At 45.2% G+C, this 144,179-nt stretch overlaps 1 protein-coding gene across 2 annotated transcripts; it reads right to left on the bottom strand.

Annotated features, from left to right (window-relative positions):
* Window positions 1-52,316: 52,316 nt before the first annotated feature.
* On the bottom strand, window positions 52,317-140,361 carry Uaca (uveal autoantigen with coiled-coil domains and ankyrin repeats). Of its 2 annotated transcripts, none has more exons than XM_021172627.2 (19): window positions 140,157-140,361; window positions 90,220-90,353; window positions 85,179-85,267; window positions 82,591-82,655; window positions 81,764-81,821; window positions 81,039-81,109; window positions 80,835-80,941; window positions 76,754-76,941; window positions 75,068-75,105; window positions 72,053-72,130; window positions 70,161-70,268; window positions 68,422-68,454; window positions 68,145-68,243; window positions 65,417-65,453; window positions 64,316-64,368; window positions 59,514-62,222; window positions 57,834-57,986; window positions 55,759-55,824; window positions 52,317-52,502 (listed from the first exon to the last, which is right to left on the bottom strand). In XM_021172627.2, exons 1-19 carry the CDS (start codon window positions 140,238-140,240, stop codon window positions 52,431-52,433), a joined length of 4,242 nt encoding a protein of 1,413 aa, XP_021028286.1. In that variant the 5' UTR covers window positions 140,241-140,361; the 3' UTR covers window positions 52,317-52,430. The 2 variants fall into 2 exon arrangements, with proteins under 2 accessions (XP_021028286.1, XP_021028287.1); XM_021172628.3 differs by lacking the exon at window positions 140,157-140,361 and adding an exon at window positions 93,028-93,282.
* Between the last annotated feature and the right edge of the window lie 3,818 nt (window positions 140,362-144,179).

Below are 144,179 nucleotides of genomic sequence, written 5' to 3'. Positions count from 1 at the left end.
GTAGGTTCATGGATTCCAATGGAGACTTATGGCAGGGGTTTGGTAGTGGGGTAGGCTCTACATGGTGGAGGTATGAAGAAGCTGGGAATGCTCTGTGCGCATGGTTCAACTTTTCCACAACACTAATACTACTCTAAAAAAAATTGGTCTGTTTTTTAAGAAGATAAAAAGAAGGCATTGATAGGCCCCACAGAACTGCAACCAACTCAGAAATCCCTATGGAAGGCAGAGAGTCTATGTGGCCTTGTTGGGGATATCCCATGCTCATATCTATAGAGATGCTAGGCTAACACTCAAACCCTGTATCCAAAGCAAAAACAAACCTTTCAGGTCAAAGTTCGAGTCTTAGAAGAGAAACAGTGAGACCCTGGACCCTGGGACAGAAATATTTAGTTGAGTAAGTGGAAATTTTGGCCACTAGATGTCCTGAATCATCATGTGGAAGGAAGTCTCTCTTCTATGCAAAAAACCATAAGCATTCTCTCCATATCGGGAGAGATTAAGAAACCTCACCTGAGTCATATACCTCCAAAATGATGTTAGACTCCCTCAAGGTCTTCCTTCACTATGACCTGTTTCCTTGTGCCAAGCCAGGGTTCAGATCCAGTCTGAGCAGCAATCCAAATCCATGGTCTACAAAGCAGCAGCTTACATCCCAAAGGAAGAGCACCACAGGCTGGGGAGCACTGCAAGGAGCACTTCAAGAGCCACGAGGCAAACAGAGTAGAGATCTTGACAAGTTAGGCTTAGCACGGTTGGCTAAAAATAAGGTTGAATGTCTCCTACATGAGATCATCCCAGAAACTCAGGGTCAGAGGTGGTAAGGACTTTGGAGCTAGGTTGCTACTGAGGGCATCCTCCAACTCACAGGTAATGAAGGCCTGCAGTCTGGGGAGTGGAGATGCTGGAGTATGTTTGATGTAATATTGAGGAAGGAGGAAATGCAAGAGTGGACATGATCTATAAAAGCCTGGGGCCCATTTTATTTCTTCTGAGAGTGAAAGTTTTCAGAAAGAAATGGCTCCTTCCACTGACCCTTCTGCAAGGTGTATTAACTGATGAGAAGTCAGCGACTATGGGGAGGTTAGATTGTTGCCTAAGTACAATTTATCTGGGCTATCTTTAGTTTACTAAGTAACTATTCCTTACCCACTTCTGTGTTGGACATAACACCCTGGGACTAGCAGATTAGAACTCTTTGAAATGTATTAATTCAACAACCCTAGTTTCTACCAACCAGAGAGCTGAGAGAGCCATCAGATAGCATCTGAAGCCTAAGCAGAGGTGTCTGTGGTTTGCTTTAACCAAACTGTTCGGTGTCTCCACCAATGTTCGTGAGACACACCTTGACTTACAGCTTTCTTTGTTCTGTGACTATAAAAGGAAAAGTCATCACACTGTCCCTGCATTGGAACAGGGAACTTGGAGTAAGCTAAGACTTTGTTCCTTGATCATGGTCACTCATATTTGGCTCCAGAATAAACTGGAAGGGTCTTAACATACCCTTTGAGGTGAAAGCATATCAGAGTAACCAGATTCCACCTGTTGTAGAACACCTGTGTGGTGGTTTGAATAGAAATAGCCCCCATAGGGAGTGGCACTATTAGGAGGTGTGACTTTGTTAGAGTAGGTGTATCACTGGTTTCAAGGGTTTTGGGGGAGACTTTGAGGTCTCACAAGCTCAAGCCAGGCCTAGTGGCTACGCCCAGTGTGACACACAGTGTCTTCCTGCTGCCAGGTGTCAAATGTTCAACGCTCTCTCCAGCACCATGTCTGCCTGCATGCCACTATGTCCCCCGACTCCCTGACAATAATGGACTAAACTTCTGAACTGTTCGCCATCCCCAATGAAATGCTTTCCTTTATGGGAGTTGCTATGTTTATGGTGTCTCTTCACAGCAATAAAACCTTAAGTAAGCCGGGCGGTGGTGGCGCACGCCTTTAATCCCAGCACTTGGGAGGCAGAGGCAGGCGGATTTCTGAGTTCGAGGCCAGCCTGGTCTACAAAGTGAGTTCCAGGACAGCCAGGGCTATACAGAGAAACCCTGTCTCAAAAAACCAAAAAAAAAAAAAAAAAAAAGGAAAAAAAAAAACCTTAAGTAAGACACCTTGCTTTAAACAAAATAGCTGCCATCTTCAGCTGCATCTGCGTTCAAGCTTTCAATAACTATCAGGCCTGTGGGCTGTTGGCATTTTCTCATAGAAGGAGGTTGTTGGAAGGTTGCTGGACCCTCCGTTGAGTATCCAGCCACTACTTATAGCCATTTGTGCACAGTCTGCCCTAACTTACATGTAGCATTGTAGTCTTGAGGATGTGATAAACTATCTAGGCTGGGAAGACAAGGGAAAGTGGGCTCTATGCAGTTGGGAGGGGGCCATGGTCCATGCTGTGTGGAAACTTCTTAGTGCAGCTTCCTAGGTCATCCATGCTCTTTAAGTAAGACAAGTCAGCTCATTGGTCCCCCAGGGTTAACTCTGGTTTGTCACTGGCATGTCGTAAGCAGGAGGTAGAAGTTGTTTATGTCTCCCCAGGGAGATGACCCATAACGTCACCCACTATGAAGCAATGACCAGTGATCTTGGGAACCTGGGATCCAAAGTGGGGATAATGGGAACCCCAAAAAGGCTGACACTAGGACAACCATTTAATCAGCAGCAATGAGACAGACATGATTATAATAATAGGCAATGGGGCGGGAGTAGCAATCAGGCTGCCTGACACAGAGATCTCAGTGATTGCCAACTGGCCATGCTGTTCTGAGGGGGCAGCCCACCAGAGAGCTCACTGAACCTGGTGTCAGCTGACACAGGGGAAAAGAAGGACCCCATATCTGACTTCCAATGCTGTGTCAGCTCACAGACTTGGGGCTCATGTTTGAAGAACAGGCCATACTCCCCAGGATGAGGGACCCTGTAAAGGCATCCCAAGTAGACATGATCAACAACTTTCTGGTTCCTTCCCAAAAGGTTCTGCAGCAGGTTACTATGGTGACTTTGAAGAAGGAGAACACACAGACTTTTCAAGGAATGCTGGATGTGGTATCTAAGCTGACATTGATACTGAGGCAACTGAAGTGTCACTGTGGTGGAGGAGGCCCAGGGGATTGAAGGAGTGGGTGCTTTCATGCCATGTCATTCCCATGGTCACCCCTGCAAATGGAGATACACTAGGACTGCTGTCCCAGAAGTGGGAGTCCAAATGACATTGATGTTCATGAGACAAGACCATGTTGTAGTTTGAATATTTCCTCAGGCTCATCGGTTCACAAACTTAGTCTCCAGCTGGTAGCACCAGGATTTGAAAGGCATGAAACCTTTAGGGGTTGGAACTTTGCTGGAGGAAGTGGGTCACTCTGGGGGTGGGCTTTGATGTTTATAAGAATCTACTTCTCTTCTGTTTATCTGTCTGCTTTCTGTTCCACCAAGATGTGGATCTTCCTTCAGGTGTTTAGACACAGCAACAAGAAAAGCATCAAATACAGGCCACAGAGTCACCTTGGCCTAACACACATTTGCTTTTTGGTTTAGAACAATACTAGTCTCTAACCAAACAGGAAAAAATACTTGGGCATTATTTCAGTTATCTGTGCCTAGCCACCATATCTAGATTCTAAGTCTTCCATGGAAATGGGCTATGCTTTTCCTTAGCCCTTCCCAGCAGCTCCAGGTTCCAGGGGGCTCTATCTTCTGCTCTGAACCTGAGATGGAAGTTCCACACACGTTGTGTAGCAGTTTACACTTCATCCTATAGGGAAGCTCATCAAGACAGGAAGTAAACAACCCAAAAGTCTTCAGGAAGTCCCTAAAACTGACCAGATTTCCTAGGCCCCTCCTCCCCAAGAATAAACAATAAAGATCTCTGAGAGTCACTTTCAGAAGAGCCAACCTACAAAGGAGACTCTGAGACAAGCTGTGACACTGAGTAGAAGCAGAGACCATCTGAGTCACCTAGAAGAGACAAAAGACAAGCCCTATGGCTTAGAAGAGACTCAGACCAACTGAGGTGCTTAGAAAAGACAGTCTCCAGCCTGTTGAGCTACCTGCAGGCTGTACAGTGTGCTGAAGGTTTCCAGCTTTTGTGAACTGTCATTCATGCTGGGGTGGGCTTTGGTGACACAACTGTCCTTGAGTCATTTCTGCTCCAGTAAGTAACCACAATAAAACTCATTTGTTTACTCATGTTGGACTTCGGTGCAGTGGTGGTTTGAATAGGAATGGTTCCCCCCACCCCTTCCCGTAGGCTCATAGGTTTGAATGTTTGGTCATTAGGGAGTGTCAATATTTGAGAGAGATTAGAAGGCCTTGTTGGAAGAACTGTCCTATGAGTGGGCTTTGGGGTTCCAAAAAGCTAAGCCAGGCCCAGTGTCTCTCTTCTTGCTGTCTGCAGTCCCCATCTGGATATAGAACTCTCAGCTTCCCCAGCACCATGTCTCCCTGTGTGCCACCATAGTCCCTGCCATGACTACAATGAGCTAATCCTCTGAAACTGTAGGCCAGCCCTGAGGAAGTGCTTTCCTCCATAAGAGTTATTGTGGTCACCTGACCCTTCACAGCAATAGCACACTGACTAGGGCAGGTCCTAGCCATACTTTGGTCTGTCATCAGTTCTCTATCTGGGGTGAATAGATATTTGGTTTTTCATATCTCCCCAGGAACAAGGTCACATAACACTGCAGCATCATGCAGAACTAATGGCAGTAGCTGGAGGCCCTAATCTGTTTATCCTCCAGCCAGCCATATAAACTTGGGAAGTCCCCTCATCCCATCGAGGCTACTTAGTGTCAGGTCAGCAGGTAACTCAACTGCTCTTCAAGACACCAGTGTTGCCTCTGCCTCCTTTTTCTCTTGGTCTGTGTGTGTCACATGCATATGGATGGATGCTCTTGGGGGGAAATCTTTCCCAGAAGAGATAAAAACAACACCTAAGCCCTCTTTATAAGGCCTCAGTGACGACTCGAAGTTCAGTTCCACCAAAGCACCAAAGATTGTCCTGTAGAAATAATGAATGTATTAGCTTTACTTATAAAGCCTGAGTGAGGAGTTATAGACTGTAGCCCGAGGGACCCTCAAGCACAAGTACTGGAAGGTTTGCACACAGCATGAATGAGGACTTCCTCATTGGTGGTCACATAGACAGAGCCTCCGTCTGTTTGCCTTCCCCAGCCTATCTACACTAGCACCTCCCGAGACCCCCACGGCCAAGTGCAATCAAGGCAGTATTGCATGGAAATAACTGGAAGCAGTGACTGGAATCTCAGGGCCAGGTCCAATGTCTCTCTCCCTGCTGTGAAGGTATGTCAACAGTCACCAAGCCCAGCTCTGATGCCTTTTGTAAGGACAGGCTCTCTCATTGACCAGGAACTCACTATGTAGGCTGGTGTTCATAAAACCCTAAGGATCCAGCCACCACTGACAGATGCTGGGGTTGTAAGAGTGCACCACCATGCCCATGTGGCTCCCAGGGATCAACCTCAGGTCCTCGTGCTTATGAGCCAAGCACTTTTAGCAGCCGAGCCACCCTTGCAGCCCTCACCAGGTCTCTTTCCACAGCCTGGCTACAGACTTAAGCCCAGGCACTTATCCAGGGCATCTGCATTTCTTAGTAGAAGATTAGGGTTGTTGAGCTGTGGACGCCCCCACTGGCTCAGGTATTGGGAGCTCGGTGGTCAGAGAATGGTCTTTGAGGACATGGCTGAACCCGGAGGGCTCTAACTTCATTAACAGCTTCTATCTTTTTATAAACATGTCTTTATTTTGCTTTATATGATAAGTGTTTGTCGGCATGTATGTCTGTGCACCACATTCACGCAGTGACCACAGAGGTCAGAAGAGGGTGTTAGAGCTCCTGGAACTAGCGTTACAGATGGTTGTGAGCTACCATGTGGGTGCTGGGGAACAAACTTGAGTTGGTTTGTACTTTTAACTGCAAGAGCAGCCAGTGCTTTTAACTGGCTTGATGTAGTCATGATATGATGCTATTATTGGGAGGCAGCAAACTGTGGGGCGGTGGGGTAGACAGAGGGAAGAGGCCTATGGGGCATGTCAGGAAAAGATGTATCTTATCTGCTTCGTTCTTTCTCTGCTTCCTGGCTTCCAAGAGGCATTCAACTCCACTCTATTGATTTTCTCTCCTTCCCTCTCCTTCTCTCCTCTTCCCTCCCCTTCCTTTCCTTCTTTCTTCTCTTTCCCTTTCTACTCCCTCTTTGTTTAGTGGGTGCTGGGATCAAACTCAGGGCTACACACATGCTAGGCACGTGTTCCCCTATTAAACGACCCCAGCCCCGATTTCCTAGAGATTTTAGCATATTACCTTTCTTCTGCCTTCAACCACCTCTTGGGTAGATGCCTCCAGTGACACACACACACACACACACATACACACACACACACACACACACACACAGTGGCCTTGCTGTGATGCTGCTGGCAGGCTGGAGGGGAGTTGGAGGAGCACAAGAAACCTACACGGCCCAGTGAACACCAAGTGGGAGCCCTCATGGCTTAGCTCGGATCCAGTGTCATCAGAGACCAGAGGCGGGCCTGAGCATGGTCAGAGCAAGAGTGCGTCCTGACAGATGTCTGCTGCCCAGGGAGACTCATACATTAGCCACTGTCTCCTCAGACTTAGGCAGCCCTCTCACCATTTCTTCATATTAATAATGAAAACAGAAAAGCCCTCAACGAATGTGCAGTGAAATGAATCTGCAATTAATTTTAAATAAGCTTCGAATCCCACTGTGGTGCCCTCCCTTGGTATTTTTATGGGACATGGTTTCAGTAGATACGCACACCATAAAGATCCTGAAACTCAAGATAGACAAAATCCTCTTAGGCATGCTAAAGGGTAATTTGGTTTTGCTCAAAGCTACATTTATTTTTTCAAAAAAAAAAAAAAAGTTACAGGATAGAAATAAGCCAGCTTTTAAGGAAATATTAACTGCTAACCTATAAACTGTTCCAAAAAGCAATCTTCCTACTCAAAAATCTAGCATATGGTTTTCGGAGCTTAACCTCCTTTTGTATTTTCATTTTTTTATATGTCTCTTTTAAGCCAAGAACTCTAAATTTTTATCAAAGGAGGCTTAGGGCGGCCTTCTCTCATGGGTCTGATATTGACAAAACCCTCAGGTTGTGTGTGTGTGGGGGGGGTGTAGTTGCATGTGGGTGATTGTGTGTGGTTTTGTGTGTATGTGTATGATTGTGTGGTTGCATGTTTATGTGTGATTGGATGGTTGTGTGTGTGTGTCTGTGTCTGTCTGTCTGTCTGTCTGTCTGTACTGGTTCTAGTTCTAGCTGACTGCAGGTCTCCAGCCAGCCTGAAAGCTCCCTTGCTCTCAGGAGGAGCTGCTGTTCAAATCCACAGCAGACCTTTCTCTCTCCCACCTCTGGGACACTTTCCAGTCCTGACTATATTTCCCAGCCCTGCCTCCCTCTGTCTACCTCCCGCCCCGTTCCTCCTGCTCTGATCCCAGGCCAGAAATTGGCTCCAATAATAACAAAGAGGCCCAGAAGATGAAAAGCTGAAATCCTTTCCTTTCCAGCCGAAACCAGGTGTGATGCTGGCGGGGAGAGGTTCCAAGCCTGGCGGAGCCAGATGAAGGCATGTGAAAGCCATAACCCGAAAATGAGCCCCACGTGGGGCCAGATGCCCGTGCCTTTCACTTATTCTGCTATAAATGAGTTTCCTGGGGCAAAATAATTTCTTCCTTCAAAGAAAACTATAGTCAGATGCCAAAGAAGAGAAGGGGAGGGGTTGGGAAGAGGAGGGGGAGAATGGTTCCAGTGGAGGAACCTAGTGGTCTAGCTTCCAGGGCTTCACAGAGCTCAGACAGGCCCATTAAGGAATGCTCTGACTTACAAGCTGGTGGTCTGTTATCTGCAATGGTGGGAGAGGTCAAGAAGCATCGCACAGCCTGTTGGCTGGTGGCAAGTTTCTCAGTAGGGACACAAGAATGGCGTGCCGGCTTGTTGAGGAGCAAGAACACAAGGTCCAGAAGGCGAAACTTCCTAAGTCCCTGGGGACTGGCATGCTTCCAGGAGGTGTATCTTGTCAGGTAAGGCCAGAGGTTGGGGTGCAAACCTCATGCAGAATTCCAAGGCTGCCCCCCTCCCCCGGCTTCTTAGTCTTTGGAAGTGCTCATATACAGAGTCTTGGGAAGTAGCCTCTTCCTCCACGGCTGGACACCCTGACCCTACTTTTACCAGCACAGGGTCAGAATGGGAGTTTCTTGTGCCCCACCACTGAAAGAAAACCATTGAGAGTGAACTTTAAGGTTAAGGCAGAGCTGGTGGGCAGGAATCTAGACTAGAAATGTATACTGTTGTAGCCAAAAATAGGGATAGCTCAGTCAGGTAGGCAAAGGTCTACCTGCAGACTTTCATGCTTTCCCAGACTGGAGCCGCCATCTTGGACCTGCAGCCTCAGTATCACGATGACTCCTTGTGTGGGGGATCAGCTCTGAGGCCTTGCTGCAGTGAGGGTCCTGTCTAACGGAGAGATGGGGAATTGGAACATGGGAAAGGAAGCAACCCCAAGGAGGATAACTTGGGAGCAGATAACCCCAGTTCCACCTTCATTGTTTGTAGTCTTCCTCACTTGCCCCCTAGGGGCTAGCGAGCTAGAGAGTTCGCCCACATTTCCACAGCTCTGCTGTATTCCCTGCTCTCTCTAGCAGTGCACCCCTCAGATGGCTCTAGAGGGTCGACTACAGTCCCCAGCGAGTCCAGTCAGGAATGAGATTGTATTTTTCTGTAATGCCTTCAGTGAAGGATCCAAAAGGGCCCCTAGGGAGTGAGTGTCATGAGGCTGGAGTACAGCCATGTTGGTCTGCCAGGTATTGATTGTCACAGGGACAACACAGACCTGGAGCCAGAAGTCCCTGCACAGCCTCCCAGTCTCATCACAGCTCCCATTCTCCAGGGCTCTGAGAAACCCATCATCCCGGCTAGATGAGATGGAGCCTTTGCATGTCCAACTTTCCAATGTCTGTCCATGGATCCAGCTCCTTCCCGTATATCTTGTTCTGCCTAAGAAACCTAGCATAGAATCTTCTTCAGCTAACTGATACTCCGCTGAATCAGAAGCCAAAGAAAGGAAGTCTAGCTTCTTAGTTTATGAGCAAGGTCCAAGAGGAGAAGGGGTTTGAGGAAGGACAGAGGAGAAAGGCTCTGGGAAGAAACCTACTGGTCCAGCTTCCAGAACGCCACAGAGCTCAGGCGTGCCCATTAGTAATTCTCTGCCTTACAAACTGGTGCTCCGCCATCAGCAATGATGAGAGGCCTAGAAGCTTCACCCAGCCTGTGGGCTGGTGGCATGTTTCTTGGCAGGGAGAGGAGGATGGTGGTAAGTCCTTTGTAAGTTGAAAATAGCTTTTAATATACTAATCAGCTAAGTATCATAGCTCAGCCCAGACTACATTTAATGTGTTCAGAGCACACCCATTAGCCTACTGTTGGGCAATGTTATCTAACACATTCTATTTTAAAGGATCAAATGTCTCATACAATGTATCAAGTACTTGAATCCAAAAAACTGCTGGCACCACTGTGGACTGTGGAATGTAAGCTGGTTTTCCCTCATTACTGAGAGCTACAGTTTTTTGAGTGGTCCAGCATCAAGTGCTGTGGTAAAGCCTGATACTATGCATGCCCCTGTAATCCCAGCACTGGAGACAGATGGATCCCTGGGTCTGGCCATCCAGAGAGCCCAGCCTGCTTTCAGACCAGTAGAGACCCTGTCTCCAAAAGCAATGGTGGTTGACACCTGAGGAATAATACCAAATGTTGTCCTCTGGTTTTGACATGAGCACATGTGCAAGTATACACACATGAACATACATACACACATACAAAATACCATAGTATATAACCAAAATGCAAATTTTGAAGTCTATTTTCTGTCTAATGCATTACTTTTGTACTGTTAGGAGCTGAGTCATTGTACCCTGATGACCATCTCTATCCAATAAAGGAGTAGCCAACAATGTCAACATTGCAGCGAGTGAGAGATGAGGGTAGAGAAGCACTGTGGTTTCTCAGTATGAAAGCATTCGGGGCCTCGATGTGAGCAATTTCTATAGAAAGCTGAGGCTCTACATGGTTAAGCAGGAGCTAGTCATTGAAGGAAATGCTTTTGAGAGGTTCTGGTAGAGGAATAGAGAAAAGATGTTACATCTAGAGGGAAGAAGGCTATGAAGAGGGGTTTAATACAGGAGACTTGAGAACATTTTGCCTGCCTAAGGCTTGCTTTAGAAGAAAAGCAGGTTAATAATGCAAGATAAAATGGGAAGACTGCAGGAGAGAAGTCCTCAGAGGCAAGGGAAGAGAATCCAGGGTGGGTGAATGAGTAAGCCTTCGGAAGTAGCTGTATTAGAGTTCTCTAGAGGAACGGAACCAGTGTGTGTGTGTGTGTGTGTGTGTGTGTGTGTGTGTGTGTGTGTGTGTGTGTAAAAAGAATATATTAACTCAGCTTACATTAATACAGTAACACAGTAACAGGTAGTATGATCCAAGGTGAGATCCATGCCACAAGAGGGAACACACGCCTGATACTGCCTGGAGGGCCAGGAACCACAGGCTGTATGGTCCAGAGACTTAGAATAGAACCAAAAAGGAAAAGGAGGAGGAGGAGGAAGAGAAGAGGAAGAGGAAGAGGAAGAAGGTCATCAATGAAGTGATTCCTAATGATATTTTACTATACTCATAGATACAACCGAGATGCTACATCTAGCTACTGATAGGAGCAGATGTGGAGGCCCACAGACAAACATTAGAGAAAGCTCGGTGAACCCCACAGAAGAAGGGCAGGAATTACTGTAGGAATCAGAGAGATTGCGGTCACCACAAGAACTCAACCCACACAATTAGCTAACCAGGGCTCATAGGTGCTTCTAGAGACTGAATCAACAACACAGAGCCTGCAAGGGTCTGAGCTAGGTCCTCTGCATATATGTTATATATATATATATATATATATATATATATATATATATATAACTGGTGTTCTAGTGGGACTCCTAACAGTGGAGCAGGGGCTGGCTCTGACTGTTTTGCCTGTTTTAGGAACTCTTTTCCTCTTACTGGGCTGCCTCATCCAGCCATGATATGAGTATATGTGCCTTGTTTTACTGTAACTTGTTATGCCATGTTTGGCTGACATCCCTAAGAGGCCTGCCCTTTTCTGAAGGGAAACAGAAGAGGAGTGGATCTGGGAGAGAGGGAAGGTAGAGATGGAGGGACTTTGGGGGGAGAAGAGGAAGTGGAAACTGCAGTCGGGATGTAATATATGAGAGAAAAATAAAACAACCAAAAGCCAACCAAACAAAAACAACCAGTAACAGGTTGTCTCACACCCAAGAGGCCAAGAATCTGGGAGTTGTTCAGTCCCTCGGGAAAGGTACCATAGTCATTCCAATCTGGCACTGGACCTGGAAGTTTCTTGGAGCCTTGGAGTCATGATGGAAGACTGGAAACACTGGTTCTGATGTCAGTGAAGGATGGAGCAGATGTAGCAGATGTAGCAGCAGCAGCAGCAAAAATCAACTGGCAGCAAGAGGAAAGGCCAAGTGGGCAAGACGTACAAACGGCAATAACTGAATACTCTGCCTGGGCCCCCTTTTCTCTGGGCCACCACACTCGAGGGGGGGGTCCCCACATCAATCAAGGCATCGAGCAATTCTTCAGGTGAGGCTCCCTGCTCAAGTGACTCTAATCGGTGGCAAGTTGACCTTAAAGCCAAACATCACAGTAACAAAGAAACTCCCTTTGTGGCAGCTGCTTGTCATTCCAGAGACAGAGAGCCAACCACATGGCCCTGAGGGCCTGCATGTGGGAAGTGGATGAGAAAGATTGAGCAAACAAGTGGGAGCTAACTTTTGGAGATGCTGATGCTAAAACAAGGAATTCCAAGCTCCTCCTGAGATGCAGCTTGGTGAGGATGCTAGAGCACGTGGCATCAAGACCAGCCAGGTGTGATGGTGGGGATGGAATCAGGATAGGGAGGAGTCGTGGGTTGTGGGAAGGGCAGATGATGGAACGGGTGTAGCTGGCTTTGAGTCTGGATGAATCTGGCTTAGAAGCCGATTGCTAAGCATTCCATTTTTGTTAGCCTCTCTTGTAAAGTAAAGGGAGTGGGCATCCCTATTAGATTGGGTACCATAGAGATGACAAGATATTAGGTACTTAGCTTAGTAATGAATAAGTAAGTACTTAATGAATAGTAGCTTGGAAGTCAGGACTTCTGAAAAGACTTTGAATGAGATCGAGGAGGGTGACTCAATGTTTGCCCCTGGGGCCATCATGGAAGTTTGTGTTGGGCTTTTCTTATGACCTTGCATTTGTATTTGTTGAGAGGTTGGGGAGATAGCTCAGTCTATAAAGTGCTTGCCATGAAAACATGTAGACCAGCGTTTGATCCCTATCCACCACCGATAGTGTTATGCACATGGGCAGTAGAAACAGAGGATATGTAGGTAGGATTGGGGGCCAGCCAGCTGAGGCTAATCAGTGAGCCCCATGTCTCAGTAACGGATCCTTTCTCCCAAAGCAACATGGATGGTTGTTATGAGAAACAATACCAAGGACTGACCTGTGGCCTGCACATGCATGAACACACATGCGCACGCATACCCACACACATGTGTACCCATAGGTTCACATGCATACAGACAAAATATTAGGAGTGTTTATTGAAGAATGTGGTAATAGACACCAGAGTAGATAAATAAGTAAGTAAATGATATGTAGGTCAATGGGTATACAAACAACTAGAATATAGATATGTAGATAAACAGAAACTGCCATAAAAATTTAGTCTTAATTTAGAACATTGCAATCTAGAACTTTCTTTACGAGACTTTACCACCTTTCTATAAAATAGGAAAATCATACATTCAAGTTCTTTCCTGTTTGGGAGAAAAAACAGTGAGGAGAGCCCAGTGATCACAGAGCCCCTCGCCAGGCCAAGCCAAATGAGCCACAGACTAACAGCTCTTGCAAACTTGTTATCTCCTAATAGGGCCCACCAGGGTTTTCAGCAACATGCCTGCATAGCTGGCCTGTCTGCAACAAACTTTCTCTCTGGCAGCCAGACAATTCCATTGGCCCTAATTACACAAAATCTACTTCTAGATCAGATTCCTCTTTCCCAGCCCCAGATAGGGCAGGACTCAGGATACGCCCCATGTGTGCCCACTGCCGTTGCACGTCCTCACAGAACAGGCTGCTCAGCCCCACCAAGGTCAAGGCTGACACAGGCAGGAAGAGCGGCTCTCCCGTTGGCCCCGCACGGGTTCTCACCAATGTCTCGTCATCCACCTAATTTATTAGTGTCTGAAAACCAAAGCTTTGAAATCCATCTAATTTAACTTCTTCTTCCCGCCTGCCTGGCAACTCTCCTGAAGTTTAAATAAGCCAAAAACTGAAGTGTGTGGGGGCGGAGGCTGGGCAATCAAGGAAGAAAGGCCAAGGAGGGGGAAAACAGGCTGCCTGACATTTTCTTTCAGGGGATTCATTTGTTAGGCTACTCCAATTCCCTCCTTGGCGTTCTAGATGATTGTGGGTTTAAATATTCAGTCTCCTCAGCCAGGGTCGGCCACACATGCCTTTTTCCTTTCTGCAGACCAGGAATTCTGAAGGGTTAGTAGCAGCCAGGCTCAGAAGCCAGACTGCACTTCCAGCCTGCAAGAGGCAGGCAAAGTCCTAGCACGGAGCCTCCCAACCTACAGTGGCTGCGGGGGACTTAAAAAAAAATTTCCCCCAGGGGAATTTAACATTTTGAACCCAAAGCTGAGATATTAATAAAGTTCATATGCTGAATGGCAGTCTAAACGATCCAACACTTACAGACTTGATTTGGAAACGGTAGGGTTTGGGGGTGGGCTTTTTTGTTTTGTTTTGTTTCCCCCTTGCTGACTGTCTCTGTCAGTATATCATAAGGAAAATGGGATAGGGTTGAAGATGAGCTCAGACTAGCTGGAGTCCTTTCAAAACCAGAGATAAATTCAGAATATTTTTCCATTTGTTTGTGGGTGATAGTGTAAATGAGTGGAAATGAGTGGGTTTGGGATCCTAGCCTGACCATCGACCGGCAACAGGCAACAGTCTTGTGCTGTGTGGGACTGTCGAAGCTGCTTCAAGGCCCTGAAGCCCAGTGTTCTTTCTATAAACTGGATTGAAGACAGAGATGGCCCCCTTCTTTAAGAGGAGCAGAGGAGATAAAGGCCTCTCAGGCCTCCTGACCCAGGAAAGTCAGTCAGTCTGAGTTAGGTCTGTCCCTCTTGAGCCTAAGCAGAGGTGTCAGAGCCGTCTCCTTGAAGATACAGTCACTGTTAGAGCAGACCTCTGCCAAGCTTCTAGCCCTGCAGAAGTTCAGCATGCAGCGTCCCTTCCATACTCAGAAGAGAAAACCTCTCTGTTGTCAGGAATGGTTACAGCAGCTGTGCAGCCCCTCGGGTTACCAGAGAGAGACCCTGGTATTTAAGACTCTCGGCCAGATAAATAACAAGCAACGGAAAGCTGATATATTAAGGTTATTAACTTCGGGGCTGGTATTTTGATGTGGTGAATCAATCTACAACAGTATTTACGTTACAGTTATTGATACTGTGGTGAAACACCCTGACCAAAGCAACCTGGACAGGAACTGGTTTATCTGACTTACACGTTCGTCCACATCACTCTTCTTATAGAAGGAAATGGAGGTAGGAACTCAAACAGGGCAGGAACCTGGAGGCAGGAGCTGCTGCAGAGACCATGAAGGAGTGCTGCTTATTGGCTTGTTCCTCGAGGTGTACTTGGCCTACTTTCTTATAGACCCCGGGACCACCAACCCACAATAGGCTGGGCCCTCCCCCATCAGTCACTAATTAAGAAAATGCCGCATAGGCTTGCTTGCAGCTAGATCTCATAGAGGCATTTCCTCAGTTGAGGTTCCCTCCCCTCAGGTGACTGTAGGCAGTATCAAGTTGCACAAGCAGTAAATATCTTTGAGGGGGGGTCTGTACAGTTTCTGCTCAGTAAATCATAAATTTCTTAGTATTTTTCTTCCTGAAAAAACCTCTTATCCTTGGAAGGAGGAATGGAAGCAGCTGCCCCCAGCCCAGCCCTTTGCCAGGTTTCCTTGGGGCTACATCCACACATTGCTCAGACCTTGCTAGCATCCTTCCAATAGTGGTTTCCTTTGACTGTGTTGTAAATGCCATCATAGTCTTAAGAAATCCAGGCACTAAAGCGGTGCTTCTCCACCTGTGGGTTGTGCCCCCTGTGGAGGTTGAACACCACTTTCACAGGGGTTGCCCAAGACCATTGGAAAACACAGATATTTACATTACAATTCTTAATGGGAGCAAAATTGCAATGATGAAGTAGTAACAAAAATGATTTTATGGCTGGGTGCTCACTACAACATGAGAAACTATATTAAAGGGTCACAGCGTTAGGAAGGTTGAGACCTACTGTCCTAGAGGCTGGAGCTATTACTCAGTTGATAGGCTGCTTGCCTGGTATTCATGAAGGCCCAATCTCATCCCCAGCACCACATAAAATGGGGCAAGGTGCACACACCTGTGAGCCCAGCACTTGAGAGCAGAGGGAGGAAGATCGGGAGCCCAAAGCCAACCTCGACTACAATAGTGAATCTGAGGCCAGCTGGGACACATGAGATTCTATCTTTAAAACAAAATAGCAAAATAGAAAAGAAACATAAGTATCAGTTTTTGAAAATGTCCTTTTAAAATATTGTACGTAAAGTCTCATGTGCTGAGTCATGGGTTTTCTGTCCCTACACGAACCTACCTTTAGGCTCTCCTGTGCCTCTACTATGGGCCCTGTCCTAAGGATTAAGCATTAGCTTTCCTTTGGCTTCGAGGGGACAACATGGCAGGAGTGGGTATCAGCTCCCCAGCATCACCCAAACCTGACACATAAAGCTTTCCAAAGCATGCCACCCTCCTGGGTGGTGTAGGCCTCTCGTTTTGGCTTTGGCTTTCCCTTCCTGTGATTTTTACCAGTATGAAACGTCTCTTCATGTACATCCTACCCACACTTCCTGTTCTGTGAATTGTTCAGGACATATGTTTTCATTTTTATATTATATTATTTGTTCTTCATCTTTTTATTATCAGTTAAGAGTCCCTTATATATTTTGTACACTACTTTACTGCTATTACCCTCAAAATTTTGTTTCAAAGAATTTCAAATGAGTTAAAAGTTATATGAATATTATTGCATAACCGATTTGTCAATCATTTTTATGTGTTTTATTATAGATAGATAGCCCAGTCCTTAATTGATTATAATCCTGTGCTTTGATCGGTTAGTTATTTTGCCTTGTTCTGGTTTAAAACAACAAAAAAAATCCCCGTAACATAGTATTTACCATCTTCACCATCTTTAAGTGTTCCATCAAGAGCATTAAGTAGATTCGCTCTGTTGTAAAGATGCACAAATGCATGATGTCAACATATTCAAAAGGAAGATGCAGACCTTAGATTTCATGTAAATCTTATCAGAACAAAGCCTTTCCCCCGCATCTGCAACACTAATTTCTAATTTGAGTTCACAGTCAGCATCCCTCATTTATCTCAATATTATTTTGACATTTAAAAACCACGTCTCAATCTGTTACCTCCTTAATTTCATCCTTGAAGACCTTCATGCAACAAAATCTTTAATTTTGTTGTCATCAAATGTGCTCATTTTTTTTTCTCCCTGAGGAGAATGGTTTTGAGGGCCATGAGTTATTGGCTGTTTCCTAAATGGCAAAGGTATTTGTCAACAGTTTCTCCTGCTTAGCTTTTCAGCTCCACCTTTCAGTTTTAGACCTTAACTCTAGGTGGCTTCATCTCTGTGCAGGGTAAGAGGTGGACATTCAGCTTATTCCTCACTTTTCCTAATGTCATGGGTTCTCCTAGGTGGCAAGCGGTGCTTTTTACAAGTCAGGTTCCACCACCGTGCCTGTTATCGGACTCCTCCCTCCAGAGCCCAGGAGGCAGGTGACCTTCATCTCCATGGCTTTGCCTCCTGCTTACAGATCCTCCTGTCCCACACATCAGCTTCTCTCTTTGGACTCTATTTTCAGACTTGACAGCTTTAATGAGAGTATCTTCTATAATTCTGGACAAACTTTAGATAATGTTTTCTCAGTTCTTCAAACCCCGTGTCTATTCTATAGCTAGCCTTGGTAGTAACCACAACCCACAGCTGTCCACCTGTCTCTGGCCTTTCCATCTGATAGATTGCTGGGCACTAAGTTATATGTGAACATTCTGTTCTGGAGAATTAATGTCACACCATATCACTAACACTTGCCAAAATTTATGTTGAAAATAAATAAACGCTCCTATGCGGGAAACAGTTGTTTCCAGTGCCTGTTATCGGACTCCAGTATTCAAGGTCGATGCATGAAGAAGAATGCCTCCAGCCTGCAATTCCAGCACTTGGGAGATGGAGGAAAAAGAATTGGGGGCTCATGGTGATATATTATGAGTTGAAAGTCAGCACAGGTTGCATGAGACCTCACCGCAAAACAACAAACAACCAAAAGGCCCCCCATTAACATCCCCAAATGCATTGAACATCTTTAGGGTTCCCTCTCCTGCTGTGACAGCAACATGAAGAAGTTTCCTTTTGTTTTCTTGGGGGGGGGGGCGCTGAGCTCTCTGTCTCTCTAGGATGATATCTGAACACTGAAGAACACACAGAGAACCACGGCTTCCAGGCAGAGGGAAGATTTCCTGGGCCCTGAGTACCATCGAGACAGGGAGGTGTCACAGAGATAGCCCCTTGTCTCATATGACCTCCATCAATGATCTTCAAACCTTCTCTGCTCCTTCCATCCCTCTCTCAGACTCCTGCAGTCATCCTGTGGTCACATGAAGTGGCCCAAGAAAGGAGAGAGACTCCACCTGCTTACACACTCCACCAAGCCATTCATTCTCTGGCTCCAGTGACTTAAAGCTTTGCCAGGAAAACCATGTCCAGGTGACCTCAGACCTCACCCATGCATCAAGGACTCAGCTAGGACTGGAGCACACAAAGGGAAGAAGAGGAAGCTCTCCTTCAAGGTCCACTCGTCCCAGGACCTTGAAGGATAGTTTCACAGAACTGGGGCACTGACATCTGAAAGAGGACACCAGCCTGCTGGTATCAGCAAGTTCAGGATTCTGGGAAACAGGAGGCTACATACTAAGAATCCAGTTATGGGGTGTTGGCAGGGCAAAATGCTGACTTATGGCAGGATGTCAGAAGGAAGGTCCCTCTGTGGTGGGGCTCTGGCCTCTTAGGCTGCTGTCGCCTCTGTGGGGTGTGGTGAGCCTGTTGTGGGAACAGGGAGATGAGGGTTAGGGTGGGAGGAATGTTGCTCTTGCTTGTGTTTGCTTCTGTTGCAATTACTTCACCAGAGATCTCTTTCCAGTCTACGTGCCTGTTAGCATGATTCTAGAGATAGCTGGGTGACTAACCTTGTTCTAGCCCATGGCTGTGCTGGGCTGAACCAGGTGTGGAAACTGGGCTGCTCTGGCTTGGAGGGTGTGAAAGGAAGTATTGGAAGAACACTGTTTTGCTGTAAGTAGACTGGATGACACTATAGCCCTGGGTTTTCATCTGAGTCCTCAGACTGATGAGAGATGCCTGGCTCAGGTGAGGAGCCCTGGATAAATCAACTCATCAACCTACTACAGAACTGCTCAGAGTTCAAACCTGGAAGGGTCTGCCTTGATGAGCTAAGGACATGCAGTCAAAGGCAGGACCACAGTCACCTTCAGCATCTAAGCTGGCACAGATGGGGGCTCCTCTGTCGAGCCTCACAAAGGTCTGAGGAGACCTTGGCTGAGACTTGGCCATTCATAAGTGTGCGATGCTGCCTGTCTCAGATAACGATGCTCATCTCTGTCCCACATCCTCACTTCATAGCTTCTTCTGCTTACTCTAGCTAAGCAAACACTGTTTGGTTTACCCAAGTGATGTCTGCATCAGGCTTTTCCTTTCACCCAAGCCCACTGTTGACATTACACACACACTACAGCTCTTAGACAATTTCCTGTTACCTGAAGAGCTTAAGATTTAAAATGTAAAAACAGCTGGTGTGGGGGAGCCTTCCCTGCATCTTTTCTGTCATATCGTTCCTAGAAGGAATCAGCATGGTATGGCCTGGCTGCTTCTGAGATGGGTCGGCAGGTAAAGTGCTAGCTGCATAAGCATCAGGACCCAAGTTCAAATCCCCAGAATTCGTGTGCAAAGCTGGGTGTGGCAGCATGCACTCTGACTCCAGAGCTGGAGACTCCCAGAGAGGCAGGACTTTTGAGTTCCATGGCCAACCAGTTTCACTAAACTGGTAAGCTCCTGGGTCAGTGAGTGATCCTGCCTCAAAACATAAGAGAAATACAGGACACCTGACACCCACCTCCGGCTTCCAGTTGTGCATGCACAGTCACACACACGCCACACTACCTCTAATCTATCAAAAAAAAAAAAAAAAGATAAAGGGAGAAAGAGGAAAAGAGATCTTACACACATGTGCTTTGATTTCCATGTTTATTTTGTTTAAAATGTGGCCTTGAAATCTTACATCATACCATGACTCTATGGTAGTTGGTACTCTGCATCATATATTGATGCGCTCAGTTCACAGAGTGAAGACAGGTAGCTACAGAGTAAATATCCATGCAGCCACTACACAGGCCAGGAACTAGGACACAGTCAAAAATCCCTTTATATCCTGGGTATGTCTAGTATCATCTTTCCCCTCATGATTATCTACTCCACTGACTATGGTTTTAGACTCAGTAACAACTTTTTAAGCTGCGGCTGGTCTTTGAGAATCCCTGAATTACCCGGAGGATAACTCCAAGAGATTTGCCCTCTCTTACCCCATCCCTGCTGTCTCTTTTTCTCTCCCTGAGCAATCTTTGGAAAGCCAAAGTAAAATAGCATCCATAGTGAGTGTGTTGTGTAGCTATTGCTCTGGGATAGAGAAGGAAGAGGGTGGGAGTGTTGGGAATTAATAAAACTTACAAGGCTCAGGAAGCACCAGAAACTTATAAGACTTGCAAGGCCTTTCCCTAAGGATTTGGAGGCAGTAATCACGACTTCTGGCCAGGCATCTGACTTGGCTGCAAGTTGTTAAGGGAGTTTCAAGGATGAAGCTTTGTGAGTCATCTCCTGCAGGAATGGGCTTTCCCATGACTGCAGCTCCCTTTGGCTCACCCAGAGGTTGCTCTGGGAAGAGGAATGTCAATTGAGAAACCGCCTCCATCAGATTGCTTGTAGGCAAGTCTCTCTGGCGTTTTCTTGATTAATGATTGATGTGGAAGGATCCAGCCCAATGTGGATGATGCTGCCCCTAGTTGGTCCTGGTGTGTATAAGAAACAAACTGAGCAATCCATGAGGAGCCAGCCACCTAGCAGCATTCCTCCATGGTCTCTCCTGAAGCTCCTGTCTTGAGTTTTTGCCCTGACTTCCCTTGATGATGGACTGTGACCTGGCAACATACACTGAAATAAAACCTTACCTCCCCCAGCTGCCTCCTAACTGTAGTGATTGGTGGCATGGTCTTTGCAATGGATGGTAAGACATGTAACCAAGCCCAAGCCATCTGATGGAGAATCCATGGGAGGGAAACCCAGGATTATTTGTCTTCGCTGACTATTCAGAGAAGTATGGAGTGATGTGCCTCCTTAATAAATAGAGTTCGGCTCTCAAGTATAGTTATCCCCCAAAGTGGCTGATAGACTCATATCATGGCCATTCCTGATAGTAAGCATTGGAGCTAGATAGTGAGGCTCTAGCAGCTTTTGCATAGCCTTTGCTGTGGGCAATGAGACATGAAGCAGAGACTGCGTTGGCTGCCCAGAAAGAACTTGCCCGTGTCGGGGAGGGAGTTGAATAGGGAAATGCATGCAGTCTTCTCCATTAGCCTCTGATTTGGCAAGGAAGGTAGAAAACGGAAGATGAGTTAAAGGCGTTGGCTTGCTGCTGTGTACAGATGGCTGGTTCCGAGGGAGAGTACAGATTAGGTCTGCACTGCAGGATCCAGAAACTTGAATCCCTTGGGAAGAAAGACAATAAAAAGAGAGAGCAAGAGAGAAGGCAGAGAAGATACCCCTCCTAGGAAGGGAAAAAAATCCACGATTCCACATATAGTCAGGGGCCTTACTAATGGCCCAGTTCAGGAAACTATGATAATCTGAGTTCACTATGCATCTTACCTGCTTAAGTTAGGAAAATTTTAAAATAAGCAGCTAAATAACCTCTCACAGATCTGCTCAGGAGGTCATGAGGCGTGAGTGTGGATGGGATCAGCCTGAGTAGCAGGAAGCAGAGAAACTAAAGAAGATAGCTACTCACCTCCCATTGAGCCAAAGGCTGTATGATTCAACTCAATACAGGGACAACCAGTCCCTGCACTCGGGAAGCAGAGAGCAGACAGGAAATAGGGCCAAGGGCTAAAGCCTCAAGGCCCACCTCTAGTCACCCCCTTTCTCTAGGAGGCTCCACATCCTAAAGATTCCACATCTTTCCAAAACACTGTGCCACCAGCTGGGAACCATGCATTTAAACACAGGAGTCTATGAGAGACATTTCAACACCTCTGTACTCAACAGTGCTCTTTTGATGAAGCAATCGATCCAGCTGATAGGATTGTTCCTTGCTGTTCTGAGCCTTGCTAATGTTTCTATTTTAGTATTCTCTTAGCCACCCAAGGCTAACAGGCACTTAGAATGAATGACAGTGGCCTCTCAGAGATCCTGCCTGCCCTCTTTACAACGTTTTCATTATATAACGCTAACTCTTGGGTGTCTTACAGTCTTCTTCTATAAGAACATCTGGAAGGGCAGTAAAAATAGCAATTAAGGAGTTTGAATGAGGTGTCCTGAGTGTGGGGAAAAGACACTCCCAGGATGTAATGTAATGGGTAAAAATCCCCGGGCCAGGATGGCCTACCTCTCTCTGAGTTTTTAGGTAGGGTTGCATAGTCCGTAAGTCTATTGTTACTGCTGTTAGCTGATGCCAGAACTAGATGGCAAGATTCTACTGCTAAAACACTGCATACTTTGGCTGTGGGACATGGAGAAATTCGCCTGAGTCTTGGGGGAAGCTCCCTCTCATATGGTTGGCATACATAGCATATGGCATAACAATAATACTCATGCTGTTAGGGGGAAATTGTCACAGATAGTCCTGCTCTACTGAGGACTCTGAGTGCTACAGTACCAACATGCTAGGTAAGATGTGTCCTCTGGAACAATCGTGGTATAACTGTTATGGGCAGAACCAGCTACTCTCTGATTATATCTAAGGCTCATTTAATGGATAGTATCTCATGTCTAACATGGTAAGCCAAGACAGAAGTCTATGGCTTGGAAGGTCATAGGCCCTAGTTAAAAGCAGTACTAGTATTTTGTTAAATGGATGTCATGTGCCTATCAAATTGCTTTCTAAACATTTGCACCACTGATATCTATAGATTTCTGTCATTAGCTTTAGTCAGTCATGAAGGAAAACTTCTTTTTGTAATGTGTTGGGAGTATGGAGGGGATTGCTGCTGAGATACATAAATGGCCAAGCCATAGATGGAAAAAAAACAAAACAAAACCAGATATCTTCTAAATTTCCATGCCAAAGCTTAGGGAACAGCAAAGAAATAGGGAAGGATTTAAGAGCCAGAGGAAGGGATAGAGTGTTGTATAATTATTTCCTGTCAATTAAAATATTCTTCCCTGGAGAGAAGAAGAAAGCTTTTAGGGCTTAGGAAGTAGACACAACTGGCAGAGCCCAGGAAGCTCCTGAAACATACAAGATTCACAAGCCCCAAGGCCGCATAAGTAGTAATATTGGTGGGGAGAGGAGACACTGGCTGGTCAGCAAATGGGTAGAGAGTTCTAGGGATAGGGTGAGCTTCCAGTGCTACAGCTCATCCAGGCTCTTATAAGTCATCCCTGTGAGCCCCCCTGCCTCCAGGGATCAGGGATTGACTGATATCAGTCCATGATGGCAAATGGAGCAAAAGCTACAACAGTGAGTTCAGAATGGAATGGAATGGTGACACTCTGGGATCAGCTTCCAGGAGGCAGATCAATTTTATTCAGGGTTAACAATGTTTATATAAAACTCTGGGGAGGGGGTAGGATTATCCAAGGAAAAGGTCATGGGCCGAAGGCTAACATATTGAGATACCTCATTAGCATGGGGAGGCATTCCAAGTATCTCAGGTGTTTGCTGAAACAGTTTCTTATAAGAAGGGAGTTGGACCTGTAATTTCCCTAAGGGCTAAGTGACATTGCTCTGGTAAAGGGTGTGGCATCCAGGACACTGTAGGTATAGAATAGAAATCTCTCTGACCAAGCGAGTCTGACATTTTGCACCAAGCTCAGAGCTTTCTCAACAATTTCTTTCTGTGTTTCTGTAAGTAAGACCAGTAAAGTTATTAGTTTTCCAGGGTGGACTTGGGTAAGATAGTTTCCTTAGTCTGACATTAGTGCCCTATTTATAATTAACAAACACTTATTCATGTCTCCTCAGAAAATTTCACGTAGCACAGACAGACCCTGGACCAGGGGACTGGTCCTTGTTCTTCTATGTTCTACGGCCAGCTTTTCCTTCTAATATACTCCATACTGACTCCGCAGTGACCCCAGCTCACAGCTGGACACTCAGCTATGTACTCACTCGGGCAGCTTTGGAGAATCAGACCCTTCTACTGACTTCCTCTCTCCCATGTGATGGTTTGAATGAAAAAAAAAAAAAAAAGGAATACCTTCATAGTCATGGGCATTTGAATGCTCGGTCCCCAGCTGATGGTGCTGTTTGGATGGGTTTAGGAAGTGTGGTCTTGTTGGAAGAAGTGTGTCACTTAGAGGCAGGCTCTCTCTCTCTCTGTCTTTCTATGCTTGTAGTCCAAGATGTGAGACCTTAGCTTCTGGTCCAGATGTCATGCCTGTCACTTGCTGCCTTCAATCTGTTATCATGAACTCTAACCTTATGGAAACATAAGACCAAATAAACTCTTCTATAAGTTGTCATGTCATGGAGTTTCATCACAGCAACAGTAAAGTAACTAATATACTGCCCCAGTAGCCCCCACTGTCCTGCCCAGCAGCACCAGTGTCTGGGTACCAGATCTCCCAGGAAGCTCTGAAGGGTCCACTGTACCCTAACAGTCTTGGAGGAAGTTTCTCCAAAGCTTCTCTCTGTTTTATTTATTTGTTTGCTTGCTGTTTATATTTATTATTTATTTATACGATTATATACTTATGATACATTATTTATAGATTATATAAATAAGTAATGCATTTATTTATTGGGAAACACCTTTCCCAGGCTTATTCTTTCCCAGCTTCCCTCATGACTGCAGGGCTCATCCCCTCGCTTGGGCCTTCCCCATCAGGCTCCATTTCCCTCATAGAACATAACTACCTGGATATCCATGGTTACCACTCTCTTCCCTTCCTCCACAGTGTTGTTATCAGCCAGACTCGAATCCTTAAACAAAGCAGTCTGGTTGTGCATCTACTGTCTTTGAAGCGAGTAAAATTGGTCTGTTTTGTTTTGTTTTTTGTCTTGTTTTGTTTACCCAACATTCTGTTTGCAAGCTTTATCCACGTTGTTAGGAGAAGCTGTGGGTTTACTCATTTCCTCTGCTGAGAGTTTCTTTGTATGAATAGCTCACACTTAATTTTTTTTTTTGCATTCTGTTGTTTGGGCTGTCCACTGAGACTATTTGAATAACGCTGCTGTAAGCATTCTCGCATCTGCCTCTTAGCGCACCTGCATACTTCTGTTGAATGCACACCTAAGGAGAAGAGCTGAGTCATGGCTGAGTCATGGTGTGAGGGTCTTGCAGTTTAGGAGACAGAAATCAAAACTGATTGTTTTACTATTTTACACTTCTATCTTTAGAACTGCTGTTAACAATCTTTGCATTTCAGGCACCCTGCGGGATGTATAGGGAGCACTCACTTGTATTTGAAGTTACTTTCCCTGACACCCTGACAATGCATTTGGACACATCTGTAATTATTTATCAGTCTCTCTTTAAGTGTCTAGCCTGTGCATTTTTTCCATTAGGTCCTTGTTTGGTTTGTTTTTATTCCTCACTGACTTTAACATATCATTACATAATTCAATACCATGGGACATATTTTGAATATAAGAAGCCATTTTCATCAGTTGTGTCTAGTTCAGTGTGTGTTGGCGTGTGTACCGGTCAGCTTTTAAAATGGCAACCCTTTCTCTATTGCACTTTCGTGTTTGGTGTGAGAATGTCCATTCATCCATGTGTAGGTCCATTTCTGGATTCTCTTCTGTCCCTCCACTCTACATATCCACCTATCTCACCATCGTCTTCTCTGTAACTCTGTAGTATGACATTTCTGCATTCTCTTCAGTGTAACTCTGTAGTGTGAAGTCAGATGGCTTATGACCTTGTCCTGGTTGGTTTCTGTCAACTTGACACAAACCTATGAAGGCAGAGAAATCTTAACTGAGAAAATGCCCCCATGAGATTGGCTTGTAGACAAGTCTGTGGTGGATCTTCTTGATTAATCCTTGATATGGGTAGCCCTGGGTACAATGAGAAAGCAGTTTAGGTAAGCCAGTGAGCAGCGTCTCTCCATTGTCTCTGCTTCAGGTCCTGCCCTGCCTTTTCTTACTGACAGACTGACCTGGAAGTGTAAGCTGAAATAACTCTTCCCCCACCCCTTTTGCTTTTGGCCACAGTATTTTATCATAGCCACAGGCCTTATCTTTTCCCCTTCTATTTTTTTTTCTCAAAATTGTATTCATCTTCCTAATTCTTTCTTTTTTTTTCAATTTCAGGTTTTTTTTTGTTGTTGTTTTGTTTTGTTTTTACAAATTACCTTGCCAATTTCTGTTTTCAAAACCTCTGCTAAGATTTTTGTTAATTTATAGATTTCATCAAACCTACTTGGAAAAAGCTGACATGATACACAAATATGGTCTACATCTATTTGTATTTAAACCTTTCATTTCTTTTGGCAATGTTCTGTGTATGTCCATGTTTTCTGATGTTGTGTACAATGCATCTTTTAATTTCACTTTCCAATTGTTTGGTTCTAACATATATATTTACAATCGATTTATACTATACTTATATCTGCCGCTTGGCTAAATTCACTGTTTTGATTTGTAAGACAGTATCTCGTGGAGCCCAGGATGGCCTTGACTTGGTCATGTAGCCGAAGGATTTGAACTCCTGACATTCCTGCCTCCGCCCCCTGAGGACTGGGATTGTAGTTATGCCCCACCACACCTAACTACTAGGTTTACTTTTTATTCTAGTAGTTCTGGACATTCTCTGAAATGGTTTGTATAAACAATCATGTTACTTACAAATGAGGGCAGATTACTTCTTACTTTTAAAAATCTTTATCTATATTGATAATTAGATAGAGAGAGATAGAGATATATAGTTCCTATGTTTTTCCTTACCTTATTGGAGAACCTGTGATCTCTAATTCAAAGTTGAACAGTAACAGTGAGCCTCATCCTAACTGAGTTTTCAAAATTGAACTACTGCAGTTAGGGACGTTTCCATTTCTAGTTTATAGAGGCACTATTATTCATTAATTTCAAGGTTTTATCCAGTAAAATGTACCTACTGAAATTATATCTTACTTTACTTATGGTAATATGACAAATTATATTGTTTGATTTCAGATATTATGTTAATCCTACATAAACCCTATGTCGTCATTGTGTGTTCACCTTTTTCTATATTGTTGGATTTAATGAAAAATATTGGTCTTCTTTGTTTGTTTGTTTGTTTGTTTGTTTAATCAATTGGATTTGTTGTTGTTTGTCTGTTTTTAACAGTGTCTTGCTATGCAGCCTAGACTGGCTTCCAGTTCATTATATAACCCAGGCTAAACCCCTTGAGCCCCAGGATTATACATGGGTACTGATGCTTTCATCTGGTCTATTTTGTTTATAAACTGCTTTTTTCCTTGAAGTTTCCTGACAGTAGAGCTATGTTAATTCCTCATAACTATATGATTGTCCCAGCTTGTGCATTTTCTGAAGGATTTTGTGTCAGATCAGTGTGATAGTTAGTCTTCATTGTCAATTTGTCTACTTGTAGGATCTCCTAGGAGACAAAGCACTGGACACACCCTGAAGGATACTTCTAGAACAGATTACTAAGGTGTGACAGTCCACTCTAAAGAGGAGTTGCATCATCTGTGAGCTTGAGTCCAGGACTAAACAGAAGAGGAGAGAGTGGGGTGAGCACTGGCTGTCACCACTCCCTGCTCCCTAACTGCAGACACAAGGTCACCAGGTGCCTCACACTGCCACACCTCTCCTGCCACAACCACCATAGCACCACAGCCAGGAGCCAGAAGAAACCCTCCCACTTTAAGCTGTTCATGTATTTGGTCCCAACGAGGAGAAAAGTAATGCATACCCTTGGGGCATTTTATTTCATCTTTGGGGTTTCTCCGATAAAGCTATTTGATCTTGGAGTCTCCTCTGTGGAAAGTTTCTTTGACTGTAACAAATGAGGGTCTTGGGAGATAGCTCAGTCAGTAAAGTGCCTGCTATTTAGGGACTTGAGTCTAGATCCCCAGGACTCATGTAAAAGCCAGGGATGGTGCTGCATTTCTGTATTCTTAGTGCTAGGGATGGGGCAGGGCAGAGACAGGCAGATTCCAGAGCTCACAGGCCAACCAGTCTAGACAACTGGTGAGCTCCACAGTAGGAGAGACCCTATCATGTGTGTGTGTGTGTGTGTGTGTGTGTGTGTGCACAAGCGCGCGCACATGTGTATGTGATGCATATATACACACGCACACACACAAATATATGGTGGTAAGTATGCTAGCTAATCTTGATTGTCAACTTAATGCAACTAGGAAGTAGAACTCTCAATTGAAGAATTGCCCCCATCAGATTGGCCTGTGGGTGGTCTGTGGGAAAATGAACGTTTTCTTAATTGTTAATTGATATAGGAGGGCTCAGCCCACCATCAGTGGTTCCTGCCTTGAGTTCTTTCTCTGGCTTCCCAAAATGGCAGACTTTAAGTTATAAGCTGAAATAAGCCCTTTCTCCTATGTTGCTCTTTGTCAGTGATTTATCAGAGCAACAGAAAGCAAACTAGGATGTAGGAATAGAGGAAGGTACTCCAACATCTGCCTTTGGCCTGCATACACACACACACACACACACACACACACACACAAGAACAAATAAAATGTATTTAATAGATGGGCTATTCTGAGTTTCTGTTTTAATGTTGCCAGTTGGAATGCTTTTTTTTCCCTAATAGTTATGAGTGTGTTGTTATAAAGTTATTGATAGCACCCTCTTCCTTCTATCTTTTTAGGTCTGCGGGCGTTGTCTATAGCAATAGCCTTCCTTCATTTACTACTGATCCTGGGCATCTGTCCACTCTGTATCCAGGCTCAGTCTCACTAAGTAGGAGTTTATCAATTTTGTCTATCCTCTCAAGGATGGCCTTATGAGTTCATCTTTATCGCATCTCTTCGAAGAGGATTTTCATTTTGTCTTTATTGTATTTTTATACATACTGGAGATTTGCTTTGCTCTTTTTCTCTTTGTGCTACTTTTAGACTTTAAAGGTGACTTTGGACCTCCGATCACTTCTAGTAGGTGAGTTTGAAGCACCTCTCTCTAAGCTCCATTTTAGTCAAGTCACATTTAGATGTATTCTCAGGCTTCCAGTCTGAGAAACAGTTCTTTGATTTTCTTGGGATTTTTCCTCTGATGTGTAGGTTACGGAGGACCGTACTAAGCAATCTTTAAAAGTTGGTTTTAAAGTGTTTTGTTTTCATTGAATTCAATTTTTGTCAGAGCATACATCTTAAAAGTTCCCAATTCTGAAGTTACCCATCTCAGTTATTTTTCCTGTTGGTGTGATAAGAACACCTCAAGTAAGGCAATTTAAGGGACAAACAGGTTGTTTGAGATCAGTTTGAGGGTGTGGTGCATGCTGACAGGAAGTCCTGGCTGCAGGCGTGAGGCTGCTGGCCACATGGCAGAAGCAACCAGGAGACCGAGAGAAATGGAGGCTCGCTTGCACTTAGCTCGCTTTCTTCTTGTTTTTCCCCTCGGGACTCCAGTCATAAAAAGACAGACATGCTCAGAAGCCAACCCAACCTAGATGACCCCCCCACCCCCCCCCCACCCCCCGCCCCGGCCCCAGGCATGCCCAGATCCTCCTTATTTAGGTGATGGTGCATTCTATCAAGTTGACAATCCCCATGAGCCATCACCATCCCTCTCTGGTCCTCTGCTGTGCCCATCAGCCACTGTTACCTTCAGTCTGATTTTTAATACATATTTAGTCCGTTTTTTTCCACTGCTCCAAGGAGGGGGGTTAATCCAAGTCTTCTAGTCCCACATTGCACTTGCTTTTATAGTTACACAGCATTCATCAAGGCCAGTTCTTTAACATAAGACCTTGGTGACCAAACTGAGTGAACCTGCTCTGCTCTTGAGATATGAGCCAGTTTGGGCTTCACGGTTTTGTGAGTTGTCTTCTTTGTTTTGGTTCCCCCCACCCCCTTTTCTGGCCCAAAATTCAGGATCAGACATTTTTCACGAGGATTTCCAAGCAGTGCTCAGAGGCAGACTCCTCCATCAAGTCTTCATTTTCTCTTTAGTATTAAAAAATGTCTTGCTGGAGAAAGGCCGATTTCACTTCCTCCCCTCTTATATTATTGGGTCCCTGTTCAATCAACCTAAACACCTCATTTGAGACTATATTCCTCTTCAGCAGTTAAAAGTATTTTCTAGAGACTTCTATATGCTCTATCTCAGTAGTCCTAACCTCGAGGTATTAGCTCATTCCTCCATCCACACAAGCCACTATCCGAGGAGGAGACACTGTTCTTTGTTACCTCCAGTCTCACCCAGATTAGTGAACTTAAAGATAATGCTGCCTAAAGGAAACAGACTTGTTAGACTCCTCCAAGAATTTCAGTTCTCAAACCACTCCAGGTCTGTACGATCCACCAACATCTGAGATTCGGGATATGAAAGCACAAACGTCAGGCACATCGTTAAGGAGTAGCTATCCTCATTGTATGAGACACATTCTTTCTTTGTCATGATATTCAGACCCTGGGGAAGACTGAAAGGCTCTGCTTATTGGATGCCTTGAATCCATTAGTTGGACCAACTTCTTCCCGAAGTGATTTATCTGACCATTGTCTTAAAATAGTCATGTGTTCCCAAGTGTGCCATAAAGAGATCACAGGTCTACTGAGGAGGACCTTTGGCTCAGAGCACATAGATCTACTAATGCATTCTTCATTAAATTCCCCTGAATGAAAATCCCAAATTTTCCACCTCATGCATCAGCTCATCTTATTTATTTATTTATTTATTTATTTATTCTCAAATGATTGCCTGGACCAGCAACAACTTCACATGATTCTGAAATCCACAAAGGAGTTTAGGTTATGGGAGTCTTGATTGTGATGAAAGAAAGAAAGGAGAGAAAGAAAGAAAGAAAGAAAGAAAGAAAGAAAGAAAGAAAGAAAGAAAGAAAGAAAGAAAGGAAGGAGAGAAAGAAAGGAGAGAGAGAGAGAAAGAAAGAAAGAAAGAAAGAAAGAAAGAAAGAAAGAAAGAAAGAAGAAAGAAAGGAAGAAAGAGAGGAAGGAAGGAAGGAAGGAAGGAAGGAAGGAAGGAAGGAAGGAAGGAAGGAAGGCCAAAACAGAAAATAGTAAAGAGATCAAAACTGGGGTAATTTGAGGAACATACATAATGAAAGACAAGACAGAGGTCTCCGGTTTCTGAGGTGAAGTAACAGATAGAACACAGGTTAAACTCCCCTCTGTAACTTGGAGCTATAGATAGACCTGGCTTCACAGAGGTCCTCCCCTGTGAATTAAATAGGGCCAAGTTAAGCCCACCTAGAAGGGGCTGCTAAGTGAGGAATGTACTAGAAGGCCTGTGACATTGTGAATGTTCAATGAGTACATGTCTTTTTGTTTTGTTTTGTTTTGTTTTTTAAAAAGAAATCATAACCCCGACCTCATTTCCTTGCTTACTTAGGAAGTCCTGGGGAAACCTCTCAATAATACTGGAAACCAAAGAAAGCGAGGTGTTGGCAAACAGCACACACACCAAAGGAAAGTCTAAACCTCAAGAAGGAGCGGTTCAGCAATCCCACACTGTGAGACCAAGGGCTCCCCACACTACGCTCTGATGCCCTACTGAGCCTATCTGAAACACATTAAAACATTAGGCTCCGATGTGCCAGCTCTTGCAGCAGTTTTATATCCAGCCCTGCCCATTCTCCCCACGGTATCCCTGGGTCACTTTGAAAGAGTGTCCATCGGGACCCTTTTCCCAATCCACATACATACAGAGAGACTTAACAGTCTTCTGTTATCTTCTTCATTAATTTCCACAAGAATTCCTGACTATTTTACAGATGAGAAGCCTCCGAGAGGCCAAACAACACACAGCTAACACAGTGACTGAACTCGGGTCACCTGATGACCGGTGGGCACCTGTTCTCATGGGTCATGATCTCAGTACAGCAAATGAGGGCAAGAGGGTGGTGCACCATCACCCAGCGAACACTCTCCAGCCCTGCGGAGCATCATGTTTGAGTGGCTCCGGCCCCCGTGGTCATAGCGACGGGCAAGCACATCCAGTCCAGGTCATTTAGCATAATCTGCAGCAATGTGGTGATTTATTGATGACTCTGAGTCCCCACTGGGCCGGCATGAGAATAATCAGATGAATTATGAGCCTGCGAAGATGGATGCACTCTGAGCCAGCTCCCGCAGAAGGGAATTATGTTGCGCTGGGATTCTGCCTGGAGCAGTGGCAGGCAATGGATGTTTCTGGGGAAGGGTGGGCTCCGTTTGCTCTTTTGACTGCAAGTTGTTTCTCTCAACATGGGGAGTTTAAGAGGTAACAGCACTGGCACCTCCCTGTTCCAAGAGAGGCCATGGGGAGAACGGCGATGGTCTTCTCCAGGGACAAGGGAACCCCATTCTGTGGATATGCATAAGAGCTGCAAGGGAAGAAGGCATCCCTGAGGTTTGGCAATATGTGGGCAGCCACCCTACTTGATCCTAAGCCATTGGCCCCTTCATTTTGAGGCCATGCTATGTTAGTGATTGCTGAATCCCAAATACCCACAAAATATTGGGGTTTCAAATGTCACTGTATGCTGTGTTAGCTACAACTGTATGGGTCATAATTCACAAGTCTGGGGGTGGGAAGGGGGTGACTCAGTCTGTAAAGTAATTACAGTACAAGCATGGGACCCGAGTATGGACCCAAGGACTTCAGACACCATGGCATATGTCTGTAACCCCAAGCACACTATGGTAAGAAGCGGGGCGGGAATAGGGGGAGACAGAGCTTGCTGATCAGCCGGATGAATTGGTGATATCCAAAGAGGTCATTTCTCAAAAATAGAAGGTGGGAAGCACCTAAGGCATACACCCACCCACAAATAAATAATAAATAAATAAAATTAATAGTTAAACAAACAAACATTAGGATGGCTCCACAGGAATATCTAGCTGAGCAGGCCTCAGACGGTACTGGCTACTGGCTGGGTGCCTCAGTTCCCTCACACAGCTCTTGAGTGAGACAGTTGGAGGGGTTTGTTTACATCCCAGAGGAAGGGTGTTTAGGGAGCATAAAGGAAGCTGAAATACACTAAGAGTAAGACTCAAAAACCAGTATGATACACTGCCTTGGTCAAAGCAAGTCAGGAAGACACATTGAGGTGAGAGGTGCGGACACACCTTCCATCTGAGGCTGGGAAGGGCTGTAGGCACAGCAAAGGGGAAAGAGCGGGGATGGGCATCAGGGAAGTAAGAGCCTCAGCTATAATTTAGTGGGTGGGATGCCTGTTGAATACTGTTGGAAAGCTACCTGTGGAGTGAGTTTCAGGGACAGGAGACAGGAGTTAGAAGAGAGTGAGGCAGAGATGCAGTCAGGTCCAAAGATAGACCCACCGGGAGCACAGGCACTTAAAAGCCTTTCAGAGCTATCCTGGAATAAAAGCAGCTTACAATACATTATGTAGACCAGGCCATTCCCACTGCAGTCCTCTGTTATCTACTGTGAACACCCAAGACTGTGCATTGAGACTAACCCAGGCAGCCAGGAGTTAATGCTTCTGGAAGCCTCTCACTGCCATTTAGAGTTGGAGAATTGGGTAATTGCTTCCTTTCCCTTTGCTGGGGGACACTGAAGTGTGCTCTAGGGGATCTCCCTGAGATTCCCCAGTGGGTTAAGTTTTGGTTGCTCACAGCAGCAGCCTGCAGGATAACACACACACACACACACACACACACACACACACGCTGTGTCAGGTTCTTTTGTTTTGTGCCTCAGTTCACTACCTACTGTAATTGTAAGATCAGTTCCCCAAAGCTCCTTTGCATCTGTGTGTATATGTCCATATTCACGTGGGGCAGGGGGAGGAGAGAGAGAAAACAACCTCAGGCATCATTCCTCAGGACCGATACTCTGTCGTTTTTGAAACAGGGTCTTTCACTGGTCTGGTTGGACAGTGAGCCCCCGGAGTCCCTTATCTCCACTTCTGGTGTGCAATGTTATATCTGGCTTACAAAGGCTCTACGGCTGAAACTCTGGTCCCCGTGTTTACAGAGAGAGCACTGTGTATCCATTGAGTCACCTCTCCTTTAACACTCCTACTCTCTCCCAACCCTTATCATGCCCACATTCTTTTCTTGGCATCTATGTCTGGTGAGACTCAAACAAAGACAATGTGAGAGTCATAAAAGTAGATTCTAGAAACCCAGAGACACAGGACAGACCAGTGGACAGGAATATCTTCCGAACCAAACTCACTTTCAGGAGTAAAGCTGTGTCCACTTGCAAAAGCGTGCATCACTTCTGGGCTTGTATCACATCTGGGCTTGCCAATGGTTGGCCATCCCTCATAGGAGGAAGGGCAGAGAGGACACAGCCCTTTCTCTAACCAGTTACGCACAATTCTGTCCTGATTGCACATGACCTCAGGAAAAGGCAAGAAGTCTACTGGCTGGGAGGGACTAGGGACAGGCTCAGTCTGCATCTCTGTGTAGGAGTTACCATGCCTGCTGGGTGCAGACTTTCCAGTGTGGCAGCTTTAAGGCCACTCATGCTGCCCATAGCCCTTTATTTACTGATCTGTTAGTAATCCTAATAAACTCATTGGTTTCTCAGAGTGAACTTGGGCTGAGTCATACCTATTTGTTATTAGGGCCTTTTGAAGAGGGGATGTAGATAGGATGTGTTGCCTAGTCCTCCCAACCCCCACAAGGAAATCCTCACAACAAATAGCCATGTAATTCCCCCAGGCTGGGGAGCCAGACAGACTGTGTTTGAATCTGCCTCACTAGTATGCAAATATTTAATGCTAACATTACTGCTATTTATAGACTCAAGAAAGAGGCTCAGGAGAAGCAGAGCTGGGAACTCTAGAAAAGGAAGATAGTTCCAGAAGGATGGGGGACGTCTTCCAACTATGAGAAGACAGAAATAAGTCATTTTACAGAAGCAATTGCAGAGATCCTGTGTTTTCCCATGATGCTTCAGGGGAGTCAGGGTTTTTGTTTTGTTTTTAAAGGACAGAGGGCAAGAGATCCAGCCAAAAGAGATAGAGAACCAAGTTCCCCACCCTCAGCCTGTAAGGTGAGTGATGGAGTGGCCAAATCCCAGAATGTGCTGTGGCTTGCGAATTCCCGAGGACAACAGAAAGGGCTTTGTTAGGATGTGTTCCAACACAGCCAAGAATGAGGGAAGAGCGTGCCAGTGCTGAGGGGGAAGAGCGTGCCAGTGCTGAGGCAGAGAGAGCCGAGCATCTGTCTGACCTCTGTCTTCTTCCTCAGGTGAATTGGCTGAGAACACAAAAGGTGAAGACAGGCAGAGTCAAGAAGAAATCAACACTAGATTAAGGGGCCTAACAGGCTTCCTGACTGAACAAGGTCACCAGCCAGAAACAGCAGCAGCCAGCAAGGCCTTGGCTCCTAAGCTGACAAGCTCTCCATAACAAGGAACCTCTTCAGGGCTCTGTTCTCAGTCCCAGCTGCTTTTTCTGAACTGAATGAAGATCAGCACAGAACTCAGTACAGAAAGGGCCTGACACCGGCTATTATCAACATGGGACAAAGTTACGCCCCATCTCCCTCCCTCCCTAATCCGTGCCTTGCCAAAAGCCTTTGGGCAATGCCTGGAGACCACTTTGGGCTACAACAGATGTGTAGGGGGCACTGTTGGTGTCCAGCAGATAGAAACGGGGTGTGCTGCATTACCTCCCACTGTGCTAAGCGAAGATCCCCACAGGAAAAACTGACTTAGCCCAGCATGTCAGTACCGATGACACTCAAGAATCCTTAGTCTAAACAAATGATTGTAGAATGAATGAATGAATGAATGAATGTGACTCAGCACTGTCGTGAGCCTAGGACTGCAGATGGGCAAAGTGCTCTCTCCCTTAAGAGCTCCCACTCTGGAACAGGATAGAAGTCCAGCTAGGACATGAGGTGGAGCTAAAGGGTAAGTGGGGGTGTGGCCTGTTCTTGGCAGGTTGTGAACACCACATGTAATCTGGTGTGCTTAGACTGCAGCTGGAAAGAGAGAGCAACTGAGGCAGGCTGAGGATGGGCTAGGTGCTGTCCTCCAGGCATAAGGCTCAGGAAAGCTACTGAGCACGGTAACACGGTCAGATCTTGTTCACAGTAAATATGCTTAGTAGCTCTGGTTGAACAATTCTTCCCTCCAGCCAAGAATTAGCACAGTAATCTCATCCATAAATCTACCAGGATGACCTCATGCACCAAACAGTAGAATATGCTGGAACCTTGGAGAATACCCTGGAACACTCTGCCCATGGAGATGTGTCAGATTATTTTCTAAGTACAATTCAGTAATTTTTAATAAATCTGCAGAATTGTGCAATGATCGCTATAATCCAGTTTTAGAATATTTCTGTCACCCCAATTACTCCCCTGTGTGCATTTATATTCAATCACCACTCCTAACCCCAGCCCGAGGCAGTTACCAATCTGCCGTCTGTCTCGTCGTAGCTGCCATTTCAAGACAATTCAGACGAATGGAACCATGCAATCCCTGCAGCTTCTCTCACTTAGCGTGAATCAGTAGTTCATCCCTCTTTATCACCGAGTGATACCTCAGTCCCATACCTATGTAAAAGTTTGTGCTGGTTATAGAATGAAGGATGGAACGGGGGGGGGGGGAGAGAGAGAGAGAGAGAGAGAGAGAGAGAGAGAGACCAGTCAGGAGACTCTGTAGCCTGAATAGAGAATGGCAGAGAACCAAGCAAGAGGGAAAGGGTGGGAATCAACTGGGCCTGGGGGTGGGTACAGTAGGGCAACCTGGGGGGCATGCCCATGGGACAGGTCTGTCTGGGCAGAGAGAGAAGACTGTGATGGGGCTAGATCCCTACAGGACTAAGAAAGCAGATGTACGCTGATTGTAACTGTGGAGACATTCAGACCTGCATGACAAGACCTGGTGGTCAACAGTCCCAAGCATGCCTGGGCACTTGGTGGTCTGCTGGAAATCTGGCTTCTAGGGCTCTGGGAGGAAGATAATAGTAGCACATTTGTTGAATGTAAAAATGACATAAAACTGTGAGGAACAGCAGGTTGCCGGTAACAAAATTCTAATCAGTCTCAGCAGGTTCAAATGATGGGCCATGGCTAGATCATGCTGATAAGAACCAATGACCAGTGTTCTGGCTGTTTCAGGGTGTAGTGTCTACAAAGTCACAGGGAAAACCATCGGATACTGCTCATGCCGCTGTTCTGGGTCATGAGAGTCAGGATCCTCTCAATTTCTTGTAGAATGGCGGGCTTCTTAAGACCAGGAGGAGGAGCTGTCCCTACCGGGACAGTGCACGGCCGTGGCTTGTTGAGTCCACTCCTCTAGGAACTATCTCTACCAGGCAAGCCAAACAGACCAGCCAGTCTCTGCCAGGCCCCCCACAGGATGCTGCAATGAGAGGACTCGCTATTTCCTTGTGCAAACTGTGTTAGTTCATTTTGTGCTGCTGCAACCGAATGGCTAAGTCTGGGTTACTTATAAGTTAATGAAAATTTCTAAGCTTATGATCTGGGGACTGAAGTCTTCAAACAGCATGCTGTTGGCACCCTGCTGAGGGCTTTCTGGCTGTGTCCCAGCAAGGTAGAGAAACAGAAAGAGAACTGGCCATAGTAGAAGAGGTCACATGCAAAGGCAGGAAGATTAGGGACCAGCGTGCCTCTTTTTCTATAACTGTTTTCTGGTAGAACAAAGCAGGGTACCAAGAGAACTATGTTAATCTCTTCAAAGGCGATGGCCTTCGGGCAACAACATAATTATCTAATTATCACTCACTAAGGTTCATCACTTGAAGGTGCACCACCTCCGCAAACTGCCTCACCTGAGACCCACCTTCCGGCACTTAACACACAGCCCTGGCCTGTAGTTTGTGTTCCTCCAGTAATAACCGTTGTTTAACCTTTCCTATGTCCTGGGCAGAAGTTTATCCCACTCTGATACCTGACAGGTAGTAGAATGATGAGAGCCCAATAGGGAGTTCATCTTTCTGTCCATCCAGGCCAGCAGGGTGCCAGCTCATGGTCAGTGTCAGAGAAACAACTCAGGGACCACTAATGTGATTGTCCAGACCACTGGGGTAACGGACACCTGCCTTTAGGAAAGCCCGTCCTCATTTCTGAGTATTAAGCAAAGTCCACTGCCTTCTGTTCATTGTAGCCTAATCCTCAAAAGTTGAACGTCCTGAAAGTGTCTAATTATACATTTTGTACAAGTTTCAGAGGACAGATTTAGAAAAATAAGCATTGTTAACTTTTGATCATTTTCTTTTCCTTGCCATATAGAATGTAAAATCTGAATATTCGTTCATTCATTCATTCACACATACACATAAACACACACATACTCCATAGATTTCCTTGCAACATAATTGGGATCAACAGTATCATCTTCAGTTTGAAATTAAAAATAACTCTCTATCATTAAGAGATTATCATTATCAGTTGGTAAAAATGCTCGCTGCACAGGCACAACGTCTCAAGCCCTCGGAAGCCGGGCTCAGTGGTACATGCCTGTAATTCCGGTCCTGGGAGGTGGTTACAGGCTCACTGCAGCTCCCTGGTCACCCAGCTGAGTGCAAGTTCAGGAAGAGATCCTGTCTCAAAAACAAAGGTGGAAAGCAATAGAGGAGGACACCCCTCATTGACCTCTGGGTTCCACTGGCCTATGCACACACAAGACCGCACACAACAGAGTCTTTGATGGTACCCGTTATGGTCAGGACATAACATTACATCACCCCTGGGTTCCGTGACCCATTACCCTCTCGGGACATGCTAATTCTGGGGCTGCACTGACATGTGGGGCTCGAGAGTCTTTCCCCAGACTCTCTGTGCAGTTTCCCCCTTCCCCACCTTCTCACTGCACCTGCACACTCCTTTCTGGTAGCCTTGGTGTGTCTGTGCCCTCCCTTCTCTTCCTGCTGCTCACAGCAAGGGTTCCCTGTTATCCCTATGGACTGGTTCCTGTGACTCTTAAGTCTTCACAGTCCTGCTGAGGCCACCATGGCTCTCTCCTGCCATCTCCTGCCCACTTGCAATATCTGTGACACTCACATAACCCTTCCAAAGTAGGAGGACTTGGGAGTAGACAGACTTCAATCTGCATGAAGAAATTTAAGGGGGTTAGGAGTCAAATCCCCATGCAGTTTCTTCTCAAAAATCGACACTGAATGCTGACAGACCTGCCCTAATCGTGCCAAAGTAAAACCAGAGGCCTTTGTCTGGAATATATGAGGCTGTCTGACTAAGCAGGAGGAGAGGGAGAAAGGACAGGAAGGAAGGGAGGAGGGAAGGAAAGAAGGGGAAAGAGAAGGAGGGAGAGAGAAAGGAATGGAGGAAGGGGAGAGAGACTGGGAAATGGAAGGAGGAAAGCGGGAGGGAGGAAGGGAATGAGGAAGGGAGGAGGGGCATGAGGGAGGGAGGAGAGGAACGAGGGAGGGAGGAAAGTGAGCAACTGATTTAGGCACCTCTGGAAGACAGAGCTCAGATCAAAATGAGGAAAAAGCTTTATAAAAGAAATTGTCCTGCAAGGAAACATACTGTCGGGAGGTCACCTGCTCTGCTGAGGTTCAAGAACAGGTGACATCCCTGTGACCCAAGGAGCTGTAGTCCCCTCTTCTTAAGAGGCACCTGGAGAAAGGAAGCCTCTGTGAGCCCTCTTTTCTGGGGTCACTTGGGGCACAGAGGCAGAGATGTGTGGTTACTTCCTAAGGTGAGTCCTCAAATAGCGTCCAAGGCCGGTTTCACTAGCTCTTCATTCATGACACAGAGAGGCACTGGGACAGTCACAGTGTGCACCACACTCTCTAAGCCAGAGGCCTGAGCTCCCAGGATTCTTCCCCAACATCCATGTCTGCAGTCATACACACCATGGCCACTGCAATAGACACTTGGGCAGCACTCATTCATCTCTCCCTCTAGCCTGGTGCAGAGAATAATCAGCAGAGGTGACACATGGGTGCCTGGAAGGACAGTTCCATTTGTACTGGGGAGAGAGAGGCATGAAGAAGGCAAATTCCTGAAGGGCCCAAGTGAAGGACTTGTGGAAAGACATAAAGACACCAGAAGGGACACTCACATAACCCTTTCAAAGGGACTGGGACAGGAGTTTGAGGGAACAGCATTTAATATGGCAGTGGCCTTGTGTAGTCAGACAAGGGCTGAGCAAGGTAGGACACAAAGCCAAAGAGGCAGATGACGTTAAAAATTCCTATTCTGCACATGAGAGGGAGGGAGAGCCTTTGCAGAGGTGAGGCGAGACACTTGAAGAGAAGTGGAGTGTTTTGCTCAGAAGCCTGGCTCAGCCACGTGTTCGCGTGTTCGGCCCTTCCCCGCCCGGCGAGCACCTCTGCCTTTAGTCTCTCCTTCCATGCAGTGCTTCTGCCCATTGCTGTCACAGAGGCAGCACGGGGCTCTGACCTCCAGAACTGCTGTATTCTGCTCTGCTCCGGGGTTCAAGACCTGTGTGATCACACGTACATCTCAGCCGAGCTCAGTGGCAGAAATGGTGACTCCGAGGTTGGTAATTCAGAGAAAAGGATGAGAATATTATTAGTTCAATATTGTGGAGAATGGATAATCACTGCGAGATTAGAATCTCATAACACGGGTGTTCTAAGGCATGTTTTTGTGATATTAAAGCATCTCTCTTTTTATTCAGGTCCAGACACTGGGTTAAGTTAGCTATTCAAGGTCACACCAATAACCAGTCTAGCTCAGAGACAGAACCAAATCTTGCTGACGCTTTGCCTTTCACGGAGCGTTATAAGATCCCATTGTTAACTATGTCCTGGGGTGGGGGAAGTTGCTCCCTGGCTTTTGGCTAGGGTCAAGTCCATTGGTATTATCTAGTCCACACCCACACTCACAGGGTGTCCTGTGAGGGAAAGGCCTTGCACATGCTGGGCAGGCATGGCTACCACTAGCTTCACTCACAGTCCCACTATTTTTATTTTGAGACAGGGTCTCATCAAGTTGTTCAGGCTGGCCTTGAACTTACTGTGTAGCCCAGGGAGGCCTCAGCTTGCAACCCTCCTGCTTATGCCTCGAATAGCTGGGACACAGGCCTGCACCGGCTAGCCTGACTATAAGCAAGAAACTTTCTGCACCAAGACAAGCCCCTTGCCTAGTAAGAGGGAGGCCCTGGTCCTCTAGCCTCTGTATCAAAAAAATTAAGAATATAGAACAGAAAGGCAATCCAAAATTCCAGGTAAGCCCATTGAAACAGAAAATACACCTCTCACTTGTTTCAACGTGAATTCCTCCCCACAGTACATTTATGTTTCCCCCAGCCCATGCTCTTCTAGAAGGTTCTTGGCAAGCTTTCCTCTTTGGGAATTCTACGGCATTGTTTTTCCATTGTGGGTGTTGGCTTCTCTTGCTGCCCTTCATGACAACTGAGCAAAGGAAGAGAGAGAGAGAGAGTCCTTGACATCCCAGAGTACAGTGCAGGAGAGAAGGGTGTTCTGTGAGGACCAGTGCTCAGCATTCCCACAGAATTCCATGAAGTGCAAACCCACAGAAAGGCTCTAGTCCCCACAGTTCTAAAGATGTCACCCTCTGGATTAAAGGTTGCTCAAGGTGAGGCATAAAAATCCCAACACTCCCAGGGTTCTCCGGGATACTTGGAAAGTTCAGAGCTGATTTCTCAACCCAATGTCAGCTATTTACTGTGACCACCAAGACAGAGATTGGAATGACAGAGCTGCAAGCCAAGGGATGCTGGCTGGCAGCTTCCAGAAGCTCAGAGGCAAGGTCTGGATGCTATCCTATGGCCGCTGGGGGGAGCAGCAATTTTGTAGACGTTTTGATTTTGACCTAGGATGCCAGTTTCTGATTTTTGACTTCCAGACAGAAATATGAGAGAATAAATTTCTGTTATTCCAGGTCTCCAAGTTCAGGGTGACATATTAAGCCTGACCATAGGAAATTAGCACACTCCCTAGGCAAGGGGTTCAGAGTAAAAGGGAAAGTTCCCTCACATGAGGCTTCCTGGAAGGCTTCCAGAAGTACAATCGGAGTCGCTCCTTCAAGGCTGAGGGAGTTACAGTGGGAAGGAATGGAGCAGTCGATATTTCATGAATGGAAGTCAACATTTCATGAATGGGACAGTCACTATTTCAACTGGTAGAGGTGAACTTGGCAGGGCAGAGAGGCCAGAGAAACTGGGTGACATGTTAGTAACAGAGGAACTGTTGGGGAGCCACCCTGCGCCTGCAGTCCACACACCAGCTTCTGCAGGCTCTCCTCACACACGCCCAATCATGTCAGTGGTGTCAGCCCGGTTTCCTGAGACCTGCCAACAGGCCACAGTGTTCTGACGAATTATACACAACTCCCACCTCTCTGAGTCTGTTTGGCTCCTTTTTGAGACAGTAAATGATTGACCAACGGCTTGTCATCCTCTTCATTGCCTTTGTGGGATAGTCCTGAGCCAGGTAGATCTTCTATCTGCTTGATGTGGACAAAGCGACCCACCGGGCAACCAAATGGGACCGGCATCTGTGAAGAACACATCACGCTATGCCTCAGTGAAGGCCAGCGTTGTGATGTCACTAGATGGTCCCAGCTGAGCTGATGGGTTCTCGAAAGCAGAGCATATCTCTTTAATATAGTTATTAATACACCAGAATCCAGAGATGGTCTGAATATGCTTTCTCCCTCACATCATAAACTAGTCTTAAAGAAAGGCAGAGCTCTGGTGGGTGAGGCCTGCCTCTCGTGTGCATGCAGCCCTGGGTTCTTTTCCCAGAACCTCACGAGCAGGACACGATGGTCATACCTGTAGTTCTAGCACTCTGAGAGTAGAAGTGGGGGACCAGAAGTTCATGGTTATCCTTGGATATGTAGTGTACAGGCCAGCCTGGGCTACATGATACCTACCTCGAACACAAAAACAGCAATTAAAAAAACTTAGTTTTCCTTAAGGGCAATCCTGACTGAACTCACAGGTTACCCTAAATCCCCATCTTCTGTTCAAGGTTGTCACTTACCATTTTCAGACACAGTTGTGGAAGTATTTGAGAGAAAGGGACAGAGTCCAGAATGGACATAAAAGATGCCTAGAAAATGATGAAGGAAAGAAACAAACAAACAATGCAAGCCCCAGACATGGGGAGGTGGTCTGCTCAATGCCCCACATTGTATAATAAGTCAGTAAATAAAATGAGGATTATTGAGTCAAAGTTTTTAAATGTTAGATTAATTAAACTGGATAGAAATTTAGATACTAGAGTATGAAACAAATTTCACATGATGGTTTAAATATCAATAATAATGTATAAGAACTAGGTAAAGTATAGCTACCAGGGGCTGTGGGGACACTTCAGGGGATAAGACGCTTTCTGTGCAAGCACAAGGACCGGTCTTTGGATCTCTGGAACCCAGGTAAAAAGCTGGATGGGTGCTGTAGCCCTCTGTCATCCCCAAATTTGGGAAGCAGAAATGGGGGATCTCCAGGGAAAACTGGGTAGCTAAACCTAATCAGAGAATGCCCAGTTCTAGGAGAGACCCTGCTTCCATGGATAAAGTGGAGCGTGCCATAGCTAGCTGTCAACTTGACACACCTGGGAAGAAGAACCCTAAACTGAGGACTTGTCTCCTTTATCTGGCCTGTGGGCAAGTCTGTAGGGCATCTTCTTGAATGCTAATTGATGTAGGAAGGCCCACCCCGTAAGAATGGTGCTATTCTAGGCAGGTGAGTCAGACAAACAGAAAAAGGCTTCCAGATAATGCTGAAAGCATGTCTGTTGAGAATACATCACCTGTTTCATCCTACATGAGATGCTCTTTGAGCCACCTTCATCCCTGTACCAGGAGCTGAACTTTGGTGTGAGTGTGACCCCAACCCTCCTGGTCACAAAAGTGGATCCCTACTGTCTCTGCTGCAGCTTGTTTGCATCTCTCTCTGTCTGTGGGTTCTTGTCTGTGATCTTGTAGATCTGGCCCATACATGTGCATATCTCTGGGCATCTCTTTTACATTGTTTGCATGTGTGTGCAGCAGGCTGGGGGGCCTGTGAGTACCCAAGGCTTCTCCTGTCTCTGCCTCCCGTCTCACCACAGGAACACTGCAATTACAGATGTGCATCTGAGCTTTATGTGGGAGCTAAGGATTTGAACAAAGCTCCCCACACTTGTGCAGTCAACAGTTTACCCACAGCCCCGCCTCTGCTTTTAACAGTACTTAGTCCCATCATCAATACTTAGGATCTGGGGAACGGAATGAACTGGCCTGCCATCGCACGCCTGCCCCGAAAACAATAAGTTAAGTGAAAGCAAGTGTTTGACATATTCAGCCTCTCTGCTTGGGCAGACGGCTCTTCATCTTCTCCAGCCTCACAAGGCATAGTGATGGCTAGACCTGTTTAAAATAAAACTTAACACATTAGTGATCATTTATTTGAAGCTATAGGGGTTACTTTGGAATGCTGCATTCAGAAGATGATACAGATTTGTCTCTGAATGGAGGGAAACTCCAGCACAGGCATTTGGGCATGGCGGCGCCAAGATGGGGAACCTAGGGTACACTAAAGAAAAAGGTGCCAAGGACACTCACTGAAGCAAGGGAAGGTTCTGTGCAGAACCAAAGGCTCTGGGAAGGAGATGGGGTTAGAGCTGAAGAGCCTGAACCAGGGGGAATGTACATCCAAGAACCAGGGTGGTAGTCAGGGAGCTGAGAGTTCCTAGGAGGAGACCTCAGGGTTACATGGGATTCAACCCAACCAGATTAAACCTGATCCTTCCCAAAGAATCAGACCTCACCTTGGCAATGAAGAGGAGAATCTGAGCAGATATTTAGGGTGAGAGGTTCCCTGGAGACTGAACCAGCAGTACTGTTAGCTAAAATAGAAATAAATATTCAGGTCGTGGATGGGGAGGGGCCCAGGGAGGGCGCTTATGGAGCAGGCCTTAAGTTTGGCCAAGCAAAAACGTGTTTTTAAGCACAGAGGAGGCCTGAAGGGGAGGGGTCTAGTGATGGAAAAAGCAGAAAGGGAAGTACAAATATATATATATATATATATATATATATATATATATACACATATATATATATATATACATCCAATTCACTGGACTTTCAGAATCTGTTTGTTGAAAACATCTGTGGGCCAGGAGTAAAGTGAGAAGAGAATGATGTTTCCTTGTGCGCCCAAGTAGACTCACAGTGTAGACACCTACTCCTTAAACACACACACATACACACACACACACACACACACACACACACACACACACCTGGGAGACTGCAAAGGGACCTGAGCTAAATCCCATGAATGTGTAACCATGCATGTTGCTCCAAAGGCACTGTCCAACTGTGTGTGTGTGTGTGTGTGTGTATACAATCATATATAATTTATTTGCCTGTTATCACATGCATGTAGGTGCCCATAGAAGCCAGAAGAGGGCGCCAGATCCCCCTGGAGCTAGTTACAGTCAGTTGTGAGCTATAAACTTGGGTACTGGGACTGGAACTTGCATCTTTGAAAGTGTAACAAAAGCGCTTAGCTGCTGACCTTCTTTCCAGCAAGGCTAGTGGAAGCGCTTTGGCAAGCTGTGCTATCCATAGCATGTGCTCTCAGAAGTAGGTACTTCGGCTTGAGAAAAGTCCCAACTGGTATGCTGGACCCACAGGGCCAGAAACAAGGAACGAGTATTCCTAATGGATGCAGCTTGTGGGGCTCGTACGCATGCGTTATCATCCTCCTGTTCGGTACAAGGAAGTTCACACTGAGGTCAATTCCAGAAAAGCAAGCCAGACAGGATGTGTTTAACCAAATGTTTTCTGGGTCAAAGGCACTGCTTGCTTCCCTACTCTTTTTAGCATTGACTATCGCTGCCTTTTCCTCTCTCATACTGAAGGGAAAAAAATATTGCAAGCCACCTTAACCTAATAAAAATAAGCGTGTTGGCATTTGTTTGGGGACCTAGAATCCACACAGAAAGGCACTAGCGCTTTATTCTGGCTAGACATCAAGTCACAATTAAACCTTCCTCAAAGTCTCTGTTGTCCTGGTAACTGCTAGCTACTTAGAGAACATGGGGGGTGTGATTGCCCAAAAGGGTCTGGAAGGAGAGCGAGCGAGAGAACGAGCGAGCGCTTATTAAGGAATTCTGCCTGGTGCGCAGAGCCGCAGCGGCCATGTCAGATGGCAGAGCAGAGGTGGGGGAAAGCCCTCCTTCAGGTCCTCCCAATGCTGCCATGGCTTTGGGGCTCTGCCGCTGTGAAGTGGCTATGCACATTATAATAACAAGCCCGACCTAAAATATTGACAACAAATAGTATTTTGAATAAGCAGATGGTAAATCCCCTTAAACACATTCGACTTTGACAGATATATTTAGACTCAGATGAATAGTCGCTGGGGCTTTTTTTTTTTTTTTCCTTAAGTGTCAATTGGTGTGAATGAATAAAGATGGTTTTAAAGGAGCTGAACTGCTTAGGGATTAGGGCCAACTGGAACAATTTGCTTTCGGAAAAAAAAAAATAAGCCTCCAAGCTAGAGAGTGTCTCAGTTTCGGATCGCAGCAGGAGGACCTCAGCCTTTGAGTCCTCCACCTGGGCCAGGTCAGCACTGCTCAGTTGCCCACCTTTTTAATTGTGCATAAACGAGATCTTGCAGCTCCAAAGAGCCAATAATTATGGCAACGACAAAGCAGGGAGGGTTTAAGTAGCAGTCCTTTTTATTGTGGTTTAACAGATTTTTTAGCAAGAAGACTGAGAATATAAATTGGCTTCATTTTTAAATCCTGAGGAAAATGCCTAAACAGCCCATAAGGTCCCACTTGAGGCAATTAAAAAAAGCTTAGAATAGCAAGCAAAAGGGGAGGGGGAAGCACAAATTTTATTTGGACACCATAGAGGGAAAAGGTTACCGATGAGACCAGCTTCCTTCCCACATCGTCTCCGAGTCCCCCATGTGAACCTGGTCCCCAGTAGTTTGGGGGGGGGGAAGTCAGCAGGAATGGTATAGGGAGTAAGAAAAACAAGTCAGATATCTTATGTTTTTGCTCCAGACATGTAAAATGTGTTCCGAGCATGTATGTAATAAAAATGATGGTTCAGGCTTTCCCTTCACTAGCATGCAATACTCTCAGGGGCCACAAACTAGTCCTTCTCGGGTACTGGAGGTGCCATTAGAAGAGGGTAATGCCAGTAGGGAGGGGGGTGGTTCCATTGGTAAAGCACTTCTTGCAAGCATAAGGCACAAGTTCAAATCCCAGCACTCACAGAGAAGGCTTGCTGGCCAGCTGGGCTATGCAAAAAAAAAAACAAAAAACAAAAACAAAAAAAAAACCAGAGCTTTCCAGATTCAGTCGTAAGAACTCGACTCAAAAATAAGGATGAGAGCAATGGGAAGATACTCAATGTCTGGCCTCCACATAGGCACATAGAGGTGAATGCATGTGTGTGCGCGCGCGCGCGCGCGCGCGCACGCGCACGCACACACACACACACACACACACACACACACACACACACGAGAGAGAGAGAGAGAGAGAGAGAGAGAGAGAGAGAGAGAGAGAGAGAGAGAGAGAGAGAGAACGTATTAGCATCTCCTCTGTCTTTAGGGGCCTTGAAGGATTTCTGGAGAAGGCGTTTTCACACTGATCTGTAACCTTCAGTATCCTCTCAGGGATACGTTTTTTTTCACAGTCCAATCAGCAGGGAGGAGATGTTGTCACTCTGCCTTCTTGCAGGGTACCATTTGGAAGTGGCCTTCACCCTTTGCTCCTCATCTCCGAGAAAGCTACTTAATGATGCATAAAACGAATTATTATAAAATAAGGCGGACTCTGCACGGCAGCTGCTCACAGTGTGGAAAATCACAATTTTTCATGGCCTGTTTTCTTTGAAAATGTGTGCCCTTTCCCTATCCTTAATGCGTTCTGTATATGTAAAATAAATACTCCTCACAGCAGGACCCTGGCTCAGAGGCCTTAAAACCTAATAAAAGAGTCCTGTAGTTTAATGGTCCTTAAATGCTCAACATCTTTTTCACTTAATGTAAAATCCATCGGATCTAATAGCCATGACTGAATTATAGATATATAATTTTTTCTATTAAATGTTAATCTTCTGACTTGGCGCAGCAATAGACGCTCTAAATTATTAAGAAGGCAATAACCTCTCTAAACTCTTTTCAGACTTCAGGATATTCCCAGGTCTGCTATCATAAAAAATAAATCTGCAAACCTGCATACAATAAATAAGAATCTCGCCTATTAAATAAGTCAATTTGATAGCAAATAACAATTATGGAGATGTTGTTTTCTTGATGTCTCCTCCTCTGTTTTGTTAAATATAAATTCATATATACATATAAATATGTATACATATATATGTGACCAAATTATGTGTCTATATAACTAGGGTAGCAGACTTCAAAAAGCCTCCCTTTTTCATTTACATATGACATTTCTGTTATCTTCTTTTGGCTGGATCCATTCACTGGTGATGTTTGCTCAAGCAGGCATAAATAATGAAAATACATTGTAATCCATTAAGGGTGCCACATACCCAATTATGCTAACCGTAGCCCTTGCACTGCCTCGGGAGGTTTGTGGGAAGCCATTTCTGTCCTGGGTTCATGCTTTTATTTTAAAATCTATATACTCACTTATGGCAAAGGTAAGTGCAGGGTCATGGAGTTGTTCTGTGGGTACCATCTAATGCCTTAACACCCCTCTACTCAGTCCTGCCAAACATTCCTCTATGCCAGCCCCCTTAGCACTTGGTAACCAACCTTTAACACATGGGTTTGAGGGAACATTTAAGATCCAACTCATAACAAAACTATACTAACTTTGCCTGAAATTTTAGAACAATATAGGTACACCCAGTGCTTACTCACTGCAGGAATATTTCATTTAGAGAGAGAATGACATGGGGGCTTGGGGTGTGTAGCGTAGGGCATGTGCCCTATGCTTGCAAGTGTGTGGAGGTCAGAGGACAGCTTGGGGGAGTGGGTTCCAGGGATCAAATCAAGTTCTAAGGTTCAGTGTAAGCACCTTCCCCTGGTGAGTACCGTGTGGATGCCTGGAGCCTTCAGAGACCAAAGGAAGGTACTGGATTCCCTGTAACTGGAGTTACAGGTAGATGTGAGCTGCCTCATGTGGGGAATGATCTGGAACCAAACCATTTCCCCAGGCCCCCGCTGGCTCAATTTTAATAGATAATTATTAATACTGACAGCAGATAAATAAAAATGAGCTTGCCCGATGAGTAGGATCAAACAAACAAACAAACAAACGAACACCCCTAAGGATTGGAGAATAACGGAGCATACCCCTGTTAGAATTCCCCGATTCAAGCTGGAGAAATGGCTCCATGCTCTTTCAGAGGTCCTGAGTTCAATTCCCAGCAACCACATGGTGGCTCACAAACATCTGTAACAGGATCTGATGCCCTCCTTATGGTGTCTGAAGACAGTTACTGTGTACAGATATAAATAAAATAATTAAAAAAAAAAAAGAATTCAGTGACTTTCCCAGAGAACTTGTAGATCCTTAGGTGACAACTGGTTACTTCAGGTCTCACAGTCTTTCTGAACATAAAACAGAAATATGAGCATCCATGACCTATGTTCTTCCGACTTCTAACTAAAATGCCTTCATCACCAATGCTTTAAATGTGATCTCAGCCTGGCATGTCCAGAGGTGAGTGGATGACAACAGGATCAGCCTAAGAGGGTCTCAGCATCTTCTTCCATATCTGGGTCCCTGCCAGTTTTTACTCCAAGTTCTCCAAAGATAAGAAATGGAAAACTTAACTTTCAAGTCTTCTTTATATAAGGATACTCAAAAGAATTCTAAAGAAAAGAGTTTTTGACAGGAGAAGACAAAATGCAGGGGATGGACACATATACTGATCTTGCAGGGGACTCCAGCTGTTCCTAGAACCGGTGTCAAGAGGCTCATAGCCACCTGTCACTCCAGCTCCAGGGAATTTGATGCCCTCTTCTGGCCTCCATGGGCACTGCACTCATGTGCACATACACAAAATTAAAAAAACAAAACAAAAAACAAAAATAAAATATGCATAAGGTTACTTCCCCTACTATCAAGGAGAACAGTAGACTGTTGGACTTCAGTATGTGGCACCAAAATCTTAAAAACAGAATACAGGACAAATGACAACACTAAACTACTTAAGGAAGCAGATGTCCCTCCTGTAAACTTTATGTGCCTGCCTCAAGAATTCAAAGTAAATCAATCCGACTTTTCATTGTTTATACACAGAAGAAAGGTGGAATATGCTGACTTATAAGAATGCCATCATGCCACTTGCAGGGAAATGCATGTGACTGAAGTCACTAAGTTAAGCTATTAGGTCAGTTTCAGAAAGACAGACAGCACCTGTTTCCTCTCAATAGTGGTTCCCAGATTTTACAGAGACATAAGATCATAGGTGTTCAGATGACCTGAAAGCATAAATCACATTATCTAGGGAATAAGGGGAATTGGTGGGAGTTGGGTATCAGGGTATGGGGTGAGTATGCTTAACATTCATTATGTGCTGGCATGGAAGTGCCCTTATGTAACCGCATATTAAAACATGATTTTTCAAAAAAAGAAATATGGTGGCATACCCCTGGTGTTAGTGGTGATTTTTCCAACTGTATTCTATAAAGATAGGAATTTAAAAAAAAAGAAAACAACTAGGTTCAGAACACTCAAGGATTATTAAGGCACAGTTTGCAATGCCTAAAACCCCAGCACCAAGGAGGCAGAGACAGGAGATTCTCAGGGAAAGCTGGCTCACTAATCCAGCTGACTCTCAAGTTCTAGGTTCAACTGAGAGTCCCTGCTTCAATAGATGAAATCGTAAGCAATAGAAAAAGATACACAACATCAACTTAGGAGCTCTACATGTGCACATACCTGTGCACGCACACACATACGCACCCATATACACAATGGACATGCATGTACACACTACACACACACAAGCTCAGCTGAAATGATCTGTTTATGAAATGAAATGCAAATCATCAAATTAGAGATTTTTAGTGTGAACAGCAAACAAAATATTAATCAAAGTAAAGATATAAATTCTCCTTAGAAAGATGCAGTTAGTAGAAATAGCTTGTTAGAGAATTTGCCACAAAATATATCCAATTCCATTATCTTTTTGCTGTCTTTATTCTGGAAGCATTACTGCATTGTGGCACTGTTGTCTAAAACTTCAAGATGTTTTCCCAAATCACGAATGCTAATTTTGCAAGAAACTTGTGTGTCCTGTTATTAATCCCATTCAGACGGCGCTCCTATAAATAAGTCTGAGACATTTGGAGGACTCATGTAGAATGAGTGTTTGATTACAACAGTTGCAAATGTCAAAACCATTGTTCTCATTTTAAAGACAATGGTGAGAAAAGTCAGCCTCGGTAAGGAAAGGTTAAAATGCTGCTGTGGAGACCAGGAGGCAGGCTTCTCACCAATTCCTCAACTGTCCCACTCCTGCCTGTTCCTGAGCTGTGTGAACTAGCACTGCAAAACATATATGAAAAGACATCCACTTTAAAAGGTATTAGCATAAGAAGAAGGCAAAACACTCCTCAGACTGCTCAACAGATGTGTGACAGGATTTTCCCTGTCCAATCACACTAAAATATTAGGGCAGCAGGAGGCCTGTGATTGGACAGGGAAAAGGGAGGCGGAGCTAAGAGTGGCAGGGTCAGAGAGTGTCTCAGAGGGGAGAAAAGAGAAGGCCAAGACGGAGGACAGACAGGAGGAAGAACCTGATCCCGCAAGGCTTTTGATAGCCACAGGTGGTTATGATGATATAAGGGTAGAATAATAGGGATAAAGCTTTTATCATTATCAACTGGTTCTGAAATTATTGTATTGGCATCTTGTAAACTGAGAATTTATTAATGCATAAATCTGATTGGTAAATTATAAGCTTCAGGAGTTTTGATTTACTTGGTTACTGGCTTAAGGATCACAGGAAGAAAAATACGACTTGTTTGTAAGTATGTGTGCGCACACGGGGGAATGTGCATGTGGAGGCCTGAGGCTGATACTAGCATCTTTGTCAACTTCTCCCTATCTCACTTTTTGAGGCAGGGTCTCTCCCTGAACCTGTGGCTGAGTTGAGCTGGCTAGACTGGCCGGCCAGTGTCTGCTGCATCGGCCTCCTCAGCGCTGGAATTATAGGTGCATGCTGTTACACTTGGGGGTGGGAATCTGGGTCCTGAGGGACTGAGCTCAGGTCCTCATGCTTCCCTAAAAATCACTTTCCTTACTGAGTCATCTCCTCACCCCCTGGTAGGTCTTTTGATCCACTTAAAAGTAGCTATCAGCTAAACTTAGTTCTCAAAAATCAATCTTTCAGTGCTATTTCAGCCTCAACTCCTTTTTATATGGACCCATTTAGATGGCTCATATTTTAACATGGACTCAACTATTTTTAAAATATAGCTTTAAAAAGTATAATTACAAGGGTGTGGTGGTGCTTGCCTTTAATCCCAGCATCCAGCATTCAGAAGCAGGTGGTTCTCTGTGAGTTCAAGGCCAGTCTGGTCTACAAAGTGAGTTCCAGGATGGTCAGGGCTATAAAGACAAACCCTGTCTCAAAAGACAAAACAAAAAACAAAAAGGAATAAAAAACTTAAAAGTACAAACACAAAAGTGGCTGTTTGCCACTGTGTGAAATAAACGTACACAGAATATCAGCTTTGAGTCCACTGGAAAGCTCGCTGACACACTCATCTCAGAAAAGTAAAATTCAACAACGGAACAAAATATAGTTTATTTTACTGATACTATCAGAGTAAGGCCCAGAAGAGCACAGAGTGGCACCCAGAATGCATAGCACCAGCAGGACAGGCTCCAAGTCAGCTGCCGCTAGCACACGAGGCCTTGTCGCATCTGTATGATCTGCAGTAGGGCTGCCTGCACATCTTCATCCATGTGGCCCTGCAGAGAAGGGAGAGGGTGCGTGTCATCTTTCCTGAACTCCAAAGGTGAGGCCTTTATCCTAGGGCACACCTCATCATTCTAAGAGTGCCCCATAGGAACAAAGGCATCAGGTCACACGGAGGAAGTACACAGGAGGGGCTCCTGAAAACCAACGGGCAACAACGGCCTCTGCAGTATACCTTGCAAACAATAAGGTCCATGAACATTTCCCATGGCTGTTGTGGAGTGTGTGTGCAAGTGCATGTGTGTGTGTGTGTGTGGTGTGTGTATGTGTGTGTAACCTCAGCTAGAGCTTGCCGTTTGGCTGGTGAGCATCCCTATCCAGCTTGCCCAGGGCTGGGCTTGGAGACAGGCTGCCACACCCACTCAGCAGTTCCTTGGTGCTGGGGATCTGAACTCTGGTCCTCAACCTTGTAGAAAAAGTGCTTTGCCCACTCAGCCACCTCCCTGCCCTGCCCCTCTGAGGAGAAAAGCGACTGAGGAAAAAAATTCCTATAGTGACAATGTCACATAAGCAGGATGACACATCCCTGCAGCACATCTTCTCACTCAGTGACATAGCAATCCTTCTCCAAAGCCAGGTTACTGCTCACTTCTATGTGCTATCCACTATGCAGACATATTAACTGTCCTCGCCTCTTCCCTAGTGTCAGACATTTAATATATGTTTATAATATTTTATATGCACCGGGTATATGGTGAACAACTATAATATCATAACTCAGGAAATAGAGGCAGGAAGATCAGGAATTCAAGGACTGCCTGGACTACATGAGACCAGTCTCAAAAACCCAAGACACAGTAACAAAAAGCCAGCTCAATATTTGAATTTTCAAAGGACTACAACATTTTGCTTATTAGAAATAGCTATTTACACTTCCACCTGACTGGATATAAAAGACCCATTTTCCTAACTATTGGCAATGAAAGGTACCTCTTCTATATACACTGGCATCTCTCCTGTTGCAGTTGAGTGTGTAAATCATTTATATTTTAAAAGAAAACACTTAAAAGTTTTAAAGTAGGGGCTGGAGAGATGGCTCAGTGTGTAAGAGTGGTTGCTCTGCAAATGTGAGGCCCTGGGTTTGAATTCCCAGCACCCACATAAAAACCCTGGGAAAAGCTGTAAGAGCCTATAACCTTAGCATTGCAGAGTAGAGGCAGGTGGATCAAGAGCTCTCTGGTTGACCAGCCTAGCTGAACTGTGAGCTTCAGGCTAGTTAGTGACAGACCATGCCTCCAGGCAAGAAGGCGGAGAGCAGAGTAAGAAAAGCACCCAATGTCCTGGCCTGGCCTCCACACACACCTGCATGTGTGTGCAACACACACTCACACACACACACACACACACACACTCATACACACAGACATACACAGATACACACACACTCATACACAGAGACACACAGATACACACACACTCACACACAGACACACATGCTCATATACAGACACACACATACACACTCTTTTAAGTAGCAGGGTTAAGCAGATGCAAATCTGTGGCAGGCTTCTACGCTTCTGCTCTCTTCTTTATTATTAATTTATTACGGGAGCATCTGAGTAGGCTTTGGCAGGACACATCTATGAATATAAAAAGTTTTGCCTCCCAAATCTGTTTTTACAGCAGCAGGGTGTTTAAATTTCAAATGTTAGCCACAGTTGACTAAACTGGATCCATAGTTAACTGCACGGTGCCAGCCGGCAAGACGCCTTCAGATGCCAAGTGCTGCTGTTGCTTCATTAGGACGCAGCAGAAAACAATTAGAGATTTCAGAACGGCACATTACACAAAGGAGAAAGGTCATGACGCTGTCATGGTGTTCTGCTCTGCCCCCTCTGGCCAAGACTAGGATGTTTCTCACCCTTTCTAGTATTGAGTTTCTGTGTGTGTGTGTGTGTGTGTGTGTATGCAGAAGGCATCAGGTGTCCTGCTTTACCACTCTTTGCACTATTTCCTGAGATATCATCTCTCACTGAACCTAACTCTGGGCTGGTGGTAATCCTCGGTAATCCTCTTGTCTCTACCACTCTGGGAGCTGGGCTCACAGGCACTCAGGTAGCCATGCCTGTCTCTTTCCATGGGTTCCAGGATCAGAACCCAGGCCCCCACGTTTGGCCAGCAAGTGCGTTTACCCACTGAGCCATCTCTGCAGCCTGATCTGTGCTGTTCTATCCTCTCATAAACGTCCTGTTCTGATGCCCATTGACAGCTCTAGTAAGTGAAATAATCTTTCAGAGCTCAGCAAATGTCCTATCCGCTCAGAGAGCAGCAGGGAGCACCCTTCATGCCGTCTCTCTTTTTAGAGCCCCCTCCAACCCTGCAGGAAAAGTAGACTACTGATTTTAAGAATCAGATGTCAGAAAGTACGTTTACTATTTAATTGAGTGCTCTTTTTAAAAAATCATGGTTCTTTGAAATTTGCTGTCTTCCCTCCTTGCTTCTGTTTGTTTTTAACAGAACAGTGTGGCTCACACATCTCAAACCCAAATAACTTCTAGTATCCCTCACTCGTGATTCCAACATTGTCTCTTTCAGTACGTCTTCCTGCACAATCTATTCTGAGAATGCGGGAGACTATTTGCTCGGCTGCCACGGAGCAGAAACAACTCATCTCCCACACCCTAAACATTTTCTTAGCATATTTCTTTTATAGGCCTTCTCAGGACAACACAAAAGAAGAGAATTTACAGTCCTCTGCTTCACTGAGTTTAAGGCTCCCTGAGTAAATAAGCAATTATAACTGACCAATTTTCCCTTAAATTCTTACAATTTTGTGCATATCCCCTTTGTCCTATTCCGATTTTTCAAGTGTTTGCTACTTCAAAGAACCCCCCCCCAAAAGCTACCAGGAAACATATGCAGCCCCATTCACTCTCTCTTTCTCCCCCTACGCTCCACCTCCCCCCCCCCCCTGCTGACAGCCACGTGTGATGTCAAGGCATTATCCCAGCTAGCGACACTGTTAACGTGAGCTGCCATCGTGTGTTGCCAAACTGTCTAGCGGATGAGTGGCAAGCAGATGGAGACAACACTAAATTTAAGATGTTGTGTTGCTGTGTAGCTTTGTAAATTGTTCTGGGAGATATGCAAGCCATGATTAAAAGAAACACAATTATTTTTAAATAAGCATATGGGCTAGAGCAACTTCAAATGTCAATTACATGCATGTAAGTTTATTCAAAAAATAAAAACAGTATTTTATTTTTCCCTAAAATGAATAGTCTTTTCCAAAGACATAGCTGTTCCTACCTGTGCGGCACTGAGGAGGTGTGTCCGGTAGATAGCAATAACTTCTTGGTGCTGTCTGTCAGCATCCTATAGCCGTGGGAAAGAAGACAGAGGAGAATGTTAGCACGCATGGGTGCAAGACCAGGAGACTTGCAGAAGTGAGTGTGAGACCTCCTGCTGCCGATTGGCAGGTTATTAAAGGGTTCCTGCCACCCTTAGAACAGAAGCGCGGACACTGAATTACACATGATGGAGCCACTGTAAGGTTTTCCCTAATACATATTCATGCTCCCAGGAAAGCTACACCACTTACCCCAAGTCACAGAGGATCACTGTGTGTGTGTGTGTGTGCATCTGTCTGTCTGTCTATGTGTCTGTGTGTCTCTGTGTCTATGTAGAGCCCACAGAGGCCAAAGGCATCAGATTCCATGGAATGATATTATGGGTTGTTGAGTGCTGTCCAATGTGGGCTCTAGGAACGGAACTTGAGTTCTCTGCCAGAGCAGTATAGACTTCTAATTGCTGACCCATCTCTCAAGTCCAGGTCAACAAAAAAGCTTTTGTTTTTGTTGCTATTATTAATGATCATGAATACTGCTTTCATGTGGGAGGACAGGAATGGGAATGTGGATGTAGATGGACACACACAGAGACTTAAAAAAAAAACATAAATATTTCTTAAAAACACATGGCTTTTGCTATTTGGACTCTGAAGACCAAGCTGACAAGCGTGGTTTCTCTCTCATCTGTAAGGAGGCATCCCCCTGGAGTCTTTGAGCCAGCACTGCAAAAGGGAAGAGGTAGCTCAGCCCTGGACCCCTAGAATGGGACACTGGAGGAAGCGCTCTCCTCCCACCCCACCAGTAAGTACCTTCCTCGGTTGTCAGGCTTGTGCACTAAGTGCTGTCCCCTGCTGTGCCACCTCCCAGAACCTCTGCTCTTGATGCCACTTACAGATGTGTTCCACTGTGCTCACTAGGCCTGCCTTTTGTCACCCCCGGATGGTGGCCAGATACCACCTCTGGGTATTTTCATTCTACTTCCGTGGCCTGGAAGACCCTCTACCTCCCATTCACCCAGCTGAGTGCTCTACACACTCAGGCCAGTTCCCCATGGATGCTAGCCTTTCCTTCCTGGGAACAGGCTGTTTGAATGTGACCGGCCCCAGACTCTGTGTGTTAGAGGTAGTTCCCAGTCACCACCGCCCATAGGTAAGAGGTGATTAGATCCAATATTGATAATGACATTGTTAATGTCATCATCACAGGCTTCTTCCTACCAGAATGGGGTCCTTATGAGCAGAGAGCTTGGCCCCTCTTGCTCTGGCTTTCCCGTGTGACAGCTCCTGCCATGTTGTGACACAGCCAGGTTTTCATCAGATGCAACCCCTCTAGAGCCATGAGCCAAGAAAGTCTCCCTAAACTACTCTGCTCTGAAGAATGGCACCAGAGGCACAGTTCAGAGAGAGGACAACAAGATGCTTATTGGAGTGGCACACATTAGGCATCAAATAAATGGCACTATCATACTATAAGTTGTGGTAACATTAAATAAAGATCCCACACGAGTGTAAAGTCAGCTTCAAATGCATTTCAACTCCACGGAAGCTACGTGCATACACTCACACACACATACTTACACACACGGATTCACCCATAACATACATATACTCACACTCACATACACTCACAAATACACACACTCATGGACACATAATATACTCATACGCACTCACTCACACACTCATATACACTCACATTCACACACTCTCACACACAAAAATACATACACACTCATGACACATACACACATAACACTCACATTCACTCACACACACACACTCACAGTCACACTCACTCACACATACACACACTCACACACTCACTTGCACACACATTCACAGTCACACACTCACTCACACATGCACACACTCACAGTCACACACACTCACAGTCACATACTCACTCACACATACACACACACACTCACAGTCACACACTTACACACACACACTCTCACAGTCACACACTCACACACATGGTCACACTCACTAGCTCACTCCGCCAACCCTACCCCTCAGTGCCAGGGACACTCACAGCCAGCTGCTGCTGCAGATCCCTCACTCGCTGCTGCAGAGTATCCACCAGCTGGCTCTGCCGCTTGGTGGGGCTGCCACTGCTGTAGGTGAGCTGAGAAAGGCCGTTGAGCGCCTGCTTTAGTCTTTCGACATCATTCAGAAGTTCAGTTATCTTTTGAGAGACAGAGAGAAATTGTAGGAAAACACAGACCATCCTTGTGGATGAAAACCCTCACACAGAAATCACTCCTCACTTGAGACACGAACTTTAAACAGCGGGTAAGATGCTGCCAAGAGTCTACCGACAGAATACACAGCATACTATTTGTACAAGTTCTTGGACTTAATTCCAGTAAATGTCTTCCAAAGACAACACCAAATTGAGAATAAACATCATGAATGTCCTAAGCCTGGAACATGAGCCTAGTTCTCTGAGCATGAAGGGGCCTCTGATGTTTAACACTGGAAAGGGGTTTTATTAGATGGAGCGTGAAGACTGAAAAAGCTTGGCTCGTGTGCACACAGGATTAACTTATGGGCTTTCTTCTCATCAAGGGTTGTAGTATTTATTCAAACAAGTTTTTTTGTTTTGGTTTGGTTTGTTTTTAATTTATTTTTAATGTGTCTGTGTGCAGTGCCTACAGAGGCCAGCAGATGGCGTCATGTTCCCCCCCAAACTGGAGTGACAGATTGTGAGCTGACCAAAACATCAGTGCTAAGTCTTCTGGAAGAGCAGCCAGCAAGTGCTTTTAACTGCTAAGCCGCCTCTGCTGTCCCAGGAATCGCGCTGTTTAATAACTGGCAATATGCATAAGTAGATGCAGGACTCAGCTATCACAATGACGTGTTACTGCATCCTAACTACTTTGCACATAAGCCGAGCGGATTTAAATGTGCTAGCTCTATGGGAAGCCGTGCTGCTGGGGAGGGCTGAGGCCGAGGCTGCTTTTACTCATTCCACAATTCCCCAGCGCATACAGGCCATTTCATAATTACTTAGTGAATGTATTAAGTTGTGATCAGTTTTCATCTCCATGATATAAACTGGACATCTAACAGCTTCAAAAATAGTATGCGTACCTATTCTGTAAAACTCAACCACAAGGAAGAAAACCAAGAGGGAAAGATAAATTAAAAATCCTGCTCCTAACATGTTTTAATTTAACGAACAGCAAAGCTAAAATGAACCTGAAGTCTGGGGGGAACTATTGGCTACAGGCTAGACTGGCCACTGAGGACTGAGGGTAAAGGTGAAGGGTTAGGTGCACAAAGCGCAGCAAAGCACCAAAAGGACCAAACATCCCAGGCCAGGTTTGTAGAAACGCCTGTGGGCAGGATGCATGGTGACTTGGGCTCAGCGTGCTGGTATAGGTGAGTAGGGAGACGGAGTCTGGATGCTCCCCAGTGACTTTGACTCCTGGCAGCCAGAAGCCCACAAGATTCGGATTCATTGCTACAAGACAGTGAGCTTTAGTCTCCCCTCCGTCCCTAATCGTCAGCTGAGGGAACAGACAGAAGAAATGCCTTTGATTTTTGTGCTTTTCCAATTTAGAATTTTTTTTCACACACCTGTGGTCAAACTGGAAGGGTGGTGCTTTACAAATGGCTTGGTAGACCGGACTGTGGGGTTCTGTGCTAAGGGGCCACTGCCGTACATTAGGATTCCCCCACCCAGCCTCGAGGTCTGTGCCGTGCCTACCTTATTATCCTTGGCTTCGATCTGCTTGGCGGACTCCTGGATCCTCTGCTGCAGTTCCATGATCGTCGTCAGGGACTTGTCACAGCGCTCCTTCTGGTCCCTGATCTCCTGCTCGATGCTCAGGTGGAGCAGTTCCTTCTCGTCCTTGGCAGAGACCTTCTCCTCACACGCTTGGTCGTACTTCCTGTTCAGGCTGGCCAGTTTGTCATTTAAGTTGGAAATCTGGGTCTCCAAGTCGTTCTTGGTGGCTTTGTACTTCGACATGTCGACAACCTCTCTGGTCTCTAAGTTCTTCAGTGCCTGCTTGGTGGTCTGAACCTCCGTCTGGAGTTTGGAGACTTCCTTGGTTTTCTTCTGGCTTTCCTCTTCCTTTTCTCTCAGGCTGGCTTTCATGATCCCGACTTCTTTCTCAAGGGTTTCCTTTAGCTTCAGGTGCTCCGCCAGGGTCACTGAGGAGTTCTTCTGATTCTCCAGCAGCTGCTGAAGCTGGCTCACCGTCTGCTGCTCTTGCTCCAGACACCTCTGCTTACTCCTCAGCTCCTCTTTCAACTGCTCAATTGTGCCGTTGAGAGATTTTTTCAGAGCCTCCACCTGCTCCAGCGGGACCGGCTGCTTCTGCAGAAGATTCTGGGCTGCCAGGATCTCGGAGGCCTGCTTGGCCTTTTCTTCTACCAGCTTCTCTCTCTCGCTCTTCACGTCGCTGTACTTTTGGGACAGGTCCTTCAGCTGCTTGCTGAGCTCTTCTACCTTGCCGCTCAGCGCTCTTTCTGCTTCCCGGGCCTCTTCTGCCAAAGCGTTCCTATCCTGCAGCTCCTTCTGAAGGGAGGCCAGGTCTGCCCGCAGCCTCTCGTTCTCTTGCTTGCCCTTCTTGACCTCTTCGTCCCTCTGGCGACACTTGTGCGTCTGCTCTGATAACTGCTCCTTCAGTCCTTTCTCTGTGGCCTTGAACTTGCGCTCACACTCTTCCAAGCGGGCAAGGGGTGCGTACTTCAGCTTGATGCACTCCTGGATGGTGTCCAGCTCCTTTTTCTGGGCCTTGATTTCAGCGTGGAGTGAGATGATCTCCTCCTGGCCCTGGCGGTGGTCAGCCAGGATGGCAGCTTTGGCCTCCTGCGCCTCCTTCAGACTCTGGCTCACCGTGCTCATCCTTCTCGAGTGCTCCTCCAGGCTCACATAGTCAGCCTTCATCTGATTCTGAATGTTCTCCAGGTTCCTCCTCAATACTTCGTTCTCATCTCTTAGTTTTGAAACCTCCTGGCTCGTGTCGTCAAACCTTTTCTTCGCCTCCAGTAAGGCTCTGTTGGTTTTCTCCACGGTGCTGTTCAGGGAGGCCTTCACCTCCTCGTGGGTCTTGGCAGGCACATACTGGCTACTCAGAGTCTTTTTCAAGCTGCTGTTTTCAGACATAAGTGCACGTATTTTCTCCTGACCCTCACCACATTTTTTATTAAGCTCAGACAGTTGCTTTTTCAGTTCTGCGATATTGGATTTCAGACCCATTAGCTCCTTTTCATGTTTCTCGGGAGCTACAAACACAGCTTCCAGGCGGCTGACATTCTTAGTCAACTTATCGTTCTCCGCCAGCAGTCTCTCTGCTTCCTGCTTCTTCTCCGTGTATCTCTGTGTTGCCTCCGAAAGCTTCTTATTCAAATCCTCCACGTTTACGTCATGCGACCTCTTCATCTCCTCGCTGACCCTTAGAGGCACGTAGCGCGTTTTCATCTCCACTGTGAGGCTATGCACCTGCTGGTTGAGAAGTTTGTTGTCGGCGTGGAGTTTTTCCACGTCTTTCTGCAGCGTTTGGTTTTTGAGGGTCAGCTCTGACACCTTCTTCCCCAGCTCTCCCGACTTCTGCTCCAACCTGCTTCTGAGCTGTTCATGCTCCTCTGGCCTGATATGCTGGGCCCTGACACTCTCCAGGTCCCGCTTCAGCTGTCGAATTTCCCCCTGAGCGCTTTCATAGTCCCGCCCCACCTCCGCCAGCCTTTTCACTTTCTCATTGATGTCATTGGATAATGAGCTCTTCATGCTTTCAAATTTCTCTGTGGGGACGGAAAGGGCCAGCTTAGCCCCCAGCTCCTTCAGCTGGCCCTCCAGTTCCACGACCCGTCGCCCCCTCCTCTCCAGCTCGACTTCACATGTGCCGCATTCCTTCTGCAATCGCTTATTCTCTTCCACCAGCCTGCCCTCCTCTCTCTTGAACTCTCCCACCAGCATCTCGCTCTGTTTGATCTGGCTCCGCAGCTTGCCCACCTCTGCCGAAGCGCCTTCGTATTTGCCTTTCAGGTCTTTCAGCTGCTCCCTCAGTTCCTCGATGATGCGGTGGCTCCCCGTGGCCGCTTCGTTGGTCAGGTGCTCTTTGAGGGCGAGGAAGTGGGTCTGCATTTGCTTGACTTTCCCTTCGGACTCGTACATCCTCTTCTGCACGTCTTTGAGGGCATCTTCCAGCTGCTTGATCTGTTCGTCCGAGTCTTCCTTGACTCTCTCGCACTCCAGAGCTAAGGCTTTGCACTCCGCCACCTTGTGAGCCAGTTCGTTTTGGAACTTCAGTCGGTCCTGTTTTGCCGAGTCATAGTAAGTTCGCAAGGTTTCCAATTCTTTCTTTAAAATCTCATTTTCAGAGTATGAGGTCTGACTGGGTAAAGACAACTCTAGAGGCCTTAACATAGACCTGCTCTGCATATGGGGAGGTACACCCGGTGATGCACACTGCCAAACAAACAAACAAACAAACAAAAACCATTAACCACAGAACCTAACAGTCACTGTGGTGACTTCTATTTTATAGAGGGCGCTACACAGTATCTACATCATCAGTAATCAAAAGGTTTTCAGATTAGGAAGATGGGAGAGATGGGAGGAGCAAAATAAAGAATCGATTTTGGTTAAGAAAAACAGTTTTGGGTAGGATTTCCTTATTACACTTAAAACATCTTGGGAATTCTTTTAAGGCAATTTCTAAAGAAAAAGCTGTGGCCCTGGGCTCGGTTTCCTTTCTGCAGTCAGCATGCCTGCCTTACATAAGAACACTAGTTCTAACAATACACGCTCACGACTTCATACGTCATGGTGTAGAAACTGCCCAGAACTTCAGGTTCTAAAGCAAACCATCAGAACCCCCAAGAAAATACTGCACTTTAAATGTGTAAATAATTTCATAGAATTCTATACTATTAAACTTTGTTTGCTTCTTTGTTTTGTGGGGTACACGTAGATGAGGTAGAGGACAAATTTAGAGGGTCACTTTTCAGCTTCCACTGTGTGGGTCCCAGGGTTTGAACTCAGGTCGTCAGACTTGCAGGTGCCCGCCTTTTCCAGCTAAGCCACCTGGCTGATCCACACACATTATTAAATTTCTAAAAAATATATGTAACTTCTGAGCAGCCTCACTGTTAACTCCAATATAATGCTCTTTAAATTTTAAAAATTCCACCAAAATAAGCCCGCCTGTATGAGAACTGTCAGGGAAATGTCAATCAACTAACAAAAAAAGACATACATTTCCCTTCTAGCAGGAAGATAAATAGAAATCTTAGCACATAATATAAAACTCGATGGATACCTTGTTCCCACGATTAATTAATGCTGACAGAAGAGAAGTATAATTAGACTTCTGAGAGAGATAGCTCAGCTATCAGGGCATGCAGTCATGAAAGACTTGATATAACTATTTTTACTTTCCCATCTAGCGACAATGTTTTTTATATAAGTATTAATTCATCGATAAATTCAATGGGCTATAGAGACATCCTATTATTCAATGGGCAGAATGGTTTTTTTTTTTGTTGTTGTTGTTTTAAGCTATTTGGGTAAATTAAAACTACCTTGCTCTGAATCAAGAGAAAGAAATTGCCAACATAGAATATGTTCTGAGCCTTGACCTGCCTCTAAACCAGCTCTCAATTGTTCAATTATCTTTGCACTAATACTGTATAATTTGCCAATTTGACAGAGTCACACCTCCAAGCCATTACACGTATTACAATCCAGTCTTCTCAAACACTCTGTCCACTCTCCCCACTACAGACTTGGGGATCTGCATCTATACGCTTTCATTATTACTCTTTTCTTAGTCTCAGCAGCTGAGGCTAGCCTCAGAAATCTCTGCATCTGAAGATGACCTCGGACTTCTGCTTTGCCTGCCCCCACCACCCAAGTGCTGACCTCACAGACATCTGCCAGCATACCAGGTTTCTGTAGTGCTAGGCATGGGAGCCAGGGCTCCGTGCATGCTGGGTAAACAGGTACGAAAATTAGCCAACATTCTACCTCTTGGAAATTTTATTTTCAAAACAAAGGATATTTAATTGCAAAAAAATTAATAATAATATGTTTCAATGCCTGAACTATTTTTGAATGATTCACACCTGTGTCCTTCTACATGGGCACACGAGGAGAGTTAACATTCTGTGAGGAAGTTGGAATCAAAGAGGACGGGCAGAAATGCCAACCTCTTGTTTAAGACACCACAAACAGCGGTGTCACCCTAGAAATAGCAGCATATACTTGTATTAAACTAAAAATAAAACAAACCCAACTTGGACTGTGGAAACCTTACTCAGTGATAACATACTTAGTAGTTATATGAAGGGTTTCTCCTTCTGAGACAGATCCAAATGTTTTCTTCTAGAAAATGTTTTGTTTTTCTTTTTAGACAGGGTCTCACTATGTTCTGGGCTGACTTGGAACTTCCTATGTACACCAGGATGGCCTTGAACTCACAGAGATCCACCTGCAAAGGCAAGCGCCACCACATCTGGCCCCTTTAGACAGGTTTTTAAGTTAAATAACAAACGTCTTACCTGTGACTCTGTCATGTACATTTGACCTTGTTTATGCAGCATGTCTTCTTTTCCTAATTAAAAACCAATAAATGATATTTTTGATTTTCCTAATTAAAACCAATAAATGATATTTACATATTCATGCCCAAGTTGGCCTAGTGTAGGCTACAGTAGGTATAATTTGTCCTTTATTATATAATCAAAATAAAAGCAGTACAATATGAACCTTTTCTTGTTCTAAAGTAGGCATATTTTTCCTTTTTCAGTGAAAGGAAAGTCCCTACAGTCGGCTGAACAACAGGTACTAAGGTTGGCTTTTGGGAATACATAAGACTGGGCTGGAGCATTTGTTATTTGTTATTTCTTCATGAGTTCAATTCCCAACACCATATCAAGTAGCTCACAACTGCCTGTAACTCCAGTGCCAGGGGCCTGATGCTCTCTTCTTGCCTCTGTGGGAATACTTATCCACACAGAGACACACATTTTAAAATAAAATATATACTTTATAGGCTACATGATTACAGTAAAATGTATATAATAAGTCAAAGTTACAGGTTAAACGTTACTGTTGATCTTAATAGAGAAACAAAAAGATAGGTTCTCCAGGGAAAATGTATCAAACCAGAGAATAAGACAATAGAGGAGATGAGTTATGGGTAATCCTATAATAACAAATAAATAATCGCTTATAAACATGTGAAACATTTACCCACACTGAGATCACTCTCCACCCACACTCTCCATCAGAAAACTGTATTTGTTTCCATTGGGGGAAAAAAGTAAGTCAGAGAGTTGGCACAGTGGTTAAGAGAACCAGCTGCTCTTTCAAAGGACCCAGGTTCAATTCCCAGCACCCCTAAACCGGCTCACAACTGTCTGAACGTCTTCTCTAGAGACTCCAAAGCTTTCTTCTGGCTCCCATGGGCACTGCATGCAGGGCCTCTGTGCCTACCACATTTCACCATGGGCCACAGTGCTCCTCTGAGCCTCCCCTCCGTGTGCTGGGGTGTAACCTGCAAACGGGCTGTGTGTACAGGGAGGTCCAGCCTACAGACACAGCCATCCCCAATGTCCTGAACTCTCAACTGGAACAAAACCCCATGAGTTCATACTTACGGTTACTGGGGTAACTTCCGGGTCCTGGGTGATCACTCTGAAATCAGAAGTGAGAATTAAAACATTTTAGGTGTCTGCGGTTTGTCAAATGCTCTGTCTATTTCAGTTCTAAGGGATCCCATCCTTGAAAACAGCCTGTCACATGCCTTGCTCCCCTGGCCTACAAAGGACAGAGTGTTGCCGACAGGGTCAGCTGGACCCAGCACTTCTCTAAGCACTCTGACAAGCTCAGCCAAGTGCTGCACGCAAACACCGCACTGCTCTGAACACAAGAAAAATGAGCTGCAAAAGGCCAGAGCACCTTGCTGCTGCCCTTCTGCTCCTGCTGTGCCTGGGAGGGGAGGAAGGAAGTGGCCACAGGCAAGGCGATGGAATTGGATTTCCTGGAACTGGAAAGCCCACAGCAGGGACTGACTCTGGGGGATTGCAATCCATTGTTTCAAGCTGTAGAGAAGCAGGCTGTTGAGGTGCAGAGATTGTTGTTGCCAAACTAAACCAAGGCAGAGGCCTGCACACGGCAGAACAGCGGTGAGGGAAAAGAGCAGAGAGACACCTCAGATGCCCAGGGCTAAAACACACTTGGACTGTCTCTTTTCCCAGTGGGGGTGTCCAAAGACTAGTGCAGAGGTGAAAATATTACACCCCAAGGGTCAGCGTGAGTCAGCTTCAACAGCTCAACACCAACCTCCAGCCTAGGAGAACACAGCAAAACCAGCCCCGAAATTAATATCACCCTGCATTTCACAACTAAACTAACTCACCTCCACTAAATGCAGTGCCCCAAAGACAGGGAGAAGCATGTGTAAGCATTCGTTCTACATGGCTTTTAATACTAGAGTCTGTAATCATTTATTGATGGACTTACATGTGCATGTGAGGGGTGGGGCGGACACAATACATACAGGAGTTAAAAATAAAAACTTAACTTGGTTTTCTTGTCTTTTCTTAATTTCTCAATTACAGCATAAACTAGCTTCATTCTAAAGTCCCCAGGTTTCGCCCAAATCTGAACAAGATAAATGCCTTCATACAATTTGTTTACACTCAGTTCATCAGAATACTGTGAACACTCAGGTCAGCTCTGTATGTCCATGGGTGTCAAGACATAGACACTCAGATGGCTCCCAGGACGCAGTGTCGGCTTGGACTGTGTACATCTGCCGCCCACAGACTTTAACTGATCAGATTATTTATAATGTCCAGCACGGGGAAATGCTGCACAAATAGTGTATGGGATTATTTTGGGAAAAATGACAATAAGAAACACAACTGCACATGTTCAATAGAGACATTTCCCAATATTTTTTATTTACTATCTTTCATTTTATGGATGCAGAGCTCAGGACCATGGACAGGGAGTGCTGAGTTTAAATGATTTGTACTGGCTTTACGTGACTAATTTCATTAAGTACATATAGGTAGGGCCTGGGAGTTTCCTTTTGTTTAAAAAAAAAAAAACATTGCTTGTATAAAAATTCATCACAATAAATACATACTGACGAAGGGAAATGTCCTCACTGTCTTGACGGGAAAGTGACTAAACAGGACATGGGTCATGGCCACACCCACTGCGGGAGGAAGCAATGTCACACAGTGCTAAGGAGATGGAAGTCTTCGGGAAGTGCGCCCCCTGCTAAGATCATACCACCTACTTTGGGTCCATGAAGGCCATGAGGGGGCACTGCATTTCCTGGAAGTGGAGTTACACACAGTCGTGAGCTGCCGCGTGGGGCCTGGGAATCAAACCTGACCTCCTGGAAGAGCAATGAGTGCTCTTAACTGTTATATTTATGCTTTTAAATAAAAAGTTAAAAGTAGGTGGTGATGCACAGACATGCATGCAAGCAAAACATACATACACATGAATACATGGCTTAGAAAACCTACATGCTGGTTTTGAGATATGAAATCCTAGTTACTTTTCTATAGTTTATCATAGCCTATTGAGAGTTTTAAATGACTCATTTGCAGAATGTGTGAGCCCCTTACTGGGTAAATCTCTGTCCCACAGCCCTTCAAATACAAATAAAAAGGAAGCCTTCATATGGGGATCTCGTGTGTCACTGCATGCCGTGCTGAGCAGCTTGAGTGTGAAAACATTGCCTACTGATAGACTTCACAACCATTATTAAAATGTCATCCAGGACCGTGAACAAAGAAACAGAGGGAAACATCCTTAACTCCTCAACTTACTCTGAAGCTTATAAAGCTGTGTTTCTAAATAACCTTTTGAAGGCACTCCTAAATCAAAACACTATTTTGTTTTAAATTTTAAAATGTACTGAAGTACCCCAATATTACCTGTGCAATGACCTTCCACATGTGCACATCTGTCCAATCACAAACAGTTTGAGAGAGAAGCCTGCCCAGCAGAGCCCTGCCTGAGAGCCTGCGGCGTCCCTGATCACTTACGTGGCATTTCCCCATTTTTAGAGTCACTCCACTACAAGTTCACAGGATAAAACAGCATGTAAGATTTTGAAAAAGTACAAGACAAGGGAGCAGTTTCAGGAAGAGAATCTGGAAAGGAACTAAATGTCACCTACACGCCACCACCAGCTGAGATGTTCTCACCTAGCCTACAAGGGGCATGCAGTTAGGGAACACATTTAGGGACATTAAATAAAGAGTAAATTTATAATTCAAGTTCAGTTCCGACACCAGGCCCCTTCCCGCTATTCACTGTGAAGACAAAGAATAAAAGAAAATAATTTAAACTTCTTTGTACCTCAAAATATTTAAATCTGTTTTTCAGGGCCTCGATGGTTCTTAAGCTTTCTTCGTGTTGCTTTTCTTTAGCCGCCAAAAGGGACTTCAGCTTTTCTCTCTGAAACGGGAGGGAGAAATAGAGTAAGCAGAGCCTGTGCCTGAGATGCGGTAAACCTCTGCTCTGAAATAGGAACCCGTGTGTCTGCCCTTCTCAGGGAAGACCTGAGTCTTCCCTTCAGTCCCAGTCTCTGTTTACAAGACACACACAAGCTTTAAAATAAAACGTGGCAGCCTACCTCGTTTTCCAGATCATCTGCGACCATTACTTCCTAAGGTTAAGAAGAAGACACACGTTTTAATTCTTGAACATTTACCTTAGCGAGCATAAGCCTGGGAAACAGCTTGGGAAGGAGTGGGGCGTGTCCTTAAAACTGGGACAAGGGTGTGAGGAAGCCTGTCTCTGGGCACCACGTCTGTCCTGTGAGCTGCAGGAACAGCTTGATGCTTGAGTCACGTGTCTCCAGACTCACCCGCTCTTCCGCCTCTGTCAATAATCTTCAGTCCGAGTGCTTGCTTCCTCGCTCTGCTCTCTTTCTGGGATACCTATCAGCTCAGAGGCTGAGGCTCTCCCATGCTCTGCCTCCTGTTCTCCACACTCACCAAGTCCCTACCTTTGTAGAGGTTATGGGACACGTCTCCAGTTTTATTTTTGGAATCTGAATGTTCCCTCTTTAAACATCCTACTTTTAATTCCTACATAAAACATCCTCTTGTCTCATGGATAATGCTAACAGTGGACAGTGTAGAGTTTTATTTTTGGATTTCCTTTCCTTGCACAATCCATTGCTTCTGTGTTTCTCCAATGTGTGCTTGGTATCCATATCCTGGGGCTGGGGCTCTCTTAGGGTAGCTGAGGCTCTCCTAGGATAGCTGAGGCTCTCCTAGGGTAGCTGAGGCTCTCCTAGGGCAGCTGAGGCTCTCCTAGGATAGCTGAGGCTCTCCTAGGGTAGCTGAGGCTCTCCTAGGGTAGCTGAGGCTCTCTTAGGGTAGCTAAGGCTCTCCTAGGGTAGCTGACACTTTGGGCTTTCCTCAGTTCAACAGTGAGTGAACAAGTCAGGAGCTGTACACCTGTGTGTCCCAAAGTGACCTCACTGCAAGATGACACTATTGAGCCATCTCAGGCTACAAGATTAAAGAAGGTAGCATCGAAAAGACAACCGTAGAGTACCTCTTCCTCATGAACACAAATATCACTTAAGATGTCACCATGACAACTCATCCTCGATAAGATGTGCACTCAGAGAGAGACTCTGCTAAACTTGACTACAAGAATTTCCCCCTTCCTCAAGAACTTAAGGATATTTCTTACACATGCATTTGAAAAGGGATTTTACTTTATTTTGATTATGTGTATTTATGTGTAAGCAGATGTGCCCATGAGTGCGGGTGCCTGTGGGGATGAGAGGAGGGTATTAGGTCCCCTGGAGCTGGAGTAGCAGGCTGTGAGCGTCTGAGCATGAATACTGAGCCCTCTGCAAGAGTAGCACATGCTCTTGACTGCTGAAACACCCATCAGGTGCACATGCCAGAGGATGCGCCACATGTCACTGCTTCTGGGACTCTGCTTGGAGCAGTGCCCCTGGACGTCGGCCTCACTCCACCTGTCTTTCCCTCAAAGCTCAGTGAAGCAGAATCTCCCACAAGAAGGCCCCTCAGAAGTACCGTGGTGATCTGTCCTCTCTTCTAAATGACCACTGTCAGCCTGTCACCTGTCCAATGCTATGTATATATACATAATATATGTGCATATATGTACACATACACACACACACACACACACACACACGCACGCACAACCATCAATTGAAGTTTGTGGTTCCTATAAGATTACAGAACCCACTAAGGGCCATGACCCAAGTGCGCCTTCTTTAGTATCTTGATGCAAAGAGAAGAGCTGCAGGCGATGACTGACTGCAGATGACTGTTACCGTGGTAACACAGCTTTTGGATTTTCTTTTTAATTCAGACTATTTACCTCATTCAACTGTAGCTGTAAGCCATTGACTTTATCCAGGAGGATCCTCTGTTCCTGCTGAATCTTCCTCAACTTCTCTCTTAAATCTTCATTTTCAATCTCTAGATCCTTTCATAATAAAGAAAACAAATCAACACAACAGAGCAATAACCCAGGGAGATGTTGAAAGCACATCTCTACCACATGCAGATGTCTATCTAGAGAACACTTTAAAGAATACATGATAGGAAAGGGGGACTGTGGGGCTGGGGAGATGGCCTCACAGGTGGGTGCTTTCTGTTCTTGCAGAGGACCTGAATTTGATTCCTGGCACCCCTGTTGGGCAGATACCACCTGTAACTCTAGCTCCAGGGGATCTGAGATCTTCTGGTCTAGAGGTGCCCGCACACACACACACACACACACACACACACACACACATAACTATAAATCTTTTAAAAAGTTTTCTGTGCATTTTGCTTTGTTGGCAATGCTGGGTTTCAAGCTCAGGGCCCTGAACATGCCCTGCCACAAGCCACACCCCTCATTCATATGTGATAGTCTCAACAGCTCTCACATGATGGAGAAATCTGAAAACCAACATTAAATCACTGCTGTCATAGCTGGTAAATACAAGCAAACAAGAACACATAACTGTCATTGTGATGAGGGGGAAATGCAGGCAACTCTTGAAGACACCGTAGCAGATGGACGTGCACTCTTAGCCTTTGCCTAAGAGTTCCCACACTTAGGAGGACGCTCCAGTCCTTCTCCATAACCAAGCCTCACATGACGGCTAGGCAGAGCACTACCATATTCCATAGAAGGGTTCAGTTTATATGTTTTAGGTTTTATTTTTAGGGGTGTGTGTGTGTGTGTGTGTGCGCGCGCGTACTCACACCCACGTGACTACAGGGCCCCCGAGTTCAGAAGAGGGTGCTGGATCCCCAAGAGCTGGAGGCACAGTAGGTTGTGAGCCACCTTTCATACTTGTTGGGAACCAAACTCAGGTTTCTTGAAAAAGCAGTATGTTCTCGTAACCACTGAGCCATCTCTCCACCCCTGATCCCCGAGCCCTTTTTTTTTTTGAGATAGAGTATCTCTCAGTAGCCCAGGCTAGCCTTGAACTCGTGACAACCTTTGTGCCCCCACCTCTCAAATACAGTCACAAGCCACCTCATCCAGCAATAGTCTACTTTCTTAACGCTATACCACTAAGTAAAAACCCAAACCAAACACTCTTGTTCTGTCAGACTGAAAGTATCATTCATTTAGTCTGAAGGTAGTTCAATCAAGGACACTGATTAAGGGTCTTTCTACAATATAACCCATAGTAATTCCTTCCGATAACTTTAGCCAATATGAAGTGAAAGTGCAGTTAGCTTACTGGAATTATTTTTCTTAATCAAAACAAATACTACTTTAAGTTTGGGCTTTATCTCCTTAGCATTAGTGGCTCTCACTGTAAGCACTATAATTTTCTAGAGTAAACATAAATGTATGGTTTATATGGTAATCATATGTTATATCACACATATATACTTATTTCAGTGTTACTGACTTACTTATATAAGATTCATAAGAAAAGTCCATTCCTAAGGAAGGGACCATGAGAGTTTTCCTTAGGGTCCCCACAGTCTCACCTGCTAATCTGCGAACTCTCTTCTTCTCACTGTAAGCAACATTCAAATCATTTTTCCTCTTGAATTACAAGCATTTGTTTATTTAATTCATTTAATGTGTGTGCGTATGTGTGTGGGGGAGGGGAGTCACTTGCACAAGATAGGCCTTCTCCTTCCACTCTGTGGGACCCAGGGATTGGAGTCAGGTCACCACACTTGGCAGCAGTGTGAGCTGAGCCTCAGACTGTGTGGTTTGCCGGGCAGGAAGCAGACGCTTGCTTCTTTCATTACCTGAAAGCTGTGGGGTTCCCTCTGCTCCCTCGGAGGTGACTTCACGCTTCCTTCATCCTGAGTGTGTGACAAATTCCGCTTTTGTAAAACATGAAGAAAACAGTGGTTAGGATGTACAAGGTGACAGAAAAGTACACTTTCTCTTAATCTAGTGGTTCTCAATTTTCCTAATGCTGAGACCCTTTAACATGTAGTTTCTCATGTTGTGGTAGCCCACCCCCAATCATAAAATTACTTTTGTTGCTACTTCATAACTGTAATTTTGCTACTGTTATGAATCATAATGTAAATATATGTGTTTTCTGATGGTTTTAGGTGACCCCTGAAAAGGGGTCATTCCATCCCCAGGTTGAGAATCACTAAGGTAATGGGTATTACACCCATAGGTGGCTTTCATTCAATGGTACACTTCCCCATCCTCACCACAAGGTGGCAGTGTTTCCATTTAAAACTGCCAAATGGACGGCATTAAGTAAATCAGAATTTTAAACCTCTTAACTAAAGTCACAAATGTTTAAAAATGAAAAAAAAAATGTATGAGAAACACAAAACAAAAAAGGCATTCTATAAATTGCCGCCCACCACCGAAAGAACAGACCCACTTAAAAACACTGGTGGTGGTGGTTGGGGGCAGGGGAGATCATACTAAGTTTGAAAGACAGTATCGGCTTCTCTGAACATGGCTGGAGCAGAAGCTCCAGAAGCCATCGAGGAAAGAGACAGACTGTGGTTCAGCTGCAGCTGCACAGAGAGCGCCGCAGAACTAAGCTGGGTACGCCTCTGCCGTTACACACCTGCTGCTGCTGCAACTCTATTCCAGCTTAGCTTTAACAGAACCACAACGCAGCAGTGGGGACCAACACTCTCCCTTGGTGCTCATGCACACCTATCTTTAAGTCTGCACAAAAGCTAATCCAGAAAGTGAGTTCTCTCTTCTTGAGTTGTTTTTATTTCTTAAAGCTGCTGATTTAACTCTCCGAGGGTCTATTTTTTTCTATGTTATATGAGGTTTGTTTAATCAAGCTTTAGAGCATCATTTGAGTGGGTCTGGATGCAGCATTAGAAGGCAGGCAGGGCTCCATTACAGAGTCCTGCAACCATCATCTGGTCTGCACTGTTTTCCTGGCTTTGGTCACCAGATGGCATCTGACAGCTCTCAGATCATTCCATTTGACTCCCTCTTCCTTCTTCCCTCCCTCACACTGCCTACTCTCATCCTGCCAGCCTGAAACATACTAACTACATCAGTGCTAACGCTCAGGGGAACCTTCCAGGCACCGCTGGCTTCCTGTGGCAGTGCCACATACAGAATGGGGACTTCCATCCTGTCTTTGCTAGTCAGCAGTCCTGTGATGAGATACATCTAAAGTCCTGGACACACAAAGCCCTTCTTAACCTGGCACTGGCCTCCTTACACTGTGCATACCACTGCTGTCACACTGGCCTTGGCACGCCCTCCCTCAGGAAGGCTCCTCTCATGGCATGTGCTCTTGGCTTTGTTATCCCTCTGGGTGGCCTTTTATCACAGATCTGCCATAACACCATGTCTTCCCTGGCTCACGGTGCATCCCTGTTACTAACCGGAGCACTGCAGGAGGGCAGGGACTCAGCACACCACACATCCCTCAGCACTTAGAACAGGCAACTGGCACCCTACAGGTGTTCAACAAATCCCCTTTGAACAAAGGCCAGCCTGCCTTTGTCTACTACATTTGGGCTCTCTGACACTAGACACACAGCAAAGAACAAATCCAATCTACAATTGATCTCTCTATATATGTTCAATAAATCAAAGAAACATGGGAATTGGAGCCATTTTGTCTTCAGTTCCCAGCAAAATATTGATTCCTTGCATTCACTGAGATAATCCTTACATCAGGAAACAAAGTTCCATTTGCATACTGACAATCAATAACGCTTTATTTTAAATACATGTGTATTCCAGAACTCTGCTCTTTAGTTTATCTGGTCAACAGGGAAGACTGGAAGCAGCTGCTCCAGACAGAAGCATCAGCAACAGACAAGACCCATGCATGAATGCGCGCTACGTTCTGATGGAGTGAATGGCAGGCGCGCCACGGCCTTCAGATGGTGTGACAGGGCGGACAGTGTGATGAGAGGGAGATACTGGGAAAGTACCTGTTCCTTCCTCCTCAGAGCTGGGAAGTGGCCGGACTCCCCGACTAGAGCAAAGTGGGGAGCCCGGAAGGGAGCAGCCAGCAGAGGAGGGAGACTGCCAGCTCAGGCTTTGGAGCCAGGGTGTCGTGAACCAAGCCCCATTCTAACTCGGAGAGATGAGAAGACAGTGTAAGAGTTTCACTCAAACCGGGATGCAAAGGGAGGCGGCTCACAAGGAGATTTGTTAAAATTAGAACCAACTAAAGTGTTTTATGGATCATGATATTTTTTAAATTAGTCAAGCCCCTCCCTCCAATTAAACATATCTAGAAAGAAATAAGGAAAAGAAATAAGACATTAACAGTGGTATTGAAATCACAATATATAATCAGTTTTGAACTGTGTTCAGGAGGGTGTGCTGGCACACACCTATTATCGCTGAGACAGGAGGACAGCAAGACCAGGGGCAGCCTGGACTACACAGCAAGGCTCTTGCCTCCAAGCACAAAGACAAACCCACTTTCCCCTTCATTTCTTATTTCGTTGGAAGAATCTTCTCTTAACAGCATAATCAGCTCTGTTCTTAAGGCCAAAATGCCTTGAAGAATCTCGTAAGGTCCGCCTCTCGTACAGGACGAGGTGGCATGTTCAAGGTCTCGTCAGGATGTGACTTCCTACTGGAAAGTAGGAACCCAAAGCCCCTTGCCTCAGGCTGGAAAGTGCGGTATGATTAACAAGACCTCATGCCCTGAACACATACCTTGTGGGCACTGACTATCTGAGGGCAGACAACAGTGGTTAAACTCAAAACACACCACGTGTAACAACTGGCCAATTCTAAAGACATGACTTAAATGGTACGGTTAAGCAGTTATTAAAATGTAAGTAAAGACACACCTGCTGCAAAGGCGGTCCTTTCCTCCAAAGTTCTCTCCCTGGGGATGTAAAGAGAAGGCCCGTTAGACAGCAGCATGACCTAGGCAGAAGGCTTCCCCAACCGCACCATCAGGGTAACCTCGGGAGGCTTCCCCAGCTATGCCGTCAGGGTGACATGGGCGGACAGGTATTCCCCAACTGAGACACACATCCAGTTTTCCTTTACAGATTGCTACTTTTTCCTTTATTCTCAAAACTTACATTTAAAATGATATGAGATAGTCTGTTTTACCTATCAAAATTGTGAAGATTTTTTTAAATGATGATATTCATATAAATAGAAAGGTAAATTATCAAGTTATGCACAAACTTAAATATGCATCTCCTGTAATTGAGTAATTCAAATGGAAGGGAATGATGTTTTTAAAGATTTGCTTTTTTTTTTTCTTTATGAGCATGTTGGGGGATTCATGCGTACAGTACCCACAGAGGTCAGCAGACCCTGCGCAGCTGAAGTCACAGGCCGTTAGAAGCCACCCAACTTGAGTGCTGAGAACTGAACCCAGATCTTGTAGAAGGCCAGCATGTGCTCTCAACTGCTGGGCCATCTCTCCTCCCCCCACGGGCTAATCTAGGTGATTATAAAATATGTAAAAATACACACACATCAGTAGAAACCTAAATAACTTAAACACCACCTACTTAAAGTTGCTTTGTTTAAATAAATGAGATTGTGCCTTTCAATAAGAATTATGCTACAAACAAACTTTATGCAGGAACAGCCTTGCAAACGCATCATATGACACAGCTAAGGTCCAGCTCAGAGTGAGGGTGGCGGACATGTTTCCTTACAGGTATGGAACAGTCTAGAAAGGGTAGACTTCAAAATGCTAACAGACGCTCCCCAGAGAAAGCAAGCAGCTAACTTTACTGAGCTGTTCTACAGTTTCCAGCTCTTCCTGGAGAGTCAGGCACATACCTGGCACAGGCGTTTGGCATGTGCCAGATGAATATTTTAAATACACTAATACCTTCTTTAAAACTTTTTTTTTTGACAGCCTAGGGCTAAAAAGGTGGCTCAGTGGTCAAGAGCATAGACTGCTCCTGCAGAGGACTCAAGTTCAGTTCCTGGCATCCATTCTGATGGCCCACAAATGCCTGTAACTCTAGATCCAGGGGATCTGACGTCCTCATCTGGTCTCAGCAGGCAACGGCACTAACTCCAGACACATATATACACATAAACCCAAAACAGCCTTAGGATCTCTGTGGGGCCACTCTAGTCTACTGAGTTCCAGGATGGCCAGGACTACACACGAAGACCTTGTCTCAAAACAAAGAAATGAAAAACTTGGTAAGTGTAAACCTGATCACCTCACTTCTCCTTATTAACATTAGCATGGGCAGTTTTTATGTGTCCATTGCAGTATTAGTAGGACATCCCTGTTGCCTCTTCTTCCTCAGCTAGAGTTAGGCTGCAGTGATCAGAGGTGCCCTGAGGAGTCAGACGTCACTATGGCTCAGCTACCTTGACACAGGAGTTCAGTCCCAGCCTCCGCAGGGCAGCTCACCGCTGCTCCGGCTCTAGGGATCCCAGGCCCTCTTCTGGCCTCCACAGTACCTACTCCACAAACCAGCACATAGACACACAGAATTAAAACTAAAACTTGCAAACATTTAAAAAACATGTCCTTCATAGAAACCCACCACCGCCTTTGTTGGTGTTTTCCGACGCCGTCTTCAGTAGGTTCAGGATGTCCAGGTTGTCACCAATTCTTGCGTAGTAAGAACTGTCGTGGCCAAGGGCATCCAGCAAGGTCAGGTCGGCACCATTTTTCACGAGGACTTCTACGGCGTCTCTGCAACCATACTCGCAGCCCAGCATCAGAGCTGTCCTGAGAGCAGACAGAAAAAAACAAGACCTTGTGGAAACTCCAAGGAATATTCCAGAAATACCCTGTTAGGAAAGCCTCCCCTTTAAAGAGCATATGTCACCTCAAGAAGTTACATTTCCTACGGATTCAGATATTACTTCATCGTTTTGTATCTTTAACTCATCCCATTTCTAAAACAAACAAAAACCCTGTTGCAGAGAGAGAAATCTAACTTCGTTTTGTTGCTGTTTCCCAGCTTCAAACTCACTGTGTAGCAGAGAGTGATCTTGTGCCCTGTTCTCACTACCCTGGCCCCCGTGCTAGGCTTACAAGCATGCACGCCATGTCTGTCTTTCTGTCCCCTTTCACACTTTAACTATGTCAATCACTAAGTCAACCTAGTTTGTTCCAGTTCTTCAATGTCCTTTTAACTGGCTGCAAAAATCTTCCCCAACTACAGTTGTCGGCTCAAAACCCAAATGTTCAAACACTTCGGTGAACTAACCAAATTCCCACAGACTTTCCCTACAAATCCCTCCCCCATCGGAGGAAGTCAGATTCTGCTCTTGATGTCCTGTTTAAAGGAGTCTTGCTGGGCTGGGGACACAGCTCAGTTGCACAGTGCTTGCCTAGCATGCACAAGGCCCTGAGTTTGATCCCCCGTACCCTGCAGGCAGGGTTGTATGTGCCTCTGATCTCAGCACCCATGAGATAAGGGCCTGACGATCAAAAGACCAAGGTCATCCTTAGCATCATGGCAACTGTGAGGCCAGCCTGGGATCCATGAGACCCAGCCCTAAATAAATAAATGAATAAGTAAATAAATAAGCAAGCCAATAAATAAGTAAAGCATAGGAGGTAGGATGAAAGAGCCTTGCTTCCTCGTAGGCAGGCCTTTCAGAAGTTTACCCACACTATCATGAATCTATCCTGTTTCCACAGGAGCATCTCAGACTTGTGTCTACAAAGAACAGTCATGTGGCAGTACAACTAAGTTCCCAACTCAGTCAGGAGAATCCTGGAAAGTCCTGTCACGTCTACCCTTACCACTGAGGGAACAGACACCCGAAGAAATACCGACAGATCCTGCATCTCTGAAAGTGGGTGAACTAATCTAATGAGTGACTCCCTCCATAGCTAATAACGTTACTGAGCCTATATCTAGTAAACTGACAGATCCTATAGCTACTATGTGACTTACCCTCTATCTACTAAAGCAACTGACCCCACAGCTAATGAAGCGACTAATCCTATATCCACTGAAGTGTCTGCTTCTATACCCACTAACGTGACTGACCCCATATCCAATCAAGTGACTTACTCCATTGCCACTAAAGAAACTCATATAATGTCTGACTCCTGTTTCAATTGTGAACACTGAATATCCTTGTCTTGTTTTTCTATGCATGCTCTCTTCTGTAGCCACACCCCTCTGTAGTTGCTATCAAAACATCTATACATAAACTAATAAAAATTTTCTTACTAGATTAAAAAAATGCTAGAGATATAACAAGAAGAAAAACTTAAAAAGTGTCAAAAATTATATTTCCCAAACCATCTGCTACAAGCTTATACAAATATGACCAACTCTCCTCACTTTGAGAGTGAATTTGAGTGAATTTCCGGTGAAGGCAAAGTGCTCTGAAACACGTAAGGTCAATAGAAATATCAAACATTATAACGGGGTCTGCGTGGTCACCCTTCTTTAATCCTAAGTTTAACTTCAAAACTGAATCTTCTTAGTCATGCCTGGAATTGGGCACGTGATATCTACGTAAACAGGATAATGCAAAGATGCCTCAATCACTGGTGCCTTACTTAAGAATTTCCTTCTTTGAAATAAAGGGGACGTAACAGAGTGGAGAGGGCACGGAGCAATAGCAGAATATGATCAATATACAACATGTGCTTGTATAAAGATAGCCTTATGTAACACAGCACTGTGTTCAAGGAATATATGCCAAAAGAATTTTAGAAAACAATTCAAAAAGAAATATCTGCATAATAAAAACTCAAGCTAAAAACTCTGATACCTAAATATTACTTTATTGTATCTGTCTACTTCCAGTGAGTTACAAACAGTAGGATGCACATTAAAAAGAATAAAATTAAAGTAAATGGGTATATGTTAGTAATTATAAATGCTCAGAAATTCTGGCTAAAATATTATAATAAAGAAAACAATTGAGGGAATATTTTCCAGTTATATGTCAATAGGAAATAACCAAAATCATAGTTCTTGTCTAAGTAAGCATTGTGACATAATTGATCAAGAAATGAGACAATTATAGATAGAAATTACCAGACCATGTCGACTGAATTAGCATTAAATACAGAAGGAAATATCAATGAAGAGACTCTGTCCTGGCTAGTTTTCATTGACACCTGAACCAGCTTAGAGTCATTTGAGAAGAGGGAATATCTAGACCAGACTAGCCTGCAAGCATACTGTGGGGGATTTTCTTGATTGTTAATTAACGTAGGAGGTCCTGGCCCACAGTGGGCAGGCAGCTCCATGCCTAAGCAGGTGAGTTTGGACTGTATATAAAAACTAGCTGAGCATGCGCCTGAGAGTCAGCCAGCAAGCAGAGTTCCTCTGTGGTGTCTGCTTCAAGTCTTTGGCCTGGGTTCCCTCATTAGTGCTCTGTAGACTAAAATAACCCCACCCCTTCCTCTCCTGAGCTGCTTTTGGTCTGAGTGTTCTATCCCAGCCACCGGAAGGAAACCAGACCAGGCATTTAAGGCACAGAGTGAACTCAGGCCTGCAGGCAGCATTACTGAGCCCTGGCAGGCTAAGGGGAATCCCCAAGGAAAACCCAAAATGGTTCCACTGTCAAACTCCAGGATACCTAAGAGCTACTTTGATCTCAAGATATTCTCTCCTGTAAAGAAACAAACTGTAGATAGTTTCTAAAGTGTCTTTAAGTGTGCCTATAACATTAAAACCCTTTAGAAAGTTTTAAATAGCCATGGTAGGATTCCTGTCTTCTTAGGTTTCTGACCCAAATGTGGGCCCTAGAATAGTGAGAATTTTTGGTTTCTTTTAAAAGGCAGTTATGGGGGCTGGTGAGATGGCTCAACGGGTAAGAGCACTAACTGATCTTCCGAAGTTCCTGAGTTCAAATCCCAGCAACCACATAGTGGCTCACAACCCCTGTTATGAGATCTGATGCCCTCTTCTGGTGTGTCTGAAGACAGCTACAGTGTACTTAGATATAATAATAAATAAATAAATCTTTGGGCCGGAGTGAGCGGGGACTGAGTGAGCAGGGACTGAGCGAGCAGAGGTCCTAAAAATTCAATTCCCAACAACCATATGAAGGCTCACAACCATCAGTACAGCTACAGTGTACTCACATACATTAAATAAATAAATAAATAAATAAATCTTTAAAATAAAAAAAAATAAGAAGGCAGTTATGTTCTGGGCATAAGTTTTTGTTTTCATCCTAGGTGTGGGATATGGGGCTGCTTCAGATTGTCCACAGCAGCTGACTCTGACTTGTGTCCTGCTCTGGCAGGGGCGTGATTCTGCCAGGTGCAGATAGTTGATGTGTGGAATTCTGGGGACTCTTGAGAGGGCACAGAAATGCGGCTGCTCCCCGTGCTCCCACTGCTCCATTGCTGTTTGCTGGTTGGCAATCTCCTGATGATAAAGACTGGACTTACCCCCAAGGAACTCCATGACCCGAATCAGCAGAAAGTATTTGAATAACATCAACCCCCCCCCTTCCCTCCTACCTGGTGTTGGGAGGTCGGAGGGATAGAGTGGGGAAGGATGGTAGGGAAGGGAGCCCAATACAAGTCCAGTGACAGCCAGCCTTCCTTGGAAGAGAGCTAGGTGGGAGGACCATGTCCTAGCAACAGTGTCACAGACCTGCAGCTGCTACAAGGAACCACCCCAAAAGAGTCACCTGTTTTGTTTGTCTCTGGAATTGACATCTGCCCCTCTGTCTATCAGCAACTGACAAATCGTCGGCCTGCACATCTGAGTCGCCAGAACAAGTGGTGTCCGCCCGTCCTAAGCGACAAGAAAAACAAACCGACATGAAGGCAGGAGTCTTCCAGGAAGCGAGTGTCACATGTCGGTTGAAACGAGCGGGAACAACCCGACTTACTATATCTTTGGCATTCACGGAGGCCCCGTGGTCACAGAGCAGCTGGATGCTGGAAGGACAGTCTGCCATGGCTTGGAGACACAAAGGGACAGTGACAGTGAACACCTGCTGACAGGGGGAGCATTGCCAGGTCCAAGTACAGCAGCCTAAATACTACACTCTACAAGCTGCCCAACTCCACTCCCTTCTCCCTTAGCCTACCACAAAGAGGAGCTCTGCAGAACTGCAGAATTATTCATTTACTTTGAACTCCTGGCCAACGGGAATCCGCGTTGTTCCTCCTTACCTCCTACCTATCTACCAAACTGGCCGGCCTGTAAATATTCACTGAATAAATCTTTTATTTCAAGGCTTAAGTTCTACTTTACTTTTAATTATGTGGGCACGTGTGTAGGGTGGGGGAACGGTGTGCACACGCATGCAGTCCCCATGGAGGCCAGACGAGGCCATCAGATCCCCTGGAGCTGTTTGTTAGCCACCTAACATGGGTGTAAGGAATTGAGCTCGGGTCCTCTGGATAAACAGCAAGCTCTCTCAATTGCTGAGACATCTCACCCGCCCCTGAATGAATCTTCTTCGGCTGCAATTAGTAAATTTCAATTTTAAGCATACAAATTTGTTGCTATTTTTTTTATCTACCATTTAATATTAAACCCTTAAAATATTACTTTCAGGGATTCGATGTATTCAGAAACCATCGTGTCCCGGAGGGAGTCTCGGCTCACCTGCGTCGTGAAGGGCAGTTCTTCCTTGAAGGTCCACATGCTCAGTGGGACAGTTGTACTGTTGAGACAGAGCGACGGGGTGATGTGGGAAGGCTTTGTTTTAAAATTCAAGATCCACATTTGAGTGAACAGCTGTTATTTAATCTTAAAATATTCCACTTATCAAAGAAAGTAAAGATGCTCAGACAATACACTAAATATTTTGACGTGAAACAAATATAATAATGCCACATAACTGTGAACCGAACAGTATTCACCCAACAGGAAACATATGCCCCTTACAATAGCCGGGAGTACTGAAAAGATGGTATTGTTTGGGCTTCTTTTTTTTTTTTTTTTTTTCTTCCCAGCAAGAGGTAAAATGAATCTGAGAACAAACCAGTTCTAAGATCAACACAGGCTGCACACTTCGGTCAGAGGCTTCATGCAGCCAAGTGGCAAGCACGAGCCCGTGGCTGCTGGATGAAAACTCATGACACTGCCCTCATGCTGTGAGAGTCATCTGTGTGGAGACACAGACACACACGAGCCCACGCTCTCCCCTGTCTCACGCCTGCTCTAGGCCGCAGACAGCTCTGGTCCCCAGCTCACATCAACAGGAAGGTCAAGCCTTCATTGTTTATTTTTAATACACTGAGTTATGTGATTCACTTCCCTCGAATTCTTGTTCCTTATTGTTCACATTCCTTCACAAAGGATGGAAAAATTAACACGTAAGTGAATAGTTCGGGTTAGCCTGCCACTCTTTGATCCCAGATTCTAAAGACACTAAGAGCGCACTCAAGCTTTAGGGTCTCACTTAGAAGCAAGTGTCCCGCCATGCCTACCTGTAGAAGTTTCTGCAGGCACAACGCATGTCCGTACTTAGCTGCCAGGTGAAGCGCATTCCTGCCTACAAAAGCAAACATTTCAAGTCTGTGTGAAGGATTAGTTTCTTCATACAGGAGTCTTCGTAGAAATACAACATTTTTTGTCCAACTGGTTGACAGTATATATAATCTGTAAACAGGCTTTCAGTTTCTAAGATGTTTGACATCTTAGTAATGCAACACACACACACACACACACACACACACACACACCTCTAAAGACAGCTAAAAAATGAATCCTGCAAGTTCCTAATGGGTTGGAGGTCTGTCTGTCTTCATGTGCCTCCAAAACTTCAGCACAGAGGGCAGTGCCTGAGACACAGTAGTTACACAGTGGCACAGGGACGAACAGGAAGGAAAGGGTAGGCTCTGAAGATGGCTCAGGAGTTAAGAGCACTGGCTACTCTTGCAGAGGTCTTGGGTTCAGTTCCCAGTACCCACATGGTGACTCCAACCATCTGTAACTCCAGTCCCAAGGGATCTGACACCCTGTTCTGGCCTCACCATGATGTACAGCCATACAGACAGGCAAAAAACACCAATCTACATACAATAGAAAATAAATACATTTTTTTTTAAAGACAAGAAAGATGGTATAGAAAAAGAAAAGAAACACTTAGGTTTCACCTAACATTTCTGGCTAGAACACTCTCTCTCTCTCTCTCTCTCTCTCTCTCTCTCTCTCTCTCTCTCTCTCTCACACACACACACACACACACACACACACACTTGTGCGCATATGCACTAACTTATTTGTGGGTAGCCATGTGCCACAGCAAGTGTCTTAGGACAGCTACAGGAGTCAGTTCTCTTCATCCACCATGTGGGTCCCTGTGGGGACGAAACTGAGGCCATCCAGCTCGGGGGGGGGGGGCAAGCGCCTCTGTCCACTGAGCCATCCTGTTGTTCCCCCTGTTGCAACTATATGTCCTTACACATACATCTCACTTAGATAGTGAAAGGCATAAGGGTTTCATGGGCAATGCCAACACCCAACCTGTCATGCCCTTTAGCTCTTTCACAAATATCTTAATGTGCAGCTTGCTTTCACAAGCACATTGGCTAGAAAAGAGACAGACACACAGGCTTTCAACACGCATAGGGTTTAATGTGAGTTTAAGTAAGCTGTACGCTTCCCCAGGTCTGATCAGCCAGGTTCTAACGCCAACCACAGAGAGTGTAGGACCAGGCACAGCACAGCCAACTGCACCCACGCTCCCTCTTGTCTGTGAAACACGATGGTGGCACACTTCAGTTCCTGAGCTGCAGGCATAGCTCAGAGGGCTGGCAAGAGGGCTCAGGGGGCAGAGGCAGTCACTTCCTGCCTGGTGACCCAAGTTCTCTCCTCAGGATCCACATGGTAGATAGAAGGAGAGAAGCAATTTCTGCTTTTGTAACTCTGACCTCCACGTGTGTGCTGGGGCATGTGAGTGTGAACTTGCACACACCCACCCACGCAAGCAAAAAATAAAAATATTTATCCAAGTTCATCAACAGCTAAAGCTCTCACTGAAGGAAGAACAACAGCTGTGTCCAAACACTTGCATATTTACCTTGAATGTGCAAACTCAGCAGTGAGATTTAAAGAGACAGACAGGGGCAAGCAAGAGATGAGGAGAAAAATAAGATTCCAACTGTCTAAACAACTTGTGATCCAGCCAGGCAAACCCAGTCCAGGCTCCCTAGGGGCACTGGACTCTTGTGGAGCCTGGGGCAAGTGACTGAGTGAGTGAGCGCTCACTCGTCCTACCCTTGTTGGCTGAGGTGCAGAGAAGTGATGTGAATTAACATGACTGAAGACTGTAAGGTGCTCAGCAGCTCTGAAGAGCAGCCACCCAGATGCTATAGAATGTCACCTGTCACTATCCCTACCACCACCACGGAAGCAGTTATGTCTCCAGCACATAAGACACCTAACCGAGTGTCAAATGCCCTCGTCACAGAGAGGACATGGCACAGGATGTGAATGTAAATGAAACAGTCCCTTAAAGTCTCTAAAGCCGGCACTGTGGCCCCAGCACTAGCCGGCAGGCCTGCTACCCTCTCAGCCTGCATCCCCTACACTTGACCTCTCCCATGGCAATACTCAAGAGTCAATGTTTTCTCAACTCAGCAGCTCAGGGTCCAAGCAATGGCTCAGAGGCACAAGAGCGCTTGCTGCTCTTGCAGAGGACCTGGGTTCTGTTCCCAGTACCTCCATCAGCCAGCTTGCAGCCAGCTCCAGGGGATTTTACAGTCACTTATGGCCTCTACAGTGACTGCGCTCACACGGTGCACAGACATATAGGCAGACATGCAATGCATACACCTAAAATAAATCTAAGTCAATGGTAAGCAAATAAATAACCTAAAGCAGAAACTGTTATTTCACTTTTCAAGTCTGTCTGATTTCGAATGTGAGGAATAGCTGAGGGTGTAACGGCTGGAGTGTTTGCCCAGTGTATGAAAGGCCCAATCTTTAGAAAGACAGAAGGAGGGAGAGAGGGAGAGAAGAAGAGATGGAAGGGAGAGATGGGGAGGGAGGGTTATTAATGGAGGAGGTGTACCTGCACTGTCCCTGGTTGCAACATCAATGCCATGTGTAAGGATGGCATTCAGACACTCCAGATTCCCTTTGGATGCCACGACGTGGAAGCTGAATGAAAGAGAACACCCGTTATGCCATAGAAACTAACAAAGGTAAGTTAAATGTTCATGAGCTAGAGATGGCTCAGTGGCTAAGAGCACTGGTTACTCTTCCAGAGGACCTAGGTTCAATTCCGAGCACCCATATGGCAGCTCACAACTGTCTGTAACTCTAGTCCCGGGGAATCCAACACCCACTTCTGGCCTCCTTGGGCTCAAGGTATACATGTGCACAACAGATACATATGCAGGCAAAACATGCACTCACATTTAAAACAATGTTCTATCAATGTCATCCCTTATTAACATACACATGTGCATACACACACACACACACACACACACACACAGTGTTACAAAAGTTTTTTAGTTACCAGATCTGAAATTCTTAAAAATCTGATTTATAAACTAGCCAGGACACTCTAGAAGTATCTCCTTAGTATGAAACACTTGAATATTCTACAGCTTTGATAAGAGAAAAGGTCATTATATAATATCATTAGCCCTGTAATTTATTATTTTGCTATCAAAACCCCTGGTGCTTCTTGGAACTAAATTAATGTACACTGGACTTTTTCCTCTTGCCTTCCTTTTTTTTTTTAAGCATGTGTATATCCCTGTGGGGTGTGTGTGTATATATATGTATTTGAGGGTGTGTGTGTGTGTGTGTGTGTGTGTGTGTGTGTGTTTGAGGGTGTGTGAATGCACATGGAAGCCCGAGGCTGACACTGGGGTCTTCCTTCATCAACTCTGTCTTACTCAGGGAGGCAGGGTCTCACAATTGTGCCTACCCAGTCAGCCTGCCCAGGGCCCACCAGTCTCCACTCTCTGAGCTCAGGAGTTGACAGGCTGACCCCTCCCTGCACCCCACCTCTCCATGAGCTCAGGGATAAGAACTCTGGTCTTTGTGTTTGGGTGGCAAGCATTCACCCACTAAGCCACTTTCTAACCACACTGGAACATTTCTAAATGTTATTTTGTTTGATTTGAAATGTCCTGAAACTACCCCCAGAACGTTATAGAAGAGAGTTAAGACCACAGCAGAATAGACTTTCTTTGGAATTACCAAGCTAAGCTATCCCATGCTTTCTCCCTCCCACAGTGACTATTGTCAACATTTAATTCTTCCTCTTCTACCCGTGTGACTGACATTTCACACAAGCAGACCCCATTGATGACAGCCCCTAACAAGGTAGTCAAGCCTGCGTAAGACGCTAACTTTGGGGCTGGAGAGAGGAACCCACAGTTAAGGGTACTTGCTCCTCTTCCAGATAACTCCTAACACCCTCATCAGTTGGCTTACCACAACCCGGAACTCTGCACCAGAGGACCCGCCCCTTCTGTTTTCCATTGGCTCCCATATACATGTGTGCACACATACACATAAAATAAAACCTTTTATTAATAAACTGGCACTGACTAGAACTCATCCAAATCCAAACTTGTGAGGAGATGAGCATTGTGGGTAAAAGGCCCTGAGTCCAAGGTGACAGAGGAAGGATTTCCTGGGCAAGAGGACTGCCTCTGAAGATGTCAGGAGGAGGGCGTGAAAGTGCAGGCCCACGCTGGGCTCACCCTCAGCAGGAGGCTCCTTCCCTGGCCAGAGCAGAGGAGCTCGGTTTCCCACTGCTGAAGCCTTATTCTCCTGGCACCTCATCCCTGCCTTCACCAGTCTCCGTAGAATTAACATGTTTATGCCATATAAGTCCAATATTGATTCCTTCTGTGGTTTGTGGGTTTCGTCCCACTCAACTGCAAACTCAATAGTAAAAACAGAGTTTACTGTCTGTTTTACTTTTTGTTATGCTCTCTGACACAAGTGTGACGCCACACTCTCAAATGTCTGAACAAGTAAAGACAAAAGGCAAAATGCAGAATAGCTTGCAAATTGATTCTCAGATAGCAGGTCATTATAAGACTCTAATAATCCTAAGACAGGTGACATGCAACCAGAGAATGAGCCCCTCCCTAGGACAGCAGGGCTGAGGACAGCTCAAAGCACTCAAGCTGTTCTTAACAGACAAACCCGTTCTTCATTTTAATAGGACAAACACATTTGGGCCACGAGCATCATTAGGTCTCCTGAGACAATCACAACCCACAACACACTGTGTGGCCCTCTAGAGGCAGAGTTCTCCTCCCTACTAAGGTCTAAGACTGTGGAAATGCCAGTTTGGGATCATTTGTTTACACTCCTCAGCTCACAAACTTATAAAGACTATGGTCTTCATAACAGCCCACCACGACACTGACCGTGCACACGAGAGCAGGATTCCCAGCTAATCCACAAGCACTGCCCACGCTGCAGAACTATAAATAGCAGGCATGCTTCAGGAAGAACACATGTCAGTCATAGAAACATGGGCACAGAGCTGTACGTGACATAGGAGAAAGCTTTACAGAAACACTCTGCAACTAAGAAAACCTCTTTTTAAATACATGTAGTATATGTGTATGGGGGGGGGTGTCTTTCTATGACTGTGTATCTTTGTGTGTGTGTGTATGTCTGTGTGTGTGTGTCTTCATGTCTGTGTGTGTCTGTGTATGTATATATATGTTTGTATTATATGTCTGTGTGTATGTCTGTGTGTGTGTGTGTGTGTGTGTGTGTGTGTGTATGCCTGTGTGTTTGAGGATGTCTGGAAGCCAGAGACAGTGTTGGATCCACTGGAGTAGAGTTACAGGATTGTGTGCCTGCACTGGATATTCTTGATCAATAACACTGGTTTCTACCGTTACCACCATCTCTAGTGTCTTTCTGGAACCACAATAGGTCTTGTTGCTTCATAAAAGAATTTCAAAACCTTGGGACTAGAGAGATGGTTCTGTGGTTAAGAACACTTGGCTACTCTTAGAGAAGACACGGGTCCAATTCCCAGTACATATACACAGTGACTCACAACAGTCTATATCTTCAGTCCTAGAGGATCCAATCCATGTTTCTGGCCTCTGAGGGCTCCTGAATGCCCACATACATATACTTGGGCATGCACACACACGTATATACACATAAAATAAATAAAATATTTTCAAAAGTAAAAGTAAAAAAATGAAAACGAAATTATTTCAAAATGAAATTGTTTTTAAAATTTTCAAAATTAAGCCGGGCAGTGGTGGTGCACACCTTTAATCCCAGAACTTGGGAGGCAGAGGTAGGCAGATCTCCTCTGTGAGCTTGAGACCAGCCTAGCTCCAGAGCAAGTCCCAGGACAGCCAGGGCTACAAAGAGAAACCCTGTCTTGAAAAATATAACAAAACACATTCAAAATTAAAAATAAAAAAAAAACACTTCAAATTAAAATTGTTTTGCCACTAGAGATAATATAGAAGATACATCTGTAACACATTAAAGTTCGCTAAATCCAAAGTGCTTTCATTAAGAAAGAATATATAGCTAACCATATAAATAAAAAGGAAAACATCCTCCCCTGTGCATCCCAGGTAGACGGCTACTTCCTACAAAGAAACCCTGGAAGTCTAACAGGACCCAAGTGTTCACCAAATGACACCAAATGACGATTCTGTGGGGCTCGGTTAATAAAGATATTCGTACACATGAACTTTTGACCAACAGACACCAGACACTCAACAAACCGCCCATTCCAAACACCGAAAGTACAAGAACTGTGGGCACACGCACAGAGGGCTTTACCACCCTTAGCGATGGGGAAACAAGGAACTAGACAGAAGGGACTATAACTCACTTGTAGAGATTACATTTTACCATCTGTGCTATAAGCCACATCAAACATCATAAGATTTGTCAAAAAAAAAATAGGAGTAAGACATAAAAATTAACTTGTTTTTAAGGTAAAAGGAATTCTACTTGACTGGGCATGATGGCGCACACCTTTTAATCCCAGCACTTAGGAGGCAGAGACAGGTGGATCTCCATGGGTTTGAGGTCAGTCTGGTCTATATCTTGGTGAAGTTAGGTAAGGCTACATGGAGATATCCTGTCTCAATGAAAGCAAACAAAGAAACAGACAACTAGAAAGCTACTGGACAAAACTGAAAGACTGTGAAGCCAACAGTTTCAAAGTTTATTGCTGTTAAAACCTAAATTGTAGTCTCACTTTGCTCAACTGAAACTTTACACATTCCAAAGTCATAATCTACATCAAACATTAGTGATTAGATTCCTAATATTCACTTCTATATTTAGCAGCTCACTTCCAACCACACAATTTTGAAGAAAAAAAAATCCCCTGCAAGGCTAAGACAGGGAGTTTAGGAAATGGGACTTTTCACCACTGGTGCTGGGAGGGCTCCTGGCTACAGTTGTCAGGGCTGTAATTAGAGTCTTAACAGAATCAAGATCTACCCTTTAACCCAACTGCCTCTTAGCCTCAACCAGAAAGGAAACGGTGCAGATGTGGGTCGGGTGGGGAAGGGACATTGGCTCAGAGGCACAGAGTAATCCGGGAGTCCGTTCACACAAACACAGTGAGGGTGGGCTCTCTGACTGTGTCTCCCTGAGGCAAGCCAGGTCTCCAGCTCCTCTCTGTTCTGCTCAGTTTTGCTGAAACAAAAATGATCTAAATAAATGAAAAACTCCAACTGGGGCTTGGAGGAAAGGCCAGTGCCCTTTACTGAATGCTCCCAAGGTGGGAAGCTGGGGCCACATCCCAGCTCCAGGCCTCCTGAGGGCAGAACAAGCTAATTACGTTCTCAAGACTTCTCTCTGCGTCTTTCACTTGGCTGCCTCAAAGATAAAATATGATGAGGACTGAGGAAAAGTTTGTCAATAAGAATTCCCCAAATAGCACAGGCTGGGCTTTGCCTAAGCAGCTGGACACAGGAAAGAATTAAATGGAGGACAACTGTTAGTTTGTCTAAAATAGTTCAAAGTAAACAGTTCTGTGTCAGACCTTTAAAGTCACAAGAGGGATAGCCACAATTCGCAGGTGGCATTTGGACCCCAGGGCTTTACCCAGACCTCAGTGACAAGGGGATACTCACGCCGATCTGCCTTCCACATCTAGCTTGCCAGGATGGATGCCCTTTTTGGCAAGGATGGAGGATACTTTCTCCACATCCCCTCTTTCGGCAGCCTTCATCAACCGGTCATCGTACTTATTCCACTCCGCTGATTGCTACAGGAGGAGGAGAAAGGAAACAGCATAGCTTGTTAGTCAGCTCCCTTATGAAGGAGAGGAGACAGCAGGCCCTGGAGAGTGCATCACTCAGTTCCCAGCTGTACCCCAAATCCCTCTCTCTCTGCTATCCTCACTTGGCCAGAACAGCAGATTATTTATTTATGTATGTATTTAGTTACTTACTAACTTATTGGAGATGGGGTTTCTCTATGTAGCCCTGGGTGACCTGGAACCAGGCTGGCCTTGAACTCACAAGGATCCATCTGCTTCTGCCTCCTTAGTGCTGGGATTAAAGGCGTATAAACCCTTTCCCAAGTCATGTCTATTTACCTTAAACTTGAAAGAAAAATGTGTGTTTTCCATGTTTGATATCCTGTTGGCATCTTTGGGGCAAAGAAACGCAATTAATAATTACTGAATCCCCCACCCCACTCCTCAAGCTACCCAGAAAACTACAATTATGAGATACTCATGACCGAAGAGAGGAGTCACACTCCGGGCATCAAATGTCGTGAGTGGTAGAGCTGGGCCTTGGCTCCGACGGGTCCCTGTCCTGCTATGGCTCACACTTTCATAGATGTCTCCAGTTACTATCTCCAGCACCCCTAGGTGCAGTCAGTGGAACTCTGTGCACTGTAGCACACTATAATGACTCCTATTTCAAAGGTGTTAGAAATACAGCTGTACATATACAATATTCCATAGACCAAGGAATGAATCATACCTGTACATTAGGATAAAAAGAAACTAAAGAAGAAAGACTCTAAAGTATTGCCCTTTTGTTTGTTCATTGTTAATGCTGTTTAAGAGACAGGATCTTCCTATAGAGCCCAGACTGGCCTCAAACTGAGGCCATCCTCCTGCCTCAGTCTCCCAAGGTATGTACCACCATTGTCAGCACATTTTTTTTCTATTTTTGCAAAAACTCAGTGCATATAAACTTAAAAGGAAGGCGAAGGTCATTTAAAAAACAGGAGGAAGTAGCACACAAGATATATTTTAGTCACATCAAGGTTATGTTGGCTTTGATCCAAGAGCATACCGTGAGGCCAATAATTTGGGTCTTTTCTTAGTGCATAGATGTATCAGAACATGGGGTAAAACTATAAACATATGGGCTAGAGAGATGGCTCTGTGGTTAAGAGCACTGGCTGTTCTTCAGAGGACCTGGGATCAATTCCCAGGACCCAAATGGCAGCTCACAACTGTCCAGTTCTAGGGGATCCAACACCTTCACATGGACAGACATGTAGGCAAAACACCAATGTACATAAAATAAAAAATAAATTACTAAAAAAAGAAAATATAAACATCTATGTTTACATATATGTGAACATCTATAAGCATAGGTATGGTTTAACATTTAGAGAGAAGACCAAGGAAAAGTTCATTATTGAGTGATAGAACACGTTTTTAAGCACATAAGATTTAATCTTATAAAGTATCACATTGGGGCTGGCAAGATGGTTCAGACACTGAAGGTACTTGCCACCAAGTCTGACAACCTGAGTTCAATCCCCACGCCCCACATGGTAGAAGGAGAGGCCTGACTCCCACAAATTGGCCTCTGATCTCTGGCCACAAGCAATGCTATGTGCACACTCTTGTGCATACACACATAAAGTTTTTTAAACCGTGATAAAATAGTACATTAATTCACTGCTAAGTCCCATGCTAAACCAGTGCTACTTCTGTAACTCTGTAAGATGCAAGCATTTTCACGTAATTGGCAAAGTCAATTAATCCTTTGCCCACAAAACCCTCTAGATGTTTAAAAAGAAAAAAAAACCAAACAAACAAAAAAAAACAAAAAACACCACTTCCAAAATCTTCATAGTGAATTCTAGCAAGTGACTCATGAAACACTTGAGAGAGAAAAAATTGAACATGAAGATGTTTTTAACTCACTCCTGAGATTTACTTTCACGGACCCTGGTTTGAGCATCCATGGACTTCAGAAACGGAAGAATGAGGTTCAATTTAGTAATCAACCCATCTTCCTTTAACTTCCTAAGTCCAAACAGCCAACATGTGAGCAATGTCGGCCTCCTGACTCAAAACCTAACGTAGAGTTTACGCCTCACCTCTTTCACTTTAGAGCAAAGCAACCTAGCGCATGGCATGGCTCGGGAGTAGCAGTGGATTTAGAGGGAAGAGATGCTGCACTGTCGGATGCCGGGAGGGTTAGGTCATACTCACCACACAAATACCTGCCCTAGCTGATTAGTTTATCCTCAGACTTACAACAGCCCTGACCCCCAAAGAAACTTGCTGGGCAGCAAAAAAGCTCTACACAGCTCACAAAGCCCTACAAACCCCACAGGAAGCCTTTTAAAAGAGGAGGCAGAGGAGGAGGAGAAGCAGGAGGAGGAAGAGGAGGACGGGTCAATATGATTAAAGTCTCATGTGAGCGAGTAATTCTACATCCAACTTCATTAAGCACCATTTCCAGTTCTGGCCCAAAGTCAGTTAACAGCACTACCGCCAAGTTATTAACATTCTATCCTGTGCTTTTTAAGTCCAGAAAAACAAAAGCTCTTTTCAGTTGCTGTTAATACTGTGGGCGAGCAGAGGGGAAACGGTCAGCACAGAAATTGTCATTTATAAAACAGGAAACTTGAAAAGCACTGGAGAAGCCTGTGTACAGATCTTTGTTCCACAAGATACCTACTGAGTGGTTAGAAGCGCAAGGCAGCCAACAGTTCATCATAGCCAGCCTCCTGATCCGTGCTGCCACCGTGAACGACCCTGCATTAAGTTACAAATCTCTGCAGCTCACAAAGCCGATCTGCAGATGCCTAGCAAGGGACTCGGCCCCTCACATGCTGGGCTGCACGTAGCTTGGATCCCCAGGCTTAATTTCTTCATCTTTTGGCTCCTTCTCCACCTTCTTAAGACTGTAAAGGTCTCCTCTTTGCTGCCGAGCACGGGATGCAGAGCTGCCCAAGTCAGGTATGTAACTCCTCCTCTTTCTTACTTTCTTGTGAGCGGCCGGCTTCCAAAGTCTTCCCCTTTCAGGGACCCCATTGGAAGACACCCCACATCCTGCTTCATCCACGCTGCAGTCCAGACACTGCTGTGCACAAGACTGGCCACCTCCGAAGTGACCGGTAAACAGTGTGTGGCCTGCATCACATTAGGGCAGTTCTATTTTCGATTCCATAGAACCTGACAGCTGGGTGAAAGAAAGGGGCTGAGAACTCGTTGTCAATGCATGCCTTCCTTCTGAGTAACTAAACTCAGGGCTCCTGGGGAAATGACTCAAGCACATTGTGAAACACGCTGACCACGTCAATACAGTCCGTGTGAGTGTGTGACGAGGAGACCAGGGGGTGGGAGGTGGACAGACAAATCTGGTTATTCAACAAAACAGTATTTAAAGCCAGTTTCAATCTTAGGGCCATCTATCATAGAGTTACACTAGCCTGAACAAACAGGATATAAAATTCTATTTAAAGCAAATGTGTCATGCTTTCATTTAAGGAAATGTATGCACACACACACACACACACACACCCCACCTTGAATGTTAGTACCCCCGGCTGGCTAGCTCTGCCTACAACCAGGTTTCAGCTTACAACTGCTGCCAGTCTGTCTCCTCACATGTCAAACAAGAAGGGACAAGGGCACTGCCAAGCATGGTGATGGAGACTGTGCCACAAATTTTAATTTAAAACTTTAAATTTAACACTTGGCATCCTGCATTTCCAAGCTTAGCGCCCTGTCTGTGAGAATGAGCAAGCACTGTTTTGGTAGAAAGTCAGATGATCTGGATTCGTGGAGAAGAACAAAACACAGTAAAATAAACTGACTAGAGCTAACAGAAAAAAATCCATCCCAAAGCCGAGCTTCGGCGTAGACACAGCTAGGTGGGGAGGGGAGAGACAACCCTTCCATGTGTTCTACAACATCAAGATTGGCCACATTACCTAGGCTGCTCCCTCTTCCAGCTCAGGTTGTTTAATTTTGATGTGTGTGTGTGTGTGTGTGTGTATCTATGTGTGTATCTCAGTGTGTCTGTGTGACTCAGTGTGTATCTGTAGGACTCAGAGTGTGTGTATCCATGCATGTACATATGTGTGTCTATGTGTTTACTGTGTTCTACATACCACAGCAGCATGAGAATAACTTACAGATCCTCTAAAACACATATTCAGGAAAACTGTTTCCTGGGAATGTGACACATTCCAAGCCATGCTTGGAGGAAGGAGGTGAGCGTCCCACCAGAAATCACGCTGCCTATTGAAAATGCTGCATGAACTCCAACAAGGAACCAGTTCCCTCCAGTCGCAACACAAGCCAGGAGGCCCATATTCTAATTATAAAGCACATATAGACACACGCCTTGTTGAATTCTTTCGGAAACAATGAGGTATTTTCCTCCCAGGCCGCATGAGATACCAAAGGGTCACTTGGCCCCAGAGCCTCCACCCAGCCTAGTCTCTCTTCTTCAGGGGAGATCCAGGCTGGAACTCAGACCTTGGCCTTTTGGGTAACAGAGCAAGCACATTCTTTCTAGAAATAGCCAGCAAAGGCAGAGAAAATAAAAAAGGAGGGGAACCTGGAAGGACTCTCCAGAGTCACACAAGGGCCTCTCAATTCAGGAGACAGGCTACGTGCACCCCTGCAGATGGCTGCCCCAGATGCCACCATCCAGCCCTATGCACACCCACCCCCACAGTGGCTTCCTAAGGACCAGAGTACAGCCCTGACTCTGCTGCCTGCAGACCTGGAAGGCTATTCCCTAGCTTCCACTTGGGTCACTCTCAAAATGTCCCGTCCTCAGAGGTCTCCTCGACCCCTATGCCTGAGCATGCTGCCCACCACTCCCCTCTACTCATCCCTCTAACTGGTACAAGGGACCCTTCTTCAAACTGCAGTCACCTCTGTCCTTACACTAATTCCACCCATCCCTCTATGATCCCTCCAACGTTTACACACAACAGAGGTCTCAGTTCTCTGTCTCAAAGCCATGAAACTGACTTTAAAATAGGTAATCTGGTAGCTACTGGGTTCTTACTCGGGGTGGGAAGAATTCCAGTCTCCAGGTCCTCTCTCTCTCTCCCACACTCCCTGTTCACTAGGCAGGATCTGTACTGCCCTGGGAAGTGGCAGGAAGATGTGGGTGGCTCAGCTAGTTGCGAGTGGGTCCACAGACCTCCCAGTCAAAAAAACCATTCTTCTGGTCCTCTCCTCCTGGGCCATGCACCTTGGGTCTGCCTTTCTGCTCCACAGACAGCAGACATCTCTGGGCCTCTCAGAAACCTATTAGCTGTGGCTTAAGAAGGAGCTTTAGGGAGAGACAAACAAGAGCTCACACCTGCTGTGTACACCAGGGGAGCAGACAGGGACAGAAAAGCCACCTGCAAAAAGTTAAAGACTGGATGCATTTGAAAAGCTGGTGGCTGGGGCTGGCAGATGATAACCTCCAACGTGGACGGAATCAGCCAGTTACAAGTGCTCCTGGTCAGGGACACTAATACAAGAAAATTCAAGAAAGAAGTATTAAAAAAAAATTTTTTTAAAGTGTTTCTTCCTGCTTTCCTATGTCAACTTCATCTCTGGGGTAGCCAACTCATTGGCAGAATGTTTCTGTTTTGGTTTGTTCTTTTCTTTTAAGACAGGGTCTCATATCACCCAGGCTAGCCTGGAACTTTATATAGTGCAGGATGGTGTTACTATACCTCTGACTCCTGCCTCCATCTCCCTAATACTGGGAGCATAGGTGTGTGCTGCCATGCTCAATCTGTGGAGTTCTGAGAGTCTAACTCAGGGCTCCCTGAAAGCTAGGCAAACACTGCCAACTGAGCCCTTAAGTGTCTCTATATGGGTATTGGGGACAGAGAGGCTCTTTACTTTTTGATCTTTACTCAGTCAATGTCTCTGGACCAGGCTCCTTACAACTACTGACATCACAGAAAAGTCGTCACCCACACTTACATCTTCTGATGGCCGAGCTTACCACCACCTTTGACGTAGTCTAAGCAAAAAATTAAAAATAGAAATCTGTTCAAACCTTTAGAAATAATAATTTACAAACAATACAGGGGGGGGGGAGAGAAATATAATAAGCCACAGATGCATCCTGGGATGTTGCAGTCTTGATTTTTTTACAGATGGCTTCTTTTCTGCTTTCTTTGATTTTGCTTTGTAGTTGAAGGACATGAAGCTCAGGTATAAACTGCTCCCTTGGTCCACACAGAAATAAGAGAATTTTTTTTAAAAAAGAAGAAAATGAAAGATCTAGGGCAAATCACGGTTTCTTAAAAAACACTTGCAGCCCAAGAAAGGGCTGAAGAGAGGCTCAGTGGCTAAGAGCACTTGTTGCTCTGGCAGACCATCTAGAAGTGTAGCTCCAGTCCTAGGTGATCTGCCGCCCTCTTCTGGGCTTCTTGGGCACTGCATACATGTGGTGCACATACATGTATACAGGCAAAAACTCATGCACATAAAATAAAGCTAAAAAAAGACACAGCAAGAAAGGAAGATGGCAATGGGTAGGTTAAAAGGGACACTGGACTCTTAACAGCTGAACACACACAAGCAGCGAACGTTGGTCCCTGAGCAAACAAATTTTTTAGGAGTGTGACCACAGACTAGCTAGATAAGGACATGAAACAATTATTAAAAATGGAGGGTGTTGGTGTGAAACTGTTGGTGTATATATTTCAGCTATATTTTTAAAAATTACATGTTATATCATGTTCAGATACAATAAGATATCAATTACACGCCTTGAACCCAATCAAAAATGATCAGGGTGAACCAAATTCAACATCATGTTTGGTATGATGAAGAACTGACAAACCCCATCACTGCAATGCAAGGAGAGCTCATGATGTAAAGATCGATCAGTGTCACACGCCACCAAGTGACTGGACAGAGGATGGCATCTCAACTAATGCAGGAAAACTATCTGGTGAACTTTGACAGCGTTCCATGATTAAAGGAGTCCATTGGCTGGCATGATGGCTCAGCAAGTAGAAACATCTATTCAATCCCAGGACCTACATAGGAGAATAGAGAACAGATTCCTGCGAGTTGTGCTCTGACCTCCACATGTGCACATGCACATGCATACACACGCACATGCACATACACGCATGCACACAAGCACACACACAAAGAGTCACTTGTTTCCTGTGCTGGACAGAAATGTTTACATTTGCGGTGACTCTTTCGGCTAGTTTTTGCTTTGGCGCCATATGTACGATCTCCACTGTCCTGAAGGCTTCTCCTTTGCTTCCTCGGATTTTACAGTAAGAAGGCACGTGTCTATGTCTCTAAGCATGTGAAGGCGGCTTTTTTTTTTTCAACCTGGTGCAATGTAAGAGTCTAGCTTCATGTTTTGTGGGTAGATAGATAATCGGCTTTCCCAACAATGTTTGTTGAGACATGATCTTATACTCATTAGGATAACTACTATCAAAGGAAGAAAAGAAAAAGATACCAAGGAGCATGGGCCCTCTCCACTTCTGGGCATCCATTCAAAAGAATACCCATGCCCACTGCAGCATTCCTCCCAACAGCCAGGAGTAGACACAGCACAGACTGTCCCTGCTGAGTGATACAGTGGAATAGTATGCAGTTCTTATGAAGGCAGTCAGGTCCCATGGAAACACGGCACTAAATAAGTTAGTCCCCTCCTCCTCCTCCTCCTCCTCCTCTACTCCTCCCTCCCTTTCTACCCCCCTCTCTCCCCCCACCCCACTCCTTCCCTCCCTCTCTCTCTCTTTCTCCTTCCCCCCCCGCCCCCCCACCCTCACACGGTGTATAAGCATAAGGCCACCTTCATAGGAATCAAAAGTAGTTCAATTCCTAGAAATAAAAAACTGATTGGTAATTGTCAGGGGAGGGGAAGGGAGTGACTGAAGAAAAGGGAGAGTTTTGGTTTTGGTCCTGTCTGCTGAGACAGTTCTGCAGATCACTGCAGGACACTGGACACACAACCCTGAACCACACACTTAACAATGATGAGCCTCTGCTACAGTTCACAGTGGAGTGATTTTATATTATGTTACGATTTTTGACCCAGCAATAACTTGAATATAAATATGATATCTTAGATACCATTAATATGATTGATACAAATTTATAACTTTTTACAACTCCAAGGTGGGTGAGAGTGGCTGCCAGCTGCCAGTAGCCATCAAAGCTCAGCACAGGCCCACAGTGTGTGCTAAGAGCCAGCCTCTCACCTGACGTTCCATCAACTGCTCGGGTGTGCTTCGGTACACCTGCTGGAGGGCACCTTAAGCTGTGCCACCTGGTTACCAGGAAGGCCCTATGTGTCACTAACAGTGGAAGCACAGCCCATCAGTCCTTTAGGAAGCCACCTCTCTGCTCTGCGCACCTCAGAGTATCTTGGCATGTGGCAGCCAGGCACTTTACACAGCCCTGCAGGGGCAGGGGCAAGCTCCTGTGTACTCAGTAGTTTTATGTCAACCTGACACAAGCTAGAGTCATTTGGAGGAAGGAACCTCAGCTGAGGAGATGCTCCACCAGATTGGCCTGTGGTGCATTTTCTCGGATGATGATTGATGGGCAGGTCCAAGCTGAGTGGGGCAGGACTATCCTAGACTGGTGGTATGGGGTTCTATAAGAAAGCAGGCCAAGCAAGCAAAAGGAAGCAAGCCAGTAAGCAGCATCCCTCCACGGTCTCTGCACCAGCTCCTGCCTCCAGGTTTCCACCTTGACTTCCTTCAGTGATGGCTGAAATAAACCCTTTCCTCCCCAAGCTGCTTTTGGTCATGGTGTTTCATCCCAGAAACAGTAACCCTGAGAAACCCTGAAAGCAAGAAGCCCATTTTTACTAACAAGCGCCAATGTTGAGCATATAACGAATGCACTTCTTTCTTTAATTTTAGGTGTATGTGTATGTACACATGTGTTTGCGTGTGTCTGTGTGCATACACGTGCACATGTGTGTGTGTGGTTCCAGAAGCTTTCGGTGTTGTCCTCAGGAAGAGTATCCACCTCGTAGCCTGGCTGGCCAGTGAACCAGGAACCCTCCTCTCTCTGACTCTCCAGTGTTGGGATCACAGGCCCACACTATTCCTCCCAACGTTTTCTCATGGGTCTTTGTGCTTGTAAGGCAGGAGTTTTCCCAAGTGAGCCATCCCCCAGCAAAGACAGTTCCATAACTACTCACTGTACTGGTTTGAAAAGGAGATAATCAACTCCAAATGCAGCTATCCAAAATACCTATGGTAAAGTCAAATTACAGCTGTCTCTCAAGAATAAATACGGCATCCTAACGCAAAGCAGCAATTCCACTAGGTGGGTCGCCCTGAGGGTAACTTTACACTTTGTGGTGGCTTGAATGAGAAATGTCCCCGAGAGGCTCTGGCATTTGAAAACTTGCTCCCTAGTTGCTTTGCAGAGGTTATGGATCCTTACTGGAGGAAGCAAGTCCCTCAGGGCAGGCGTTTGGTGGGACAGTGCCTTGTCCCACTTCCAGTTCACACTGCTTTTGGACTGCACGGGCTTCCCCACATCCAGCCCCACGTCTAGTTCACACTTGCCGCTGTTTGGATGGATGGGAACATGATCTCTCAGCTTCCTGCTCCAGCCGCCCGCCGTGTTTCCCCTGCCATTATGGATTCTCCCTTGGGAGCTGTAAGAGCAGTAAACTCTCCCTTGGATAAGCCACAATGGGACCTGGTGTTTTATCACAGCAGCAGTGAGGTAACTAATACAAGAGCAACACAAAGCAACACCTCCCAGGTCTCAACACGGGCGCCTCAGTCATACCAACTGCACATTAGTAACGTTTTCAGAAATGACATAAATTTAAAGTAATGTGTGTTTGGCCAGATGTGGCAGTGTACGCCTTTAATCCCAGCACTTGGGAGGCAGAGGCTGGCAGATATCTGTGAGTTCAAAGCCAGCCTGGCCTATGTACTGTATTCCAAGACAATCAGAGCTACACAGGGAGACCCTGTCTGTGGCCTCCCTTCCCCCAGCCTGGAACCTGCTTGCTCAAGGGTGGAGCTAACAGCTCATTCGTCCTGCCACGCCCACTGCTGGAACCTGCCTTTGCTGCCTGGAGGCACACACGTGTTCGTCCTGCTACTGGACCCTGAGTTACTTGGCGGGAAATTGGGTTCCCTCCCCCTTCCTTTATAACTGAGTGTCTGGAAATAGTAAAATCGAGCCTTGATCAGAACGTTTGTTGTCTTGGCTCCATTCTTTCTTCCGCCCCGTCTAGATTCCTCTCTTTTCAGATCGAACTGCCATTCTCAGTTGAACCGTTCGTGTTGTGGACTGCGGGCAGGCCGCAACAGTTGGCGCCAGAACTGGGACCTGAAGAATGGCAGAGGGATGCTAAGAGAAACGACTGCTGTGTGGAGCTCCACAAGAAAGGAAAGGATCTTCGTATCGGAGGAGCATCGGAGCAACGGACAGGTACACATGCTAGCGCTAGCCTAAAAAATTTCAGTTTTGTAAAGTGTTGCTGAGGATGCGGTGGATACGGATCAAGTTTGAATCAGTGCTAACCCAACACTGTTTCTGCTTGGGTCAGCAGCTCGTTAATCGGAACTAGATACGGAGACAGGCGGTGTGCCGCAGCTTTTTAGAAAGCTGCTTAGGTGGAAGAAGGAAGGGTTTAAAGTCATGGATCAGGCGGTTGTTTTTAGCTTTCAGGAGTTGTTTCAGGCCAGAGGAGTAAGGCTTGAAGTACAATTAGTAAGAAATTTTTTAGATAAGATAGATAGCTGTTGTCCATGGTTCAAAGAAGAAGAAACGATAGATTGTGGAACCTGGGAGAAAGTTTGTGAGGCCCTGAATATCGCTCAGACAGATAATTTTACCCTAGGCCTCTAGGCGCTTGTAAATGATGCTATAAAAGATGCAACTTTTCCAGGGCTAAATCGCCCTCAGGCAGAACTTGTGGTATCTCAGGAGGAGTGCCTATCAGAGAAGGCCTCCTCAGAAAAAGATCTTCTTAACTCAAAAATTGATAAATGTGGTTCCTATCCTAAATAGTAAAATTTAAGATAAGATATAAAGCAATGCCTCTTTATTAAAGCGTTAAAGCTTGCTTTAATAGGTATTCATAGGTATTAGTTGATATCCAAACTTCGTAATATGATAGTAATGCTTCTAATATTGATTTTAACAGTGATAAATTGTTTTAAACATAGGTTTTGCTTTCCCAAAGTTGTAGATATTATCCTAACCTTGCACAAAAACTTAAAAATTATGGTTAAAACTGCCATTGTTCCATTGACTGCAGCTTGCAGTTTGATTGCAAATTTAAGATTAATGCTCAGATTAAAAGGTATTTTACCTTTGAGTCAATACAGGGCTCTGGGCAGTCCCAGAGCGGCTTGTGGCCCTTTCTTTTGTTTTGCAAACAATGCCTAAAAAAGTTTTTCCCTGTGTTCAAGAAAATTTCTTTTTAACAGTGTTACAGATCTATTCAGATGTTTAAAATAATGCTTAAATTCAAAGATTTTTGCTTCTAGTAAACTGGTAATCACTAGAAAATTTTGCCTCTACGTATGGCTAATATAGCTTTACATTATGTAAGAAAAATGTTTATTGTTTCTGCTTCTTTACAAGAAGCCAAAAGTTTTAATCTTTCAGTATATATTGTTTCCTAAGTGGAAAGTATTTTATTAACTAATGCTTCTCAAGGGAAGTTTACCTTAAATCCTTGCTTGTCATTTTTCCAGTTTAGACTAGCTTCTAGCCTTTTAACTTTATGGCAATAGTACATCAGAGACTGTATATTCAGACTTAGTAAAATTAGTCATTTAATAGAGTCATAATGATTTTTCACTCTTCTTCAGTGTGACCAGCCATTCTAACTCAATCTTAGACTGGTCTAATATTCAATTCAATTATTAGAGATTCCTATATTCTAAATTACCTAGCAAAGTTAATTCAGAGCATTTCCCCCAAGGTCACCAAAGGCTCATCTTGCCTTCACCTTATTTGTCCTAAACGTTTTGCAAACTGACATGAAAGGTCAGTCTGCAGCTGAACGCCACTGGCACCCAGTTACTTCTAATTCTTATGCATTGGTAAAATGGAAGGACGCCCTGACTAATAAATGGAAGGGTCCAGATCCAGTTCTAATCTGGGGAAGAGGCTCGGTTTGTGTTTTTTCACGAGATGAAGATGAAGCACGGTGGCTACCAGAGAGATTAATTCATCAGGTAAACACAGATTCTGTCTCTTCTCGTAAGTATCATTCTAAAGACTAAAATTCCTCTTGTGCTTAGAATTCAGCTGGGAGTGGAAGCTCCCAAAAAACTGTTTTCCTCTGAGCCAATTCCCCTACAGGAGGCCGGAGATTAGCTTTAGTTTTACAATTTGCATCTAAATAAAGTACCTTGACTTCTCCAAACAGAAAATTTACATTGCTACACTCTCATTGTTTAGATTTCTTCCTTTTCTCAAGCAGGTCAATCTACATTCTCCGGTTCTCCGCCCCTAAGAGCAAACAGGTGGTACTGCTAATCTCCCTTCCAAGGACATCCCAGCATGTGGTTTTCAGTCTAAGATAAGATTTAGATTTACCAGGAGAGCTAGGGAAGTAGAAATTTCATATATATTTACAGAGATTAGTTCTTATTTTGATAGAGATGGGCTTAGTCCCTTAGCTGGCCTCTGGCTTTTCACCCTTGCTGTTACTGCAAGGTGTCCTTAGTTCCTCAGGCTATTGGGAATAACAGAGATGAAGAGGAAAGACTTTCAGCTCCTATTTTAACCAAAATTAATGGTGTTAATACTGACATAATTCTTGTCTAGGCCTTGCTAAATCTGAGGTTGACAAGTCTCATATAGAGATCGCGCATAACTCAGAACTGCGCTACTGATTCATAATCATATGAATACAGTATGGGTACCGCTTGGCGCAGGAGATTACTGCGGAGGGAAGGTCCAGCTTGACCGTTTCTGAGTTCCCTGTGCGACACACCTGATTTGAAGGAGGTTGGTATCCGATTCCAGCTAAAAACCAAAAATACCTAAGGCTCTGCCTCCCCTCCCCAAAAGATACCAAGAGCCACTGATGTGAGTTGTTATAAAGCTCACGGGAGGAATCAGGTCAATGTCCACCCAAGTCAAGGTTAAAGGCCCACTCATCTATGGATGAAAAAAATCATTTGATCACCTCTGTTAAGCATTGCCTATTTAAACTTAATTAATAGGGGGGAGAGAGGTTGGAGACCTTACTGTCGTAAGGGCAGGCCCTTCACTGCCTCCCACCAAAATAAAAAAGCCAACTGGCCTTGTACTAGGAGCCAGCCAGTCTTACCCCTTCTCACTGTTTCCCCTGCCTGTCACCCAAAATTGCGGAGGATTATCAGCTCAGTGTTATTCTAAATTTGTTTAGTTAAACTCAGCCAGGGTTCCAACGCCCTACTTAAAATGCAAACAGGTAGCTACCTATTCAGCACTAATTAGCATTATAAAGTCAGAGCCTATTCTGTTAGTGGTCTACTAGGATAATAAAGACAGTCTTAGCCAAATACAGTTTACCATTAGAAAAGTTAGGGAATCCCACGGAAACAGGTTTTTTCTTTGGCCCTAGGAACTCAGGCAGAACTATTGAACATAGATAATTTTTCTGCCTCAGGCCAGCCCCTTTTTTATTTTTGTTTGTTTTGTTATCTAATGGGAGGAGATGTGGCCTCCCTTCCCCCAGCCTGGAACCTGCTTGCTCAAGGGTGGAGCTAACAGCTCATTCGTCCTGCCACGCCCACTGCTGGAACCTGCCTTTGCTGCCTGGAGGCACACACGTGTTCGTCCTGCTACTGGACCCTGAGTTACTTGGTGGGAAATTGGGTTCCCTCCCCCTTCCTTTATAACTGAGTGTCTGGAAATAGTAAAATCGAGCCTTGATCAGAACGTTTGTTGTCTTGGCTCCATTCTTTCTTCCGCCCCGTCTAGATTCCTCTCTTTTCAGATCGAACTGCCATTCTCAGTTGAACCGTTCGTGTTGTGGACTGCGGGCAGGCCGCAACACCTGTCTCACAAACAAAACAGCAGCAAAGCAAACACAGGCTCCGTCCAGAAAGCCCTGAGTACATTCACGCTTTCACATGAAAAGGGTAACCCATAACCCCCCTGCTAAGGGCTGGTTCTGAAATTGTCCTAACAGCTCATGTGTTGAAGGCTTGGGTCCCAGCAGAGTCCTTGGAATGGGACCTTCCAGAGGTGACTGGATCACAAGGACTCTGGCCTCAGGATGTGATTTGCCCATTCATGAATACATATTGGGCTTCCTGGAGGTAGTAGACACTTGAGGCAGGGCAAGTGGGGGAAACAGATCACTGACAGTGGCCTCTTTAAAAGCCCTCGGCATCTTCCTCTTCCTCTACCTCCCTCCAACCTCTCCTTCCTGGAGGCAACAAGTGCATTCGCTGCTTACTGCTGCTCCAATGTGATACCTGATTCATCACTATGCTAAAAGTGACAGGGCCAACCATGGACGTGGACCTCTAAGCCTGAGCCAAGATGCCTGAGTTGATTGTCTCAGTCTGCAGAATCTGTTACTGTCTCTAAGCAAACAGTGTCAAGTTGAGTTAAATCACAGGATGCACAATTGAGGTTGCTGGAAAATTCTCTGGCATGTGGGGAGCCCCCCTCCCCCTAGGTATCTGGTCATACAACGTTTATAAGTCAACAGCCTGAGGGCTGCTGTCACAGTGAACAAGAGCTAACTAGTATACCTACTATCAGAAATGACCATTATTGAACATTTTGTCTGTGTTTTTGTTTGAAGTTGAATTGAGGGTTTTTTTGTTTTGTTTTGTTTTGTTTTAATCTATGTGATTTCAACACTGACTGTGAATTCCTTGGTATTTAGGACAGGCATTCCTGAGGGGGGAAAGCTATAGATGTAAAGAAATAGGAAGACTTTAAAATACAGGCAAAGCGGGGCCAGTGAGGGGCTCTGCTGGTGAAGAGCCTTTCTGCCAAGGCTGACATCTGAGTCTGCTCCCCAGTGTAACATGGGAGGAGGAGAGAGCCCACTCCTCCAAGCTGGCCTCCCTCTGCCCCGCCCCGTGCACGCCAGGGTGTTCTCGGCAACCTCACAGGTGATAATTTTACTTTAAGCTGGCGGCCTTCTGTGAGAGGCAAAGCTGACTCCACTACTCTCGACCTCCCTGAGGAACAATTCTTTGCCCAGATGCGCAGGGAGTTTCCCACATGCCAAGCAGGGGACACCTGGGTGTCCCAGAGCTGAACCCTTGCTTAGAGGTAGTTCTGGCTCTCCCGGGTTAAGAGCCCAGCGGCCCTCATCTCCCGGATGCTATGATTTAAACAGGCTTGACTGTTCACGCTGAATTTGGTCTTCTGTGTGGCTGGTGATTTGTCACTGACAGGGACAAAGCTTTTCTTGAAGAACTGGGTTATTTACCAGCAGAGCAGCATGTTATAAAGTTTGGGCGTCACACCCTGCACTTGTTCTTAGGACACCTTCACCAGAACTGAAAGCCATTCTGACTGCATGCTCTTCAACTCCCCAGCCTCAAGAACTGGGTCAAAACAAAAACAAAAACAAAAACAAAACAAAAAACAACTTTTTTAAAAAAAGTAAATCACCTTGTCTCGGGTATTCTGCTATAGCCACAGAAAAACAGACTAAGACAGCTGTCAGTTGCCATCCCCAGGTTGTGGCCTGTGTTCCTCATAGGTTGGCTGCAAACCATGGCTCCCACAATCCCCTCCAACACTTGGTCAATGGGAGCTGCCCACAACTTTGGGCATACTAACTTTCATTTTAAAGGGAATTGTCATGGGTACAGATGAGTAGTCAGAACAAAGAGATGCACAGAGCCAGCTCATCTCCTGGGGTATACAGGCTTGAAGCTCTCCCAACCCTGTCCTTCCCGATTCTATGGAGACTGTCAACCATCCCTCAGGCCCTATGTCCTCCAAGGATCCCCTCTGCTCTAAGGCAGCCATGAGTAGCTACAGAACACTTAGAAACCTTCAGGACTTTTTGGCCAGTATTCTTTCCACTAGCTAAGCTATTCCACTTCATTGAACAAATGAAAAAAAAAAATCCTGATGTAGAAATACAAATATCTCTTATAAATTTAAGCCTCATGTGGGTATACACCTCTAATCCCAGCACTCAGAGGCAAAGGAAGACAGCTCTTTGTAAATTTGAAGCCAGCCTGGTCTACATAGTGAGTTCCAGGCTAGTCAGGGCAACATACCGAGAACCTGTCTCAAATAAACAAACAGACATAATAAATGTCTTTTACAGCTAAAGAAGGAATAAATACCAACGTTGGCATTGGTATGAGCCAACCATTGTGAACTACATACTGTATGTAAGGGATGGCCCTGGGATGCTAAGCCCAAATCTCCCTCCAACTAGAAGGAGATGCTCTAATGGAGACAGACAAAGGGTAAACCAGAGGAATGAGGAACTAGCTGGGCGGAGTCTGGTGGATACCCAGGAAAGGCTGCTCTGAGGCCAGCTGCAGGGCAAGCTCTGAGTGGTGAGAACCAGCCAGGGGGATTCCACTCCACACAGGCAATCACTGCTGAAGGGAGCCTGGTATATTCCACAGAAAGCAGAGGGTACCCTAGGGGAGACACATCATGGAGGGAAGGCAGGCACTGAGACCAAAAGTATGGATTCCCCAGTTTCAGCATAAACATTTTTCTAAAGCAACTTCTTCAGAGACTTAAGGTGGCTGACTACCTCTGTGAGACTCTTTGGACATGTCAGAATCACCTTTACAAACATCCCTTCCTGGGGCTGAGGAGGTAGCTCAGGGAGTAACATTGAGGGCACAAGGACCGGGTTTGAATCCCCAGCACCACATAAAAGCTATGTGCCCTCACATGCCTGTAGGAATGGAGACAGCCAGAAGAAGAGAAGCTTGCTATTGCTGGCCTACCCCAAGATTCAGTGCATTCACCACATACATGTACATATACCACACACACAGGCACCACACATATACACATACACAACATATACATACACTATACACACATACATCACAAATGCACACACATGTGCATACACCAACCACACAGGCAAGTACATATACCAAACACATATATACACACATACATGTGTGCATGCACCATACATATATGCACTTATACCACACACATACACCAAAGTTATTCTAACCTGACATACTATATTTTCACTTCCAAGATTTTATATTGAATAATAACCATTTGAAATATTTACACTAAATATCATAATCTATCTCACCCACTTCAAATCTAAAAAATATAAACAAAAATTTCAACTCTACTAAAAACAAACAAACAAAAAACAAACAAAAACAAAGAACAAAAAACAAACTTTGGGCCAGCGAGATAATTCAACAGGTAAAGATACTCTCCGCCAAGCCCAGGATGCAATAGTAGACAAAGAGAAACGGCTCCTGCAAGTTGTCCTCAGACTTCCACATACACCATGGTACATGCATGCACTGTGCCCCCACAAAAACAAACAAATGTAACAGGCCCAGTTACACATGCCATAATTCCCAGCACTCAGGAGGCAGAAGCAGGCAGATCTCTGAGTTCCCGGGCCCCTGAATGTCCCAGTGAGACCTTGTCTATAAATACATGAATATTTTTAATTAAAACTAGGCACTCACAATCTGAAGATAAAAGTCTTTCTCAGGGCGGGCAGGGGGGAAATACAGAGACAACTAAATAAAACCCTCTCCAGTGGAAAATATATGAACACGCTAATAACAAGTACATTTAGATAAACTCCAAGTGTCCAACTGAAACGCAGCCAATCAGGCTTCTAGAGTACCCTGCTAGTACCAACCTCATTAATAAAACCCAAGGCAGACTCCACCCAGCCCAGAATCCAGCAGCAGAGAGCAAAGCTCACTGCGTGGGGCATTCCTCACGGCTTAGGCTGCTCATCAAGACCTGCTCTAGAGCGCAAGGGCTGGTGGTTAGAAATATTTGCTGGGTTCCATTTAGTCCAGAGGTCATCTGGTCCCACTCTTATATAACAGCATTTGCGCTGACAGGACAGAAGAGGAAGAGAAAGAATGACTAGGAAAACAAGGGCTGCACAGCTGGTGTCTGTCTCAGCAGGACTCCTTGCTATGATTATTCCCTTGCTCCTGATGCCCGCCTGATGCCCCACACCTCGCTCACCTATGCTGCCACTGTATGCCCAGAAAGTGTGCTGTTAGGACCCACTGGAACAAAGAGAGGGAAGAGAGATTATATTCTCTATCTTCTTTTTGACCAAGGCACAGAGACTTCATCCCACTGTACTGACTCTCTCTACGTCAGACAGGCTGGAGGGTGGTTCAGTGGGGCAAGTGCTTGCACGCCATCATTCGGATCTTAGTTCAGATCTCAGAGTTCAGGTAAAACAGCAGGGAAGGCAGCACACCCGGCATCCAAGTGCTGCACAAAGACAAGGTCCCTGGGACTCCATGGTGCATCAGCCAAACCTGTGAGGAGCTCAAGCTCCAGTGACAGACATTGCCTCTAAGAATGGGGTAGATGCTGTCTTAGCTGGGGTGGCTGTTGCTGTGATAAAACACCGTGACCAAAGCAACTTGGGGAGAAGGAGTTTATTTCAGCTTACAGCTTCACATCACAGACCATCACTGAGGAAAGTCGGGGCAGGAACTAGAGGCAGGAACAAATGCAGAGAACATAAAGGAGAGAAGCTTAATGGTTTGCTCCTTGTGGCCTTCTTAGCCTGCTTTCTCATAGCATGCAGGACCATCTGCCTGGGGGTGGCATGGCCTGTCCATCAAGACAATACCCCACGGACTTCCCTACACACAAACTGTATAATGAAGGCATTTTTTCAATGGTGGTTCTCTTTTCTCTGATAAGTCAACATAAAACTAGCCAGCACAGAGAGCAACTGAGGACGATATCTGATATCAACCTCTGGCCTCCACTCACGCCAACAGGCATGTATGTACGTACATGCACATGGACACCTACATGTACACATACATAGGAATAAATACAAAAATATCAAAGACAAAAATGATGATGACTTAAATGAGAAGCTTGATCTCTTCCGGGTCGCAAGCGGCCATGGAATCTGGAATAACACACTTGTAAAGAACTGGAATCAAGAGAAAGCAATGCTTTGCCAAGAGTTCTGGCCTCCCAGTGCGATTCTATTCTAGGCTGTTGCTTAAATACCAGACTCTCCACCTCTCCCTTAGACAGACATGTGCTCCTTTATTAGCACTGTCTGGTCTTCAAAAAAAGTTTATTAAAAAAATAGAGAGAGCAGCCAGGCTGGTACACAGGCCTGTAATCCTAGCTCCTTAGAGGCTGGCCAGGTGGATCACAAGTTCAAGGTCAGCGGGGGCTACAGGGTGAACTTAAGGCTAGCCGGGGCAACTTAGTTAGACTACACTTTAAAACAAAAGGTAGAAAGAGGGCTGGAGACGTGGCTTAGTGGTAGAACACTTAATTAGGGGATGGGAGGCCCTTGGATCAAAACAAAGAGAATGGCAGGGGGAACCAATCAAGCCTGGAAGGTACCTGTCTTAGTCAGGGTGACTGCTGCTGTGATAAGACACTGTACTGGCTACTTTTGTGTCAACTTGATACAGGCTGGGGTTATCACAGAGAAAGGAGCTTCAGTTGAGGAAATGCCTCCATGAGATCCAGCTGTAAGGCATTTTCTCAATTAGTGATCAAGGGGGAAAGGCCCCTTGTGGGTGGGACCATCTCTGAGCTGGTAGTCTTGGTTCTAAAAGAGAGCAGACTGAGCAAGCCAGGGGAAGCAAGCCAGTAAAGAACATCTCTCCATGGCCTCTGCATCGGCTCCTGCTTTCTGACCTGCTTGAGTTCCAGTCCTGACTTCCTTGGTGATGAACAGCAGTATGGAAGTGTAAGCCAAATAAACCCTTTCCTCCCCAACTTGTTTCTTGGTCATGATGTTTGTGCAGGAATAGAAACCCTGACTAAGACAGACACCATGGCCAAAACTACTTGGGGAGGAAAGGTTTATTCAGCATGTGCTTCCACATCACTGTCCATCATCAACAGAAGTGAGGATGGAAACTCAAGCAGGGCAGGAACCTGGAGGCAGGAGCTGACACAGAGGCCGTAAAGGGATGTTGCTTACTGGCTTGCTCTCCTGGCTTTGCTCAGCCTGCTTTCTTACAGAACGAAGGACTGCCAACATCGAAGGTGGCCCTAGTCACAGTGGGCTGGGTCCTTCTCTGTCAATCACCAATCAGCAAAGTGTCCTAGAGGCTTGCCCACAACCTGTCTTCCGGAGGCCTCTTCTCAGTTGAGGCTCCCTCTTTCCTGATGACTCTGGCTTGTGTGAAGCTAACATAAAGTTAGCCAGCACACTACCTCTTCAATTCAAACACATGTCTTTGTTTCTTTACTTATTTCACCTCTCCAAAAGAAAATGCACTGAATTCCAAGGCAACTGCTCTCACACATCCCAAACATAACAAACTAGGGTCCACAAGAACAGAGCTCCCGGGCAGCTCGGGCAGTGTACCCTTCAAACCTTTAGCAATTGATAATTAAAAAATGTAAACTCCCAAATATTTTCAGGAAAAGTATCCAAACTACAGTTTTTAAAATGTCTAAAAACTATGACTAATTTTTTTTTAATATAGAGGTAAAAACCAAGGAGGGACTTTTAAAAGCTTCTGCCCCTACACACACCAGACAACAAAGATATGTGAAACATTTTGACAAATGTTTTTGCCAGCTTCTAAAGCACCAAAGGCAAAACACACATACTAGCTAAAGAGCCTCAAGCTAGACCACACACAGGGAAAACAGCCCATTGCTAGTCTAATCCTTTCATAAGCTGAGTTTTTTTGGAAGGGTTTGCAAACAACAATGAAATATATAAATACGGTCCCAAGAACTCAAAAGACTGTTCAAGAGTCAAGCAGAGGGTCTGGAGAGATGGATCCGTAATGAAGATCCCGCTCGACTCTTGCAGAGGACCCAAGACAGGAAGCTCATGTACGCCCTCTTCTGGACTCCACGGACATTGCACTAACATGCACATACCCATTTTTAGATACACATGCAAGCATAATCAAAAATAAATTCTGTCACTAAAGAAGAATGAAGCTGAAAAACAAGCCTTATAATTCCAGCCAACATTTTTTTTAATCTAAAATGAGAAACACTAAAAGCTTCACAGGAAAGGAGACGGTTGTAAGAAAGTGGTGGGTCCCCCCCGCCCCCCAGCCCTGTCACACATCAAGTTGATATTTCTACACAAATACTTAACTCTTCCCAAATAGCTGTTTTAGGGAGGACCTGTCCCAGGGAGTCTTAGTATAAGCCTCACACATAGACCTGGTGTGTGACAGGGGCTGGGACGAGTGTCAGTACAGTGTCTGCTGTGGCTCAGATCCCCAGCACCCACATCAAAGAACAAGGCCTGGTGCTGTGTCTGTCATCCAGGGCTGGGGAGGAAGAGGAAGGGGGGACCTTGAGCTCATTGGCCAACCTGCGTAGAAAATTGGCGAACAACAGATTCAGCAAGAGACAGTTTCAAAACACTAAAGAAGTGAATGAGGTTAGTGCCTTGATGCCCACCTCTGACTTCCACATGCATATGCACCTCCACACATGTGTACAAATACATATATACACACATATATTCACAAAAAACCCACATATGAGAAAAATGAAAAGGGCATGACCTGCTGTCATATTTACATCTATCTTTTAAAAATGTAGCATCCATCACAGCTTGTTGTCTGAGAAACACTTCTAAGTGCACACACAAGTGCTACACTCTGAAACCTGTGGACCCTTAGTTTGGGTTCTATTGCTTTTTCTTCCCTAGTCAATGGGATCTAAGGAAGCCAGTCCATTAACAGTGGTGGGTGGTGACACACAATTGTTTCTCTCCCCTCGGGTAAGCTAATCCCTTTGCAAAGTGACTTCCCTGCTCCTCCCATCAGGGCCTGGCACACACTTCCTCATCCACAGAGTGTGAGCTGGCCTGAGAACTTGTTTGACTTGACCAACAGAATGAAGCAGAGGTAACCTGTGGGACTGTAAGGTGAGGTCTCAGGAGACCTGCGCTGGCCACTGTGGCTCTCTGAGAATGTCACTGGCTCACTGGACAGGGCTGGAGCCTTGAGGATACGCGATCATGAAAGAAAAGGAGCCCGGCCACGCAGCCACCCAGCCAAGCAAGCACTTCACAGTGCCACCATGTTAGTTCCTCTAGTCCTAGTGGTCCCACTCCACTAATGTAGCCACAAGAGTGCCCTGGAGCAGCACAACAACCATGGATCAGACTGCAGACTAAGCACTGACCTATAGATTCAGTCACATATAAAGTAGTTGTTTTAAGTCTCCTGTGGAAGCCAGCAGAGGGCATCAGATTTCCTGGTGATGGAGTTACAGGCAATTATGAGCACCACCATCCTGGGTGCTGGGCAACCAACTCAGGCCCTCTGTTCCGCTGGTGTTTACACTTAGCCACTGAGCCATCTCTCCACCCCACCGCCAACCACTTTATTGTCTTAAAAGAAGAAGGCAGGCAGCAGGCACAGTTCAATAGTTATTTCTAATAATATGTGATGCTGATAAAATTGAAATGAAGGATTACTTCTCTCTCTTTCCCCAAAGGTGCACAGGTAATTCTCACCTGCTCCATGGCAACCCTTCACAGATTGGCAAATTTCTTTGTGAAAGGTTGGGCAATGTTTTGAGCTTAGCAGACTAACACATTCTCGGCTGAAGCTTCTCTACTCTGCCACCGTAGAAGAGAAACAGCCACAGACAGAATGTGTAGCCATTTGAATGTTCCCCACAGGCTAAGAGATTGGAACACTTGGTTCCCAGTTGATGCACTGGTTGCAGGAGGTATAGGTGGTGTGGCCTTGCTAGAGTGCCACACTGGAGGTGGGCTTTGAGATTAAAAGCCCTGGGCCATTTCTATCACTCTTTCTGCTTTGTGTTTGCAGCTCACCATGGGAGCTCTCAGATTCCTGCTTCTGCTACCATGCTGGCTGTTAGCTAGCATACCTCTGCTCTCCCACAATGGAGGAATGCACGGCAGCACACAGGCAGACCAGTTGCTGGAGAAGTTGAGAGTTCTGCATCCAGATCCACAGGCTGCAGGAAGAGAGAAACCCTGGGCCTGGTTTGGGCCCATTTCCTCCAACAAGGCCATGACTCCTAATTCTTTCAAATAGTGCCACTCCCTAAGCATTCAAATATAGGAGCCTCTGCCTTATTCAAACTACCACAGGGTCTTAGCCATTCTGCGAAGAATCCAAAGCCTACCTGAACTGGAATATGGTGATAATCCTCCTGTATTAGGGGGTTAGCAAAGTTGATTAGCACAGAAATCAATAAATCAAAGGGAAAGGGGTAAACTGGTAAATGCCGGTTCTTTCAGGGTAAATCAGTCTGATTGGTTGCTAGAAGGGTGGCCCCGGCCAAAATTAACCTACGATTTCCCAGATGGTTAGTGCAGTCATCAAGAACAAAGGATATGAGACTGGCCTCTGGACATGACTGTTTGAGGGGCATCCTAATCAATTGATTAAGTTGGGAAGACTTGCCCACTGTGGGTGGCACCATTCCCTGGGCAGGAGACCCTAAGCTGTGTAAGGAGAAAGCAAGCTGAGCACTCACATGCAGACTAGCATCCATCACTCTCTTCTGACTGTGGATATAAGGATGTAACAAGACTAGCTGCTTCCAGCTCCTGGGGCCTTGACTCCCCCACCATGAAGGGCAATAATATCCTTGAACTGTAAGTGAACATAAACCTCTTCTCCTTTAAATTGCTTTCCTCAGTGTATTTTATCACAGCGGCAGGAAAGAATACTAAGACCATCAGCGTTTACGGAGGCAGCACCTCACGCAGCTCTCAACCATAACCAAGACAGTTTATTACCATCTTCATTCTGCCCAGGAAAAGAATCTTGCAGTCGCTCAGTGACTATCCGCATTGCACAGCTGCCAATGCCAGCTAAAACTCCAGCCCTGGGCTAGCCCTGAAGTGCCTTTTTTCCTATGTCATACTGTCAAAAAAAAAAAAAAAAAAAAAAGGGTAAAGATTTACTAATTGGTTATAAAACTGAGGCTGGAGAGATGGTCAGGATAAAGCCCTTGCCAGGCAAGCATTAGAACCCAGTCAGGTAGGTGTGATGATGGTCTGTCTGACAGTGACTACAGAGTCCTAGGGAGAGCTGGCTAGCTGATGGGAAAACCTTGGCCAAAGACCTTACGTCAGCAAATGAAGAGGGACGGGAAGACACCCAAGTCAATCTTTAGCCTTTTCATGCACGCATGTGTGTCCTGCCCACCCTTCCCCACACACACACAAACACACTATGAACAAACACACAAAGTAGACAGGAGAATATTTATACCTAAAACTCAGTTCTAAGGCTGAATTCTGTTGAATAAACATATTATTCATCAGATTTTTTATACTCCAATTGTTCTTATAGATGCAACAGCCAAGAGTCTAAAACAATATACCTTTGTTCTCTACTCAGTAAATCTGAAGTTTTTACCACAGAAATTCAGGCTCTGAAAATTCATACAAGTTATGTCCTCAGTATAACTTTTTAAAATGCAAAACAAAAAATTTAAGGCAAATTAATGATGAATCAAAACAACGGGTGATGCATCTCAGGCACTTTAAACAGTGCAGCAATCATTCAGAAGCCTCCAAACTCCTTTCTAAACTACAGGCAGGGGTAATTTTGTTCTACAACGGTGTGTTCACAGTAGGAAAAAAAAAAAGCAAATACTAAATAAAATACTAATATATGTTCTAAATAAGATGGAGAGAGGCAAAAAAGGGAAGAAGAAAAATCACCATGAGAACCATTCTATTGGGAGCTGGAGAGATGGCTCAGCAGTTAAGAACATGGAAGCTGTTGCAGCGGACCCCTTCAGTTTCCAGCACCCACATCAAGCGGCTCACAACTGTCCACAATTCTAGCTCCAGAGGGACCTGATGCCTCTGGCCTCTGTGGGCACTGCACTCACATGTACATGCCCAAATTTGGATGCATACACATAATTAAAAATAAATCTTTTTAAAAAGATCATATTAATATTCTTTTTTGTTACTGATATTTACAGTTTTTAATACCTAGATACACATTAAATCTTTAACTAAACATGGAACCATAATATGTACATATTTTGCTTAAGTAATTATTCTTAATATAACTTCAACAGAAGTGCTGATAAATACTACCAATATGGAAACTATAAAGGCTTTTATTAAAATATCAACCTCTCTGGCTCCCTCTGGTGGCCACTACAAGAAATCTGTTCTTTGCCTTAGGGTAAAAAACAAAAAATAAAAATAAACAAACAAACAAACAAATGATCCAACCAAGACTAGTTTTTGTTACTACAGGACATATGCATAAATGATTTGGGTACATAGTTTGGGCAGACCATGTACAACCGACACTTTCCGAATGAATATCCTTATCATCCAACATAACAGGATACAATAACTGGAGCGAGCTGTGTCCTGCAGATTAGAATCTCTAAGAGCACAGGAATCTAAACACATATCCTTGATAAGTACTAGATTATCTTTCTGAGTGGTGCACATAATTGTGCTTCTTATAATAAATGTTCAGCTAAGACGTGCTTCATAGCTGCGCTGGGGTGTTCCCTTCAGAATCTACTGATCTGCATGGAGTCAGCGGCAGGCAGTGTAGAGGCCTAGCTCAGAGCTTCGTGGAAGGGGCGTGGTCTGCACTAATTCCAACCGAGGCATACCCACGACTGCCTCAAATGTGGTCATTATACAGTTAACACTTTCCCCATACAGCAAGCTTTCCCCAGCAGACGGCGGAGCCGGGCACCAAATAACTTTTCTCTGCTTGTTTAAACTGTGACTCCTGAGAGAGGGAGGTGGCTCAGTGGATAGAGCACTTGCTGTTTAAGCATGAGGACCTGAGTTCAAATCCCCAGAACCCAAGTAAAAAGCCAGAGAGGTGTGGCTTCTACCTATAATCCCAGCACTCCAGAGACAGAAACAAGGGACTGCCCCGGGGCAAGCTGACTAGACCTGGTAACTTCCTGGCTCATGGAGACACTGTGACTCAGGAAATAAACAGAGTGATCAAAAGAGATACCCAGTGGTAGCTTTGGTCCTACTGCATGCATATGCACGTACATCCCAAGCACATATAACCAGACATATATACTCACATCGCATGCACATATACATGTGTTTGAGAAAGGAGACCTAAAACGCTCAATTTAAAAACCCTCAAGATTCCCCACACTTCTTTCACAATAAAGGGCTGCTAGGATAATTGATAATCTTAACTGATGGATTTTTAGCAAATTTAATGACTTTGAAACAGTAATTGTCTTCCCCCACAAGCTGCAGCGAGATATAGAATAGCTAAGAAGTTTCCCTTGCGATATTAAAGAATATTAAATTTCTAAATACAGTTGATATTTGTTTATGATAGAATTGGGCTTTCCTAGGGAATCATCCTGTTCAGCTATAGGAACTAGCCTGTGGCCCTCTCCCCTGGAAAAACAGATCACTCAATCTTAGTTAGCACTGATTCCTGTGACTAAGCCTTCCCTGGCTCCTGAAGAGTCAGTCAGTAATACAAGAGTCCTATAAATTGTCACAGGGAACACCCACTGCCAACAAGTTGTGTGAGGCAGCAGACAACACTTCATGGAGGAAATCACCACCCTTCACACTGTCCTTCCAGCCGGAACAAGGACCTCTGTGGGAGGCTAAGTCAGCAGTCTCCATGCAGAGGGATGGACCCTGACCTGACTTAAGATACTTCCTGAATTATCCTTTAACCCAGAAATGGGGACACAACTGGATGTACCTGGAGGAAATGACAGGGGTGTTCAGGACAAATATCAGGTACTCTGACACCAGCCATGCAGAGATAGAGAAAGGAAGATGCAGGAGCGACCACGCCTCCGTCAGGGTCACTTTACAGCCTTGACTGACTTACTCCCATTGTTCTGATTCTGGCTTCCCCACCGATGCCAAGCTTCCTCCTCCACTGGGAGACTCTAGATGGAGGTACCACACACCCGCCAGCTATTCGGGTCTCATTACATAGTAATAAGATGAACTTTCACGTATCAGCAAAATTTCAGCGAGACTCTGAACCTCAAAACACAGTCAGGGTCGAGTCTCTGATTAGACGAAACTGAGGTGAACTTACTGAGGTGGCAAAAGGTCTTCTCCTAGTGGTTACAGGTGTCACCTAGTAAAACATTTTACAAACTTATGAGAAGCAGAGAAGACTGAAAAGTTTAAGTAGTACTGACTTTTCTCAACAGCTAAAAGCAGACTCTCTACCGTTTGTTCTCTAACCATCTAAGCAAACCTCTCTAAAATTCAGACCGTCAAAGTACAGATTCCCTCGGTAGTTTCTCCAGTCTGTCCCCCTTCAGTTGGCTTCGGTTTCCTTTTCATTTGGACTAGGGATAAAGGCCATAGAGCCTGGAGCATTGGACAGCTACTCAGACCCTCTGCTTTAATATATGAACCCTCCACAAAATAATGTAACATCGAGTACACAGCTGCAAGGTGTGGGATAAGAAGTCTGTTTCCCTTAGACTCTGGGTGATTATAGGTGTGAGCTGCCATGCCTGGACTTTCTTTTACTTCAAGGTTAAGGAAAATGTTTAATAATGAGCATATCTAAATTCTAGACGGTTGTATATGTTTATGTTGTTACCACTCTGAACCAGTAGATCCATAGCTTCCCTATATTCCAGGACCCTGGGACCCAGTGCCCTGGCAGACTGGGGAAGTGCTGTTAGAATGTATTTGTGTTAGCTGCTAATATACATTAAATTAGAGTTGCCTGCTGTTCCTTTAGACTTCACACCAAAGATGGGAAATGAGTTTTTAAATAAATTTGTGTGTATATTATTTTTAATCACTATCTCTACTGTTTCCTTTACTTCAAGTGCAAGTATATGGAAATATGCAAATGAACACTTTAAAAATAGCCTAGAGTAAAACCAGCATATTATCAAACGGCATTAAGGATGGTGACCGCTCATATCGTTCTCCAGTTCTGCATTCTGGACTACATTAATGGCTGACTTCCCTGGCCTTGCTTCTCCCTTGTCTCCTCCACAGGTTAATTCTGCACACTCTATAATGTTTTCTTTTTATAAAAAATTTTAGATGGATCTAATTTTTGCCTGCATGTATGTGCACCGTGTGTGCCTAGTATAGATGGAAGAGCTGATGGAATTAGGATTATGGCTAACTATGAGCCACACAGAGGTTCTCGGAATGGGACCCAGGTCCTCTGCAAGAGCAACAATGGCTCTAAACAGTTGAGCTATCTCTCTAGACTTGGAGAATGTTTGCTTAAACCTAACTCAAACCATGCAACTTCTGGTGGCTAATATTCTTGTCTCTAATATTTACCTAAATCTCAAAATTAAAAAGTTTACACAAACTCAAATTGTAGACTTCTTTATTTAAGCTTTAGTGTGTGTGTGTGTGTGTGTGTGTGTGTGTGTGTGTGTGGTTTTAATTCATAAGCTTGATGCAAAAGTGAGGACAGATAGGGCTCTCCTCTTCAGAGCACAGTAGTATTTCTTCCCTAAGCATCGTCCTCTTAAGGAGTATACTCGATTCTAAGCAGTCAGAAGCAACCACAAGAGCGTACCTCCCAGGTTACAACCAACATAGCAAAACTATAAGACAGCCTCACTACTTAAATGAAACAAAGAATTTTCTTGGAGGTACACATGACCACACCCTGAAGTGTCTGTAATGGGTCCAAAGTGCAGTTCCTTCCTCTTCCTAACTCAGCCTCACCCATAAGGATCAGAGGTTCCCACAGCTAAAACGCAATCAGTGCAGAGCAATCGGGAAACCTTCTCTGCTGTACACAAGGGAAAGGCCATGACCAATCATGACCAGCAAAGCTGACCCTAAGCTACAGTGACAACCGTGACAACAGATAGAGACCCTTTAACCCCTCCACGAAACGACCGACTCGAAATGACCCTCTCCACCTATACCCTACATGGAACCTCTTTTTAAAATAGTTACAGGCCTGTGCACCCCCCTTACCAACACTGGGCAAAACCAGGGGCTGGAGAGATGGCTCGGTAGATGAAGGAACTGCAACGGGGCCTGAAGGCCTGGGTTCCGTCTTCAGGACCCACATGGTGGAGGGAGAAAGCCGGCCTGTGTGAGTTAGTTGCCTTCTGACATGTGTTACGTGAGCGCATATACATACGCAGAAAGTAGGTTTTATTAATGTACTAAAATGTGTTTACAGATATTTCCTTGGTAGATTAGTGAACTGGCCCGTGTTCTAAAATGCAAGGTTTTTATTACCTACAGATAGATTTTGACACCAATTATCATATTAATAATTAAACAAAATTTAGTCAACCACAAAGTATCTTCATATCTACATCTAGCAAGTATCTCATGCCTATCAATATGTATTTTCCTAGTAATTACTCTCTCAATAAAATTCCTAGCATCATATAAATGTTTATTATACTAACAAAAGTCTATTTGAATTACAAATGTGTTATAACAAAGAAATAACGGTCTTTGTATTTTTTTAAGACCTGCTTCACCCTGTCTGATGATTATCTGTGAATCTGTTCCAGGTCATTGCTTTTGTGCAATATTCTCCTGACTCTTTTAGAGTTATGACTGCACCTTCTTCTATCCCGATTTTCTGACATTTTCTTTACATATATATATATATATGTATACACACACATTTGCATAAAAGCTCCCCATATTAATTTCTATACTATATAACAAATCACTACAAATATGTAACTTCCCAGTCCTGCAGGCAGTCTGGGCAGGACTGACCTCACTCTGGCTCAGGTCTGATCTCCCCAAGGCTAAGAAGGCGAGGTGAGACCGAGCGAGCGTCTGTACAGAAGAACCCACCCAGGGTAACTTGGCTGCTGGCAGAACACATTTCCTTGCAATTACAGAACTGAGGTTTTTGTTTCTTTACCAGCTGTGACCAAGGAAACTCTCCCAGCCACTAAAGGCCATCAACATTCCAGGTCCCGAGGTCCCTGCCATTATCAACCAGTAAGAGTATGACAATCCTTCTTGACCTTCTCATCTCCCAGGCTTGGAGATCTATTTTGAGGCAGAGAAGACCAGACTGCTTTTTTACATGGAAAAAAATTATTTACTTATTTGTGCGTGCGTGTGTGCATGTGCATGTGTGTGTGTGTGCGCACGCGTGTGCGTGTACACACACACACACACACACGTGCAAATGAGTTTATGCACAGGGCCTTCTGGAAAAGCAAAAAATGCCCTTTCTTAACCACTGAGCCATCTCTCCATCCCCTGAATTGCTTTTAAAGGGGTTGGTGTAGTTAGAAAAGACCCACCTGACTAATAATATCTCTTTGTGCTGCACTGAAGCTGTTGTGGTGGACCAGAGGGACTCGACTGTCCCTAGGACATAGGAGCAGAGTTGGGTACTGGGAAATGCTTCGAATCTTATGTTTATGTTGGGCTCTCTCTAAGTCTTTACCATAAGCTCCCTATCATGGCTTTTCTTCTCTGTCTTTTGTTTTCCATGAATGAGCAAATTTGCTAAGTATGAGCCAATCAGGCTTTTAGATAGCATCCGATCCGCTCTTCCCACCTGACCCTCGGGGCAGGGCAGCGTGGGTGATCTGAACGTAGTGATGACACTTTGACAACATTCCTGCTGCAAGGACCACAGCAAACGAAGTCCTGACTCCTCCTCCGGAGGCCTCACCCGAGTCATAACCAAGCCAGACCACCAGAGAAGCTTGGGAAGGGAACACCAGGCAAAGCAAGCCCTGGTGAACTACAGATAACCCGACTATTCTCCCTCCTGCAGGAGGGGAGGGCTTCCTGACTAGGAGGACAGCAATTGGTGCTTCATTTGCATGCCCCATCCATGCAGGGCCTTGGGTTTCTCTACAGGCTGTTTTGTTCTGTTTTGTTTTGTTTTGAGTCAACAGGTAGACACCCTCCCAGGCTGCCCTAGATATTACAACATTCCACCCCAAAAGGGGTTTCTGTGGAATTATTTTTTTCTTGCCTACTTGTGACTGTTCTCCTAAACAGTGCAGGCCAAGCCAGTAACACCAGGCAGGTGAGCAGCAGAGGCAATGGCTGAGACAGGGGGTCAGCCTGGGCAAAGATGGCAGAGACGGGAAAAGGACAGTCGAATACAAAGCAGACAAGTGGCAGAGTCCAGACTGCCAAAGGCAGGGTGATAAAAGACAGGCTGTAGCAGCTGGAAGGCTCTGAGGAGCTACAAAGTCTTGAAAGCCAGAGATCCAGCACCGGTAGCTAGGGGTGTCCTAAGGTTCCAACATTCAAAGCCAAGAGCTGAAATGTTAGCTGGATTGGACTGATGCTGCTGATAACGGCTGTATACATATAGCTGGGAATTTCAGTGGTTCCCAAGAACTAGCTACTGGCAATTGTCATGCCTCAAACCAGCACCCAGAGCCATAAGTGAAAGTCGGTAGTTTCAATACTTAGAACTACCTTTCTCTGAGCCTGTCAGCCCCAGTCCATAAGCCTTCATCCTTAATCTGAGTAGAGCTAAGAGACCTGAGCCTCTCACTGGGAACAAAGTGACCAGGAACCTTCGCTAGGCATAGCCATGAGCACATTTCCTCATCTTATTCTAAGTCCTGCCCATTATCCATCACCTCTGCATCACACCCTAGAGGCTGCAGTCACAAAGCGCAAAGGTCACCTAGCCACTGCACTAGAAAAAAATCACAAGGTCCCTTCAAATCATAAGATTATAAACATTTAATAAATATATTTTTAAAATAAAATCTAACGTATTGGAAAGGAATAGACTGATCTAAAAGTAAAGGGTGCTGGGGCAAATAGGAATATAGCATACATTTATTTATTTATCTAGTTACATATTATTTATTTATTTAAGTCAAGGCCTCATGTAGTTCAGGCCAGACCCAAATGCACTGTGTAGCGATGGATGACTTAGAATTTCTGATGCTGGGGTTACAGATGTGCATCATAGCACTAGAATTATAGTGCTAGGGATCCAACCCAGGGCTTTATACATGGTACGCAAGCACTCTAAAAACTGAGCTGCATCTCATAGCCACAGTGTGTGTGTGTGTGTGTGTGTGTGTGTGTGTGTGTGTGTGTGTGCTCTAATTGTCTGGTCACAGGTTGAATATCTGGGGGAGAATGAAGCATAACTGTGAAGGTGAAGTTTATTGCCACTTGAGTGACAGGTCATCTCTCAGGAGAGGCCAGAACCACAAAACTCTGACCAGAAATTTTAAGGTCCACAAAACAAAATATTTGGAAGCATTGGCGGCTAATTTGTCAACCATTCTTGTCATGTATCTGAGGACTGGATTGGCTCAGTTCTGAAAGAGATCGGGGCTCACACCCCGAGGTAAAGATGAAATTTGCTGCTTAGACGCAGAAGAAATAAAAAGGTCTCCAGATTTTAATTCAAATGGCTTTTCATGTTAGTTCCACGAGTGGAGAATTGTCCGATTTTTGTTTCTCTGCAGCGTAGGGTTGAGTGGCTAGCCGAACAAAGCGTGCTTGATAGGGAAGATCTTCACAAAGGTGACAGGGGGCACGGTTTTCCCTCCGCTAACCTTCAGCACAGAGTGGAACACTGTGTGACGAAGGGTTTCATACTTAGGGCCGTCTGAATGTCACATTCCTTGTGGCATTTATAGCTGTCAATGTGTTCTTTCAACTGGCTGACGTGAACGGGTACAATCGCCTCATTTTATTGAAAACGACGAGTCATTGGAACAACTCATAGGTTTGCCAATGTTTAAGTTATAGTTACTTCAAAAAGAATAATTCCAGCAAAGATTTTAAGCATTTTTTTTTCTTTTAAAATCTCAATCCTTTGTTGCCCACTGCAGGATTATTCCTGGGAACTCCTGTTAGCCCCCTTGTCGACTGCCCCTCTCTGGAACTAGTGCCAGCATGGCTTGGCATTAGTAGTTTTTCTTGGTTTTGCTCACTGGCTGCTCTGACTAGAGGTGAACGCGTTGACAGCTGTAATGGTATTTTACCATTTATATTCATGGTCTACTATGTACTGGCTTCGTGTAGCATCTATTTACCACCCACTGTATACCAGGTGGTGGTGGTGATTTGAGTTAAATTCCAGCACCCACGTCGTGGCTTACCACTGCCCTATCTCTGAAGCACTCATGTAGTATGCATTCATATACATAAATCTTTTAAAAGGTGGGGTAATAGAATTTATATAAAAGGAAATTCTATTTTTAAAAATCCTACTTAAGTAAACCAACAGAAAGTGTAATTCTGTTAGCTAAAATTATAAACTAGAAAATGTATTTTAATGGTTAAAATATGAGATGCAAGAATCTAATTTCCAGAATCATACAAGCTATTCTGATTAGTTCAATAGTTTTTTGTAACTATTTGAAAATAATATTATATCCTTAAAACTCATTAACTTTAAAATAATTTTTAAAAAAAGCTTTAGACATTTAAAGACATGGGCTGAATTTTTTTTATATATTCCCTAGACTACACTCACACACGCACACATGCATACACACACAAAAGCTAAGTAGTGCTATGCACATGTCTAGCCCCAGTGCTGGAGGAGGGCAGGCAGTTTGCTGACCCAGTCCAGTTGAATGGGTGAGTTCTAAGTTCACTGAGGGACCCTGAACCAAAATACAAGTGGGTAATCACATAGGGAGACAGACACCCAACATAGATCTCTGACCCCCACAGGCGCACATACATGAAAATATATTATCGTACCACATGAACACACACATACAAGTCAGCCCACACACAGGAAAGCATTTACTTATCACAGAGCAAAGAGTCAGAGCCACGGAGTATGGCGTTGCTATGGCTGTCGGGCAGCAGTTTCCTAGGGAGTCCATCTGAAGTTTCACGTCATTCAGCTGCAGGAATTCACTCTGGAGTAATAGGCCCAACAGGAGCCAGCTCCAAAGCTCACACCCAGCCTGAGGCCACCTGCCTGACATACCAGCATCCTGTTCACACCCATCCCAGTCAGTTATCATGACTGCTCCCTATGGAGTCTATAAGGAACACCAGCACCTCACACCTATTGGCTTGATACACAGTTTCCTGCCTAAATGGGCATCCTGGCATTTATAGTGCCTTAAGGGAGTCAATATAAAAACACATTACCAGTTAGCATGAACGCCCACAGGTACGACAGAAATCATCCACGTCATGCCTTCCCATGGCTAGGCTTTGAAAGACAGCCTGAGAGAGCAAGCTTCACTACGTCTTTGGGCTCTTATTTACACCACCTTTCTATTTTCTCATCTCTGAGCTACAGTTTCACACAGCGCCTTACACAGGAGATACCTGAGGGTCCTATTCCTTTTTTTTTTTTTAAGATGTGTTTTTGTTTTTTGTGGGTGTTTGGCCTGCGTGTGTTTGCTCACTACATGTGTGCAATGCTGACAAAGGCCAGAAGAGGGAGTCAGAGCCTTGGAACCTGAAGTTACAGACAGATGTGAGCTGCCATGTGAGTACCGGGAATTAAACACGGGCCCTCTGGGAGAGCAGCCAGTGGTCTTAACTGCTGAGCCATTTCTCTAACTGAAGCTGTCCTTAAGTGGTATGTGATGTAGTCTTTAAGCTGAGATATAATTCTACAACTTGCCTTCAAATGGTTCATAGAATATAAACTTTATTTTGTATACATATTGAAATGCAGAGAAAATACAGCCAGAACTGCAAGATGGCTCAGCATGTAAAGGCACTTGGTGCTAAACCTGATGACTTGAGTTTAATCCCTTGAACCCATGTGGAAGAGAAAGAAAACCACCTCCTTCAAGTTGCCTGCTGAATTCCATGCACACACACCCACGCACACACACACACCACATACACACACACACACCACATACACACACACACACTACATACAAACACACACACACACCACATACAAACACACACACACTACATACAAACACACACACACCACATACACACACATACACACACCACATACAAACACACACACACACACACACACCACATACACACACATACACACACCACATACAAACACACACACACACACCACATACAAACACACACATACACACAGAGAGAGAACACACAATCCAGAAAACAGAAGTTGAAGAGAAAATACGGCCAAACATCTGCTTCTGAATCTAGCAGGCAAACTCACCCTCGCTCGTTGTGCTGGTCTCTTTAACTGTGTTTCAACTTCTCGTCAAACACCGATCTGCTTACTCTGTGCTTACACTGATTATCAGCCTACTAAGTTTAGCTTATTTTCCCAAACTCCAACAGCACACTGAGCCATTCATCTGACTACAGATAAGGATATTTAAACACCCACCTGGGCTGCTGATGTGTGGTTACCTACTAAGAGCATAATTACCAGGTACTCACAGACTAGCTTCAAACACGGGGCTTGTGGGACTCTCTCGGGCTAGGAGTGGGTAGGATTCTGGCAATCTGTCTGTTGACTGGATGGCTTTGGTGGTCACTTGTATAGGTCTTAGGTGCCCAACTCTCCAGTCTCTCCAGCATTGCATGCTCTGGGCCCTCATCAGCTCCAGGCTGCACCATTTCAAATGCTTGGAACTGCTCCAAGCTTGACCCTCTCAAATCTGTTCTCACTGGAGATCCCAGAAACCTATGAGAACTGGGCTGAACATGGAATTCCCTCCTCTGTGTTCATAGTGCACACCAACCTCTCTTTTATTTTTAAATATATATAAATGTGCGTGCGTGTGTGTGTGTGTGTGTGTGTGTGTTTGGATATATTATAGATAGATAGATAGATAGATAGATAGATAGATAGATAGATAGATAGGCAGGGAGATAGACAGGGAGATAGGTAGATAGATTAGATAGGTAAGATAGATAAGATAGATAGATAGATAGATAGATAGATAGATAGATAGATAGATAGATAGATAGAATATGTAGATATATATTTACGTGTATGGGTGTTTGCCTGCAATGAATGCCTGTGCAACACACCAGGCCAGATGTCCAGGGAGCCAGAAGAGGCTGTCAGATCTCCTGGGACTGGAGTTACAACCGTTTGTGAGTAAAAGGAAGTGGACTCAGTTCCTCTGGAAGATGAGCCAGTACTAGTAACGACTGATCTGTCTATCCAGCCCCAAGTGCAACACTCTTAAGACGGAGGAGTCCTTTAAGACACTGTGACTTCCTCTCCCTGCCTACTTGCCACCCAACCTCCTGGATATTACTCTAGGATCCATCAATGCAGAGCTGCCAATCTAGCCACCAGGTTCCTCACTCCACTCCATTTCTCCTCCGTGCCTTCGCCTCTCTCTCTCAACGGCTGTTGCTCTTTCCTGGATGGCTTCCATCCACCTCTTTTAGCTTCAGGTTAAGCAGCTCACTCAGCAGATTGGTGGTTGCCAGGGGCCAGGGGAAGAGAGAGTAGGAAGAGACTGCTTAATGGGACTGTGGTTTCCTTCTTGGGTGAGGACTGCAACTAAGTATCTGATAACATCATAAGTGCAGAGTCAGTGAGCAGTTCAAAATAGACACCTGACTCCCACTCCCCATGCCCCCGGCCCCACCCTGGACCAGGAGCGTGCACCACATCACACACTCCTTCCAGCCAGTCCTTTGCACCGTATCCTGCACTCCCTCCTGGGCCAGCAGCTTCCCATCACACACCTGCTGCATGATCCTGACAGAGCTGCTTTAAAAAGCGGGGAGCCTCTCTTTCATCTCCCAGTGCTCAACCTAGGAGACTGAATGCTTGAGAAATGTTACTTTCTTGTCATCGATGAATAGAGACTGCAGTCATCTCTCCCGACAGCTACCAGAGGCAGATGTGGCTGAATTATGGAGTCTAGACTAAATAATAGCCTACAAGTGCTTGTATTCCTTAGGAATGAAAACACTGAAAAGACTTCTGCATGTGCACAAATGGGAAGGCAACAGAGCCAAGTTGTTGCAGTTGATGACTGACATCTCTCAGGAGGTTGCCACAGGACCCGTGTGGCCCATGTGGCCAAGCACTGGTTACACCTTAGCTCACTTCTGGCTCACAGCTACTTGGCAAAAACACAATTATTAGTTCCCATTTCCAGACTTAGAAACCAATGGATTTAGGGAGTTTCTCAAAGGTCAAGAGTGGCAAGACTCAGCACGAGCTGCCCAGGCTTCAGAGCTTGCTCCCGGGGCACCCGTGTGCTAACACTGCCCCTTCCCACTGTCCAGGCTTCCAGGACCTATGGACAGCATCCTTTGGTGCACGGTAGGCCTTTGCTAAGACTGAAAAGTGCTTTCCTTTACCTCACATTCCTTGCCCATTACCAGATTACTGCTTACATTTGACAGCGGGCTGCTTGGCCGGCTGATTTTGTTTTGTTTTGTAAGTGGTTATAAGCACTTCTGCTCTTGCAGAGGACCAAGTTCCGTTCCCAGCACCCACAGTGGTAGCCTAAAATAATTCCAGCCCCAGGGAAAGCATAGACTGCTTCTAACCTCCTCAGCCACCCGAGCTCACGTGCACACACACCCATAGGCACAGGGATAAAGAATAAACATTTAAGTCTCTCTCTCTCTCTCTTTTTATTTTTTTAAATCAATCAAAAAGAGAGAAAAGACTCATGGAAAGCTACCTCAGTTACGAGACTCTTGCTGGGAGTGGTGATACCTGCCTGCAATTCCAGATTTGGGAGGTGGAGGCAGAAGGATCAGGAGTTCGGAGCCAGCCTGTACCGTAGTTTGAGGCCAGGGTTAGCTAGATAAGACCTAGTCAGAACCCTCCATAACCCATCAGCATGAGTTTCCTTACAGTCCCTCTTCAGTTCAGTAGTGTGCCTGCTTTACTAGAATCACCCCAGAGGCTCCCCACTGAAGGTTTACTTTCAAAATATCCCAGCCTCCACTGAGCAGCACCCTGCAAATGAGAGAAATAGGAAATAACTGAATAAAGAAGGAAGAACTATATATTCTTATTGGTTTAGAAGCATTACTGTATGGGGGCTATGTAGCTCAGTGGTTAGAACATCTGCCTGGCATGTATGGAGAAGAAAAGGGGCGTGGGGTAGGAAAAAGAGGAGGCCTCTACCAGAAAGCACAGTGTCTTAGTGTGCTTTCCATTGCTGTGGTAAAACGCTATGACCATAAGCAGCTTCAGGAAGAAAAAGGCTTAGACTTCTGGATTATACTCCATTACTGGAGTAAGTCAGGGCAGTAACTCAGACAGGAACCCAGTGGCAGGAACCTGGAGAGAGAACTGAAGTGGGGACCATACATGTTACTTACTGGCTTGTTCCCCATAGCTAGCTCTTGCTTTCTTACACAACCCAGCACCACCTGCCCAGGAGTAGCACTGCCCACAGTGGGCCTGGCACTCCCACATCAATTATTAATCAAGCAAATTCCCCACAGACTTGCCTACAGGCCACTTTGAGGGAGGTGTTTCTCAGTTCAGCTTTCCTGTCCCAGATCTCTTTAGCTTGGGTCAGCCTGACAGACACTAAGCAGTGTGCACAGTGAAGAGGGTTCTCTACTGACTTCCCCAGCAGAGTCTGGCAGCCAGACCCCAGTCATGAGCTGGTGTTACCCACATCCACAGGGATTTTCCTCCCTCATTCCCCTCAGAATGCCTTCCCCAGGGCACCAGAGGCATCTTCACCCATCTCCTAGTGACTCCAAGCCAGTCACATTGACGACGACAATGATGGCGATGTGGAGGAAGAGGAGGAAGAGGAGGACCACTGCATGCACATGAAAGGGAAAGCCTGACTAGGAAAGAAATGTCAGTCTTAACAACTGATCAATACAGTTGTGATGGTTTGTATATGCTCGGCCCAGGGAGTGGCACTATTAGAAGGTGTGGCCCTGTTGGAGTAAATATGGCCTTGTTGGAGTAGGTGTGTCACTGTGGGTGTGGGCTTTAAGACCCTCATCCTAGCTGCCTGGAAGTCAGTATTCTGCTAGCAGCCTTCAGATGAAGATGTAGAACTCTCAGCTCTTCCTGTACCATGCCTGCCTGGATGCTGTCATGCTCCCACCTGGATGATAATGGACTGAACCTCTGAACCTGTAAGCCAGCCCCAATTAAATGTTGTCCTTACAAGAGTTGCCTTGGTCATGGTAGTCATAGTACTGTTCACAGCAGTAAACATCCTAACTAAGACAACAGTTAACACTGAAAACATGTCATCTCAAAAACACTATATGCCTTTTTGCACATGTGTGCACATGTGCATACACACACACACACACACACCAACATGTACACAACATTTCAAACAAGCAAGACAATTTTAGTTTGATTAGGTCCTCATGATTTATACCTCCTTAAATATCAGTTGCTGAGACTGGGGTTGGTGGATACTATGCCAGTGAACGCACACATGTACATAAAGGGCAGGCAGGGCACAGTGAAAGTATGACATCACACACTGCAGAATCAGAGGTGGCAGCTCTAACGGAACACACCAGAGACCTGTATACCCAGGAGAATTACACTCTCTGTAAAGATAAAACAGTCAAGTCTTAATGTAACAACTGTCACAAAACTGAACACCTAAAACAGAAACTCTCAGAAATAGGAGGGAAAGGAGACAGAGGCCCAGCTGCAGTGAGAGACAGGTCACAAGCCCCTCCCTCTCAAGGCTGTGACTGGCCAAGCAGCAAAAACAAAGAAAGATGTAGCATAGCTCTCCTAGGGAGGATGTGAAGGAGACCTCAGAGGAAGAAACCAAAGAGCTCAGACAAGTAATCACTAAACATCAGGGAACCAGAGACAAGGAAACACGTCTGTACATCCCATTAACAGAATCCATTTAAAGCAATACTCCTCCTATCAAGTTGGCAGAGATCTTTAACTTCTTTGTCAGCAGAAGGATAGGGGGATGTAGCTTCATGCATCACTGAGAAACATGGGCTGGTTTTGAGAGCTTCTGTACTAAGCCCGTCCTTGCCCTTAAACAACTCCCCTAAAGGTACAAATGCCCAGACTTCAAGTTTGCTTCTGCCGTTTTTGAGACAGGTCTCTCTATGTATAGCCTTGGCGGGCACTACCCCATCCCTCTCTAAACCTTAAATTATATCCATTCAGAATGGTCAGTATTCTGAATTTCTGAACCAGGTTACCAAACTTGCTATTAGCTACTAGCTCTAAACCACAGGCAGGTAAGTTATTTAACTTCATCTGAAATGAAGGCAACAGGATCATTTGTCAGGATGGCTGTGAAATCAGAATGAACACAGATCACTCAGACGCAGGCCAGGCAACACACCCAGGGAGTATCAGTTATGAGTACTGTCGCTAAAACTCCTTACTCTTAAGTAATATGTGTGCAAACAATTTGTGAGCGATCAGGGTGCTCTTTGTAGCTGCTCAAATCATTTCAAGTTACTAATAGCTTTTTGAAACTATTTTCTCCTACACACCTGCTCTGTGTGTGTGCACATGTGCTCACGTGTGCATACGACAGCTCGTGTGTGAGGTCAGGGGACAATCTGGAAGACCTGGTTCTCTCCTTATGCTATGTGCATGTGGGGATAGAACTCAGGATGTCTAGCTCAGGGACAAGAACTTTTACTCCCTGAACATTTTGCCAGTCTATGAACAGCTTCCAAGTACACAGTTTATGTGAATAAAATAAGATTCAGAAATCATTACTGTTACCAAAGGGATTGTATGCTAACTGGATAACCAAAGGGGAGTTCGGCATCTCTCAAACAGAGCCACCATGAATGGTGCTGTGAATGGATTCCAACCTGGCTTTTTATCTCCAACTATATTTTGTTTTTTACAATAAACATGCATGATCTTATGGGAAGGAAGGCCTGCCTCCCGGGTAGAAACTTCCTGATTCTGAGGATAGAACTTAGGGCCTCACACGGACTCAGTCAGGGTTATATCCAGAGAACGGAGTCCCCAGATGTGGGAAGTTTTAAATCACAGTCTTTTATCTTAATAGGTGTAGTCCTAAAATTCTTTCTGAAGGGTCTATCCTGTGTCAGACTGGAAGACAATCACTTCTCATCACAGGCTACTTTGCCAGGGCCCTTGGTCACACTAACACATCAGCTCCTCTTTGGAGCACCCTGTTGGAGATGTCACCATTTGAAGATGTCCCCTTGGAAGTATCAACAAAACCACCCAATTTATTTGCAGTGGTTGGTTTTTGGGTTGGTTCGGTTTTTGTTTGTTTGGCTGAAAGAAACACATATACATTGTTTAACTATGGAACAGTTATGTAGAACTTTCATTGGGTTACCATTTGGGGGAAAGGGCAAGGCAATGCGGGTCACCCATCCCCATCCCCCCTCCCCACTTCTGACTTCAGAGTCATTTCTGAAATGAGCCATCTGTTCTGGGGGCAAGTTCCCTAAAGAGATCGCTTGGGCCTATCCCCCATGACTGTTCATGCCTGTGGGAACTTCAGCACCCTTAGGTGGCAGGGCAAATACTTGCCTAACTCAGACAGGGAACAGTAAAGGACCCCAGTGATAGGAGGGTCAGAGAGAGTGCACACAAGCTGTAATGTTTTATCCAGTCTTCTTGGTTCTCTTTTTCCCAAGTAAGTTCAGCATGGCTGATAACTTAATTCTGTTCACACTTGGCTCTGTCTAGGAAGGTGAGAGGAAGATATGAAGCTGTTATTTCTCTGCTGTAATCATTTCTGAGAATACAAGTTCCATGGCCCTGACAAGATTTCTCCAAATAATGGTTGAAACTTGTCAAGTAATTCAAAATTTTAATTCAAGGGTTTTTTTGGGGGTTTTTTTTTGGTTGGTTTGTTTGTTTGTTTGTTTGTTTTAAAAAGAAAAACTAGCCAGGCAGTGGTGGTGACGCCTTTAATCTCAGCACTTGGGAGGCAGAGGCAGGTGGATTTCTGAGTTTGAGGCCAACCTGGTCTACAGAGTGAGTTCCAGGACAGCCAGTGCTACACAGAGAAGCCTGTCTCAAAAAACAAAAACAAAAACAAAACAAAAAATAAACAAAAAGAAAAACTACACGTATGCACGCATGTGCACAGTTCCTGTTCTTCTGTCTCAGGAGGCCATTCTAGTTGGCAAGCTTCCAGTCTTTCCTCTGAGCCCACCTTACACATCTGTGCACCTACAGCAATCCATACAGACTTCTGGTGCGTAGACTGTGTGAAAGAGTGTGTGCAGGTATGTGCATGTGAAAAGCAGAAGACAACCTCAGTTGGCCTTCCTCAGTGGCCCCTCACCTAGTTGCTTGAAGCAGAGGCCCTCATGGGTCTGGGACTCACTTGCTAAGCAGGCTGTGCTGGTCGGCCAGCTAGCTTCAGAGATCCCCCAGTCACCACCTCCCAGATGCTAGGATTACAAGCAAGTACCATGACACTTGGGTTTGGAGATCAAACCCAAGTCCTTACACTTTCAGACCTCTGCCATAGCATGCCTTGGTAGGGTTTTATATCTAACTCCTTTCAAATTCTTGGAGACTGTGACTAAATCTTTAGTATAGAAACTTGACAGTAAATAAAAACCTGACAGCATGACCATTCTAAGGCATGAGTGACGAGACGATTTATTGCAGATATGAGGGAGAATTTAGCCCAAGGCACCTGGAAGGGTCCAGACTGAATATGGCCAGCAGACTGAACTGGGCTATGGGGGTCGAAGAGTGAGATAGGAGAGGGAGGGGCAAGCTGACCAAGAGGCCAAGAAAGTGCAAGCCAAGAACTGGCTGAGCTATACTGGGAAGAAAAGCTGGGGAAGGGGGAAGGAAAGTCCAACCCCTGAGAGGGAGAGGTTTAGAGGAAGGGGCGGGGTGAGAAGTGCTGGGAGGAGCCACAGGTACGAGTGAGGCTTGACCTGGGTTTCTTTGAGACCTAACATTTAGGACATTAGCTAAATTCAGTAATACCACTGAATCATGTTTTAATTATATCCCCTCTCAGCAACCCATTCTGCAGTAAATCGCAGGCTTTCTATCATTTCATCTGTCAGTTACTCTTCTAAATATTCTTGAGAGATGGCCTTCCTGAACAATATCCCATCGCCGCCACTGTCACACTGGGATTTGCTGAATAAAATTCCAGATCGTTTAGAACTGCTGGTTATGTTTCCACGATTGTCTCGGAAGCATGTATATTTTACAGCTATTTATTCGGGGCCTCAAAATGTCCACCGTTCCTAACGGTTAATGACTTCTAAACCTTTAACCACTTGGGATCTCTAAGTTCCCCCTCCATCTCAAAGTTCAACTCAGAGGGTCTCACAGCCAGAATCTTGGTGGCTACTTTCCATGTTCCTCTGTCCTCTGTATTTCTAAAAGCACTGGTTATGAATGTGAAGGGCTTTTGCGTTCGGGTGTGGCTCTCCTCATAAGAACTCTAATGTGGGAATGACCACGAATAAATTCTGTCTGTTTGTCTTTCTGTATTGAGACACTGATAGCCTCTAATGGTTACTCTGTCTGGACTCTAAATCCATTAACTCATTAAGAACTGTAAAACTGTAAGGTGTGAGCCCCACCCACTGCCCCTCCCTCATTCATTTGAACGGATAAGCAATATACTAGTTCAGCCCTTCCTCTATTGTGAGCCTTCCCTTTCAGAGATTGTGTTATGCTGAGATACAGCTCACACAGAGCAAGAGCCAGAAACAGTTTGTTTCTCCAGCTTAAAAGAGTGCAGCTGTGCCCTAGCATCTACCAAAGGTGACTAATGATTTCATTTAAAACATTAGTAGACTGCGGGCCCCTAATGTTATCTTTATTGATGCTTAAAAGGTCCCATCCTGGTGAGGGAGGAGGGGCTCTTCACTGTGGTTCCAAAGTCCAATCTTTGATAGCATTCTTCCATTCCAATCTAAGAAGTGATTCTAGGCTTTCTTTCTCTGCCCCTGCCTTGGAATTGCCTAGTTCTCCGAAGAGGGTATAATTATTAACCCATTTTTTGAGCCCAATTTATGTTTTCATAGCTTCAAAACAAGATAAGGTAAAACTGTGCGGCTGGAGAGAGCGCTCGGCTGGTTAAGTGCTTGCCTTGCAGGCTTGGAGGCCTGAATTTGAGTTTCTAAATCTATACAGAAAGCCAGGATAGCATGTGCTTGTAACCCAGCCCTGGGAAAGTGGAAACAGGAGAATTGCTGGGACTGGCTGGCTAGCAGAGCTAGCTTAATGGATGAGCTTCAGTTGATACGAGTCCTGGTCTCAAAGGTGGACTCCTGAAGACGACACCTGAGGTTGTCCTCTGCCTTCCTCCACATGCATGAGCACACACCCTCACATGTGAATACACGTGCATGCATGCATAGATTTAAAACATAAAATAAATTAGGTGAGTTTCAGTTTCTAACTTGATAGTTTTGAATGTGTATATATGATGTATAATAGGTAAATACAATTTTAAACTATCAATCAAGTCTGTGGACTATGTGGGGAAAGAGACATGAAGCAGGGAGGACTACATATTGATGTTGTATACATATGTACACATATGTATATATTATAGTATATTTATTACACACACACACTATCTGCAACTCCAGCTTCATTAGACCTGACACCCTCTTCTGACTTCTGAGAGTACCTACACTCACATGTGCAACACACAGACACACACACAGACACACACACACACACATAATTAAAAATAAATCTTAAAAATGAAAAGAAAACAGAGCTTGAACACTGGGGGAAAGCCAGTAAGAGTTTGTGGTTCAGATGTGCATCTGTTTCCAGATGAACCTGATGCAGCCTTAATACTAATGTTGAAGTATAAAAAGAGAACTCTGTGTGTGCACGCATGCACACGTGTGTACCCAGCATCACAAGAAAGTCAGAGGACAGCCTGGAATGTTATTCCTGAAGAGTGACAGTTCCCACCCTGTTCTGAGAGAGGGTCTCTTGTTGCTGTAAGTTTCTAAGTAGGCTACCATGGCTGGCCAGCCCTGCCCAGTGATCTGCCCCATCTCCCTCCCAGAAGCGGGATTATAAGCACTTGTCACCACACCAGCTTTTCTCACCTGGGTTCTGGGGCTCATGCCTGTAAAGCAAGTATTTTCCCAATGGAGCCATCTCCATAGCCTTAAAAGAAGAGTCTCTTCGCTTGTAACCTCCCTTCCAGGACCACAAGGAAATAACACAGGGATAACAATAAGAAGCTGTCTAAACAAAGCATTAATTAAGGTAAACATCGTTAATTAAAGGGTGGGTTCTTCAATGACAATGAGTAAACTGTGCTTAGTAACTTATCCTGAGTTTAGAATAAGCGAATAAGCGTAACAATTTGCCATCTTAATTATTCACATTATCCCAAAGTCACTGCAGCATTAACATTAGCATCGGATCAAGCACATTCAAAGCCCAGGAGCTAATGCAGAACCACAGCTAAGACAAGACCTGTGTAAACACTTAGGCTTTCTAAATTAGGAGCTCATAGCCCTGGGGGGTGGGGGGGGGAATGGACGGCTTGGGGTTTTCATTTGGTTTTTAGTTTTTTTGTTTCTCCCCCCCCCAGGGGCTTTATTTGTAACTTTAATCCTTTAGAAACGTCGATTTGTGTGTGTGTGTGTGTGTGTGTGTGTGTGTGTGTGTGTGTGTGTGTGAGGTATTGACTGAGACTGGCAAGATGCTTCAGAAGAGATATAGTTGACTTATAAAATCCACAGTTCTATGAAACAAGCAGCCCAGAGAACACACACACACACACACACACACTTATATATTCTGGCCTCTACAGACACTATGCCCACAAGCACAGACACCACACACGCACACACACAGCTGCGTGTGTGTGTGTGTACATGCAACTCACACACATATGAGTAATTTTTTAAAGAGCTTAATAAATTACAACACTGGGGATGGGTGAGATTTGGAGGAGATAGCTCCGCTAAAAGCTGCTTACAGAATGTTTGCAGCACCTCTACCCCATCTAGAAATAGTCCCTTAAATTTATTGCCTAAATGTCCCGCTCTGAACTCCCTGAGCATGAGCAAGCCTACTATTACTGTGCATCATATAACTGATACAGATCTGATGTAGCACTGTCTGTCATTTAATGACCCCACTGGGAAGGAATCTGAAACTCCAATTTAGTAATTAAGAATAAATGTGTAGTTCCAGGGGATCTGACACCCTCATACAGACATAACTACAGACAAAACGCCAATGCATAAATATAGAAATAAACAAATAATTGATCACTTTTTTAAAAGAAGAGAGAGTGAGTGAGTGAGAAAGGCATGGTGGATCATACCTGTTAATTCAACATTTGGGAGGCTGAAGCAGGGGGATTTCCATGAATTTGAGGCCAGCCTAGACTATATAGTGAGTTCCAGGCTAGCCTGGGATATCATGTGAGACCTCATCTCAAAATAAACAAATATAACATGGAGATTTCCACGTTTGTAGTTAATTGATGTGGCTATTTCCAAACTTGAACAGTAAACAATCAACCTTCAAATATCTACTATGTTACCACGGTGAAGCACATATATATATATATATATATATATATATATATATGTATATATATATATATATATATATATATATAAACACATCCTAGTCCCTGAGCTTGAACCCCTGGGCATCATCGGTCTAACACTGCTGTTTGAGAAGATTTAAACCCACTTCTCCTACATGTAGCTCTGGCTGGGCAGGGAATGATGCTGTGTACTGACCAGCATCATCAAACCTTCACGTATCTACAGCTTCAGTCTGTTGGTTACACTGAGATATCAACAGAGACAGCTATGGTAAAAATTATCAAAGTAGTAAACTATGATCATTTCCATGAATGTTAAATGAATGTTTTAAAACTCACATTAAGGGATTCAGAACTTGGAAAGAGAAACCAAGCTGTAAGGCCTCTTAAATTACAGGGAATAGATGTTTAAAAATAAAACTGAGCCAGGCTGGGTGGGGTGGCCCATGTCTCTAATCCCAGCATTCAGGGGAGAGAGGCAGGTGGGTCTATGAAGACAACCTGGTCTACATAATGTGTTCCAGGGTAGCCAGGGCTACATAGTGAGATCCTGCCTAAATAAATGTGATGAAGCTAAGAAAAAAAAAAGTGCATATTAAGAGAGATCTGGAAGGGTTGTGTTCAATATTGCCACTTAAAAAGACCAACATGTGACATTAAGTCATAAAACCAAAAGTTAAATTCTATCAAAACAACCACTTTCAGCATAAGGAATGCTATGACCATAACGAACGAATCACAACAAAGAGCTAAGAGTGAATCTTAGACGTTTTGTGAAAGGCCTCAGTTTCCTGGATGTGAAATACACACAAGTCAACAATGCACAGAAAGGTTAAAAAAGATGAACCTTGCGAAAGATGCAGGAGGCTCAGGACACCAAAAGAGAGTAAGTTCACTCACAAGGGAAATCCAGATCGAAAGTATCTTGAGGGTCTGTGAGAGGACTCAGTGAGTAAAAGGGCTAGCCACCAAGCCTGACCTGAGTTCCATCCCCAGGCTCCTGCTCGCTGTCCTTTGACCTCTGCATCCACACTCTGACACACTTGTGCCCATACGCAAGCAAACACACACAATAGATAGACAGACAGATAGATAGATAGATAGATAGATAGATAGATAGATAGATAGATAGATTTTTTTTAATTAAAGTATCAGGATACACTGTATCTTACCTATCAGACACATGTGCTGCTATTGAGAACAGAGAGAGAGACAGACAGAGTGTGTGTGTGTGTGTGTGTGTGTGTATCTGCTGAGATGTGCTTCCTCTGGAAGGGCATGAAGGCAAATAATAACCCTAGAGGCTTCTGAAGAAGGTAGGGGCTGAAGGACAGAGACTGACAGTCTGACAGACCATTATAAATATTTTTGTTCCTGGAAGACATTAAATCCTGGATTTATTCAAAAAGGTTGAAAGGCAAAAAGAGAGATGAAGAGAGCGGCCTAGTCAGAAACATACACACACACACACACACACACACACACACACACATGACCAAACCAGAGATAGAGATTCTGGGCTGTATAGGTTGAAAAGCTACAGGGTCTGTTCTTCCTGTTCACCCACATTATCCTGCTGGTGCGTGGCTGGTTTATCTAGCCCCTTTCATTTAACCCCCTCCACCACCCACAGAATATATTCTGCACCTTTACAAACTGAAAAGTGTGTGTTGCTTCTGAAAGAACAGTTTTTGCACCACACATTTTAACTGTTATGGTGTTATTTTGAGAAATGGCAAAATGCTCAATTTAGTGTGTGCTGGAGACAAACTCAAGAGAGACTCATGCGTGTCAAGCCAACGCGGCACATACTGAATCCAGCAGCAGCAGCTACAACCTCAGGGCTTCCTCCAGGAGAAATTCAGCTGCAAGTCTGGAGAAAGGCAGATCTTCTGCTAGGGACTGGGGAAGACGCTGATCTGTAACCATGGCTACTCCAAAACACTAATGTTTTTCTGACAAATATTTTTTTTTTTAAACCAAGCAAAAGAAAACCTTTTCCCCATGACTTTACCAAACAAATTCAGGCGTGGTCAAACATCAAAGAGCAAGCCTGCTGTCCGAATCTACTGCCATTTCTTTCTCTGCCCCACACAATCCCACTTTGATTGTTTGTTTGCCTGGTTTTGAGTCACGTTTTCATAACCCAGGCTGGACTCCAACTCCCTACATAGCCCAGACTGGCCTTGAATTCGTGATCCTTCTGCCTCTGCCACCCAAATGCTGGGATTACAGACAAGCATCACCACACCCAGACTCCAAATCATTTTTTCTACTTTTTATTTTTTTGTTTTTGTCGAGACAGGGTTTCTCTGTATAGCCCTGGCTGTCCTGGAACTCACTCTGTAGACCAGGTTGACCTCGAACTCAGAAATCTGCCTGCCTCTGCCTCCCGAGTGCTGGGATTATAGGCGTGAGCCACTACGCTCGGCTCTACTTATTTTTTTAAGTCTAGTTTCGCCAGTTTCCTTGAAGGCCAACTAAACTACTACTAAAGGTAATCCTTCAGAAAGACACCGATCTGAATTAATTCAAAACCAGGCACAAATGAATTTGTATTCTCATAAAAAGCATATAACCCCTAACTAAAATCTGTATAAAATTATAAAAGTCCATTTTAATTACGAACATCGGGCAATTTGCACATTCCATTTCCTCTGTGTTTGACTCTGTAAGACTTTTAAAATAGAACTTCCTTAATAGCAGAATTTTGATGAGACGGCCATTCTAACCTGCCAAATTATCCAAGTTCCAACATCTGCAGTCAGGATGTTTCCCAAGATTTCTGCTCTCTCTGCCAACTTACAGAGAAGCCTTACAACTCCGCTTCTCTCCAGCCGCACACGGAGGCCAGGCTTCAGCTCGGCACCCATGTTACGCACCCACCTGCCCCACCTGGGATTTACTCTGCCAACAGGACAATCACCTTCCCGACTTCGCCATCTCCAGGGTCAAACACAAGCGGGGCTTTGTCTGCATTCGAGAGATCCCTATTCTCGCCCAGCCTGGCTGAGAACCAGACTTCCCCTGTGACAGCCTCAGCGGAGGACACATAACTTCTCTCTCAACTCAGGCACGGCTGAAAGCCGCGGAGCCTGGTAGGTCCGGAGTCCGTACCTACCACCCGGTGGAAGACAGGAGCCACCTGGCCCCGGTATCGCGGTCGCCGAGCGCGATGGGACAAGGGAAGAGCAGGATGGCACCACGGGAAGACAGAGAGGGGGTCCCCCCGAGGAAACAAGTGGGAATAGGGTACTCCGCAAAGGTCAAAGTGAGAAGGGGACGTGGGACTTCTCCGCGAATCTCAGATCTGCGGTGAGGGACGCAACAGAGAGCGTCCCCGAGGTCCCCGCCTCAGGAGCTGCTCACCGTGCTGGCCACCGCGGTGGGCGATGAGGGTGACGTGGGGCCGGGCGCGTCCTGCTTCCACAGTCGGGACTTGAGGCTCTTCATGGCCACGGCTCTCAAGGGTCCGGGTCCCCACCAGATTGCGGGCTGCGAAGGCAAGAACCTGAGCTGCAGACGCCCCGGAGCGCGCGGGGCCCGCCCCACCTGCCACCTGGGGCCCCGGGGGCCTCGCTCAACCCGGTCCCTCCGGCAGCCAATCGGGCCCGTCGCCTGGCTGGGGTGGGGTCGGTTCTGACCAATCGGAAACCGGGAAGGGGGCGGGACTTCCCTTTTAAACTTCATAACACCCTTCCTCTCCCCTCTGGAGGAAAAGTTGGGGAACTTCAGCTTTGCAGCATGTGGAGTTGTGCTACTCAGTGAGCGGAGGCACAGCGCCGGCTCCTGGCCTGTGGTTCCTGCACACTTGGGTGGTCTAAGGTTAGAGAAATCCAGCCTAGACCGGTTCTTATCTCCCCAGGCTCCCCTCTTCTTCCCATTCGCGAGCCCTTTATAGGCTAAACATATCTTCCTCCTATTGGGTCCCGGCTTACCTACCTACAAACCAGCTTGCAGGGGCAACTTCCCATCCAGGAGCTTCATGAGAACACACGGACTCCAGAACCACAAGTCTAACCACCACACACATGGGGATCTCTGAGGCCAACAACCAGCCTGTAAGAAAAGGGAGCTGCTTTTTCAGATGGACAATTAACAGACTAGGGGTCAGTGTCTGCAGTGCTGCTGGAGAGATAGCTTAGCAGTTATGGTCACTGGCTGTTCTTGTGGAGGACGGAGATAGGACCTACGTGGCAGCCCCCATATGTCTTTATCCTCAGTCCCAGGAGAGGTGATGCTCTCTTCTGGCCTCCGTGGTTAAATGTTAGTGCACTGCTGTAGAGGAAAAGATGGAACAGAGTATCGTCAATAAAACTTCACTTGTAGCCAAAAGTGAGAAAAGAAATTGACCAAAAGGGACTGGAAGAAGTTGAAGATAAATATAGCTGAAATATATTGTGTATGAAATTCTCAAAAAAATGTAAAATATTATGTTTTTAAAGTGCTTTGTTCTTTTTGTAGACACAACAGACATAAGTACACAAGGCATTAGCTCATCTGACTCAGAAGTCTGAACCAAGAAAAACTATTTAAGGCTGGGATGAGAACACTGTCTGTCAAACAACAACTACTAATGTCCTGTCAACAGGAGGCTTCAAAAATCTTCCTTGGAGTGAGATTTTCTCCGGCAAAATGTTAATTCTCACACACATGGAAAGACAAACAGCCTGAACTCCTCACAAAGGCTCTTTTTGTCCCCAAGGGCAGTTCTTTCTAAAGCTTTCCCTTAGAGTGCCTCTACTCTTTATTGTAAAAGTGAGGAAGTCTTCAGAACTCTCCTGAAGATACAGTGTTCAGAGACCATTGATCCTCAGCAGAAAGTCAGTGAGAGAGAGGGGAGGGGAGGGGGGAGAGAGAGAGAATGGGAAAATGGCTAAAGTTTCTCTTAGTTAGACTTAAGGAATCTTGCCCCCCCCCCCACTCCCTGTGAAGATCCACAGCTGGTCTGACTTGGCTGACTGTGATCCAGCTGTTTGTGGGGGCAGGTTCTCTCTGTCTTCACTGCTAACAGAGAAAGCCAGCATTATCTCATGCTGGACTCCTAGGGAAGCTTCCTGGCTGGCCGGCCGTTGTCCCAGTTTCTAGTTCTCACCTTGCCCATCACAGCAAGTGACTAACTGATGGCTCATCTTGGTTGTCAACCTGACACACCTGGGAAGAGGCAACCTCAGTTGAAGGACTGCCCCTGTCATCTTAGCATGTGACCATGTCCGTGGGACATTTTCTTGATTCCTAGTTGACAAGGGAGGGCCTGGCCTATGATGGGTAGTGTCATACCTAGGCAGGTAAGTCTGAGCTGTATAAGGTAGAAGATATAAGTCTGGAAGCAAGCCAGTATGCAGAGTTCCTCCATGACCTCTGCTTCAGTTCCTGCCTCCAGATTTTTGCCTTCCGTTTCTGCCTTGACCTCCCTCAAAGATGGACAATTACATGTAAGCCAAATAAACCCTTTCTTCCCCAACTTGTTTCACAACAGAAAGCAAACTTAAAGCCTAACCATTACCAAAAAGGCTTACACAGTAACCTCCTATGCTCTAAACTCCTCAGGTAGAATCTCAGGGTGGCAGTGTATGTTTGTAAACCAGCATTTAGGATGGTGTATTAGTTACATTTTATTTGTTGGTAAAACATCAAGCTAAAGTGACTTATAGAAGAAATAGTTTATTGGGGAATTAGCGTTCCAGAGGTTAGAGTCCATGATGGTGCTAACAGAGGCAGTAGGCAGACACTTATGTCTTGAACAGCAACTGAAAATTCACCTGTTGAACCACAAACGGGAAGCAAAGAGCTAACTCAAACTGGCCAGTCTTTTGAAACCTCAAGGCATGTCCCCAATGACAGGCTACCTCCAGCAAGACCTCCCCAAACTGACCAAATGGGGGCCACATATTCAAATTGCCACAGAATGACTAAGGCTGAAAAATTGTGAGCTCAAGGCCAGATACGTGGCAAGACACTGATGGAGGAAGAGGAGGGAGAGGAAGAATAGGAAGAGGAGGAGGAAGAAGAAGAATGGGGACAGAGAAGAGGGGAATTAGTAAATAGAGAGGAAGAAAATAAAGAAAGACTAAGTGGAAACATAGAGGGACTCTTTAACAACTTGTGAATAAAAGCTAACTAAGCTTTTCTCCATCTAGCATGCAAAGCAAACTACGTGGAACCCATTCTTCACTCATGGCTACCAGTGTCCACATCCACACAAGAAGACTTAGCAACCTTCTAAGTGTTTTTTCTCTGTCTGCATTCACCTAGTGAAATTCTGTCCTGATTGGAAAGATCCACAGGGCACAGGAGCACCCTGAAGGGCTGTGCCCCAATACACAGGTGCCTGCCACATAATCAGTATATGCACTTTGTCACAATCCAGGGACTTGTGCATGCTTAAGTATTAGTTGGTTAGCTTGTTTATTTGTCTTTGAGACCAATTTTGATATGTAGGTCAGGCTGGTCAGGGGACTCCCAGCCTTCCAGTCTCTGTCTCCTGAGTTCTGGGATTACAGGCATGCGCCACCACGCCCAGCTCATTTGTGCTATGCTTCAATTAAAAGGTGATTTAAAAATTAAAGCAAAAGTCCTTCCCAAGTGCAGTTCCCTAACACTAACTTCCCTGATGGCTCGACTGGAAGCAGCCTACCCCTCCCCCCCTCCTTCTGAAGAGGCTCTGCAACTCGCAGATGTGATTATCACTGAAGTTCATCCCTTAATATAAGAGAATAACAACATTTTTCAATATGTATTTTTATGTGTTGTATGTAATATATGAGTGGCGGGCAGTGTGTACTGTGTGGAGGCCAGAAGTCAGCACTGGGTGTCTTCCGTGTTCACTCTTCACCTTATTTTTCTCAAGGAAGGGTCTCTCACTAAACCTGAGGTTCAGTGGTTCAGCTAAACTAGCAAGCTACAGAATTTGCCCATCTCTACCTGCCAGAGCTGGGATTAGAGCTCTCAGCCTGTCTAGCTTTCTACATGGGGGGGGGGGGGGTGCTGGGGAGTTGAACACAGCCTCCTGCTTAAGTAGTAAGTACTTGAGCCACTGAGTCTTCTCCTAGCCACGTATTTGAACCTCCTGGAATGTTAGCATAGGGAAAACTCAATGAGTACTTTGGAATGATTTGATCCAATGTTTGTGCTTAGTGGAGCATCCTTTCTGAGTTTCCATGTGCCCTTTATTTGGGACCCAATTACTTGGTATCAAATGTGAACACAGGTCAAATAGTCTGGAGGCTGTGTTGCTGCTCAAACACTCAGTGCCTGTCTTTGAGCCTTGAGATGGGCACTCTGACCCTGTATTCTGGTCTTCTGACTGGCTCTTACATGTGTAGCCTTCAGTAGCATATCTCCCCTACATAATTTGCTGTCAAGTTAATTGTGGCCTTCCTCTCTATTGGT

The sequence above is a fragment of the Mus caroli genome, unplaced genomic scaffold (assembly GCF_978045245.1).
Source record: "Mus caroli unplaced genomic scaffold, Mus_caroli_1 scaffold_11, whole genome shotgun sequence".
Taxonomy (NCBI): Eukaryota; Metazoa; Chordata; class Mammalia; order Rodentia; family Muridae; genus Mus; species Mus caroli.
This window is presented reverse-complemented; position numbering and strand designations above follow the sequence as displayed.

Bases quoted from the DNA above. Each gene is read 5' to 3' on its own strand.
- Uaca (XM_021172627.2), bottom strand. From the start codon at position 140,240: ATGAAGAGCCTCAAGTCCCGACTGTGGAAGCAGGACGCGCCCGGCCCC. The intron at 85,268-90,219 runs GTGAGTATCCCC...TCTTTCATTCAG, and splicing joins GATGTGGAAGGCAGATCGGC to CTTCCACGTCGTGGCATCCA. The intron at 55,825-57,833 runs GTGAGTGTCCCT...CCACGGCTATAG, and splicing joins ATCTGCAGCAGCAGCTGGCT to GATGCTGACAGACAGCACCA.